Raw genomic sequence first — 144,179 nt, forward strand, 5'->3', positions numbered from 1 at the left:
GTTAAATTTTCTGTCTTTATAGTTGTTTTACGTGTTATTATGGCCAACCTTGTGACTTACGATGTAAAGAATTACGATCAAATATGTTCACAAATGGTAGTTTGATCATCCTGCCAAGTTTCTTTGATTTATCACAACGTGAGTAGTTTTCAAAGAACTGAAATTGAAAGGGGGGCGTGGAAAGTTTGCTCATTTACTCAATACCAATTTAATATAGGACATTTCTCTAGAAATGTTATCCTCAAATTCGTCATCATCGTCGTTACTCATTTACTTGAGGCAAACGTATGAATATCTATAATCTATTAAACCTTTTTTTCGGCTCAATGGTCGTCCGCTTAACTATTGTATGCTTTTTATTCAACACGAATTTAACACTAGTTTTTGTTTCACGACATATTTTCTTCAAATTGAGCTTCACACATCTACTCGAGAAAATTGTATGAAAATCTATGAAGGGAGTAGAAAACCAAATATATCCGGATTCCAATTTTTCGACACCCAATATGCATTTTTGATGATTTTTTTGCTGTTTGATTTTAGATGCAACTCACGAACAGAGAATACTTTCTACTAGTGCAGCACTCGAAAGATGCAGAAAAGTGGGCAGATCTATTGAGCAACCGAATCGCAGACTGATCAGAATTAGAATTAGACAATTGGTAGCACCTAAGCAGAAATCCTACAATCAGAGACACGAAATTGCTTCGCTTTGTCCAAGATTTCTTCACCATATGAGGCGCTGTTTTTCAATCCGGTGCAATATTTAAAACTGCTTTTTTGTTTCTATGTCTTCTTGTAGGTTAAGAGAAAATTGATAATTACTTCAAAAGACTGTTGAAACTAACCACCGCCCAGATTTAGAACGAAATGGATAAGATGAGTAAATCATTGAACGAAAAGTGCTTAAAGTCAGGTGTTTCAATCTTTTAGTGTGCTCTATTTTCTTTAGATTAATTGGAACGCTCAAATTACAATCATGGCTATTTATTATACCCGGTAGGCTCAGAGAAATATGAATTCTTATTCTATTTGTAATAATAATTTTTATCTTATCCTTTTGTCATTTCAATAATTACAAATTTAAATTAATCTTTCTTTATAAAAACAGCCTTTTTATAGTTATCCAATAGCTGGTAGACGATCAGTTTTTCTTGAGATTAGCTCAAAGTCTGAGCAAAAAATTTAATAGGAATCGATCGATCAGTTGTACCGTTTGCGTTTTTTTTGCAATGTTAGAAATTTCAGGGCCTTTTTGGGAGCATTGCGTAGCGTTGACTATATAAAGTCAATTTTAGATTTCGGAACAAAGATATTTGAATCACTGGTTCCGACAACAGTTTTTTTGTAATTGTGGGCAGTTCATTGGCGTGGATTTTGAAAAATATCCTAACGAATTAGCTTTTTATAGTAAGACTTGTATAGCTATGATATTCAGTCATATGATTATTTGAAGTAGGATGATATAGGAATGTAACCATTCCAATATAGTGAACGCTGAGTCGAGTTTAGGTTCAGTACAATTTTTTTGTTTGTAATACAACTGTTCTATTTACACAAGCAAAGCTTTTTTTTCTATAATTTTTATTCTATTTACACAAGCGAAGGTGTTCTATGATAACGAAGAATTTTTTTTCTAACCTAAATAAAAGTGCTCATTTGGTATATTTCAATTTAATCTTCTAACACTAGCCAAGCTTATATGTCTGATTTGAAAAAACAACATAATGAAAATATATGGGAATGAAAAATATGCGATATATGTTTTTCGTTTTGTTCTGCGCTTTAGAAATTTTGTTGCACTTCCCTCAGTAATTGGCTCAGACCAAGTTTTTTTGACATTGAATTATGGCTCTGGGAATATTCAAGTTTTTGATTTTTTTTTTGACAATTTTTTTTGACAATTTTTTCTCATTTCTCGGAAACTAACCTCCCAAATCTAAGGTTGTGGGTTCAATGGAGATAACGGGGAATGAGAACCTCGCTTTTTTAGCGGCCTCTTATACTTGAACACAAAAATTATCATGCACGGAAAAGTCATTTTTTTGAGTTTTTTTCTAAATTTTAAAAGAATTTTACTTAAAACTATACTTGCATATCTGAGATTTTGAGTTCTATCCCAAAAATTGGTTGTTGGAAATTTATGGCTCGGACAAAAGTTTTGATTTTTGACCAGGTTTTGAAAATTTTTTACATTTCTTGAAAATTAACCTGAGAAATTCCACGGTAATTTTCGAGTCGAATCATAAATCAAAAAAATTTCAAAAAACGGTCAAAAGGTGGGCTCTCGAACGAAGTTACAGTACGGGAGAATTGCTTCTGGATCAATGATTACGCCCACTTTCTTAAACAAAAAGCTATGATTCTCGGAGATGCCAAATTTCTGATTTGTTGAATTTTTTTTTACTTTTCTCGTTAACTATCCTGTCAAATCTGATATCATAGGTTTAATCGATTCAGCTTACCTTTAAAATTTACTACGCCCAGTTTTTAAAAAAAGTTATGGCCTTCAAACCAATAAAATTTTCGAACTTTCGACCGTTTTTTTGAAATTTGATTTTTGACTACTCTTTGAGAAATTGATTTTTGAGAAATTCTCAGGTTAAGTGTTCAATCGTGGCACCAGATTTCGAGAATCTCCTCTTTTTTACCGGTCACGGCCTGATTTTCGCAGAAAAAGTTTGCGGAATTCGGAAATTTGAGTATTTGAACTTCGACCGTTTTTAAGATTTTTTTGAATTGTCCTAAAAACTACCCTAACAAATCTGAGAGGAAAAATTCGATCGAAAAAAGCGGTTGGGCGAATTTTGCTACTGATGCGGTTGCTCCTTAGTTTTTTTGTAAGAGAAAATTTGTATCTCTGAGAAAATTCCAAAATCTCAAAGATATCAACTCTTCTCATTTATTTAGTAGAGAAACAACTTAGATTTTTGGCAAAATCCAATATTTGAAATTAAGCATTTCGTCCAGGATCACTTTGAAAAAACAAAAAATATCAAACACGTACCTTCAGCTGTAGCTGGGCCATATGTGTCCTTCGTCGAGACATGCGAAAATTTTGGTTCACCTACTTTTCTCAACATGTTTCAATTTTTTCGACTTATGCTTTAAAATGATTCTGTTGTATCGCAAATCGTGCGAAGCTCTGCTTCGGATCTGTATAAAGAATCCGTCCTAATTACACTATTAAGTTTGTTGTAATCGGACACTAGACATCTTCTGTATATACTTGTTCACAGGTTTCAGCACGTGGCGTCATATTAGCTGTACGCGTGAGTCCGGATATTTCTGTTCAACAGTCTGTTATTTATTTCTTCTGTGGATCCTTTAATAGTTCTTTTGCGGTAGACAAAAAATTTAATTCTAATTTTAATTTTTTTTCCTGCGACTTTACGACCTCGTTTCTCCCGGCTTAAGTTGTGTCAGCTTAGTTTCCGATTTTTTCCAGGGCAACTAGATCGCAAAATTGAATACTTTTCTCTGGAGAATTGGGCGCTAAGCAACGAAGATTTTCTTATTTTAATACTCTGCTTGTAGTTTTTAAGAGTCGTTAAACGTATTAAGAGGAATGAACGTAGTGAAGACTTATATGGGTCTTGTTGATTTGCTGTTTTTTTCAGGAAACAATCTTAAAATTTTTTCACGCTCAGTTTTGGTTTTTCGCGGTTTGACTTGTGATTTCTTTTCAATTTCAGTGATTTGCAATGCTTAAAAGAAAGGTAAACTCTACTATTAAACAGTAAAAGTTTAAAGTTCAAGAAAAACGTGATCGATTTCTAGTTTATATATTCACTTTTTGAGTTCAATTGAAATTCATCTGCTGAAAGTGACGTAAATAGCACTCTTCAAATACGAACGTGGAAATGGCGCGAAAAAACGTGAACAATTTCTAGTTCCGAAAGTTGAATTTAATTTTTAAATTTCCTGCGGAATAAAAACTTTGCCTATTGATCCAATTTTCTCTAGTTGGGTTCATGTTATCAAAAAAGCGCCCATCTCAAATCGTTCTAGAAATTCAAAGAGCTTAAAGGGGATCTATTTTTTTCTGTTGAATGTGAAAGATGAGATTTTTTCAAGAAAGTTTTTTTTTTTTTGTTTACTTGCATTTATTACTCTTTTCCAATCTTCGATTGGCTGTTTTGAATTTTTTTTTCATTTCTCAAGTTTTAAATGCACAAATCTGAGATGAAGGTTGCAATCAAAGAACAATTAATTGGTATCTCCCCTTCTCAAGTGACTATGCGCAAAATTTGGTAGAAAAAAAAGATATGGCTCAAATAAGCCCATTTTTTTGACATTTCGGTCAAGTTTTAAACCTTTGACTTTTCTCAAAAACTACCCTGGCAAATCTGAGATTGAGAGTTTAACAAAAAAAATCAGGTTTGCGAATCTTACCTGCGCAAACAGCTGTGGCCTTCGTTTTGAAAAAAAATATGGCTGTAGAAAATTTCCAGTTTTTGAAGTTTTGCCCGTCTTTTGGAAAAACGTGATCGACTTCTAATTTCGAAAATGGAAATTAATTATCAGATTTCCCAGCGAAAAAAAATTTTTACCTATTGATCTCAAATTGGGTTAATTTCAATTAAAAAGTGCTCAAGCTCAAAAAATGCCCTTTAAATCCAAAGAGCTATAAGACCACATATTTTTTTCTTCGAAACTCAACAAATCAACATTAAAGAAAACAAGTCTGTTTTTTTTAATTAGTTTCCTTGCGTTCATTACTCTTTTCCAACTGTTAGTTGTCTATGTTTTTTTTTAAAACGTTCCAACCAAATCTGAGAAAAAGACTTCAATTGGAAGAGCGAGTAGAAGTCTTCTCCTTTAAAAAAGCGTTTAGTCCCCTACTTAAGCAGAGAAACAATAGGGTTTAGCGTAACGTCCACTTTGTAGAATTTTTGAAAATTACTCATTTTCGTATCAGTACAATATATGTTAGAACAGTTAGATACAGCATCATCTGGGCCACTAGTTTACTTCAAGCGACCTTGGTGCAGATGCGAGGACGTGAGACTCCTAATCAACAGGTCGGATTTACAATTCCGAAACATTAAAATAGTTTTATTGTTTTGTTCGATACATAACATTGGCAATTTGATAGAAACTGTAGCTGCTTTATTGGTGGCTAGTGTAAGAAGAGTTACAAGCGGTCGAGGAGAAGATGTGAGAACGTGATACTCTAATCTCAATAAAATGTTTTTTCAAGGTGTATTTTAAATCTTTTTCTTATTTCACTTTGTTTTACCTGCGTAGAGCTCTTTCTTGCATGTTCCTCGCTTTGTTTGCGAAGCGCAATTGCGCCTCTGTGTATATATGTAAATGCGGGCGTCTTGATCTCGCCATGTGAAGTTTTTTCTACGTATAGTTTTTGCAATGTTTAGCGAAAGAGTTTTTTCACGTTTAAACTATATCGTATATTGCAATCTTTCAGAAATTCATTCATTTTTCCAGTTTGAATTCGGTCTTTATTTTACCAATTTTTTATAATCAGCGACCCAATTGGGGAATATTGTCAAGGTTTCCCGTGGGCTTGAAAATTTAATCTCTACAAAATTGCACAACCCTATAGCTTGGTCGCGCCAGCGTAGTATCAGGGTTACAAATCTGTCCATCAAATTTGACTACTGAAATCATTTTACTATCCGAAAAATGACGTTTTTTCATTTTTTCTCGTTTTTTTTTCAAAGTAACTTCAAAATTTGAAATTACCAGTCCAATAGTGGGGTGCTCTCCGAGTACTCAGAGTTTGTATTGCCTCAAAATTTGACTGCTCAAATTATTATAATTTCTCAACGCTGTAATAAGGTGCTGTTAAATTACTCTCAAAAAGTTTACATGTGGACTCTAAAAATGATTGCTCGACGCCTTTTTATTCAATTCGATATAACGTTCTTACGATTTTTCAAAACTGTTAAATTTCAAAAAACTATTATTAAATACTGTTCTAAGTTTGAATTTATTCACTTTTGACGGGGTGATGTCTGGTTACTACCAGCAGTTGCCGATATAGTACCCATCATATTATTATTGCTCAAATTTTATGAGAGTTCGAAACTGGCGTTACTAGGATCTTTCAAAAATACTTATTGAACTAAGAATTTACTAGGAAAAAAGTGGATATTTTAAAATTATTCACGCGGGATGAAACGATTGATGGCAGCAAATGATAAACGTACGGGCTTAAAAAAATTTTAAAAATATTTTAAGAAGAATCTCATTTGCAAATGAAATCATTTCAAAAAATTTTTATTATGGAAAGTTTAGTTGTTTGCTGTTGTCATTGTAGGGTTTTGTTTCAGAGCTTAAAAAGCAAAGATCTGAAGACCAGTATTTTTTAATAGATTTGAAAAATTTAGTTTCCAAAGGTTTTGTAAGCTGAAATTGTTGTTATTGTTGATTTCTCGCAATAAAAAGCGTTGTTGGATGCCCCAATCTATAACGATTGCATTCATATAGTTTTTTCATATTTTTTATAAAAGAAAGTTTTATGTTCATCATTCTGTTTGAAGCACCGGAGGTGCGGTGCTAGTTAGTTTTTTCTTACGCTTGCGATTAGCAAGCGTTATCAAATCGGAATATTGACTTTTTTCGGGTCAACAACTAGTTTATTAAAATCAGATGAGTCACTTTTTATGCTGCTATTATTTATGATGCTGATATGCTCACATGCTCAATTTCATGAAAATTCTGTTTTAAATACTGTTTACTGGGTGAATACTTGTTACTACAGGGTAGTTTCAGAGGGACATGATTTTTTAAAAAATTTTCACTGAATCAGTTTGTTTTGGCTCAACTGGTGTCTGCTCAAAGATTGTCGGACATGTTTCCGCTTCATAAGTTTTAATCAGCTGCTAATTTGAATATGAAGTTTTTTGTTTAACGTGTTTTCTAGAATTCCAATTTGATAAAATCAGGTAATAAGAAATTGTATGATATTGGGTTTTTTCATTTTATTTTGTTTGAGACGCTTTGGAAAATTTTATCACTTTTAAAAAAAAAATTTTTTCTATTAAAAATTTTTTCTAGCGATTTTCAAATAAGGTTATCAGTAGAAAGATTGCCTACGTTCTTGTGTGCCTGCATACTCACCTAGTATCTTTTCGTGCTACCCTTTTGTCTACAGCCTTCGAAAAGCCTGTGAGGGAATATTTTACCGATATGTTTGATGTTTTTTTCAGTTCTCAAAAATAAAGCTTGTTAATCTGAGATTTTCATTTAGTTGAATAAAATTGATTTGAAGAGCTTCCCTCAGTAATTGGCTCAGACCAAGTTTTTTTGACATTGAATTATGGCTCTGGGAATATTCAAGTTTTTGATTTTTTTTTTGACAATTTTTTTTGACAATTTTTTCTCATTTCTCGGAAACTAACCTCCCAAATCTAAGGTTGTGGGTTCAATGGAGATAACGGGGAATGAGAACCTCGCTTTTTTAGCGGCCTCTTATACTTGAACACAAAAATTATCATGCACGGAAAAGTCATTTTTTTGAGTTTTTTTCTAAATTTTAAAAGAATTTTACTTAAAACTATACTTGCATATCTGAGATTTTGAGTTCTATCCCAAAAATTGGTTGTTGGAAATTTATGGCTCGGACAAAAGTTTTGATTTTTGACCAGGTTTTGAAAAATTTTTACATTTCTTGAAAATTAACCTGAGAAATTCCACGGTAATTTTCGAGTCGAATCATAAATCAAAAAAATTTCAAAAAACGGTCAAAAGGTGGGCTCTCGAACGAAGTTACAGTACGGGAGAATTGCTTCTGGATCAATGATTACGCCCACTTTCTTAAACAAAAAGCTATGATTCTCGGAGATGCCAAATTTCTGATTTGTTGAATTTTTTTTTACTTTTCTCGTTAACTATCCTGTCAAATCTGATATCATAGGTTTAATCGATTCAGCTTACCTTTAAAATTTACTACGCCCAGTTTTTAAAAAAAGTTATGGCCTTCAAACCAATAAAATTTTCGAACTTTCGACCGTTTTTTTGAAATTTGATTTTTGACTACTCTTTGAGAAATTGATTTTTGAGAAATTCTCAGGTTAAGTGTTCAATCGTGGCACCAGATTTCGAGAATATCCTCTTTTTTACCGGTCACGGCCTGATTTTCGCAGAAAAAGTTTGCGGAATTCGGAAATTTGAGTATTTGAACTTCGACCGTTTTTAAGATTTTTTTGAATTGTCCTAAAAACTACCCTAACAAATCTGAGAGGAAAAATTCGATCGAAAAAAGCGGTTGGGCGAATTTTGCTACTGATGCGGTTGCTCCTTAGTTTTTTTGTAAGAGAAAATTTGTATCTCTGAGAAAATTCCAAAATCTCAAAGATATCAACTCTTCTCATTTATTTAGTAGAGAAACAACTTAGATTTTTGGCAAAATCCAATATTTGAAATTAAGCATTTCGTCCAGGATCACTTTGAAAAAACAAAAAATATCAAACACGTACCTTCAGCTGTAGCTGGGCCATATGTGTCCTTCGTCGAGACATTCGAAAATTTTGGTTCACCTACTTTTCTCAACATGTTTCAATTTTTTCGACTTATGCTTTAAAATGATTCTGTTGTATCGCAAATCGTGCGAAGCTCTGCTTCGGATCTGTATAAAGAATCCGTCCTAATTACACTATTAAGTTTGTTGTAATCGGACACTAGACATCTTCTGTATATACTTGTTCACAGGTTTCAGCACGTGGCGTCATATTAGCTGTACGCGTGAGTCCGGATATTTCTGTTCAACAGTCTGTTATTTATTTCTTCTGTGGATCCTTTAATAGTTCTTTTGCGGTAGACAAAAAATTTAATTCTAATTTTAATTTTTTTTCCTGCGACTTTACGACCTCGTTTCTCCCGGCTTAAGTTGTGTCAGCTTAGTTTCCGATTTTTTCCAGGGCAACTAGATCGCAAAATTGAATACTTTTCTCTGGAGAATTGGGCGCTAAGCAACGAAGATTTTCTTATTTTAATACTCTGCTTGTAGTTTTTAAGAGTCGTTAAACGTATTAAGAGGAATGAACGTAGTGAAGACTTATATGGGTCTTGTTGATTTGCTGTTTTTTTCAGGAAACAATCTTAAAATTTTTTCACGCTCAGTTTTGGTTTTTCGCGGTTTGACTTGTGATTTCTTTTCAATTTCAGTGATTTGCAATGCTTAAAAGAAAGGTAAACTCTACTATTAAACAGTAAAAGTTTAAAGTTCAAGAAAAACGTGATCGATTTCTAGTTTATATATTCACTTTTTGAGTTCAATTGAAATTCATCTGCTGAAAGTGACGTAAATAGCACTCTTCAAATACGAACGTGGAAATGGCGCGAAAAAACGTGAACAATTTCTAGTTCCGAAAGTTGAATTTAATTTTTAAATTTCCTGCGGAATAAAAACTTTGCCTATTGATCCAATTTTCTCTAGTTGGGTTCATGTTATCAAAAAAGCGCCCATCTCAAATCGTTCTAGAAATTCAAAGAGCTTAAAGGGGATCTATTTTTTTCTGTTGAATGTGAAAGATGAGATTTTTTCAAGAAAGTTGTTTTTTTTTTGTTTACTTGCATTTATTACTCTTTTCCAATCTTCGATTGGCTGTTTTGAATTTTTTTTTCATTTCTCAAGTTTTAAATGCACAAATCTGAGATGAAGGTTGCAATCAAAGAACAATTAATTGGTATCTCCCCTTCTCAAGTGACTATGCGCAAAATTTGGTAGAAAAAAAAGATATGGCTCGGTCAAGTTTTAAAACTTTGACTTTTCTCAAAAACTACCCTGGCAAATCTGAGATTGAGAGTTTAACAAAAAAAATCAGTTTTGCGAATCTTACCTGCGCAAACAGCTGTGGCCTTCGTTTTGAAAAAAAATATGGCTGTAGAAAATTTCCAGTTTTTGAAGTTTTGCCCGTCTTTTGGAAAAACGTGATCGACTTCTAATTTCGAAAATGGAAATTAATTTCTGTGAATTATGAAAGTTGAGATTTCATCAACAAAATCAGTCTTTTTCTTGTGTTTACTTGCGTTCATTACTCTTTTCCAATTTTTGATTGGCCGTGTTTTCGAACTGTCAGTTGGCTATGTTCTTTTTCGGGAAAAGTAGAGATTTTGTTCACGCTCAAATTTGATTTTTCCTGTTAAATTGTTCTCGAAATTAAAGGCTTCAAGGCCATTTGTTTTTCTTTTCTGTTTCTTTGCTTTCATTGCGTCTTTTCAGACTGTTTTGTTTGTTTGCCATTCTTCAAAGCTCATATTTCTAATTGATTTCTTGAAGGGAAGGCGAATTACGCTAATAATAACAAAATGAAAAAGACCAGAAATCTAGAGCTTGATGTTGGTTTCGAAAATCGATTGATTTTTCAGAAATCACAGCGGAATACAAAATTCGAACTGATACGGTCACTTGAACCAAGCATGTGCCAATCATGAAAATTCTGAAATTGAATTACGCTGAAGAGTCGTGCAGTTTCCATAAAACTCGAGCACAAATTATTGGAGGATACTCAATCTTATGTATTTTTTCTGCTAGCTACGAGAATTATCTGGCTATATTTTGCTCAAAAGTTGACAAGGAATGGAAGTCAATGCTTTTGTCGTAAATACTGCTTGTGGTTCCAGTTTTTCGAAAAGCTCGTTAACGAAGAGAGCGTTATCTCGTTAACGAAGATTTTGCACGTGAAAGATACACGTAGTTCAACTTGCTTCCTTGTAAATTCAAAATGAGAGAGATACCCAGCGCACCTGCTAGAGACGAGCGAGGCTTGTGGTTCGAAATTTTGTGCGTTTTCGGACTATTGTCAGTCTTTCAATTTTTGTCGGCTTAGTTACCCTTGCGTGACTCGAATTCTTTTTGAAGGTTCAGTTTTCTTCTATAATTCTGAATGCCATTTCAGAAGTACCATTAGTGGAGTTAGTTGAGTTGGATTTTTTTTTGTGGAATTTTGGTTTAATTTTTGAAAACTTAAGTAAAACTTTTAAAAAAGTAAATGTTTTGTTTTTTAGGTGCGTCGGTTTATTTGCGCGGAGTTTTTACGCATGCTTTTATTATGCTCGCGAGTAGCAGGCCTTATTAATTTCTTAATACAACTCTTTCTTGTTACAACTTGTCCAACAAAATAACTGAATCATTTTCTCAAATCTGCGTCAATCAACAGAAATATTTTGAGCATTTATGCATTTAAAACACCCGTTCTATTCAAGACTTGTTTTTATGTTGGTTTCAATATTACCAGCTCCGGTCGGTATAATTTACGTTTTTTTTTTTTCGTTTTTTTTTTTAAATCGGAGTAAAAGTTTATCGGTTTATACCTAATCGGCTAAGTGGCATCATATTGCGTCGGTGGTTGAGCGAAACAAGTTTAATATGCGTATCAGTCATTTGGTGGGGTAATTTCATATTTATTAAATGCTTTTATGTAAACAATTTTTTGGACTCAACGGGTGTCGGCTTAGAATCATAGAACTCAAGTTACCAAGATTTTTTTTGTCGTTTGAACATTTTAGTTTGCGTATTTTAATTAAAGAAACTTCGAGTATTCTGTGCAAAATGAGGGTTTGTGAAGAAAGTTTAGTGGCTAGTGTGCCTCTGATACATCTTGATATTATAGTGGCAGTTATGACAGGTTTAAAGCTACAATTATGGGCATAATTTTGACAGCTAGATAAATTCTTCACATAGTTCAATTATATATATTTGATTAGCCTCTCCCTGTAATCATAATTTTGTCGTCTTTCAGGTCAGTGTGAGTTTTCGATAAAACCTACTTAGTTGTCGGTATTATTATTTCAACCGCGAGGTGTCCATTGATAGTTAATTGTACAAATGGCCACAAATGAAGGTGACAAACAGTATCAGCACAATGGGGTAGCTGAAAGAGAAGAAAGAGGTGGGAGGGTTTCTCATATGAATGGAACGGGAGGTGGAGGGGGAACCCATTATGTCGATAATCTGACAGTGGATGTGAACATTGTAAATGGGAGCAGTGGTGGTCTCTCCTTGTCCAGTGGAGGACTGGCAATGGCAAACTCGTTTAGTGCGAACCAAATCGTCAGTCCCAAATCTCCACACTCAGCTAGATTTGAGGTACCATATCAAGCATGTTAATGTTTACAGCATTTTAACTTCTAATTTACAACCAAAATAACTTTTTCAGTCTTTAGGGATGATATTTTTTTAAAGTAAATTGTTTAATGTAAAAATTGTAAAAATTTCTCTCATAGAATTTCTGTGTTTATCTGCGCAAATCAAGCATGAAAAATTCTCAAATTAGAAAAATTGGATATCAAAAATAACTGGTTGCAAATTTCTGCGCTAGTTGTCTACTGATTTTTCAAAAGGTAATGGTAGCTCAGAAAGTTGCAACCCGTTATTTTTAATTTTCGTTTTTTTTTTTCAATTTGAGAATTTTTCATGCTTAGTTTGAGCAGATAGACACTGGAAATCGGTAGACATCTAAAGAATCTTACACAGAGCATGCTTGTTTTTGTTCAAAGCGTTTAAACTAATGTTGGATTTAAGGGAGGTGGCCTACTCACGGATTCGACCACCTCAGTAACCCCCTTTAGTACTATTTTACGTCATCCATTTTTGGCCGATTGCGCCGAACATTTTTCAAAGGGCACCTTTGGCGCCAGTTGTTTTTAATTTGTAAGGAGAGTCCGCGCGGAAAAAGCGGTGATGTTTATCTTAATCAAAACCTTACCTAAAGTACACAAAAACGGTGAAACGGTATTTTTTGACCTGATTTTTCAAACATTTAACTGCGGCGCGGAAAATTTTGTCTGTATAGATTCGTTGCGATGGTTGTGCTTTTGGAGAGCTCCGGAATTAATTCAGTCTCTCCCCCTCGAGAAACACATGGCTCTGTCCCTGGTTTTGACTACTAATTTACAACCAAATAATCTTTTTTAATCTCGCTAGAGGCGTTATTACCGATAATTTGTTACTATTAGGGAAATTCTGAATTTTAATTGATTGCAAGAAATTAATTTTCTGGGCATATATTTCTCAAATTGAACATCCTTCAAAACAAACACATTAAACTTCCTAATTGGCGTTTTTTGACTTTGAAGAATTCGACTCAGTGGATTTCGTCTTATCTGCTTTCGTCTTGACTCCGTGTTTTTTGTGATTTTTTGCAAGTTCTGTGAAGCTCCGCGTCTTCTCTCTTTTTTCTTCAAAAGCAGTGTCGTCGTGGTTTATTGGCTTTTTGTCTGCAGAAAATTTTTTTGACGGTCATTTTTTTATCAAGTATTTGCTTTTATTTTTCTTAACTAATCGTAATAGGCCTTTTTTCACAGCTACACTATGTTGGGCGACTAAAGTTTTTTTAGTATGTACTAATTAAGCTGTTCGTAAATATGCCATGAAACTCACATTGCCAGTTTCCAACAAAGAAAATGAAATGAGTAATGGACTTGGAATAATTTCAATTTCGTTCTTACTATTGCATTATGCTTATTCGAAATTATCAATCTGCTTGTGATATTTATCTATCACAAGTGATGAGAGACTCTGCTTTGCCGTGGTTTTACACTTGCGATCAGCTTAGTGTATTATATTATTACGAACCTTCTTTTTTCTAACCTAGCTCACAAATAAAAGTGTTCAATAAAAGTGTTCACTTTTGTAAATTTCACTCTAGAATTGGAAATTGCATAGCATCTGTTCTCTGCTTTATTTTTGAGTTGTGTTTGGAGCTATTAAGCTTCCGTGGCTGGTTAGTTAGTGCGTGAGACTAAATCTCTAGGTTGCAGGTTCGAATCTCAGACGTAGCCGAATTTTTGCTAATCGAGGCTTATTTTTACTTTTTCTTATTGCACTTTATAGAGCTGCTTTTTGTCGTGTTTTCGCTAGTGTTTGCACACCGAAGCTTCGCCATAGTGTTAAAATTTGTCGTATCTTTCTGTTGAGTGTTATTGCTGTCGTCCTTATAACTGTGTTTGATTGGACCTAGCACTGGGAAGGATTTTGTATATGTTTTTTTTTCCAATTTGAAGCAGCTACTGTTCCCAGCCTTATAAAAATGAAGACGGAGGTGTTTTGTATTCGGTTGTGTCCCAATTTTTGCAAAATCAGTGTCTGCAAATATCATCAGAATGGGGTGATATGTCATAATAAAGCCTTACGTAATAAATTTATGTTTATCTGCTCAATCCGCGCTTAAAAGAGATTCGACGCAAAAGTTAATGGTCGGAACTTTTTGTGCTAGTTGCACAGCAACTGGCTCTTCTCGCTAAAATTGTCTATTTTCATGAGAAATTTTTTAAAATGCATTTTTTTTAGTTTGGCAGTTTGAATTTTGATTTATTTTTTGTTCTTTTGCTAGATGCAAAGCAAATTACGCTCTTTGATAACGAAAGTAGAAATATCGCGAAAATTGAGAATTCGGCGAATCTTAGACCTTAGCATAGTGGTGTGTGTTCTTTTTATTTAAAAGAACACACACCACTAAAAATTGTCTATTTTCATGAGAAATTTTTTAAAATGCATTTTTTTAATTTGGCAGTTTGAATTTTGATTTATTTTTTGTTCTTTTGATTTTTTGATTTTTTGCAAGTTCTTTGAATTTTGATTTTTTGCAAGTTCTGTGAAGCTCCGCGTCTTCTCTCTTTTTTCTTCAAAAGCAGTGTCGTCGTGGTTTATTGGCTTTTTGTCTGCAGAAAATTTTTTTGACGGTCATTTTTTTATCAAGTATTTGCTTTTATTTTTCTTAACTAATCGTAATAGGCCTTTTTTCACAGCTACACTATGTTGGGCGACTAAAGTTTTTTTAGTATGTACTAATTAAGCTGTTCGTAAATATGCCATGAAACTCACATTGCCAGTTTCCAACAAAGAAAATGAAATGAGTAATGGACTTGGAATAATTTCAATTTCGTTCTTACTATTGCATTATGCTTATTCGAAATTATCAATCTGCTTGTGATATTTATCTATCACAAGTGATGAGAGACTCTGCTTTGCCGTGGTTTTACACTTGCGATCAGCTTAGTGTATTATATTATTACGAACCTTCTTTTTTCTAACCTAGCTCACAAATAAAAGTGTTCAATAAAAGTGTTCACTTTTGTAAATTTCACTCTAGAATTGGAAATTGCATAGCATCTGTTCTCTGCTTTATTTTTGAGTTGTGTTTGGAGCTATTAAGCTTCCGTGGCTGGTTAGTTAGTGCGTGAGACTAAATCTCTAGGTTGCAGGTTCGAATCTCAGACGTAGCCGAATTTTTGCTAATCGAGGCTTATTTTTACTTTTTCTTATTGCACTTTATAGAGCTGCTTTTTGTCGTGTTTTCGCTAGTGTTTGCACACCGAAGCTTCGCCATAGTGTTAAAATTTGTCGTATCTTTCTGTTGAGTGTTATTGCTGTCGTCCTTATAACTGTGTTTGATTGGACCTAGCACTGGGAAGGATTTTGTATATGTTTTTTTTTCCAATTTGAAGCAGCTACTGTTCCCAGCCTTATAAAAATGAAGACGGAGGTGTTTTGTATTCGGTTGTGTCCCAATTTTTGCAAAATCAGTGTCTGCAAATATCATCAGAATGGGGTGATATGTCATAATAAAGCCTTACGTAATAAATTTATGTTTATCTGCTCAATCCGCGCTTAAAAGAGATTCGACGCAAAAGTTAATGGTCGGAACTTTTTGTGCTAGTTGCACAGCAACTGGCTCTTCTCGCTAAAATTGTCTATTTTCATGAGAAATTTTTTAAAATGCATTTTTTTTAGTTTGGCAGTTTGAATTTTGATTTATTTTTTGTTCTTTTGCTAGATGCAAAGCAAATTACGCTCTTTGATAACGAAAGTAGAAATATCGCGAAAATTGAGAATTCGGCGAATCTTAGACCTTAGCATAGTGGTGTGTGTTCTTTTTATTTAAAAGAACACACACCACTAAAAATTGTCTATTTTCATGAGAAATTTTTTAAAATGCAATTTTTTTAATTTGGCAGTTTGAATTTTGATTTATTTTTTGTTCTTTTGCTAGATGCAAAGCAAATTACGCTCTTTGATAACGAAAGTAGAAATATCGCGAAAATTGAGAATTCGGCGAATCTTAGACCTTAGCATAGTGGTGTGTGTTCTTTTTATTATGGCCAGATATTGTATTCGATCCCCTGCAATGGCAATTATAATGGCTGAGACCGAGCTATCACCTGATCTCTAGCTTCAGGTCTACCTCATTCTGACCAATTTGGCTGCATTAGAGGTATCAAGGGAAAATTCTAGACGCATAGCAAACCACCTTGACTCGCAAAAGAGAGCTACGCTCAGTAAAATGGCTGTCTGGGGAATGTGGAAGAATAATTGAAACGGGCATCCTGAGTTGAAACATCCTCTGTGAATTGCAGAAACAAAACTGTTGAAGAATTGTTGTTTTTAGTGAAGACTCTTAAATAAGTCGTAATGATCTTTTTGTTTTTTTTTTGCTGGAAAAATCTGAATTTCGATCACCCTCAAAATTGATTTTTTGCGGATTTTTCCAAAGTTCATTTCATTTTATTTGTTTAATGAAAGGCAAACTCCGCTATTGAATAGTAAAAGTGTTAAGGTAATGGAAAATGTGATTGACTTCTAGTTGTGAAAATGGTCTGTAATTTTGAAATTCTAGCGGAATAAAATTTTCCTATTGATCCATTTTTCTTTTTCTCTCTAAATGGGGTAAGTTAACGAAAAATACCATTAATAAACAGTATTAAAAGTTCAAAGAACTTCAGCCTGATTTATTTTTTCTACGAACTTTGGTTTCATTGTGATGATATCCTTTTTCGAGTTATCTGATGGACAAGTTTAGTAAGCATTTCTTTATAGTATAATGTTGGGTCCTCTAGTCTAGCTTGGGAAGCGGCCCTTTATTCTTTTGCTTAATGATGGTGTTTGATTTTGTGTATGGCTACAGCTGCCGAAGCGGGAGCCGAGTGAGAAGGATTTGGAGAATGAAATGATAGCGGAGCAGGTGGAGGGTAACTTTTCCACTGCCATGGGTATGGGCATGGGTGGATCAGGGGGCATCGATTTGGATGAACAGCCGCCCATCCTCACCAACGAGGACAAGAAACATCAAGTGGACCGTCAGCTCAGCAGTCAGGGGTGAATATCCAGATAACCTTTTTAATTTTGCGCTACTTTTTATTACGAGCAAACCAATCTCCCCTCTTAACATTTGCGCTACTTGAGTGCTGTTTTAACTGCACTTGCAAAGGAGATCATCAGGCGAATGTGAGGAGAAATGGACGTAACGCCTGACTCCTACCCCCACCCCCTCCTTAGCACATCTGCTAATGCTTATGACGATTTGATATCATTATAAAATGGTTTTTGCAAAGGCCATTTGGTTCTGTCGTGAGGTCAATTGTTTTTATTTAAAAAGTTTAACTTAAGAGACCGAGAGTTTATCAGTCTTGACAAAAAATGCCTACTTTTGCCCTTGCGATCAGCAAGGGCGTTGTAATCGGGTACTGACATTTTTCCCTTGAAAAACTTTGTTCACATGTAGCATCTCCTGGACTCATTCATCTCATGATCCTCTTTATTCGAAATACTGCAACAGACACGCTGGCCTGTAAAAGTTTCAACATCCGTCCTATTTACACGAGTGTAGTGTGATAGTACGATGCAAACCTAAGTCGCGAATAAAATTTCTTGGTTTTTTGGGGCTTTTGAATCAGTAGGCTGCTTTAGCAGTATAATAGAGCTTTGACATTTGATTAGTTATAAGTTTACACAGGTGATGCTATTTACACAAGGCAGCGTAGTGTATTATCACGAAGATTTTTTTAACCTTAGCAAATAAAAGTGCTCATTTGGTGGCATTTTGGTATATTTCAATTTAATCATATTTAAGCTAATTTAAGCATAGTTATTTTAATGGTATATGTTGCTGCTTTATTTTTGGCTAGTGTTAGGTTCGGTTTGAAAAAATTATATATTATGAAAATGTATGATATTTGTTGTTTTTCGTTTTTTTTTGCGACGCTTTAGGAATTTTTTTGCACTTTTCACAGAAATTTTAATTTTTCTCAAAAACTACTGCACTGATTTTCAAAAAAAAGGTACGAATGAAAAAATAGGCTGACTGCTCTTCTATGTGGTTGCATATTTTGCTAGTATCTTTTCCTTTTACCTCACGTTCTACGGCCTTCGAAAGTTTCTGTAGGGAGATTTTTGGTCTATTTGTTTTGAGTTTTTTTTTCATTTTCTCAAATTTTGAATGCACGAATGTACGATGAAGGTTTCAGTCAAAAGAACAAATTGTAGGAATCTCCCCTTCTCAAGAGGCTTTTCCCTAAACTCGCTAGAAAAAAGATAGTCCTCAAACCAGTTCATTTTTGACATTTTGCTTAACTTTTTGACTTTTTTCAAAACTACCCTGCTAAAAAAAATTTTTTTTATGCGAATCTTGTCTGCACAAACGGCTATGTCCTGCGTTTTGAAACAAATATGGCCGTAGAAAACGTTCACAATTTTAGAAATGTTGCCGGTTGGGAAGTTATTCTTTGTTTTTTCAAAAACTAACGTGCTGGTTTTGAGATTTCTTGTTTTTTAAAACTGACATGTTACTCAGAGTTTCCCTGCGTAACCTGTTTTTTTTTTAAATTTATAAAAACTGATATGGGCATTGGAAAAGTTCTTTTTTTCGTTTTTTTGCCGTTTTTTTTCAAGTTTCGTCCTTGTGCTCGAAAACTACTAGCTAATTCTGATGTTGAGGGTTCAAGCTAAAAAATAAGGATGCGGAAATCTTCAATATAAAAATTAGGGCGTGAAAAGCAGAGGCTTTTCCCATGCGTTATTAGAAAAAATATGAGCTTAGGAAAAGTCAATTTTTTGAATTTTTGATCGATTTTTGGAAACTGTTTCACTTCTTTTCTGAAAACAATACAGCCACATGTGAAATAAATAGTTCAATTGAAAGAGCGAATAGCATTTTTCTCCTTTAAAGGAGAGGTTAATCCCCTACTTAAACAGATAATCACTAGGGCTTAGCGTAAAGTCCAATCTTTAAAATTTTGAAAATAACGCTTTTCCAGATCAGTACAATATATGATTAAAATTATTAGAACATCTAGATCTAGCTTTAGCTAAACCACTAGTTTACTTCGAAGCGTCCGTGGTGAAAATGGAGGACGTGAGTTTCCTAATCAACAGGTCAAATTTTCAAATCCGGAAAATTTAAATAGTTTTTTCCTTCGAATTTTGCTGCATAACATTGGCAGTTTGATAGAAACTGTAGCTGCTTTTTTGGTGGCCAGTGTCATCAAAATTAGAAGAGGTCGTGGAATAGACGTGCTAACGTGATACTCCTAATTTCAAAAAAAAATTGTTGTATCTTCAATTTTTTCCTTATTTCACTTTCTTTTGTCTGTTTGAGTTCTTCTTTGCATTTTACTCGCTTGTGTTTGCAAAGCGCAGCTTTGCTATTGTCTTTAATTCATCAATTGAACCTGAAAACGCTATTTGTTTCATACTACAGTAGGATAATTAAAATTTATTTTAAAAAGTTTTTCATTTCTATATTTTGCGAATTTGTTTCAAATGCATAATTTGGCAATTAAGTTTATTATCGCATTAATTGCATGCAAAGTTAGTTTGGTGGCCGTTAGTTTATAACATTCTAAGTTATTTCATGCAAATTTCAAGTTTTTGTACTTTTAAAAGTTTTTGTGCATCCGAATCTTTGCTGCTTTCTTGCTCGTTTTTGCGTAGCCGCAGCTTCGCCTCTGTATTAAGGCTTTCTTTTTGTGTTTGTTGTAATTTTTCCGATTCGATTTGTTCAAACGTCATTTTTGTTTCTTTCAGCCTAAAAAGTATCAGCTCATTTCATATCGGCTTAGTGGGGTCATATTGTGACGGTTGATGATCGAAATTTTTTTGTGTGCGTCGTGTTTTTTGATGTGTGCGTCATGTTTTAGTTTCGAATCTTTTCAATTTTTTTTTACTGTTTGTGCTCAGTATTTTCGGTTTTGTCACCGCTTGTTAAATTTTCTTCCAAAACTAATTTGCTTTCTATTGTGTGTGTGTTGTTTTCAAACTGTCTTCAATCATTTTGATAGGTCTAGCTAGCTGTACGTATAAATATATAATTTCGATAACAGTTTTTTGTTGATGGTTTTTCGGCTTTATGGTCGTGGATTAAGCTCTCAGTTCAGTTACCGAATTATGTAGACCGCCGTGCTTTCAGTATTTATATGGCACTCGTGGATACTATGAGGGTAGTACATGTATGTTTTGAAATATAATTTTGCCGAAAAAACTCGGTGTACTCTCAGTTTGTATGACGGCTTACTTGCCTAATATTTTTTCCACAAATTTTCTGATATCGCTCGATCAATAGAAATCTGAGATCAATTAAGCAATCTCCCCCCCCCCCCCCCCCCCCCCATTCTCGCTTGGGGGGGGGGGGGGATAAAGCTCAATAGGTTCTTGAGACATGTTTATAAACACTTGAAAATAGTTTGGATGATATGAAATCATAAACAGATTCTCCAACGAATGAGGAAGGCCAAAATTTACAATATCAAAGCTCAAAAATTACAATTAAAGTGAAAAAGAATCAATAAATTTGAGGCAAATAAAGCTACTTTTTTCTGTACTCAAAGGATGAAAAGTGTTTTGCACACAATATTAAGGTGTTGCGGAGAGCAATGCTTAATATCGAGATCCAAGGCTAGAGCATCAACCCTGATAATTTGCTTTCTGATGAGGCAATGGTCGCCCAAACAAAAGCTTACAAAAAAATTATAGAATCGAATTTATTTTATAAAATTTGATTTTTTTCTTTTTCAAAATTTTTCTCGATACTCATATAAAATAAACTTCAATCGGCCAATTGATTGCGTGCTACGAACATATCTACCATCTTCTTGCGTTTGCTGACGTCTTTTTGTAGCGTTTTACCGTTTTTGCGTGGGGGGGGGGGGAGATAGCTCAATTGGTCATTACGGGGGGGGGGGGGGGGGCGGGGGGATAGCTCAATTGATCCGAAATCTGGCTCCAATTTTTCCGAAGCGCAGATTCAACCCCATTTGGACTTCTTTAAAAAACTTTAATAAAATTAAACAAAAAAATAATTTCAATTTTAAAAATATATTTTTCGTTTTTCTGTTTAGTCCTTCAACGGTAACATCGAGCTGAAGGCCGTTTTAATCCTGTATTTGTTGCATGACACGTGGTGCGATGCTCCGCTTCGCCTCTGTGTTAATGATTTCTCTTTGTCGGTATTTACGCTGTTAGCAATTTTGCAGTACTCTCTAATCTCGCTAATCTATCTTTGTACCGCTTACTGGCGTTATAAGATTTTTTAAGCAAGCGTCTCCTACGGTATATCTGTCATAACTCTTTATTTAAAGATATCTGTTTTATCGGTGACTGTTAATTTTTCTGTCTAATTTTTTCTGGGGTGGGGGAGTCTCCTGAAACTAAGTTTTTTATTGAATTTCAACCCAATTTTTACTATTTTTCAGCCATTTTATAAAGATCAGTATGCAGTAACAAGCTGCTTCTGTTTTAGTCAATGATTCATTTCTGTTTTTAATAACTGTAGGAAATTTTCTTTTAATTGGGCTGTGTGGTTTTCATGTTGTTTTTTCAAGAACATTTGTAACATTTTATATTTTGGAGGTTGGACTTCGAATATCCTAAAGCATGCTCTTCAAGAATTAAAGGAAAATTGGAGAAAAAAGTGAAATTTTTCACCCTTTTAGGACTCTGCGGGGCGCAAACGTTCGCGGTCAAGTTCCTTTGTGTTCATAATTGTAAACTTTACAATATTATTCTCTTTTTGAATGTGACGTTGAGTTAAATCGTTGAGACCTATATTTTGCCTAATCTCATATTGGTTGCCTTTATTTCGCATTTTAAGTACGTGCAAACTCAAAACTCTATTTTCTAGACATTTTTAAAGCTCCATGATGAAGAGGCAGTTAATTGGTCAGCGTATGAACATTTTGTAGGATACCTTTTTATAGAACAAAAACGCCTGCATTCAAAGCTCGTGCTACCGCCCCTATGCGATGATATTTATGCTGTTTGTCAAAGATCAATGTTATGTTTCTCTCTGCTGAAGATATCAATGTCACTTTTTTTCGTAGATATTACGTAGCTGAAGGGTAAGTCTTAGGTCTCATTACCTATTTAACCAAAATTTCAGTGGTTTGAATAAAAAGTGGAAAAAAATGGTTTTCATTTTAGTACCTATCTTGATGCGATATATGAAAAAAAAAATCAAATTTTTGCGGCAAATTAAATTTTTTGTTATGCGATATATCCGGCTCTTATTACAACCAGGGCACTTTTTTCATAGCTTATCAGTTCTAGCTCAATTAAACTAGGAGTTATTATACCATAAAGAAACATTCATAACTAAAAATTGTTTCTCTACAAAGATGAAAGTGGCGGTAACTAAAAAAAAAACAATTTCTCAAAAATCAAGGACAGTCGGTTGCTGCGCAAGTATCAATGAGTGAGAAACGGAAACTCACATTATGTGTATAGTTAATGAACTAGAATGAGGCTTAAGTTATGGCAGTGTGTATTAAGGACAGTGGTCTGTTTGCAGCAGCAGTCTCTATCATTTGTGAGTTTTCTCGGTTTCAGTTCACTACGCGCGGCAAACACGCTCATTCATCATTATCGCGCTTATTCAATTCCTTTCACGTTAATTAAGCAAAATAAAGGTATGTATTGATAAACGAAAAAAATTTGGATGCGCAAATCCATGCGCAATTCCAATGCTCGATAATGTAGAGTCGTCGGAGACTCGAGAAATGGTATGCGTCTAATAGGGTTGTTGCTGTAGATGCGAGTCTGCCAGATTGAAAACATAATTAGATAGCTCGTTGGTTTTGCTTTTGACCCTATTCAAAATTAAGAAAAGGGTTTTTACAATGTCACAATTGTATGAAGTATTTAATTTCTACTATAACATTATCCCTTAATCTATGTAACGCTCGCTTTGCGCAGCTTTTTTGATTTGTCGGGTAAAACGTAAAACTTGAAGGGTTCCCAGGTTTACATTACAGTTAGACAGCATTTTAATGCGAATCAAAGTATTCCTTTTTAATAAGTTTTACAGGATTAAGTTCGGTGTTTAGAAGGAAAATAAGGGTTAAACATACTTTTAAAAGCAGCATAATTTTCTGTTAAGTTTAATTACACTTGTTATAGCAGGTGTGTTCAAATCGGATACTAGTTTTTTTCCCTTAAATAACTTTGTTCATCTACTGGTCCGCTCTATTGAAAATTCTGCAATAGACGAGTTTTGAGTATGTTAGCAGTTTAATTATCCGTCCTAAGCGAATGTTTGTGATTCTAGCAACTTGATTTTCGGGTTAATAAGTCCTAGGTCGGGGCCTAGTGGCCTCTGATTGTGTCGTTTGATGAGGAACAATTTTGAGTGTTTGAGGTGGAGGCTTCGATTCGACTTGTAAAAATTATGAATTAAATGTTTTGGGATTCAAAATATGAATGAAAGAAACGACTAGGCATTAAAACACTGGAAGTTAAGGTCAAGGTGTTAAGTTTTATGACACCATTTCTCATCTAGAAAGAGTTTTCTGGTCAGGGATTTTTTTGGCACAATTATCATATGAACAATGTTTGAAATGATTTCTGAGCCGGATTAAATCGCTGCTTGCGCTACGCATCAATAGAAAGATAGTGCGCTTGTTGAATAGACCATGATTTCCAGAATGATCATTGTCAAACCCATCAAAAAAAGTGATTGCTGGTGAAAACTTTCTACCTAATTTTAGCTCAGCGCATCGATATTTTTCAGATGTTATTACCGTTGCGATGAGCAAGGGTATTGCAACCGGGTAGTAGACGTTTTCCTGTAAACAATTTTGTTCTCAGGGCTCATCTGGTTTCATCTCTTGGAGGTACCGTGGTTCATAATGTATTCCAAGTTCTTAGCGTCTCCGGCACACTTAGCCTGGAGCTAATAAAAACGTCTGGGACGGCCAAGTTGACCAGGACGCCTGACCAGGACCTGTTTTTTTAACGGAAAAAAATCTGTTTCAAATAAAATGTTTGGCCAATTATTTTTCTGCTTGTTTTGTCGGCTTAGTTGGCTTATCTTAGAATCGTTTTTTTTTTTGCTGAATGCATTTTTAATTTCAGTTGCCTTTTTTGTTTTCATTTACTCCTGTAATTTGTAATTGTACTAGTCTTGACCTCGTGTTTCCTTTTTTATGGGTTTCGCTTAAAAAATTTACTCAGCCCAAATTTTTTCGGCCTATTTCTCATTGGCTTAGTGTCGTCATTTTGGGTCGTTTCAACGGAAACACAATTTTATGCTCCACTCCGGATCACACACTTTTATAATAGAATGTATATAATAGAATTTATACTTCAAAGTTTTTTTATGGCAACAGTTTTGTTTTAGGTTCTACTGGAATTTAATTAAGTTTTGACGGCTCAGTTGTCGCTCCATAACTGTTTTTGAATTTTCATTAAATGACTTCGATTGTGTTTCTGGACGTGTTATTCGCTGATAGAACATCATTCTAGACAACATCTGGAAATTTTTTTCGACAACCATTGAAAAAGTGGAGCAACCTTTTTCGATTGTTATAGTTTTTTTTCTTTTCCACGCGAAATCAGCTACCACAAATAGTCATCGGAGAGAGTTGAGTGGTATATCATATTAAAGCCTTCTCAGTCGTGATTCGACATAAAAATTTTCCAATTTTTTTTTTCGATGGTTGAGAAATTTTTGGATCAATTAGGAGCAAAGAATGATAGAGTAGTGCTCGTTATATGGAAATTAATAGTTTTTAAAATAATTTTAAGCTCACAAAACTTGATTTTACTATCAAGAAAACTATTTTTGGTTGTTTTTTGCCGTTTTTTTTTATAAATAAAGATTTTTTACTTTCTTTTTTAAGAGTAATGAACGTAGGGTTAGGGTTAGGCTTGCTATTTTTTTTGTGCATAAATATCTCTAATAACTGCAGATATGCACTCATACATATTGATGTAGATGTACTTATGAATGCACTTAAGTATATATGCGTTTTTTGAGTTCAATTGAATTAATCTGCTGAAAGTGACGTAAATAGCACTCTCCAAATACGAACGTGCAAATGGCGCGAAAAAACGTGAACGATTTCTAGTTTCGAAAGTGGAATTTTTTTCTTAGATTTTCAGCGGAATAAAAACTTCCACCTGTCGATCCAGTTTTCTCTAGTTGGGTTAATGTTATCAAAAAAGCTCCAATCATAAATTGTTCTAAAAATTTAAAGAGCTTAAAGGTCATCTCTTTTTTTCTTCGAAATTCGTAAGCTGAGATTTTTTCAACAAAATTATAGTGTTTTTTTTATGTTTACTTGCATTCATTACTCTTTTCCAATCTTCGATTGGCTATGTTTAAAAAACAAAAGTTGTCGATCATGCTCACTCAATTTTTGCGCGATCGCATAGTTCCCGAATCACACCACGCACTAAAAACGACACTAAGTTGAAGAAAACAAAAAAAAGTTTTTCTATTTCATGAATATGGTCGGAACATGCTGTGTACGTGCATCGGGCTATCCTTGTTTTAGTCAATTTTTTTTTCGTTTTTTGCCCAATGAGAAGATTAAAACTGTTTCAGGAGGGCCAATTCAGTTGCAGTGGACGGAAGTGCGACGACACCTCATGACCTAATCGTATCTCCTCGATCAAGGTAAACCAGAATCCTGCAAGCTATTACTTTATGCGCTGGCTTACTTTATCGTGCACCTGCTCATTAAATCCAGGTTGTCATTTAATCGAATTGTGAAACTAAGCAACGTAGATTTTGCACCCAAAAATAACTTGAAAACTTACTGTATGAAATTGATAGCCGATTCGACATGAGTAATATTGCTAAGTTTCGTTTATCTAATTTGAATAGTTTTATTGAAAAGCTTTCGGAAGCAGCACTCGGAATCGGAAAGTATCGACACCATCAAACATCCGGTGAAGCGGAAAGCGTTAGTGTACTTGTTCATTTCACTAAGACTGCTCTCTTCTATATTTAGTATAGCATTCTTGGAAATCGCGTATTCATCCGTTAATTCATTTTCACGTAACTATCATCGAATCAGTGCATGTCGTAAACCGATCTAAGGTGACTTTCATTATTGAAAGACAGTTAAGAAATCTTAACTCAATATTTTGAGCAATAATGTTGTATAAAGATTGGTCTGCCAACAGCACGCGGTCCTCTAACTCCATGTTTGCAACTAACCTGATAATCTCGTTCTTTTCGTACTTAAACTCTTACTGATCTGTAGTGCCGTGAACTTAATATTTGAATAGATTTAGCTGCTGTATTGTTGCGTGCGCTAATTAATCAGGGGCGGAGTTTCTGAGGGGGCTCGGAATTGTGCAGTTTTTCGTAATATTCCTTTTTGTCGAACTTTTTTTAAAATTTGCTTTTACCGAAGTGTTCAGAAATTATATTTGATCGACCTCAACATCACCGCCTTCCTCCCCTTGGCCCCTCGAGAAAATCTTAGATCGGTGATGATATCAAATAACACTAGCGGCGACTGCATAGAGCATATGTCCATCCGAATGATATCCATAATTACGGAACATGCATGTTATTGCAATCCGTGGTCTCCAAAAATGACATGCAAGATGAAACACTGCATTGACGCTGGCTTCAAAGCATTAGTATTTCAGAGCATTAATATCAGAGCTACAGTTCCATTTTTAGCTGACAGACCCTAAAATTTCTAAAAGACTCATTCGGTGTCAATTTTTACTAATTTAAAGGGCTAGCGCAAAACATGTTCTAATACACTAAAACTGTCCAACTTTTGGCCTGTTTTTCATAAATTATCTTAATAGTGTTTTGGGAGATCTCGAAAATTCAATCCGGTTGACCAAAAAATGGTGGACAAAAGTTTTTCGAAGTACGCTTTCGCGAAAATCCCAAATCCGCGCCTGATATTGCTGAAATGATTGCATGTTCAGGTTTTGTAATACCGCCGTGTTTTAATAAATTAGTTATTAGAATATTGTTTAGCTGTTTAAGTGACAATGAGCGTACTGAGGAGAGTTATTTAGGTGTGTAAAAGTCGTTTTTTCCCGAAAAAGTCTATCGCATCAAATTTGATCTTGTTCGGTTTGAATTCTGATTGTCATCTTCAATTCCAATTCATTTGCCTAAAAAAGAAGGCAATTTACGCTCTCCAGTCAAGAAAGCGGAAATGGCGCAAAAAAATGTGACTGACTTTTAGTTTCAAAAGTGGATATTAATTTTGAGATATTTCAGCGGAATAATAAATTCCCTGGTGATCCAGTTTTTGCTACTTGGACTAATTTTATGAAAAAAAAACTGTTTGAAAACGACTTAGAGAGCTTCAACGTGATATATTTTTATCATCGAATTTTGAAAGTTTCAAAAAATCAATCAACTGTTTTTTTTCTGTTTTAGTTCAGTTCATTTGCACTTTTCCAGCTGTTTGTTGGCTGGTTTTTTTAATGAATGAGTATTACAATAAGTTTTATATCGATTATTGTATTATTAAAACTTAATCTAGAAGCTCATTTATAAAAACCTAATCAAACAGTTCATTAGTTCTTCTTCATTTTAGGAATCATCCTTCACCTAGGTTTGTTATGAAGTATAATCGATGTTTAAGTGGTCGTGATTCATTTTTTTGAACTGTAGAAATTAGTGTTTGAAGCTTAAGAGAAATTACCGAGTTGCAAAAATAAATTGGCGGCGATACGCATTTTCGTTTTAATCAGCATTGAATATGCATTGTTGCACATTTGATTGCTAATTCGACAATATGTTTTCATCAAAACTTTGTAATTGAAAAATGATTGTTGTCATTATTTCATAAATTGAGTAAAGTCATCGCACCAATTCGCATTGATCAGTATAAATTCCATATGCACCTTCAGTATCCGAGCATTTGTAATAAATCCTCCAAAAATTTAATTTGAAAGAGTTTGAGTTTCTGATTTGCTACAGTTAAGTGTCACCTATTTCACTGTAGCAGCAATGCACGAGTCGGACTCTATATGTTGGCCAACATCGCAATTTGTCCGATAATGAAGCCCAGTGTTTCTAGAGAGGAAGAGAACCAGCTGGTCATGATGAACTTGGATATATAGTAGTTTAATTGTTTGGTACCTTCTCAAATATTGCTTCCAAAATACTGCTATAGTAATATCAGCTAAAGACATTTAAATAACAAAAAAAAATCCACCAATTAAACAATAATAAAAAACACTGGCAAAAAGGTAACTAACCCTTAACTTGCATTAAGATTGATGTTAGGTATATTAGCAAGCAATAAATAGGAAGCATCAATCACGTCAACTGATTTTTGACGGACTAACAATATGAATTAGTGTTGAATGTTTAGACAAGTGAGCACGTTGGATGTCCTCTTCCCCCGGGAGTCCGCCGCTGAAAGTGATGATATCAAGAAGACCTCCTTGGAAACGGCCAAGAGCAGTCTGGGTCTGGATTCTTCAGGTGCTATAATATAAACACTTGCTGCTTAAGATAAAATAGGGCGGGGCTATTCTATGACAGAAGAATCGAATATGCTAGTCATATTACGCTTTTTTTGGGTTAACTAATTACTTAACAGAATCACTTGGTATCTTGGTTCATAATGAATTCAAATTTCTAAGCGTCTCCGGCAGACTTAGTCTTGAGTCAACGAATACGGAGACGGCAAAGGTCCTGGTTTCGAAACTGACCTGGGCCTGTTTTTTTTTCAAACGGGAAGTTCTCCGTTTAAATGAAAATTTTCAGCGTATTATTTGTCTGTTTTTATTTTGTCGGCTTAGTTTTCACATCTTAGTTTTTTTTTTTGCTGTATGTAGTTTTAATTGTAGTTGTTTTTTATGTTTTCCGTTACTCTTGTAATTCGTAATTCTACCAGCCTTGTCTTCGTATATTGTCCTTTGGACTATTTTCGCTTAAAATTTTTTTGGCCCAATTGATTTCGGCTTATATTTTATCGGCTTACTCACCTTATTTTGAGTCATTTGAGCAAACCATAACTTTATGCTTTCCTCCGGATTGCAGAAAACGTCAAAAATTTCAGAATAGAATTTAAAATTCAAAGTTTTTCATGACAACAATTTTATTTTCGCTCAAAAATAATTTTTGAGTTTTTATTCAAAAGCCATTGATTGTGTTCCTGGACGTGTTTTTCGCAAATAGAACATCTTTCCAGACAAGACAACTTTTTAAGTTTTTTCAGTTGTGAGTTCTTCGAAATTTTTTCCTTTTTCTTTGGACTAAGTGGCTCTCTTCTCCATTCCTGTCTGCTAGCTTGCAATGCTAATTTTTTGGTATCGCAACTGATGCGAAGCTCGGCATCGCCACTGTGTTAAACAATCAATCTTACATTAAACGATCATCAGCTGATGTTCTTGCTGATTTCGTTCAGTTTTTTCAAATCCTGAATTAGGCTTGGCTAACATAATGGCCGGAATTTCAGTCTTTCTGGATTGTGGATTCTCCATGTAATCAGTTACACAATTGTAAAGTTTTGGTTAAATAACAAAGTTTAGTTGTTAGTCCAAATGCGTATTGTGATACAAAGGTGGCCACTTGATTATGATTTCTAACAGTTCTGTAAATTAAATAATTCAAAAGTACATTCATTTCAATGCGAATGACGTCAATTAATCAGTGGGATCAAATGCAGACTCATCATAGGTTAGGTTGTGTTTTGGTTATTTTTCACCCTTCATTGTTCAGGAGGTCTGTTGATCAACGCAGCTGCGAAGTCTCTGCCTCTCGCCAAGCCCCAGTTCAGAGAGATCTTGAAACACACGTTAATAGACAAGGAGCTGGATGACTACCAGAGGGTCCAAATCACAGAACAGTCTCTGGATTTCACTTCTGTAAGTGTCTCATTTAAATTTGATGTCAATAAGTTGGAGGTATTGGCGGCCTTGAACACTCCAATTGCCAAACCGACTTTTTAACAGGAAAAACCTTCAAGTTTATTCACGCTTAGTTTTGATTTCTAACTATTTGACTATTGATTTCTTTTTAAGTTCGTTTCGTTTCAAATTCATTTACTAAATGGAATGCATCTTACGCTTTCCAATTATAAAAGTGCAAAGAGCGCAAAAAATGTTAATGACATTCAGTTTCAAAAATGGATTTGAATTTCTCATCGGAATAAAGAAACTATATATTGATCCATTTTTTTGGCAATGGTATATGTTTTAGGTGCTTATTAAGTGTCAATGATCAAGTGAAGACACTTTTTGAGGTCTTTTGTTTTTTTTTCGGGGAAAGTCTCGAAATATGCTTTCGCTGATGTTTGATTTTTCGTGGTTAACTTATGATTTATTTTTAAGTTCAATTTATTTCATTTGTTAAAATGAATGTACCTCCACTATCGATCAGCAAAAAGGTAAAAGTCACGATAAACTGATTGACTTATAGTTATAATTTCGAAAGTGGATTTAAATTTTCAGATTAACCAGCAGAATAAAAAGTTTATCTATTGGTCCAGTTCTGTCAAATTGGCCTAATTTTATCATGAAAGTGTCAATCATGAATTGTTTTTGAAATTCAAAGGATTTAAGGCTATATAGTTTTTTTCTATACAAATCGAAGGTTGACGTTTTTTTTTTCAAACAACAAGTCAGTATTTGTTTTCTGCTTCCTAATGATCATGGACTCTTTTTGAACTGTCCTATGACTTTTTGACCTCTTTGAAAGAAAGTTCGCACGGGGCCAAGTCGCAGTTACATAATCAGGCTTTTTCAGACATGGCTTAGATTTTTCTTCGAAATGGCAAAGAAGTTCTCAGTGTCGTGAAAAACTGGTCTGATGTTTTTGTTATTTCGGCTCAAATCGGCTGCATCACTTATGAAAAATGGCATTGTACTTTGAATAATTTTTCAGGGCGTAGACGAGGATCTGCAATCGGCTTCGAAGAAGTTAATCAGTGCGATAAAAATCAGAGAGAGATACGAGACGATTTCACAACAGTCTTTCCCGAATACTGTTGCTGCATTCATACACAATGCACACGGATCTAGGTCAGCCTCAAGAATCATTTTTTAATACACCTTAACTACAAAACTTTCTGGTCCTTTATTAAACCAACCAATAAAAAATCATCGTAATCTATTTACGCAGGGGATTTATCGGGGGCGGGAACGAAAGCCCCTTTCTCGAGAACGCGATTCAGTCACCACGCTTCGGTTCTCTTTACACTAGTCATCAGCGTAGTGTATTAGTACGAATCTGCTTTTTTGCTAACGTAGCTCGCAAATAAAAGTGTTCATTATAAGTCTTCACTTATTTGGTGGCACTTTTGCTACAATTACGTTCTGTAGCATTAGAATTTTCATATCATCCGTTCTCTGATTTACTTGTGGCTAGCGTTTGTGATTTTTTAAGCGTCCTTGGCTGAGTGGTTAGTGCGTGCGACTCACAGTTTCTAGGCCGCAGATGGAATCCGAGCCGTAGCCGAAATTTTAATAATTTGAGGCTTATTTCTACTTTTCTTTTTGCATTTTATAGAGCTCTTTTTTCTCTTGTTTTCGCTAGTGTGTGCGAAGCGAAGCTTTGCCTCTGTTTCTTTGGTTAAGGTTTAACCTTGTCAAATCACTCGTTTCACCCTTAAATTTACACAAATCAGGAGCGGTGATTTTTTATTTTAATCTTGAATAATACAACTACGAATGGCTGGACTAGTTGAGCTGGAGTTTTAGTTTTAAAAATATAGATTCAAATTCTGAAAATTGGTTAGTTTAATCGGATATACTGAACAATTAAACCCTCCCTTCAAGAAGGGAGGAATTTTGAGGTAGATTAAGTTAGTCAGAATGCAGCAAAACTCGAATTTGAAAAACATTGCTCTGGTTTAAAACATTCACTGCTGTTTTGCATAGGTGGCAATTCTTGACTAGATACCATAGAGGGTAATTTTTCAAGTAGATCCTTTTGTTCTAAAATTAGCCATTTGTAAGTGCTTTCTGAAATTTAAATTGCTCAAATCTGATATAATTTTTTCTGTGAAAAAAAGATGAAAATTTTGTTCCAGTTCAATTGGCACTATTTGGTTTTCTTGAGTTTACTTTATTTTCTTTCTCTATTGTGATTTGACTTATGTAGGTTAAGTTGACTTTTGATTTATTTTTAAAATCATTTCCTTTGTTGAAAAGAAGGCAAACTCGACAATCGAGCTGCAAAAGTGTACAGGTCACAAAAACATGATCGAATTCTTGTTTCGAGAAAGAAACTTAATTTTCAGATTTCCCAGCGAAATGATTTTTTATTTAATCCAGTTTTCTCAAATTTGAATAGTTTAATCAAAAATACCAATGATAAGCTTTATGGGCATCTCTTTTCTTTGAAATTCGAAAGTTGAGATTTCTTCAAAATACAAGTCAGTATTTTTTTTGTTTACATGGGTTCATTGACACTTTTCCAACTGTCTGTTGGCTATGTCTAAGCTAGATATTTTGACAGAGTTTCGCTAGGGGAAAGCTATTTGAGTATAGAATTCTTGTAGGCTTAAGCATTATCTCCATCTGTCGTGAGAAATAATAGATAACTTTACTTATTTATGTCAGTAAGGAACATTTTTTTTCGGAACATATTCGAAAGTGCCATAATTTGCGTTCATTTTCACATAAAAAAATCATAACGCATATTGGCTATTAATTTTCAAAAGCTGTACATAGTACAATTTGAATAAATAGTTTTTGAAAATTAATATCCAATATGCCTAATGATTTTTAATGTAAAAATAAAATCAAATTGTGGCAATTTATGTGAAAATGAACGCAAATTATGGCACTTTCGAATATATTCCGAAAAAAAATGTTCCTTACTGACAGAAATAAAGTAAAGTAAGCTATTAATTCTCACGGCAGATGGAGAGCATGCTCAAGCCAACATGAATTCAATACTCAAATAGCTTTCCCACAACGAAATTCTATCAAAAAATCTAGCTGAAACAAAGCCAACAACAGACAATTGCAAAAGAGTCAATGAACCCATGTAAACAAAAAATACTGACTTGTTTTTTGAAAAAATCTCAAATTTTTGTCAAAAATCTCAAATTTAATGAAAAATGAACGCAAATTATGGAAATTTCAAATATATTCCAAAAAATGATTCTTGGTGGTTTTTAGAGCTACCGACAAATGCCTGGACAATGTGCTGCAGACATTTGTTGCCCACAAACTCTACTCGCGAGACACGCCCTTCAAAGGGTTTGATGAAACCAAATTTGGTGAGCCTTACTGATTCATTTATGGCGAAGAATTTTCCTTCCCAGGGGCGGATCTAGGATTTTCTCGAGGGGGGGTTGGATTATCAAAAAAATTGAAATTTTTGTCGACCTCTTTTTTAGGTCGACCAAATTGATTTTCGGAGCACTCCCTCCCAAAACACTAAAAAGGCCGTATTTTAAAAAAACGGCAAAAAAGCCCTTTTTGGATGTTTTTGACAAAAATAGCGTGTTTTCGGCGCGCTCTTTTCGTCAAAGTTAGTATGTATTGGCGCCAAATTTTAGGGTTGGTTGGCCTAAAATGGATGTCATAAAATAATACCAAAGGGGTAACCCTTTGGTTGGTGAGGTGGTCGAATCCCTGAGGGAGGATGGTGAGGTCCGCTTACCTTCAAATCCGCCCCTGTGCTTTACTAAAACAAACTTAGATATATCTAGTTTAAGTGTCAATGAGCAAATCGCAGACACCTATTTTGGTCGTGTGATTTTTATATTTTTTACTCTGAATAGTTTTTTGTGCTCAAATTTATTTTTTTGTGGTTTGATTTCTTTTGAAGGTAATTTCAAATTATTTTGCCCAATGGAATGCAAAATACGCTCTTCAATGGCGAAGCAAATGGCGCGAAAAATGTGTAAGCATTTAAGTTTCAAAAGTGGAGATTTCATTTTTAAGGTTTCGTTGCGGAATGAAAGTAACATATTCACCCAGTGTATGTTTCGACCATTAAAAATAGGGAGGAACTTTGTATTCGGGTGTGTTTTTGTTATTTCTTTTTCTTTTAAGAGTAATGAACGTTGTGAGTACTCTCATATAGGTCTTGGTGATTTTTGTTTCCAGTTTCCCAGCGAAAAAAAAGTTTCATCTATTTATCCAGTTTTCTCGAATTGGGTTAATTTTAACACAAAAGTGTCCATCATAAATTGTTCCACAAATTCAAAGAGCTTCAAATCCATCTGTTTTTTTTCTTCGAAATTCAAAAGTCAGTTATTTTTCAGTTTCTTTGCGTTCATTATTCTTTTCGAACTGTCAGTTGGCTATGTTTTTGAACTGTCAGTTGGCAACGCTAAATCTGGAAAACAAAACATAAAAACATAAGAAAATTTTTTTGTGGTACTCTCTGGTATTTTAAGCTCACTTTGTAGCTGATTTGAATATTCATTTTTACTTCGATCATTGAAAATGGGGAGGAACATTGTATTCGGGGGTGTTTTAGTTTTTTTTTGTTTTCCACGCAAAATCAGGTACCACAAATAATCATTGGACTGGATTGAGTGATATATCATATTAACGCCCTTATAGTCGTGATTGGAACCACTTTGAAAAATTTCAAAAAAAAATCCCAGTGTCGAGAAAAACCGGTTTGATGAATTTTTATCATCTTATTTCGAACGAATAAATCAAGCAAGCAGTCTTATTTTAATTGCTTAAAAGCTTACAATAGCTTATTCTGAAACGTAAAAAATAAGTTTTACTTGAGTAACGTTAGTTTACTTTGAGTGTTTCAGCGCCTTTTTGGAATCAAAATATCAACAAAAATATTATTTGATTTTTTTTCGTTTTTCTAGTAATCTTTCTACAAAAAGTGTTTTTCAGTTTATTTAATTTACTACGACTGTCGATTATACTTAATCCCCAGTTTTTTTGATCAGATCCTTTTATCACACCACGACGAAAAAAAAACGACAATAATTTGAAAAAAAATTGTATTTTCTTAAGACTATGGTCGGAACATTCTGTGCTACTTGCACAGTAACCGGCTATCCTTGCTTCATATTGGATTTGTGTTTTCAAAAAGTTCCAGAAAAAATATTCGTGTAGCTGAAATTGTTTTTAGGAATATTATTTTTTTCTATTAAGATGAACATAGTGAAGACTCTTATATAGGTCTTGATGATTAAGAGTTGATGAACGTAGTTTGTAATCTTACAAAGGCCGTGATAATTTTTTGTTTTCAGTTTATGTAAGCAAACCCAAGTAATGACATAATTACAGTTGAAAGTCTGTTAAAATAATGAATGATTCTTTATTAATCTTTTTGAACCTTCAGAAGTGGCCGGTGCTCCTCTGGGTGACGATGGTTAGTACTCCTTGTCTGTTTTGCCCTGAATTCCTATGTCTTATTTCATTTGGGCTCTCTCTATACCAGGACCGGCTTGAATTATCACTGGAATGTCGGTGAATTTATACAACTCAAACCATTGCAGACAGAACTGGTTAATTTAAAGTGCTTTACTCGAGTTGTTCACTTTCACCCTTATGCCACCAATGCTTGATATGGGTCTATGATTTATTTCCTCTATCGGGCAGAAGAAATTCAAGCACATGCATTTTGAGTTCATTTTTTGTTAAGACCTTCCTTCCCCAGTGCTGAGTCATGTAATAATTGTATGCGCAGTTCTGAATGCGATTCCTCGATAAAACGAGGGAGATTTTTGTTGAACTGGTGCCTGTAAAATAAATGTATTAGGTATCTTGCTCGAAATTGATATGAAAATCCCAAAGCATGGTTGAGCAAACTGTATCACATTATAATTGTAGTTGTTTCTCAAGGTCACCGTTTCTGTTGTACAGCAAAATAAGTTTTAGTTTTGTGATGACACTGTTTATTTAGTGTCGAGTGAAGGTCTATCGAAGTTTCCAACGGTGGAACCGGTAGAGCCGAAAGCTGGAGTGTTTGCCAAAATGGTCGACGGAGTGTTCCATCTCTTTTCAAAAACGACAGTAGAGAGCGATGAAGCAACAGAGGTGGAGGTGGAACTGGACTATCCCTATCCTGATCGAGATACCTTTGTGAAAGATTTAAACGAACTGTTGGCCATAACGGCCCATGGCCCCACGTAAGGAATTTTTGCTTGCCTTATTGTTCACAAACAGATTTGTTTTTTTGATGGTTTGATTTTTGTTTTAAAAGTAAGACAAATTATGCTCTGTATCAAAATTGAAAATGACGGAAAAGTTGGAGTCTGACTTGTAATTTCAAGTGGATTCTAATTTCAAACGTGGATTATAGTTTTCCCTTACTAAAGAAAAATACCTATTCGCCCACTTTGGTGAGTATTCTTATCGAGTAATGTGTAACTTATGAAGTTTTGCTAAAAAACAAAGAGCTTTTAGGTGACAAACGTTTATCTTGGGAACTCGAAGGTTGGAAGAAAATCAAAAAAGTAAATTGTCAGTGCATTATTATTGTATGTTGGTTGTTTTAGTTTTTAAGTGTCAATGAACGTAGTGAAGACACTTTGAAGTTACGTTGGTTTTTTGCCGCGAAAACCCAATTTGAGCAGGATTAAGTTACTTCAATTTTGTTTGATAAAGGGAAGGAAAATTTTGCTTCCCAATTACGAAAGCGCAAATGGCGCTAAAAATATGAAAGGCTTTTTGTTTCGAGGTTTGATTTTGTTCCAGTTTTCTCTAAGTTGATGTATTTAGCGCAAATTTGTGTTCAGTTTTGAATTCAGTGACATTTTCCAACTTTCTGTGGACTGTTTTTTGGTGATCGAAAACTGAATATAGTGGTGGAAATTACTTATTTAGTTGTTGCTTTGTACACTTGCGAGCTTAAGCGAGTACGACATCTTTTTTTCCAACTTGAATTGCAATATTAGTGCTTATTTTTGGGGCACCTTTACGGCTTTGAGATATTACGTGCTTTGGCATTCCATTAGTAATAACTTAACACAGTTGATGCGATTTTCATTTATCAAATGAACCGAAAAAAGTTGTCTGTTTGAAACAACACTACAATGTTCAAAACTCGATTTCATAAATTTTCCAACTGAATATATCTCGCATTATTTTTGAAATTCATAATTACTCTCGAGTGCTCGCGAGCGTCAGTGTGTTAGTACGATCATTCTTTTTTTCTAAGCTATCTCGATAATAAATGTATTCATTCAAAGTTTTCAGTTATTTGGTGGCACTTTGCAATAATCGCAATTGGAAGCATTGGAAATTGCATATCATCAGTTCTCTGGTTTATTTGTGGCTGTTGTTTGTAATTTATTAAGCGTCAGTGGCTTGGTGGTTAGTGCGTGAGACTCAATCTCTCGGTCGCAGATCGAATCAGAGACATAGCCGAGTTTTTACTAATTCTAGACTTATTTCTACCTCTTATTGCACTTTAAAGAGCTGCACTTTAAAATCTATTTTTTTAGTGCCACTGTTGCTGCATGGCATTGGCAATATATTAGCACATATAGCTACTTGATTTTTGACGTGTGTTTGTTTATTTTCAAGGGCTCTTACAAAACAGAATTTTGTTTAAGTTTGGCTCGTTTTTTGTTAAAAGGATTTTAAACTTCACTATCAAACAGCAAAAATGTAAAATTCACAGAAACTTGAAGACATCCATTTTTTTATTTTGGAAATTCGATAGTTGAGATTTTTTTTATTTCAAATCAATGTTTTTTTCCTGTTCACATCGTTAAATGACTCATTTTCAACTGTCTGTTGGCTGTTTCATCTTTGTTTCATTTATTTGCTCATCGCTTGGTCATAAATTTTAAGACTAGAATTCTAGACAAGAGTAATAAACGTAGTGAAGACTCTTATATAGGTCGTGCTGAATTTTTTGTTGTTTTTTTTTCAGGAAAAAGTCTTGAAATTTGTTCACGCTCAATTTTGATTTTTTGCGGTTTGACTTGTGTTTCTTTTTAAGTTCAGAGCATTTATTTTGTTAAAAGGAAGGCAAACTCCACCATTGAATAGCAAAATTGTAAAGGTCACGAAAAACGTGATCGACTTCTAATTTTGAAAATGGAAATTAATTATCAGGTTTCCCAACGAAATAAAAGTTCTACCTATTGATCCAGTTGTCTCAAAATGGGTTACTTTTAACAAAAAAGTGTCCATCATAAATTGTTCTACAAATTCAAAGAGCCTTAAGGCGATCTAATTGTTTATTTGAAATTCAAAAGTTGAAGGTTTTTGCAAAAATAAGTCGGTTTTTTCAGTTTCGTTGCTTTCATTACTCTTTTCCAACTGTCAGTTGGCTATGCTTGGATTTTTCTACGAGCAACCGTCCATTTAGAGTGTTTTGTTTTACATCTATTGGAGTACCGTAAAGCGAAAAATATTGCTAATTGATTTGGCGACATTGACGGATTAGGTTATTGCAGTTTTAGTTCAAGAAATATGTGAGGGGCATTTCTACAGTTATTTTTGCGTTCTATAAATTTTTTGTGTCATTCTGTTTTGTTTCTGTTTAGGAGATCTTACTGCTACCAGAGACTAACTTTTTTGGAATCGAAATATAAAATGCATTGCTTGTTGAATGAAGTGAAAGAGTTGGCGGCTCAGCGCAAAGTTCCTCATCGTGATTTCTACAATGTTCGCAAGGTAGACACTCACATCCATGCTGCGGGATCTATGACCCAGAAACATCTGCTCAGATTTATGAAGAAGAAACTCCGGAAGTACCCAGATGATATAGTGGGAACAGAGAGTGGAAAACCAGTTACTCTGGATGAGGTCTGTTTACACTAGCAAGCTTGTTAGCCTAGTGTGTAGTACGAACCTTCTTTTTTTCCAACCTAACTCGCAAATAAGTGCTTATCTGGTGGCGCTTTTGCAATAATCACAACCTGTAGCATTGGAAATTTCATAGCACTCTCTGCTTTATTTGTGGCTAGTGTTTGTGAGCTGTTAAGCGTCTGTGGCTGGGGCGGGAGACTCTTCATCTCTACGTAGCAGGATTGAGTCCGACAGGCGGCCGAATTTTTACTAATTCTAGGCGTATTCCTACTTTTTCTTATTTGACTTTATAGAGCTTTTTTTCGTGTTCTCGCTAGTGTTTGAGAAGCGCAGATTCGCCTCTGTTTTCAATTTATGATTGCCAGGCATTTAGTTTTTTTAAAACAAGCAAATACTTCAGCTCTCCGCTTTTTAAGAGTCGATAAACGTACTTCAGACTGTTATAAAGGTCGCGATTTTTTTTTCAGGAAAAGTCTTAAATTTTGTTCAAATTTACTTGTTTTGCGGATCGACTTTTGATTTCTATAATGTTCTGTTCGTTTCCTTTGTTTACACAAGGGAAGTGTAGTGTATCATTAGAAGAAGTTTTTTTATTCCAACCTAAGTCGCAAATAAAAGTGCTCATGTGGTGTACTTTTGGTATATTTCCATTTAATAATATTTAGGCTTATTTTAGCATAAATAATTTAAAGGAGTATGTTGCTGCTTTGTTTTTGGCTCGTTTTAGGTCCCATTCGAAAAAAAAATGTTTTATGAAAATGTATGGGATCTGTTGTTTTGTTTTTTTTTATTTGAAACGCTTTGGTGTTTTTTAAACACTTTTCGCAGAAATTCTATTTTGCTCAAAAACCACAGAAGCAATTTTCAAAAAAAAAATGATATCAATGAAAAACCGGCTGCTCTTCTATATGCCTGCATAGTTCCCTAGTCTCTTTTCATTTTACCTCACGTCCTATGGCCTTCGAAAGTTTCAGTAGAAGGATTTTTGGCCGACTTCTTTGGATTTTTTTATTTTCTCAAGTATTAAATGCACAAATCAAAGACGAACGTTAGAATCAAAAGAGCAAATTATGGGATATCCCTTCTGAAGCGGCTATTGGCTAAATTCGGTAGAAAAAAGTTATGGCCTCAAGCAAGCCCATTTTTTTGACATTTTGATTAATTTTCAAAACTTTTCTCAAAAACTGCCCTGCCAAATCGGCGCAAGCGGCTATGCCCTTGCGCCGTTTTTGCTAACAGTTTTTTTTCAACAGCTAACCTGTTGAATCTGACGTTGATAAGTCACTAAAATTATCATGGCGCTTGGGTTTTGCCTGCGTAATCTGTATAACCTGTGGAAAAAAAACTGTTATGGACTTCGGAAAATTTCCTCTTTTTAATTTTTAACTTTTTTAAAACAAATTTTGTCTTTCTTGTCGACAACGACTAGCTAAATCTAATATTAAAGGACTCAATCTACGAAATCAGGGACCCAAAATCTCCAATCTACAAATCATGGTGTGGAAAGCAGAGCTCTTGCCATGCATTAGTAGAGAAAAATTTATCGATGTAGAAAAGTTGTTCGATTTGGGAATCCTTTTCTATTTTTTTGCGAAAGCTACTCAGCCAAATTTCAGATAAAGACTTCGATTGAACGATCGAGTAGTGGTGTTCTTCTTTAAATAAGCGCTTAATCCCCTACTTGAGCCGAGAAACACTAGAAACTTTAGAATCAGGCATTTTCTTAGCTGCTTATTGGTTGATTGTGTAAGTAAATTACAAGCGGTCGTGGAGCAGATGCGTGAACGCGATACTCTAATCTCAACAAATAATTTTTTCAAGGTTTGTTTTTAATCTTTTCTTTTTTTCACTTTGTTTTGCCTGTTTAGGGCTCTTTTTTGCATTTTCCTCGCCTGTGTTTGCGAAGCTCAGATTCACCTCAGAGTAAAAGGAAGGCCACCTCCGCTATCGAACAGCAAAAGTGTAAAGGTCACGAAAATGGTGATTGGCTTCTTATTTTTAAATTAGAATTTAATTATTAGGTTTTCCAGCAAAATAAGCGTTTTTCTTCTTGTTTCAGTTTTCTCAAAATAGTTAATTATATTAAGAAAAATGAACGTAATAATCATCAAAACTTTTATATATTTTTGATGATTTTGTTTAAGTTCTCGCTTAAATTTGATTCACGCTTAAATTTGATTTTTCGCGGTTTGATATGAGCTTTTTTCTAAGTGCAAAGCATTCCAATTGTTGGAAGGCAAACTCCACTAATCGAACAGCAGAAGTGTAAAGGTTACGAAAACGTTGTTAAACTTCTTGTTTTGAAAGTGGAATTTAGCTAACAGATTCTCCAGCGAAATGTAAAGTTATCCTTTTGATCCAATTTTCTCAATTGGGTTCATATTATAAAAACAGAGTAAATCATAATAATAATAAACTTTTATTACTCTTCCGATAAGCAAGGGTATTGCAATCGGGTACTAGAATTTTTTCTCGTAATTAATTCAGGACTTATCTGAACTCATCTCTAGTGGTATCTTGTTTCATAATATGTTTACACAAGCGAATTGCAGTGTTTTAGTACGAAGAAATTGTTTCAACCCAATTCGCAAATAAAACTGCTCAATTTGTGGCTTCGTTGATATGGTTCATTTCAAACCATAATTATGCCTATAAAAGCATAGGCAATTTGATAGCGTATGTCGCAGTGTTTTTGGGCTAGGTTTAGCTCCTGTTTAAAAGCTAACAGATTCAACGAAATTGCATGTGGTTTGTTTGTTTGTTGTTTTGGAAAATTTTATCACTTTTCGCTGAAATTTAGTTCCGATTTTCAAAAGAGTGGTACCAATGGAAAAGCCGGTTTTTCTCCTTAGTGTTTTCTTCTCTCTGGACGCTAGTTTCTTTTCATTTTAGTTCACGTTCTCTGGCCTTCGAAAGTTTGAGTTTTTTGTTTCGAGTTTTTTTCTTTTTGTCAAATTTCAACTGCACAAATACGATTTTAAGTTTCAATCAAATTCCGTTGAAAAATTTTATGGCATCGAATAAGCCGTTTTTGACATTTTGCTCAAGTTTTGAACTTTATTTTCTTGGAAAATCTCTTTTCTTGGGTTTAATTCCAAAAAAAAGTGTTCGAAATTTTCCCTGCATAAATGGCTACGCCCTTATGAACCTAGAAAAAAGTTAGGACATTAGAAAATGTACATATTTTGAACTTTCGAACGTTTTTAGGAAACTGTTATACCGAATTTATTTTGTAGAATAGCCTGTATGGACTTCCGAAAAGTTCGTTTTTTGGAAATTTTTTAACCCCTTTTTAGAAATCTCTTCAATTTCGAAGAGTATTATTCTCAAAAACTACTAGCTGACTCTGATATCAAGATTTTAATCAAAAAACAGGTTACGGCAATCTTTCCTGCCTAAGAGGCTGTCTACGTGCTTTTCTAAAGAAAAGATATGAATTTTTGATTGTTTTTTGGAAATTTCTTTTTTTTCGAAAATTTCTCCGCAAATTCTGAGATCAGTTGAAAGAGCGAGTGGTAGTGGTCTGCAATAAATAAACGGCTAATCACCTGCTGAGAAATCGCCATGGTTTTGCGTAAAGACCATTTTTTTGACATTTGAAAATTACGCTTTTCTGTATCAGTACAAATTACTATTAAATATATGAAAACATGTGCATCCAGCATTAGCTGGGCCAGTAGTTTATTTTCGTGCGACTCTCTGGCGCAGTTGGGACGACTTGAGCTTACTAGTTTTTCAGGTCGGAGATTCGAACCGGGAACATTGAAATAGTTTTTTTTGTGTGGTCGAAATTTTGCTGCATAGAATTTGCTATTTGATTGCAACTTGAGCTGCTTTATTGGTAAAATTACCTGCGGTCGAAGAGCAGGTAAATGGACGTGATACTCTCAAAAAAAAGTTTTTTGGTCAATTCGCGTATACTTTTCTCTATTTCTATTTGCTTTTTTAGAGCTCTTTTTTGCCTTTTCTTTGCTTGTGTTTGCGAAGCGCAGCTTCACTTCTGTGTCAAATTTTTTTTATCGTTTCCGGCCCATTTAGACACCATTTAACGAATACGCCTGTGGTGGCAAAGGTCCTGGTTTGGAATCTGACCAGGACCTGTTTTTTTAAACGTGAAATATTCTGTTTCAAATAAAATTGTTGGCCGATTATTTGTCTGCTTATTTTTTGTCGGTTTAGTTGTCAAATCTTTGAATCGCTTTTTTGCTCTGCACTTTTTATTAAATGTTTCTTAAACTGATTGATTTTCTCTTACATTTTGTAATTTTACTTGCCTTAACTTCGTTTTTCCTTTGTTTTTTTTTTGCTTCCCTGGAAAACGTTCTTCGGCCCAAATTGTGTTGGTCTATTTTTTCGGCTTTGTGACCTAATTTTGACTCTCTTCTAGGAAACCCCAATTTTTTCGTTTCAATTTTTTTTCAATTTTTGCAACATTTATAGCTTTTATCAAATTTATACTCGATGACTGCCCCTCCCAGATCTGAGTTTTTGAGTTCAATAATAAGAACTGATATGAAAAGCTCCGCTGCATAATTGGCTACGCCCATTTTTTGACACACCAATTTACGACCCTCAGAAAAGTCAAATTTTTGACCGTTTTGTTTTTCGACTTCTTTACTTTCTCGAGAACTATCCTCCTAATTCATTTTGAGTTCATTCAGTTTTTGGTTGTTGACCGTTTTTTTTCCTTTTCAGGCTAAATATCCTGCCAATATCATAGGTTTAGTCAAAAGGAAAGTTTGTTGAAAGCTTAGTTTTAAAATTGACTGTTTACAATTTTTTTAAAAGTTATGGCCTTCCAACGAGTCAAAGTTTTGTTTTGAAAATTTGACATTTTTTTGGAAATTTGACTCTTATCGAAAACTACCGTACCAATTATCAGGTTATGTGTTCAATCGAGAAACTCGGTTTCGGGAAATCTTCTCTGCTTAAGTGGCTACAACCTGCTTTTTGCTTAAAAAATATGGATTTCCGAAAAATTTCTAACCACTTTTTGAACTTTTGACCGTCATTTAAAAACTTGAATTTATTAAAAACTACCTTATCTGATATGAAAAGTTTAATCGAAAGAACCGGTTGCGAGAAATGGTCCTGCAGATGGGGCGTCTTTCACTCGTCTAACATAAATAATTAAGGTTTTGGGCAAAGTCCAATTTTTTTAAATCGTTCCACATCACTATAACAAATTTTTGCAATATCAAACACGTATCTCTATCTTTAGCAAGACAATTTGTTTTTATTGATACAGAAAGGTTTGGTTCAAATAGTTTTTTTCAACATTTTTAATGTTTGTGTGGTATCGTGTGGTGCCAAGCTCACTTTCTCGCGTCTATATTTAAAAATATTTAAGTCCATTTTTTCAATCGTCGGAGTCACTTTTTTTCTGTTTTTGTACGTCAAACAAATTTTTTTCCAGAAATTCACGAAAAAAGCTGAAAGGGCCTCTATTTTTTTCAAGTTTAGCTCAATCATTTGCTGAAATGAAGGCATTGCTCAAACCCCAATAACAAAAAGTCAATTGGCACAAAGAAAACGTTGATGATTTTTAGGTATCAATAGTTTGTTTTTATGCTTACTGTTTAAATATCACCTATTGATCCAGTTTTCTCATATTGGGTTAAATTTATTTAAAAAAGTGTCAATAATAAAAAGTTGCAAATATGCAAAGATCTTTTTCAATCATGCTTTCACGATAATTAAGGCAATTTTTTCTCGAAGTGAATATCATTCCAGAAAAACGTTAAAATTTATGTATGTGTAGTTTTTTTTTCTCGACGCTATTTTAAATTAGTTGCAATGCTATGTTTGTATTCTGTCGCAATTTTTGCGAAGTTTTGCTTTGCTCCTGTGAAAAAAAAGTCAATCAAAAAGATTTGAACCATGTATTTTTATTTTTAAGTAATTTTTTATTCGAATGTTAATTTTTTTTCATAATATTGGTGATTTGAGTGCCTGTCTGGGAAAATTGTGTTTCCAGGTTTTTAAAAAGATGAACTTGACCTCGTACCATCTGTCGGTGGATCTGTTGGACTGTCACGCAGACCGGAACACTTTCCACCGCTTCGACAAGTTTAATGCTAAGTACAACCCCATCGGAGAATCCAAGTTACGCGAAATATTCATAAAGACTAACAACAACATGAACGGACAATACTTCGCCGAGATACTCAAGGCTAGTTTCACTTCTTCCTCCACCCATCTAATATTTCATTCACAGTTGGGGACTTCGATTTGATCTACTTCTATCTGCCATTGAAAAATAAACTAGCCCCCCATTCGTGTTCTCCGCTTTTGATCTAAGATCCTCCGATTTTCATATAGCACGATCAATATCCTGTTGTGGAAATTTTACCTTTTTGTATGGTCTGAAAGCAAAGCACAAAGTTTGATAGAAATGGTAATAATTTTTTTCAGGAGGTTATTAGTGACCTGGAGGACAGTAAGTACCAGTATGCAGAGCCCAGGATCTCCATTTATGGAACTGACATAGATGAGTGGAAGCTGTTGGCACACTTCGCCATCTCCAACAATGTCTTCTCCCCACACATCAAGTGGCTCATACAGATACCACGTGTATAGTCAGTGCTGCTTCTATATGATTTTATGCTCTTTCTTCGAGTCTTTGAGTATTAACGATCGAAATGATTTTAGGCTTATAAAGGTCTTCCATTTATTTTCACTCTCGTATTTGTTATTTGGCTTTGATTTTTATATTGTATATCAATTAACAAATGGAAGGCAAAGTGCGTTCTTGTACTCACAAGATTGAAATTGCCAAAAAAAAGCTTTTGAATTTAGTTTCAAAAGGGTTTTAATTTTCAAGTTTCGCAGAGAAAAATTATTTTTTAACCCAGTTTTCTCAGATGAGGTTGAAATAATTACACTAGCTAGCGTAGTTAATTGGCGTGACTGCACTTTTTATTCCATTCTAGTAAATAAAACTGCTCATTTATGGGCATTTTTGCTATAATCACGATCTGAAGCATTCGAAATTTCATGCATCTGTCCTACGCTTTATTTGTGGCTAGTGTTTGCAAATCGTGAAGCTTTAGTGGCTCAGAGGGAAGGACGTGATGCTCTAAATCGCGAAGTCATAGGTTCTAATCCGATACATGCAGGAGGCACGGACGCTACCTCAGGGATTTCACCCCCTGCCGACCCAAAGGGTCCCCCTTTGTACTATTTTGAGATATCCGTATTTGGTGACGACCCCTAAAAATTTTCTGAAGGCACCTTATGCGCCAATAAATACTAACTTCGATGGGGGAGCGCGCGCCAAAAAAAAACGCGATTTTTTTGGTCAAACTTTTCCAAAAAGTGCCTAAAAACGCCTTTTTTAGGCTGCGGCGCAGAAAGTTTGACCAAAACAGGGTCTTTTTAGTGCTTTGGGAGGGCTCGGAAAATCAATTTGGTCGACCTAAAAAAAGGTCGACAATTTTTTTGAAATTCCGCCCTCTCTATTCCTCCCTCGAGAAAATATGCCCCTGGACCCATGGACAAAGTTTTACTAATTCGAGGCTTATTTCCAATTTTTCTTAATTCACTTTATAGAGCTGCGCTTTTGTTCTTTTTTTCTCGTTTGTGCTTGCAAAGCGCAGCTTTGCGTCTGTTTCAAAATTGTGTTGTTGAACTTCAAGGAGTTCTAGGCTGATATATGTTTTGCAAGCTTGAAACGAATCGCAAAGGTTACTAAGAGTCCCGTATTTTTTAAGTTAGGTGGCTTCACCAGCACATTTCAGTTTATCTTTTAAGGAATGGGCTAATTTTTTTTTACAAATTGTATCATCTTTCTTTATGCCTGATATCGAAGGATAGTTTGTGTGAAAGTATTAGAATATAAGAAGACATAGCTAAGTGGTTATGTCAAGGGCGAGGTTCAAGTTCCAATTCGATAGTAATACCAGAGTTTTCATGAAAATTACTTTTTTTTACATGAAGTAATTGTATTTTCTCTTAAAAGAGCTGAAGTGTAATTTTCTCGCCAAAGAGTAGAAGAACGAAGTGGTTTTTTTCATTTATAGGTATTGAAGATTTTTGTCAGGAAAAAGTTTTAAATTGCTCTTACAACGAAAGTGCATCATACATTTTAAAGGATGTATGAATGCTCTCAGGTATATGTCCTCTTTTTAAGTTCAGTTCAAGTTCATTTGCTGAAAGGCAGGCAAATTGTGCGCTCCAATCAAGAAAGCGGAAATGGCCAGAAATCTCAGTGAAACGAAGTTCACCCGTCGTTCCGATCATCTTAAATTGAGTTATAAGAAAAAAGTCATTCATAAATAGTTTGAATATCTAAGAGGTTCAGGTTCAAAAATTTTCAATCAACTTTTTTTTTTCGTTTTAATTGTTTTTTACACTTGTCCAACCTGATGTTGGTTATGTTTTTTTTAACCTTTTTTGTTCAATTACTCACTTAATATATCATCGGTTGCCTGTCTTTTTCTGTTCTAGTAGACAGAAACACTTTTTCAAATGTATTTCCTATAGACCTAAATGTTAAATTTTTTGAGAAAATTTAATTTTAATTTCTCATAGTTTCCAAGTTTTTATTTTATTAGTAACAGAGCTGAAAATGTACTAGTTTTTAATACGAAAATGGAACATGCCTAATTTAATGTGCTTAGTTCTAATTCGCATTTAAACTTGGGGTTGTTTATTTTTGTTGAACAATTGGCCTCGTTGTTTGCCTTTTACTGTGAAAATTGAAATCTGTTGCCATTAGCAAGCGTTATCAAAGCTGAGCAAACTTTGTCCAGGTTAAAAGTTTGTCTCATTTGGTCAGTGATTCATTTGTCAGTCAGTGATTTGGTAGCTTGTTTTTTTTGTTATCGAGTCCGATCGGGGCCTGTTTGTTGTGCGCTCTGGAAATGTTCTGCCTATTTTGGAATAACGTATCTGCTTGCTATTTTGCCTTAACTCACGTAACCTGTACTTTTCTTTAAAATTTAGCTACTTTTGTAGTGATGCAAGCGATTGAGTTCAAGATTTTAGTATAATTTGCGGTTTCATTTTTTTTCACTCCAACGCTTTCTTCGGCTCAAATTGTTTCGCCTTGTGTTATATCGGTTTTATTGCTTCGTTTTACGAAGAGCGAAGAAGACATTTTGTCTTTGTGTGCTTCGGACGGGGTACTTAATAAGTCATTTTTCAAAAATTTTCAGCTCTTGGATTATTTTTTTTCGGCTCAACGAGTGTCTGACCAAATATTGTTTACCCTTTGAGAACTTTTTCTCAGTACTGCGCTGGTAATTGTGTTTTTCATTATGTTTTTTTTAATTGAACCCAATTCGAGACGAGTATAAGAAAAAAATTTTTTTTCTTCTCAGTATACTGCCGTGCTATATTTGTGTCGTATCGCTAATGGCGTGAAGGTCAACTTCGCATCTGTGTTATGATATGTAAAACAACGTAATTTCTTCAAATACTTAATAATCCGGTTAGCTGAGGATAACCGTATGTGGATTTAAAGAATGATTTATTCAAACATTTAAACATTTTCAATGTTTTTTAATCTAAAAATCTTTTTTTTTTATTTTCAGTGACATCTTTCACATCAAGGGTCTGGTGAAGAACTTTGGAGAGCTAGTCCACAATATTTTCGCACCCTTGTTTGACGCCACTCTCTACCCTGACAAACACCCGGAGCTATACCAGTTCCTTCTCCATGTAAGTCTATTCATGCATGTTGTTACAGGGTGCTATTTACAAAGGAGCTGCATAAGCCTAAAAGCTTCACACTAGTGTAACAGTTATGATCAGGGGTGGATTTGGGGGGGGGGGGGGTCGGGCGGATGCCTTCCACCCTCAAGGATTCAACCCCCTGCCGACCCAAATGGTTCCCCTTTGTATTATTTTGAGATATCCATATTTGGTGATGGACCCTAAAATTTTTCTGAAGGCGCCTTTGGCGCCACTATATACTAATTTTGAAGGGGGCGCTGAAAAAGTGCGTTTTTTTGTCAAATATTTCCATAAAGTGCCTAGAAATGCCTTTTTTAGCTTTTTTTTTTCAAAATTTTGTCTGCGGCGCAGAAAATTTGACCAAAACAGTCTTTGTAATGCTTTGGGAGAGCTCGGAAACTTAATTTGGTCACGCTAAAATAACGGCCGATAAAACTTTCGAAAATTTTTTGAAAGTCCGAGAAAATCCTTGATCCGCCCCTGGTTATGATTTAGATGTCTCGATGAAGATGAAAATACATGTTTTTATCAATTTTGAAATTACGCAAAAAGTTTGAAATGCGGCGTAGTCCCAAAATAAATGCCTTAGCAAAATTTAACTCAAAAGGACGAGATGATAAGAGAAATAAGGATTCCTTATCTTTTTGATCTAGCTTAAACCAGTCATGAAGTAAAAGTCCTAATCCGCACTATTTTTTTCGGTCTAAATTTTTTTAAATTACCAGAAAAATTGAATATGGTTTTGCGAGTAATGTTGTGCACTGCCAAATTTTTGAAGGGCATTTTGTGGTGTTGATATAGGTGATAGGTTTTGACAGTGTGGACGATGAGAGCAAGAATGACACGATTCGTTTCTGCTCCACCAACCCCACCCCCGACAACTGGACCAGTGACATCAATCCAGCCTACTCATACTACATCTACTACCTCTGGTCTAATATGGTCGTCCTCAATGCACTCCGCACGTAAGATCCGAAAATTTGCCAGTTTTTAGCTAAAGTTTTTAGCAATAATTTTGAGCATCCACATTTATTCACACAAGTGGAGCGTAGTTTCTTATTACCTTATCCACTTTTTCCATACCAAGTCGCAAACAAAAGTGATCTTTCATTTAGTTACACTTTTGCTTTCTTATATCTGGTTAACTGTTGCTTCGTAGTATTATGTTTTCGTATCTGGTTTATTGGTGACGAAAGGTTTATTTCATAAAAAATACCGTTTTTTCTAAATGTATGTGATTTGCTCTTTGGACTATATTGTATGCGATGATTTGGAAACTTTTGTACCTTTCATAGTATTTTTCTCGCACTATTTTACCGATTTTCTAAAAAGTTGTGGTAATGGAAAGGCCGGCTACTGCCATACTTCACATGACGTTCTGTGGCCTTCGCAAACTTCAGTGGGGTGAATTCTTGACCCATTATTTTTCAATTTATACTGGAAAACAACCCGCCAAATATGAAGTAATTCACATAAATTACCCTGCGAAATCTGAGATTAAGGGTTGTAAAACCATTGTCAGGACTCCTTGCATGAACGGCTACGCCCTGATTTTTTAAGATAAATTTTATTTTATGGCCTAAGAAGTTGTTCTCTTGGAAAGTTTGACTGTTTTTGGAATCTTTTGACTATTCTCAAGACCTAACCTGCCAAACCTGAGGTTAATGGTACGCATCTGTGTGAAATGAGTGATTAACACAATTCGATAACAATGGCTTATGCAATAAGATCTCACCGAGGTATGGAGCTGATTTTTGACATTTTTTCAATTCATTATGCGCTCGAATGGCGAAATTTCAAATGATGCAAAGAAAACGCCAATGACTTTTGTGTCAAAAGTGGATTTGCATTTTCAAATCTATTGACCCAGCTTTTTTTCGTTAATTGGATTTGTTTTTGTAAGTCAATCATGAAAGATGCTTGAAATTGAAAAAGCTTTAATGTGACGTTTCATTACGAGGCTAAACTGTGTATTTTGTGAATTGTAAGCGGATTCCGCAACAAGGACGCTCTCTTTGTTCTTTTGTTTTCTTTGATCTTTCTGACAAAGTTTTAACACGTTTAAAGACTTGTCTTTGGATTCTAGAGACCCACACACACACTCAAATTGTTTCAAAAAAGGTCAATCATTCTTTATTGGTCTCCTTTAGTTCATTGGCTTTTTCCAGCTGTATGTTGTTTTAAGTTCATTGTGTAGGTGATTTGAACTTCATTTTTGTTCCGATCATCGAAAATAGGGAGGAACTTTTAATGGGGAGGTGTTTTAGTTGTTTTCCACACAAAATCAGATACCGCAAATAATCATTGGACTGAGTTGAGTGATATATCATATTGAAGCACTTACAGTTATGATTCGAACCCATTAAAAAAGTTCAAACTTTCACAGAGAAAAACCGGTTTGAAAGTTTTGATTTTTCGTCTTATTGCGAGCGAATAAAGCATACAATAGTTTAATTTAAAATGTAAAAACTGAGTTTTACATAATTAACGTTAGTTTGCTTTGAGTATTTTAGCACCTTTTTGGAATCCAAATTTTCAAAAATTCAAAAAACTGCAAAACTTGAAAAAATTTTCGAAAATATTTTTTGATTTCTTTTGAATCTTTCAAGTAATTTTGCTACAGAAACTGTTTTTCAATTTGCTTATTTGACTATGACTCGAATATACCTAAACAGTTTTTTTGTTCAGCTCCTTTAATCACACCACGCCGAAAAAAACGACAATAACTTGAAAAAAAAGTTGCATTTTTTTATCAGACTATAGTCGGAACTTTCTGTGCTACTTGCTCAGTAATCGGCTATTCTTGTTTGAATATTCATTTTTGTTATTATTTCTTTATTTTGTATTCTACCTCAGCCGGGTCATATTCCTAATTCTTATTTTCAGGGAGCGTGGCCTGAACACTTTTGTGCTGAGACCACATTCAGGCGAGGCTGGTGGTATTGCTCATTTGGCAGTGGCATTTATGGCAGCCGAGAACATCTCACATGGTCTGCTCCTTAGAAAGGTACACAGTTTCAATTTATTTCGAAATTCTGTTGCAAATTTGTTTGCAAGCATTTTTTTTTGCTCTGGGTGCCCTTTAAATTGAAGTAAATTAACGCACTTCTTTTCTTGTGACTAATATAAGTGCCGCAAATTTTTCATGTCGAAAATATAAGTGCTTCTTTTGGTGGCTCTTTGAATGAGGAGACTGCATTGAAACAGTAATACCATGTGTTTTGACATTTGTTTTTTAATGAGTTAACACAGTTGATGTTTTTTAATTCCAATTGAAGTGGAAAAAGAGATTTGTTTCATACAACAATAAAACCAGAAATTTTCCAACTCAGTACTTTCGTGAAGTTTTTGAAATGCCTTATTTTTGCTAAAATTGGCTTTACACTTTCCTATTTATTGCATGCAAAATTTGTGTAGTTGACTTCAGTTTATTACATTCCAGATCATTACATGCAAAATTTGTGTTTTATGCTTTTTAAAGCTTCCGAATTTTTTGCAACTTTATCGCTTGTGCTTGCGAAGCTGCAGCTTCCCGTCTGTGTTAAAATTGAAAATAGAAGATGACTTTGGTACCGCTTGTTCAGTAATTGAATCTTTCGTTTTGAGCTTGTCGTGTTTGTAATTGTATCATTAACAAACTTGGCACAAAAATGAGTAACTTTGTAAAATTGTGCAACTCGCAAGCTCGCGTGTTTAAAAACACTGAAATGATTTTGCGCATTTTGGAATCTGAATCTCGACTGAAAGGTCTTTAATAGGACACTCTCAGGTGTTGAGTAATCGGGCTTTCGGTGCTTTCGCTCGAAAAAATAGCCGGGCACTGACGTTTTCCCGATTCTAGAAGTTCGATTTGACTGCGATTTGTGGATGAGAACTGAAGTTGAATATAAAAATGCGTTATATATTGGCTATCGAAAATAATGCCTAAATTGGCCTTATCTATATTTATCAAAATATTTTTCCCGCATTGATAAATTCTTAATAAAGGCAGAAGATGATTGATACTAAAGCTAAATTCATAAAAATGAATGCACCGAAAAACGATGATTTTGTCCCAGAATATTTCCGTTCAATTGAAATAATGAAAGACAGTCTATTAGTCTAATATACGCTTTTAAATTTTTGGAGCGACCATTTTTAAAGTTAGTCTTACATTTCATTGCACAGTTTTTTTGTTTGGGGGGATTTTATACAGCAGAAGCTAAATCAGCTAAACGCTGCTGTCTGTAAGAACTAAGCGCTACTTTTTCAATATTTTTCAATCACCTGTTTAACGACATTTTAGTTCTTGCCTTGTTGCCACCTTGTTGCTGAATTATCAGTATTTGCTAAAATCGTTCTGATAATTTTTTTTGGATAATATGAACATCTGCTATCTTCCTCTTCTCCGGTAAATCAAGTTTTCGTTATTCTCTTTGTTGATTTTTCGCGCAAAAAATTGGACTGACTTGTCTCTACAGTTACTGACTTCTATAGACGTCGAAGAATTGTTTTTTAAATGTCTGTGTTGTTTAGAGTCCAGTGTTACAGTACCTGTATTACCTGACGCAGATAGGAATAGCGATGTCGCCCCTGAGCAACAACTCACTGTTCCTCAACTACCACAAGAACCCCCTCCCCGAGTTCCATGCCAGGGGTCTCCAGGTGTCCCTCTCCACCGATGACCCCCTTCAGTTCCACTTCACCAGGGAACCCCTCATGGAGGAGTACAGCATCGCCGCCCAGGTAGTCCTCGTAGCCCAGAACTAGGTTCCAGTTATCCGTTATCTATCGTTATCTGGCTGGATTAAACCATTAAAACCCTGCCGAATTAAGTAAACACTCTGTGATCAAAATCTGAATTGAGGTCTCAAGTAGCTTCGAATGATATAGAGAAGCGGCCATTTTTGTTGATCAGTTATGAATTTTTTTTAATTGTGAGTAAACGTAGTGAAGACACATATAGGTCGAGTTGATTTTTGTAGCTTTAAAAATTGTTCACGTTCAAATTTGATTTTCACGCTTTGACTTAGTATTTCTTTCTTAGTTGAAAAGTGTTCAAAAATTTCCAATTAAGTTTTTTTTTTGTTTCTTGCTTTGTTTTTTTGTTTTTTTAAAAACTTTTTTTTAAACTTTGTTTTAAAACTTTTTTGTTTTTTTAAAACTTTTTCAACTTTCTGATTGTTATGTTCTTTGAAATTCGAAAGTTGTTCTAAAAAACAAGTCAGGCATTTCTTTCGGTTTCCTTTCGTTTATTGACACTTTTCAAATTTTGTTGGCGATGTTTTGACAAGCCTTGATTGATTCCTCATGGTTTTCAGGTATGGAAACTAAGCACCTGTGATATGTGTGAGTTGGCTCGCAACAGTGTGGTCATGAGTGGATTCGCCAGCGCCAGAAAAGCTATTTGGCTCGGCAAGAACTGGAAGGACGACGGACCCGGGGGCAACGACATCAACCAAAGCAATGTTCCGGACATTAGAGTGTGCTACAGATACGAGAGTCTAGTCCATGAGCTGATGCTGTTAATATACTTCAATCATAGACCAGTGCGACCTGAAGAACAGTAAAAAAAATATATGCAATTTTTAATGCAAATAAAACTGTAATTACTTTATCCAAGGTCATCATTTTATATCGTAGCAGGGATTCATCCTTACTTCTGTTTGTATTTCAGAAACCTCGAATTAAGTTTGCAATTGTAGCTAAAAAGCGTGTCAATATCATTCAGTGTGTGTTTCTAACGAAGAGAGCGGGTTGAATTTCTTGGCTCTTTTCTATTATAGCACACTGAGCACTTTACCAAGAAAAAAGACATAGACCCACAAAGCATTGAGTTTTGTATTTTAGGGGTCTATAATTTGCTCTGTGGAGGGAAGGAAGCTATAATGGAAAAAATTCTTTTAATTTTTATAATATACCATTCCGAATTTGTATGTCCACTACCCTCCTTACCTAACGAATTTGTATAAAAACAAATAAGAATGTAGCTAACTTTGTAACTCTAAATTGGTGAACTGTGATGATAGGCGGTACTCTTGTATTTAGTTTCATTAGGTGCATCAGGATTTTAAAGACGCATATATCAAATTGCGCCCATGAAGCGTCGAAATTTACGAGAATTTTTTTGTATGAATTTTTTTTTATATAACAAATACATGTTCTGCCCTACTTAGCTAGGAGTTACCTTCTTTTGTATCAAATCACCTTTAAAACATCACATTCTTCTGCTCTTTGATCCCATTATAGCAGGTGCTAATATTTAGACATTTCCTTTGTATAGATAATTAGAAATAATAATTTTAACTTGAGTTTGGTATGTGAACTTCACGAAAGTGTGTTTATAGATAGATATAAAAGATTGTGTTTAGATGCGAAATTGTCAAAATTATAATTTAGATTTGATGAAAATGTGATTTCTTTAAAGCTACGGGGACCCAACGTTTGGGATTTCAAAGAAAAGTTCCCTCGGTGATGAGAAAATTGGTCTAAAGTTTTTTTGCGTTTCAGACTGCATCATAGAGACGCTATGTGTGTCAAGGTGCTATCAGTGATATTGATAGAATAGGCATTCGATATGTCACCGAAATTTTCCGAATTGTTAGTATTTTTTAGAAAACTTGAAATATTTCTTTCACAAAATGAAAATTTTCCCCTTCTTATACAATATCGATCTTGCGAGCGTTGATGAATCAATACCAACCTTATTTTTTTCTAACCTCACTTGCAAATAAAAGTGTTCGTTAAAAGTGTTCACTGATATGTAAATTTCATTGTAGCTTTAGAAATTGATTAACATCTGTTCTCTGCTTTTTTGTGACTAAGGTTTCTCATTAATTAAGCGTCCGTGGCTGAGTGGTTTGTGCGTAAGACTCGTAATCTCTAGGTCGTAGGTTCGAATCCGAGATGTAGCAATTTTTTTTAAACTAATTTGAGGTTAATTTCAACTTTTTCCTTTTGCACATTATAGAGCTGCTTTTTGTCGTGTGCTGGCTAGTCTTTGCGAACCGCAGCTTCGTCTCTGTGTTCTGTTTAAGATTAGCAAGTGTATCAATCGGAATATAGACTTTTTTCGGGCTAACAAGATAGCTTGGTGAACAAAAAATTCAAATTTCTAGCTTCTCTTATGGCTGTGTCTGGAACGCTGTAAATTGTAAATATACTAAATCTGTTATTTGGTCTCATTGTTTTGGCTCAGCTTTTTTCAGCTTAATGTTGTCATTTTGTGTGGCTTGAAAGCAAAAGACGTTTTTTATCTTTTCTGTTTTCGGAAGGGGGCTGCGTAAAATTTCAGGTTTTTCATGACAACAAGTTTTTTCCGGCCCAATGGGAGTTTTCCTTAATTTTGTCGGCCTAGTTACTACTCCATAAATTTTTCTGATTACTTATTAAACGCCGGTGATGTTTTTTCTCGAGTTTTTCTCAAAATGAAAATGAAATCAGACAAAATTTTCAATATCTTAGTCAACATCTGTCTGCCACCGTAGAATTCTATGTTTGTGTCCCAACTTTCTTTCAGATGCAAACTTCTTATATCGTTGCTCAGTTAATTTTCAGGGTTTGTTAAACCTTACATTTTTTCCCTTTGAAGTTTAAATCTTATAATTGCATGGTGATATTTGACATAAGTTCCTGTTTTGGTTCCTGATTGGATATAAAGTAGTTGAATAAAACGTTGAAACACTAAGGCATCTTTATTTGCTTTGGCATCTCTTTAACATAAACCTTTATCCCTAAATCTGGTCGTCAAAACAAAAAAAAACTATGCTCAAAGTTAAATTTGAAAATTTAAGCTTTTTTGTTAATCAATTTTCATCAAAATACTCGAATAATTGACAGTTGAGATTTTTAGAGTATTTCGATAGTTCAGAAAACCTCTCATGAATTTTTTATGCGAAATAAGCGTTTATTTTTCTCTGGACCTGTCGATTTCGCCTGATTTTTGATTGAAATATTCGGCGAAAGCTTCAGAGAAAAAAAATACTAGTGACAACCAGGGGGAGATCTAGGATTTTCTCGAGGAGGGGGATAATCAAAAAATTGAAAATTATGTCGACTTTCTTAGGTTGTCTAATTTGATTTTTCTAACTCTACCCAAGCAACCTCAAAAAGGCCCTCTTTTGGCCAAACTTTCTGCGCCGCAGACTTTTTTTGAAAAACAAGCCAGATCGCGTTTCTTTGGCGCGTGCTTTCCTTCAGAAATCGATTACATATTTAAAATGCGGGCTTCACTATCTCGCCATGTTTAAGCTTTTTCAAAGTATTATTTTTGCATGTTTAACAAAAGAATTTTTTTCGATTTTCCAATTTGAAATCAGTGTTTACTTCACCAAGTTTGAAAGTAGCAACCGAATAGTGAGATGCTGTCAGGGTTTCCCCAGATGTTGCGATTTTGGCCTCCAATTCTTTTAGGTTACGAGATACCGAAATTTTCGAGATTTTTCAAAAATTTCTAGAAAAATTTAATTTTTAAAAGTTTCTGGAAATTTGAAATTCGAAACCCTGTAGTCTCAGGGTATGCTCAGGGTAGTCTCAGGGTATGCAAATTTTGCCTCCAAATCTTTCTTCTCAAATCCTTGTAGTTTTCGAGACATGGTGTTTTTTTAATGATTTTTTCAAAAATTTTCAAAAAAAAACTTTCAAATTTTCAAAAAAAAATTTCTGGAAGATTCAAAAAAAAATTCAAAAACTTTGAAGATCTCAATTCTGTAGTTGGAAACTGTGAGGGTACTCTCAGGAGTTGCGAATCTAGCCTCTGAATATGACTGCTCAAATCCTTGCAGTTACCCAGATTTGATGTTTTTTAGGATTTTTTCAACATTTTTAAAAGAACTTAGATATAAGTAATTTCACAAAATTTGAAGTAGATTTTGAGATAAGACGTTTTTGTGATTTTTTTCAAGTTTTCAGAAAAATTAGATTTAATTTTATTTCTTCTAAATTTGATTTTCCCAATCGTTTAGTTTGGGTCTGTCAGAGTGGTCTCAAGACCTCAGGTGTTGCGAATCTTGCCTCCAACTGTGACTGCTCAACTTTTTGTAGTTTTCCAGATATGACGTTTTTTATTATTTTTTCAAAAAATTTCAGAAAACTTAAATTTGTTTTTTTTATTTTTAAGTTCCTAAACCCCTGTAGTTGGGGGCTGTCAGAGTACTCTCAGGGATTGCGAGAGATCTTGCCTCCAATTGTGGCTGCTCAAATCTTTTGGTTGTTTTTGAGATATGACATTTTTTCTGGTTTTTTCAAAAAGTTTTTTTTTTATAAAACTTAAAAATTCTCAAAATTTGAAATTCCCAATGCTGTAGTTGGGTACTGTAAGAGCTCTCTCAGGATTTGCAAGTGTTGCGTCCAAATGCGACTGCCCAATTAGTTTTTCAAAAAATTTTAAAGTTTTTCAAAGAACTTAGATATAAAAAAACTTAATGGTTTTTAAAAATTTGAATTGAAAAAACTTGAATAGAATTTTTTTTCAAAATTTGAAATTACCAACCCTGTAATTCGTTGCTGTCTGAGTAAATTCAAAGGATGTTGATTTTTTTTCCAATTTTTACGGTTTTTTATGAGTTGTGAAAAATTCGAAGCACCGGAGGTGCGTTACACACTGGTAGTAATTAATGGCGCCTGTAGAAAAATTTAGGGTCCGTCAGCCAATAGTGGATATTTCAAAACAGTACAAAGGCGGAATTCGTCCCCCCCCCCCCCTAAATCCGCTGCTGATGACAACGATAGGGGACTTTCTTCCCATTATAGCCCCCACCCCAAGTTCAGTGGAGGTCAGTAATTTTTTATGGAGGGGCAATAATTTTTCTAAACAGAGGAGAGGGGGGAGGGGCTATCATGCGAAAGACGCAACAGTTTCAGAAAGGCATCTTAGTGTTAAATTAGCTTAAACAGCATAAATACTGCAGAATATTTAGCGAATTGAATTTTCCATACGCTGTTTTCAAATTTGCGTCGCAGCTACAGAAGCTCGAAAATATCTTTCTTTTGGGCGCATTAATCTTGATAGTAACCACAGAATTATCAAAATTGGATTAATTTATAAAACTTGGACGCATTTTGTTACGCAACTAAAAGAAAACAGAATTCATTCCTTAATGATTTCGGGATTTTGAACTAACATTGATAGGGTTTACCTAGAAGCAATAAAATTATTTTAATTTCACAATGTCATAATTGATTTCTCTGAATTTTTTCATCTAATCTGAGCTTTTGTGACTTTCAAATTAAAATGCACATGTGAACTTAAGTGGAGAACAATCGACTAGCATAACGCTTGACTAGCAGAAAAAAGTTTTAAAAAAGTCTGAAAAAAAACTTTTCTGAATAATATCCTAAAATGAGTCAATATACAGTCTTGAAGAATTGCGCACTTTCCGTTCAAATAGTACCATCAAGAAAAGAGGCGAAGCGAACTTGGTTGTTGATAGCTAAATAATTACGAAGAATATTGAAACCAAAAAGCCCCTTATTATTTTGGCGTAGAACCCCGAGCAAATGTCGTGTAACCAACAATTTCTAAGTTAACTTGTCATAAAAAACCAAAATGAGCTCACATGGTGCATTTTTTCAAGCTTTAAGTTTTTCAAATTCGTGTCGTTGTTTTTGGCGTGATGTGATAAAAAAAGCTGAAGGAAAAACTGCTGAAGGAGATTAGGCATATTCGACTAGAAAAACTAAAAAAATATATCTGTTTTTTGAATTTTTGAAGTGTTTGATTCCAAAAGCGCTAAATTACTCAAAAAACAATCGTTACTCATCAAAGGAATTCTTCGTTTTTCACTTTATAGATATGTTCTCGCTAGTGATCTTATGATATGAATCTAAGATCCCCACTCCGTATCTTGGCCATGGCAGCGGAATAACATTTGATCTAACGTTCTACTGTGAGCGGCCTGCAATTCTACTGCGTAACTCACATGTTCGCAAGCTACCTATCTTGCATGCTATTCGATTGATGTGAAATTCGAAAAAGTTTGAGTGTCGAGAAAAACTGGTTTGAAATTACTTTTTAGATAAAATAAGTTCTCTCAATATTATTTAGCGCTTTAATTTTTTTGCGAATGAAGAGCTTGTTAGGTTTTTTTTACACTTGCTAAGCAATGTGTTCTTGTACGAACTTTCTTTTTTTCCAACCTAAGTCGCAAATATTGTTGCGACTAAGTCGCAATTATTGTTGCAACTTAAAGCACAAATATTTGCTGCGTCGAATTTGCTGCATCGAATTGACAAGAAGATATTTTGATGTTTTGTTACACCTTTGATATTTAGTTGCACTTTTACAGCTTATTGATAAGATGTGCTTTGACATTCGAATAGTTGTAAGTTTACACTGTTGATGCATTTTTAATTCATCAAGTGAACCGAAGAAAGCTGTTTGTTTCAAACAACGTATCAATAATAAAATCTCTATCAGAAATTTTCTGACTCAATATATTGCGCAATTTTTTGAAATGCATAACTTATACATAATGTTGCTTTATGGTTTGCGACTTTTTACATGCAAAATTGTATCTTATTGTATTTGATGCTACTTTTGCTGCATCGAATTGGCCATTTATTAGCATATGTAGCTGCATTATTGGTGGCTAATTTTTCGGAGATTTTAAGTTGAATGGTTAGTGCGTGAGACGCATCTTTGCTAGTTCGCAGATTTTTTCTAATTCGAGTTTTTGTTAAGCCTCGAGTTTTTGCAAATTCGAGGCTTTTTTCTACTTTTTCTTATGTCACTTGATAGAGTTGCATTTTCGTCGTGTTCTCGCAAGTGTTTGCGAAGTGCAGCTTCGCCTCTGTGTCTAGGCTACTTTTGATATTTGAAGCAATGAGCTTGGTTTGCCCTTCGCATTGGGTCTTCAGCTATGAAAGAATTTCAATTTAAAGCTTTCAGCTCACGTCGTCATTATTTGAATTTGGTATTTAGAAAATCATTGGGGCAGCACAACAGTTCCGAAGTACAACAGTGCCAAAAATGAAAATGTTGTTCAACAGTGCCGAAAAATATTTTGAATACTGTCTTCATTCATCCCAAATCACTGACAAGTAATTATATTCAAATGGACGGTAGTTGAAAAGACAAAAATGGCCATTTTAATTGATGCCGCTTGTTAAACAAACATAAGTTCCCAAGCGCGGCGTCATGAGTTTTTCTGAACTAACAATTAACTCAGCAAATTGTCATTTTTACTTCTCGATTTCGCTCCACAAAAAAAAACAGTTTTTACGCAAAACTGCCAACGATTCACAAAAAGAACTCAAAATTATCAACTATGATCAATTTTTGAGACTGTTGAACACATTTTCAGTTTCGGCACTTTTGTACTTCGGCACTGTTGAACGCCCCTAATTCATTGCAAGCAGTCTCAGCAAAGCTAAAAGCTTCATGAGCAACAGCCCACTGGCCTAAAAGGCCCAATTTATTTCAAATTTATAATGAGCTGGACTCAACATAGTAATAATTTGGATAATAAATTTGGCTCAATTGTACAGAATAATTTTTGAACTGTTTTCTTCTTTCAGAAAATAATCGTATGTTGCTATCAGAAGACGAAGTGATCAAATATCTAGCTCGCCAAGTACACCGAGGACACAACACAATCCCCAACAGAGAACTAGTCCACCAGTTCGGACCCTACTTGGCCACATTAGACCAAGACATGCGTCGTAAGTTATGCTCAACTTGCACCTACCACCACATTATCTCCGTTTTTTTTTGCTCTTCAGTTTTGATAAATTCGATTTTTAAGAGTAATGATCGTAGTGAGTCTATATAGGTCTTGCTGATGTTTTTTTTTCGTGGAAAGTCTTATAATTTGTTCACGCTCAATTTTGATTTTTCGCGGTTTTACTTGTGATTTCTTTTTAATTTCAGTGCATTTCTATTGCTAAAAGGAAGGCAAACTCCACAATCGAACAGCAAAAGTGTAAAGGTCACGAAAAACGCGATCGACTTCTAATTTCGAATTATCAGATTTCCCAGCGAAATGAAAGTTTTACCTATTGATCGAATTTTCTCGAATTGGGTTAATTTTAACATTAAAATTTCCATCATAAATTGTTCTACAAATTCAAAGAGCTTTAAGGCCATCCATTTTTTCTTCGCAAATCAGAAGTTGAAGATTTTTGGGGAAAAAAAATAGGTCGATTTTTTCAGTTTCCTTGCGTTCATTACTCTTTTCCGACTTTCAGTTGACTTTGTTTCTGCTCTAGCTATCCGTTTTCGAGATAGGTCTAATTGCTGAAATGCAAGCTTCTTTCCTTTCCATTGATAGGATCTAAGATAATGAAACCACTAGTAACTGTGAAAGCTGATATTTGGCCATAGTTGACCATTAGCACGCACCATTAACTTGTGGATTGGATAGTGACGTGTTGCAGTTGTAATTATAAACGATGTGCGCTGACATTTTTAAATTTTTTGCTGGCTAGTTTTCGTAAACCAGCAGTAGTAAAAGAAGTTAAGGCATATTTTCACCCTGAAATCACTTATCTCAAATCAAAGAGCTAATGTAACCTTATATCTAGCTAGGGCTCTACATGTGTTGCAAATCAATACGAGTTTTTGGTGTGGATAATCTATATGGGCTATTATATGACGAAAAATGCTCATTCTTTTTGAATCGGTGCATGTATTCAAGTCAAGGCTCCAAATGGTGGCGTTAAGCGCAGAAACAGATAATGTTGCTTTAGTGGTCAAATCAGCTACGGGTTTTCCCATGCGTAACTTAATTGAAACAAGTTGAATTTCAATTTCAGAGAAAAACCGAGTTGTGTTTCAAAATGCAATCAACTCATGTTGTAAAGTATCAGAAATAGATGTGCGTAATTTTGTTTACTCTATATGCTTTGTGTTATGCGTTAGCGTTCGGTGCTTTGGGTTACTTTTTTAATTTCAGGTTGAAGTTTTCTCCCCATCGCTTTTTGCCGCAATTGATTTTAGAGGAGGAAGGGAGAGGGTGTATGGGTTGGGATGGGGCGCGCTCTTCAAGATGTTCCTCACCGTCAACTCTGATATTCAGTTTTATAAGACGGCAATTCCACAAGCCTTAATTCGTAATAAACGACAATTGGTAACGTAATTTTAAGCGATTAACACTGATGAAAACACAAAAATATAAGTGCAGAGGTGACCAATATGTTAAGAAATGTCGCTTGATTCGAATTGTCGCCTGTACAAATTATCGTCGGTTACGAATAATCTCACAATCATCTTAGTTTGATGAGATTGAGTATAGCTAGCAAAGAAGTGTTCTCGGTGCGAAAGGATAAAATAAACAACATTTCTTCTGATAAGAGTTTGATGTTGATTTGATTAATGGGTATGTTGTTGAAACGCAGTCATTCAATGTCTCTAAGCGTCTGGGTTTGGTGTTGGTAATGATAAAGACTAGCCAAACACAATCATATCTTTCATCTGTTCTGGGCAGCAATTGTACAAGCTATAAGCTTTACCATTACTTTCGTCCATTGGTGTAACGCGCGAATTAATTTAGCTTCATGGCCTCCAAATCAAAGGTAACTTGAGAGTTTCAGACAAAAAAAAGCGCTAATTAACACGGTTTTTCTGTTTGATGCTTAATCTAGGAGAATTTGTGGATAGAGAAATTATAGTTTCCTTAGAAGATATTCAAAATAATTTGGGGCATAGTGATTTTTCAAAAAATGGTCTGACATGTTTTGTGCGCCTACGCAGTTTTCAATTTTACAAGGGTGTCTATAGATAATCTAATGATTCTGTGATGTGTTTAGAGTGAGAAATTTCTGACGATCCAGCCGTCCTTCCTCAAACCCAGAAGATACTCAATCGGAGTGAGTGCTGCTTGTTGTTCATGCCTTCCTTTTTTGTACCGACCTGAGGAAATATGGCGTAAGAGCATGTTTTTTCAGCTGAATTTGAATGTGTTAAAGAAATGTTTGAAAAAAAAATTGCCGAATCAATCTATGCTTAAGTTGTTTCTCTGTTTTTGAGTTTCCCTTTTTGAATCTGTGTGATCACAGCGCCTTGAGAAAATTTTAGGGTCCGTCAGCTAAAAATGAATATCTCAAAATAGTACAAAGGGGTCGGCAGGGGGTCGGAACGGCCTCCCTCCTCTCCCCTAAATCCGCCCCTGCTCCTGACACTTGCTGGTGTCTCACTGCGTATTTTATCGGCACAGCTGTAGAATGTACGTTGTCGAGCAAAAATTCTCTATTATTTGAACCTTTTTTTGTCAAAGCAACTATCAGATTGCGGTGCGGTGTTTTTCTTGTGATAATTTTGGCAGATTGAATGATCAGCTATTATTCGATTTCCTTCGTTAATTACACAAGCCAAGCGTAGTGTATTATTACGAAGAATTTGTTTTCTAACCTAAGTCGCAAATAAAAGTTCTGATTTGGTGGCACTTTTGATATATTTGTTTGAATCATATTTAAGCTTTAAGCAAATTTAAGCATACACAATTCAATGGCATAATTTACTGCGTTGTTTGGTCCTGTTTGAAAAAAACCTGTATTATGAAAATGTATGGGATTTGTTGTTGTTCGTTTTTTTTGCGGCGTGGAAAATTTTTGCACTATTCGCAGAGATTTCAATGTCCTTCAAAAACTGCTGTACTGAGTTTCAAAAAAATAGTACCAATGGAAAAACAAGCTGCTCTTCTATGTGCCTGTAATTTTTGCTAGTCTTCATTCATTTACTTCTCGTTCTACGGCCTTCGAAAATTTCAGAAGGGGGTTTGGCCTACTTGTTTTGAGTTTCTCAAATATTAAAAGCACAGATCTGAGATGATGGTTTTAATCAATAGAACAAATTATGGGGATCTCTTTTTCTCAAATGGCAGTTACCTAAAATTCGGTTTTGTATTTTGGTTGATTTTTAAAACTTTTTGACTTTTCTCAAAAACTACCCTGACAAATCGGAGATTAAGGGTGCAACCGAAGTTTGAAAAAAGCAGTTATGTGAATCTTACCCGCGCAAGCGGCTATGCCTTGCGTTTTGAAAAAACTATGGCCTAAGAAAATGTCCAACAGTTTTTGAAATTTTGCTCGTTTTTTGGAAAATTATTCTTTTTTTTCAATAACTATCCTGCTGATTCTGAAGTTGATAGTTCATTTAAACTATCAAGGGGCTTCGATTTTTCCTGCGTTATGTGCTTTACTCTGTTTTTTTTTGTAGAAAAGAAGATAATGACTTCGGAAAAAAATCGTTTTTAATCTTTTTTTAGAACTTTCGTCACTAATCTCGAAAACTGCTTGCTAAATCTGATATTAGGGGTTCAATCTAAACAAAGTCAGGGTGCGGAAATCTATAATCTAGAAAAATCAGGTTGCGGAAGCATGGCTATTCCCATGCTTTAGTAGACAAAATCAATAAATTTGTGAAATGTCAATTTCTTAACATTTTTGATCGATCTTTTTCACTTATTTTCGAAAACTACCCAGCCAAGTCTGAGGTCAAGACTTCAATTGAAAGAGTGAGTCGTAGTTTTCTCTTTTAAATAAGCGGTGAATCCCCTGCGTAAGCAGAGAAATACAAGGGTTTAGCGTAAGGTCCTTTATTTGAAATTTTGAAATTTACGCATTGCCGTATCAGTACAATATATGATTAAAAGTATTAGAACATGGTAGATCCAGCATTAGCTAGGCCACAAATTTTTTCCAAGTGAGTGCGGCGCAGATGTAAGGACGTGAGACTCCTAATCAACTGGTCGGATATTCAATTTCGGAATATTTAAATAGTTTTATTTTTTGGTCGAATTTTTTTTTTTCTGCATAAATTGGCTACGGGGTAGAAACTTGGCTGCCTCATTGGTGTTGGGCTTATGTTTACCTTCTTGTCGGTTAAGTTACAAGCGGTCGTGGAGCAGATGTGACAACGTGATACTCCTGATTTCACTTTTTTGCCTGTTTGCTCTTTGCATTTTCCTGCATCTTTTTTGGCATATTTTGCTTGTGTTTGCGAAGCATAGCTTCGCCTCTGCGTTGAATTCATCGTTTAATCTTTTTATGATTCAAGCCTTTTGCTATAGTCCCGAGGTATGGAAACGATATCTCTGGATGCTTTTCAAGGAGCCATCAAATAATTAGGTAAAAATAAATTCAAATTCAGTGAACCAATCTGTGTATTTGACGTAGAGGTAACAAGCATGCTTGCGACTAAAAAGGCCTATTGTATCTCGCAAGAGCAGGGAGGTCTACTCCCACGACATCATAGAACTCGTCCCTCACGAACAACATCAACAACTAAAAAGGCCTGGGCAAAAAAGTCATCATTTGTTCAGTAGAAGCTAAGTTAATAATTGTTTTTGAAAGTTTTGTGCGTGCGGATAAATAAATTAAAATATTTTCATTGATGCTTTTTTTAATTATTGATTTTTAATTTTTGCTGGTTTCGGTTTAGTTTCTAGTCAATGGTTTGTTCGAGTGCTCAATTCAAGGTCATATGAAATTTGTTCTGGATTTTTTACATATCGAAGATATTGTCGAAGTTATTTCTTGTCGTTGCAGTTTTTGCAAACGATTTGCTTATTATAGTTTCAATTGCACGAACAAGCAAAATGATCTCAAAGGGTCATCTAAATAATTTTGATTGGCGGTTTTTCGCTTCAAACTCAATGTATATTTTCCAAGCTCTTTGATATTTTTTTTTGTATTCGCGCAAATACTTCTAACTACTGGCGAGAGCTATTTGGAATTTATTACTCGAAGTTTTACAGTTTTATCCGAAAGCGAGATTTCATCGGCTTTCAATGTTTTCAAACATTTTTAGGTTCATACGAAGATATATATTTTTTACTCTGACGACTTCCTTAGAGATTCTGCAATTTGTTCTATGACAATGAATTGCTGTTCATATTGTTATTTAGTTCTCAGTTCATTTTTGTGAAATTCTATAAGTTGCGTTAAAAATTTTTGAGAAGCTCGGCCTCTGGGTTATTGATTTAATTTTGCGAAATACATTAAATTTGTACTTATAATTTTTTACCATATTCGTTCGTTTTTGGATTGCAATTGGGGCGAAGCTACTAACTACTGGCTTTGCCTGTGTGTAAAAAAACCTTAATTTTCATTGCTTTTGAAAAGCTATCCTTTGTCGTGAGTCCAGTAATGGTTTTCCATCTGTCTGTTGGCTATGATTCTTCAGTTTCAGAGTTTGCTAACACATTCGGCATCGGACTCCAGACAAGAATCGCGAAGTCCTTCAATCAATCAAAGAATCATGAATACCAATAAAGCCAAGGTAAGCAGTTAGACTATCATAATACATATTCCATGTTGTCTGAACAAGATCAAATCATTGTAAAAATTGTTAAACAAGCTATGTTTGTTGAATAAAAAAATGTTTTAACTGATTTCAATTTACAAAAAAACTCTTTCGTTCGAATATTTTTAGTAATATTTTAATGTAAGATAGATATAAATATCAAAACCCTGAGAAGTCAATCATTCGAAAAAAAAATGCCGAAGGATATAAATTTACCGAACTAAATTGATTTGACCATGAAGAGCAGTGTATGTGGAAACTTGGCCGAGGACGACTGCATATCGGTTGAGTCGTCAACGTCTTCTTGTGACATAGTAGAAGAAGATGATATAGTTGCAGAGGAGGACCAGGAGGTAGAGGCGTCTTTCGCCTCCCTCATGAACAAGGTCGTTGACAAAATCAGCGACACTTTCCAAGGCGGCCCAAAGGTCAGAAGAGAAGTGGGTGTGAATTACCCACCCAGCATGCGATGCAACTGGCTAACTTAATATTTTCAGTGTTAGATCTATGACTAACTGTCTATTTTGACCTGAGTAACTGCATGGCACGAAATGGCATGACTTAGTATGCAGTTGGTGTGTTTTGTTTTAAGAAGGTGAACTGGTGTTTTCTGTTTTAACAATGTTGTCCAACAATTGCTCTATTTGGCATGAAATATTCTCATGAAAAAACTGAGCGGATCTCATTAACTATCCCTGCAAAAGGGGAGACTCGTTTCTAGGTCACATATGCTTAACCTGTTGAATTAGTTTTTTTTATAAGGGTGGCAATTCGTTGCTAGGTAAAAACGTTGAAAAGATCCGACTGCGCGTATTAGGACAAAAATGTCACCGCCATGACTCGAAATTGTTTGTACAAGCTAAAATATTTCTTCGCCCAATATTTAAGTCTGCAGAAGCTCATTTTGGACAGGTTTTTGTTATTCGAAAAGCTGAACGTAAATCGTTACACCGTAATATAAAATGGAACTCACAACGAACTCACTAATTTTTTTGCTGTTATCTCTGGTAACGCTATGTCAAATCCAATTTGAACTCGTTGGTCTAGGCAATTGTTGTTCTATATTTTTTCAGAATATTCATTGTAAGCTAATTTTAACACCTTAACGTCCTTCATTTAACATTTATATCAGTGGAGTTCTAGATATCTTCGAAAGCCGATGTCTAAAATTGAGAATTGGTCCGTAGATAGCAGCCAGCTTGCATGATTGCTTCTGAGCAAGTGATTTGAATCAGAGCCAATTATAGATTATATAAGCGTCTAATGGCTCTGGAGGTTGAAGGATTGGATGATTTGCAGTATGTTGCAGTTTTTTTTATTTTATATTTTTTTTGTCAAAAGCAAGTTTACTTCAGTTTGCAGTTTTTTAATGTGACATATGCTCATGCCAAGCTGCTCAAACTGGCCAGTTTAAGTGACCTGGTCACTTTTTGGTCTCCTAATTTTTTCTCGTTAGTGCTGCTTATTTCAAGGAGTCCTAGCACTTGCGTTTAATAAATCCAATTTGACCCTAAAATTTTGCTGACGAACTAATTTGTTGGCCTGTTTTTTTTTCTCAAAATTTAGCTTGAGGCGCAAGCAATATTGTCAAAAAGCTAGAACTTTTTTTTCTCTGACATTAATGCTTATTGTTGATTGTCTATTTTCGAAATTGAATTGATCCTTTTATTTAAGAGTAACAGCCCGCAGTTCTTCTGATTTTGTTCAGTGTAACTCAAGTTTTTTCTCTTTAATTAAGGCAAATTACGTTTTCCAATTACAAAGGTACAGTTAACTCGAAAAAACGTGAATGATTTTTTTTTGTTTGGAAATTTGAATTTGAAATGTTATTTTTCCCAGTGTAATTACCCTTTCCATAAGCAATGGTATTGCAATCGGGTACTAGACTTTTTTCCCTTAAATAGCTTTAGGCACAGAGTTCGCACGTGAAAATATTATACGTGTTTACTGTAGAGGTGAATGTAGTGGGTACGTGTTAGGCATGAGCCTTGTGTGCCTGTTATGAGTTCCTGTAAAAGTATTTTTGTAGAGAAATTTGTGGAGAAATCTTTTCGGCGCTTGAGTGTCGGCTTTAATTCCGTCAGCTTAATCTAAATCATTTTCGCAGATTCAATTTAAAAAAGTGAAAATTTTACACAAAAAATTTTCTATTTAAATTAAATTTTGAATTAAAAAAGTTTTCTGATTTTTTTTGTCTATTTTTTTCAGTTTGCACATTAAATTTGATTTGAGCCTTGGATGCTTTTGATTGTTCAATCAATTATTTTTTTCATATCAATTCTGGTGTAAGTAATTGAATTCATGAAATTTCGCAAATTTTTTTGTTTATTTTCTGAAGTTTTTCTACAACAATTGAAAATATTAGTTCATCGCTTTCAAGTCCATGTTGTTTTGTGAAAGTAGCTAATTCAATTGAAAAACTAATTTCAAACAAGCTTGAATTGCCGGTAAATCAGAAATTAATAAATTTCTATCAAAAAAACTAGACGAGTTCATCGTTTTGCTATGACAAGTTGAGTTGATGTCTGCTTGGTTTCCTATTGATTTCGTTGAGTTTTTCCAAGTATGGGTAGTTTCAACAAAATTAAAACACTAGTGAAATAACTTCTGTTTTGGCTCGCTAATGAAACAATTTATTGTTTTTTACTCACGTCTTGCTAATTTGATCGGTTTTCGCGCGTTGATCTGTTTTCAAGTGTTCTCTTTGAAGGTTCAGAGAGGTGTGCTTGAAACTTTTAAAATTTCTCAAATCATTTTTTTTTGGGCTCAACAGTCGTCTGCTCAAAGATTGTCGGCTTAGTTGCTACATCACTAATTTTTCTTTTCTTGTAGTTGTTTTCTTGATTTTAGTTGTTGAAAGTGCAGGTTTTATTCATTCTAGTCTCAGGTGGGACCTAAAATTTTGAAGATTTTTTATGAAATTATATTTTTCTGCGGAACTTGTGTCTGCTCAAAGGTTGTCTGTTTTGTTTCCTCTTCGTAAGTTTTTTTCGACGCTAATTTAATACTCAATTTCCTGTCAAGTTAGCCTAGAATGAACATCTATCGAGACAAACGAAAATTTGATTTTTGGTAGAACTAGTTTTTTTCAACCTTTTCCTTTTCTTCGACTTATTTTTTTGTTTCGACTTTCGTCACGGAATATTTGTGCTCGGGAATGGTTTTTTCTTTAGACAAATTTGGACTTTTAATTAGCCATTTTTGACAGATTTTTTAAAAATATTCAATTTCAGATATTTCACTTTTGATCATTTTTTGTAAAGCTATTGGGGTTTAAAGATTTCCATTTTCGCCAATTTGGGACAGTTAACGCGCGATATATTTCGCGCTATTACCGAGCAAGTTGAGGTTTAATCCGCCTTTGAAATCATTCCAAATTGGGTGAAAGAAGCTTTATTGCCATTATTGATTTGTTATTAGAAGCGAAATTTATCACTTTGTACTTTATTCTGTATTCGGCGTTTGGGGGGGGGGGACGGTTTTCACAAAAAATCTCAAGTTATAAAAAAAAATTTATTTTATAACATATAATTTTTTCATGTTATTACTGCTCCATAGACCTTAGAAGGTAATCGGCACAATTTGCCTTGATATACGAGCAGTCTTGTTTGTTTGTTTTCAATCGCAAGTGGTGCGAAGCTTAGCTTCGCCTCTGTGTAAACAAATCACGTAACTCTGTTTTTTTTTCTTATTGGGTTAGTTATATTACACAAGCCAATTAGCGATTTTAGGGTTGATATATTTTTTACAGTCTCCTTGCGTTTATGGATCATTTTCGATCTGTCCGTTGGCTATGTTCATATTTTCTGTTTCTGGTCATTTTGGTTGTACAAAGGTTTTCTACATAGATTCCATTTCAAATAACATGTTTTAAGTAATTGCTGAGGTAAAGCGCATTCACCGCTGCTTGGTTATTTCTAAAAAACCATGTGCGATATAAGCATGAGCCTAAATGTTTCGAATTAGTTTTGAAAGTGTATTTTGTTTTTAAATTAGCCAATAAAATTAAAAAACATTTGAAAACTAGGTTAGTTTTATGAAAAAATATCAATCGTAGACAGTTTTTCAAATTCAAAAAGCTTCACATTAAAACGCCAATATTTATCGATTTCCTCGGGTTTATAGAGACTTCTGTTCATTTTTTTTTCGTTCAATAAATATTCTGAAGAATGTGCATGTAAGTCTGTTTTTGATCTGATTTCAGTTCAATTTCAAGCTGCTCTCAATTTTGTTTTGTGTCGCAATACACTAATCCTCTTGATTTTCCTAAGCACCACTCCTTCCTGGCATTAATATGCAGTAAATTTGAATCTATGGCGTCTCCCATTTGTCTATAGCGACGTATAATTGTGCCGTTTGCACCGTTAACCTCTAATTAGATCCAGAAATATAGGTTGGAAGCCCTTCTCAGTTTCCCAAGTTTATAAGATCACGAGAAAATTTCAATCTACTAAAATGGCAGTTCTATATGCCACAGGAGTGTTTTCACTGGTAGATTTTGTTCAACGGACATTGAAGAGAACTCTCCGTTGATATTTTGGTGATATCAAATCTGCATTTGATAGTTGGAGGTATTAACCTACACAGAAAACAGACGGAACGCATAAATAACAGATTATTCAAATCTAATCTATTTTCATTGACATTTCAACTTCAAACTCATTTTCGATCAAGGCTTTTTCGATCAAGTTTCAAGAACTTACTTAAGTAAATGATTTGAGCTTTGCAAAAAAAGCATTTTTAATATATCTGAAAATAGTGCAAATTTCAACCGATTTTGCTGGAGATCAACCTGGCTTGTAACTAAATAGGGATGGTGTGTGAAATATTGTAGAACGTTTCACAAAAATGTTTAGCTTTTAAATTTGGCATATAAAAGACAGGCTACGAAAAACCAATTGAAGCTTTGAAATCAATCAACTGAAAATATTTCAAAATTTCATCGATTGCATAGCTCTTGAAGAAAAAACGTTTGCAATTTTACCCTAGCTAACTTTTTCCATTATTTTGCCAGAGAAACTTGAAACCACTCAAAGTGTCGGCATTTGAATGGTTTGTCAAAAACGTTTTCCAATATGTTGCAAGCTCTCAAAAACTAGACAAAAAGCGAAATCTTTATATTTTTTTCAAATCTTCATCTTTCGTTTACTGCTATAAGCCATACAAATACGTGTTACTCGCCATTCTTTTGAAGTTTATCCTGGGTTCTAGGTCTTCACCTTTTCTAAAACAATCCTAAGCGATGCGTTATATGAATTGGTCATTTCCATTTAACATACAGATTCTCTTATAGCTTACGTTTTTCGAAAAAATGAAATGCCATGCTATCTCGTCAGGATTTTGGCTCATTCGAATTTTAACAAAGCTCTTTTGTAGACTGTTAAACTTAGTGATAAGTCTTTATATTCTATCGAGATGAGTCTGCGAGGTTCCATGACTTGAATGGGATGCTTGGTAAACCAAATCTTTTGCGAATCAGTTAAAGCCTAAAAAATGTTAGAAGTTTCGCCGTAAATTTCGTTCTCGAAAACCCTTAAAAAATTTTATGCAATATTGAAGATTACAGTTAATCAAAGCAAGTTTTGTTTAAATCTATCTGTTATTTATGTTTAATTGCGGGCTTCACGATCTCGCCACGTTTAAGCTTTTCAACTAATATTTTTGCATATTTAACGAAAGAATTTTTTTTATATTGCAATGGTTAATATATGTTTTTTCAATTTTTCTGTGTGAATTCAGTGTTTATTTAACCGAAATTAAAATAAGCTGCCCAATAGTGGAATGTTGTCAGAGTTCCCGCAGGGGTTGCGCATTTGACCTCCAATTATGGATGCCCAAATCCTTTTTGTGTACGAGATACGACGATTTATGTGCTATAACAGAAAACTTGAGTACCAGAATACACAAATTACCAAATAATTCAAAAACTTTGAAATTCCCAACCCTGAAATTGGGTCCTCTAAGAATACTTTCAAGGATTTCAATCTTGTCTCCAAATCTGACTGCTCAAAAACCTTGTAGTTCTCGAGATATAACGTGTTTTTTTTATGATTTTTTCTCAATGTTGATAAAATTTAGACATAAAAAACTACACCAAATTGAGTTTTCAACCCAACAAGGGGGTGCTGTCAGGTTACATTCAAAGGTTGCTTTTTGGCGTCGAATCATGACTGCTCAAATCATGTTGATTTTCGACATATGGTGTTTTTTATGATTTTTCATTTTTTTTCAGAAAACTTGGATTCTAAAAATTCAAATGATTCAAAATTCCCAACCTTGAAGGGTACTCTCAGGAGTTCTAACTTGCAAATTTTGCGTTAAATTAGTACTGCTCAAACGCTTTTAGTATCCGAGCTGTGACGTTTGTTCTCTTTTTTTAAAATTGGTCAAAGAATTTATATAAAAACAATTTTCACAAAGATTGAGATTCCCATCTCTATAGTGAGGTTCTGCGAGGCTACTCCCAGGAGTTTCGATTTTTGCCTCAAAATATTACTGCTCAAATCTTAGCAATTTTTCAGATATGACGGTTTGTGTGAATTTCATAAAATTTTCAGATAACTTCAATTTTGGGAATTTTTTTTTCAAAATTGGAATTTCTCAACCCTGTATTTGGGGGCCATCAGAGTACCCTCAGAAATTGAAATTTTTGCCTCCAAATTTGAATGCTAAAATCTTTATTGTTTTTGAGATATGACGTTTTTTGTTATTTGTCAAGAAAAAGTTATGGAAAACTTAAATTAAAGTTCTTCCAAATTTGAAATTCCCAACGCCCTGCAGGGTTTTGTTAAAGTACTCTCAGGAGTTGAAAGTCTTGCGTCCTAATGCCACCGCCTATTTGTTTTTAGTTTCTGAGATGTGACATTTTTTTGTCATTCTTAAATTTTTCGAAGGAACAAGATGTAAAAACTTTATGGTTTTCCAATATGTTGCAAGCTCTCAAAAACTAGACAAAAAGCGAAATCTTTATATTTTTTTCAAATCTTCATCTTTCGTTTACTGCTATAAGCCATACAAATACGTGTTACTCGCCATTCTTTTGAAGTTTATCCTGGGTTCTAGGTCTTCACCTTTTCTAAAACAATCCTAAGCGATGCGTTATATGAATTGGTCATTTCCATTTAACATACAGATTCTCTTATAGCTTACGTTTTTCGAAAAAATGAAATGCCATGCTATCTCGTCAGGATTTTGGCTCATTCGAATTTTAACAAAGCTCTTTTGTAGACTGTTAAACTTAGTGATAAGTCTTTATATTCTATCGAGATGAGTCTGCGAGGTTCCATGACTTGAATGGGATGCTTGGTAAACCAAATCTTTTGCGAATCAGTTAAAGCCTAAAAAATGTTAGAAGTTTCGCCGTAAATTTCGTTCTCGAAAACCCTTAAAAAATTTTATGCAATATTGAAGATTACAGTTAATCAAAGCAAGTTTTGTTTAAATCTATCTGTTATATATGTTTAATTGCGGGCTTCACGATCTCGCCACGTTTAAGCTATTCAACTAATATTTTTGCATATTTAACGAAAGAATTTTTTTTATATTGCAATGGTTAATATATGTTTTTTCAATTTTTCTGTGTGAATTCAGTGTTTATTTAACCGAAATTAAAATAAGCTGCCCAATAGTGGAATGTTGTCAGAGTTCCCGCAGGGGTTGCGCATTTGACCTCCAATTATGGATGCCCAAATCCTTTTTGTGTACGAGATACGACGATTTATGTGCTATAACAGAAAACTTGAGTACCAGAATACACAAATTACCAAATAATTCAAAAACTTTGAAATTCCCAACCCTGAAATTGGGTCCTCTAAGAATACTTTCAAGGATTTCAATCTTGTCTCCAAATCTGACTGCTCAAAAACCTTGTAGTTCTCGAGATATAACGTGTTTTTTTTATGATTTTTTCTCAATGTTGATAAAATTTAGACATAAAAAACTACACCAAATTGAGTTTTCAACCCAACAAGGGGGTGCTGTCAGGTTACATTCAAAGGTTGCTTTTTGGCGTCGAATCATGACTGCTCAAATCATGTTGATTTTCGACATATGGTGTTTTTTATGATTTTTCATTTTTTTTCAGAAAACTTGGATTCTAAAAATTCAAATGATTCAAAATTCCCAACCTTGAAGGGTACTCTCAGGAGTTCTAACTTGCAAATTTTGCGTTAAATTAGTACTGCTCAAACGCTTTTAGTATCCGAGCTGTGACGTTTGTTCTCTTTTTTTTAAAATTGGTCAAAGAATTTATATAAAAACAATTTTCACAAAGATTGAGATTCCCATCTCTATAGTGAGGTTCTGCGAGGCTACTCCCAGGAGTTTCGATTTTTGCCTCAAAATATTACTGCTCAAATCTTAGCAATTTTTCAGATATGACGGTTTGTGTGAATTTCATAAAATTTTCAGATAACTTCAATTTTGGGAATTTTTTTTTCAAAATTGGAATTTCTCAACCCTGTATTTGGGGGCCATCAGAGTACCCTCAGAAATTGAAATTTTTGCCTCCAAATTTGAATGCTAAAATCTTTATTGTTTTTGAGATATGACGTTTTTTGTTATTTGTCAAGAAAAAGTTATGGAAAACTTAAATTAAAGTTCTTCCAAATTTGAAATTCCCAACGCCCTGCAGGGTTTTGTTAAAGTACTCTCAGGAGTTGAAAGTCTTGCGTCCTAATGCCACCGCCTATTTGTTTTTAGTTTCCGAGATGTGACATTTTTTTGTCATTCTTAAATTTTTCGAAGGAACAAGATGTAAAAACTTTATGGTTTTTTCAAAGATTGAATTTAAATAAACTTGAATAAAAAGGGCTTTACAAAATTTGAAATAACCAGCCCTGTAATTAGGTGCCATCAGAGTACACTCAAACGATGTATATCTTATTTCCACTAGATGCGGCTCTCTATAGTGTTCTTAAAACTCGAAGCACCGGAGGTGCGTTACACGCTTGTCAGTTTTAAATCTTGATACTTGGCAGCTGCGATCACTTCCTATAAGTGTTTTTCGCAAAAAAAACAAAAAGAAAGAAGTCCTATGTCAAGCCTCCGCCTGTGATTGCGACTGTTAAGAGTCGATGAACTTAGTTCTGGCTTTTTTATAGGTGCTGATAGTTTTCTGATTTTTTTCACGGCTTCACTATCTCGCCACGTTTAAGCTTTTGAACTAATATTTTTGCATATTTAACGAAAGAATTTTTTGACGTTATATGGTACTCTGGCAAACTCCACTATCTAACAGCGAAAGTTTAAAGGTCACAAAAAACGTGATCAATTTCTAGTTTGGAAAATCGAATGAAGTTTGCAGATTTCGCAGCGGAATAAAAAGTTTATCTATTGATCCAGTTTTCTTAAATTGGGTTAGTTTGATTTAAAAAGTGCCAGTCATAAGTGTTCTGAAAATTCACAGAGTTTCAAGGGTTTTTTTTAATATTCGAAAGCCGAACTTTTTCAAAAATTAAGTCGACTTCTATTTTCGAAAACGGAATTTAATTCCAGTTTTCTCAAAATGGGTGAGTTTTTCAAAAACGTGTCAATCATAAATTGTTCTCGAAATTCAAAGAGCATTAAGGTCATTTTTGCTGTTTACGTGCGTTCATTGACCCTTTTCTAACTGTCTGTTGGCTATGTTTAAAGATTTCCGCTGAAAAATAGTTTAGAAAATCAAGACCATCTATTGGTCTCCAATTAATTTGGACCGAAAGTAGTTCACCTTTCTTTAAAAATAGCTCTCGTTCAAGTGTCAAAATGCGTTCAACCTTAAGAGCTTAACATTTCGTGTTCATCGATTGTTCTTTCTCGCTCGGGAATAACTGCCCTGATTTTATCAAATTTGCACGGTGAATGGAATTTTGCATGTTAAAGCGCGGCGAAAGAGTCAAAATCTTTTAAATTGTGTTGGATAGTTTTGTGGCTTCTAGCGCACAAAAGTGGGCTCTTCCTTTTCTCCCACCTTCGAAGAAGTTTTTTGTTCACATAGTCAGAGTGATCGAAAAATTGGCATGCGGACTAATTATTAGGACACGACAAACATATTTGATGCTTATATGAGGTGGGAGGGGCAGGGTGTAGGTAAAAGATCCAAAAGAGATTTGATTGTTAGTGTGTTTTAGATCCCCACAGACTACAATGACAAGCGTATGGCAGACGATTTGTTGCTGCTGGCGGGGTCGCAAGGGGGCCATGTGAAGAAGAAGATACAGGACATCATAGACGCGGAGAAGGAGCTGGAGATGGATGGGAAACTGAAGGTGGAGCAGCAACTAGCTCAAGGACAAAATGCCACCACAGATGCGATAACGAGTCAGCAGTCCGAGTTTTTCAAACCGGTAAATTATTGGCAACATTTGCTATACAGCTCGCGAATGATAAATATACTTCAGTTTCTATGACGCTGTCACTACACAAAAGTAGGAACTTCAAAATATTCAAATTTTTATTTATTGCGACGCAAGCAACCGAACCTCTATGAGGAACAAATTTTGGTACATCGGTTAAAAAGCGATTGCTAACCTAACTTTAAAAAATTAATAAAATGTATTACAAACATATTAATTCTAATAATCAATCGCGTATAAAAATTGAAGTAATCATACAATTATCATTAATAGATTTTTCGGTATAGTTTCACGATAATAGTTTCGGTATAGTTTCAGTCTAATGAACAGTTTAAAAAAGCCAGCCTGGTAGATTGCCAGTGGACTAATGATGTTCATTTTCAGCTGTCTCTTTATTGTAAAGAGAACATATGGAAGACTACTGTATTTTCAAGAAATAGTAATGAGCCCTAATCTGTTGAAGTAAGTTTTTTTTGGGCAAAACAACATAAAAAACCGTTGTATTTTCCGTTCCCGCGTAATAGGGTTGAATTTTCACCAATTTTAACCGCTTGCCTAATCAGCTCAAAGTTTGCAGAATCAACTTGAGACGATCCTGTGTCAGTATGAAACCAATTTTTTTTCCGAGAGAAGTCGCAATTTTTGCCGTGCAGCTAAGTTCCATTTCACCATTTGAAACTGAGATATGTCAGTTGCATTGAAGTACATTAGTTTTTGCCTCTAATTATTATTAAAGCTCGTATTGGTCAATTTTCATCATTGGGAAATTACTATGGTGGTCAGCTCTTGGGTGATCACGAACGTTGTGTTTTTCTATTACGGTCGTTCTTTACGGGAGAGAGAGTCTTAATTTTTGTTCATGCTCAATTTAAAATTCAATATCTGTGGTATGAGCTACAATTTTTTTCCCAGTTTTATTCCATCGGTTTTAACAAATGATAGAAAACTTGAGCTTTCCAATAATGAAATTGCGCTGGACTAATTTTAAAATTTGATACTTTTATGTGTCAGATGAGCCTGTTGGAGAAAGAGTGGGAGTTCACAATGTGTAGCAACAAATTGGATCAAGTTAAGAAGTTTCTAGAGGAGCACCCCTTCCAAGAGGAGCCCCAGCAACACTTCAGATTTGTGAACTATCGCTCCAAAATCAACGGAAACACAGTTCTGCACTACGCAGCTCAATGTGTGCGTGAGGCATTAATACACTTACTTCATTCGAAAGTACTTCATCGGATTAGTTTTTAGTTTTTAGAAATGAGACAAATGGCAATGCTTCGACTGCGCGTGATGCAATTGTTCGTTTTTAGGTGGCAATATTAAAAGCTTTGGAATTAATGTGCTTTCACCTTAATTCACTGTTTTTGAAGGGCGTTTTCTGTTTACTAATGTTCTCAGCTATTCAAAGTTTTGCGAAGGTATTTTTATCGCGAAGCATTAAAATATGCAGTCAAGGATTCAACTAATTGTTTCAGTGCAATGTGAATCTGGCCATTGAGTTAATCAAGAACAGGGGCGTTGACGCTTCAATAGTGAACAATGTAAGTGACGCGTTTCCATAAATATCCAAAGCTTTTATTTTGTACTATATTTAGGGACTTGAAGTGATTATGCCGGTAAGAGATACATAAACCATGATGAAATGGGCTGAGTTAAGCATTATTGCGTCCCTTTTTTGCGCTTATTTGTAATAAAAACAAGTTGATTTTGCATCTAAATGTGATATTGTATTTGACCAATTAGTCAACATTGATGAAAAAGTCAAATTTGATATGGTGTTGTGATACAATTAATTTTGGTTTTGGTTGGAGGTAGTTCAGCGTGAAACGGGATAATGCATTTGGCAAAATTGTCTACTTAGTCAAACTGTAGTCAAACTCTAGTTTTGATATTAATTTCGATAATTAGTTATGGATGTCCGAGAAGCAAAGTAACTTAGTTTTGTCTTCTTTGCATAGATTGGTATGACACCATTGCACACGCTAGCTCAAGTGCGATTGGCTCATAACGACCCAGGAGTGAAGAAAATTACACTTGCGAGGCTGTTTTTGCTGCCCAGTTTGAAGAAGAAACAGTCGATGAAGGCGGGAGTGGACGGAGGCAAGGGAGGAGTAGAGGTGTTGGAGCCTATTCTGACCGGACCCTACGTCAGAGACTACTATGGCAGGAAAGCCTGTGACCTTCTACCCCCAGAACATCAAGCTACCATGAGAGGTGAGGAGCAGTCTACTTCACGTACATATTCAAGCGAAGCTAGTTTCCGAGGTCACTTTTTAAATTAAATTATGTTTACACAAGCATAGCTTGTGTTATAATATGAAATTTCTTATTTTTCCAACCTAAGTCGCAAAAATTGTTGCGATGCAATTGTTGCGACAAAATGTGTTCATTTTGAAAGAGTTCATTTTTTCTCCAGCTTTTAAGTACAGCCAATGCTATGGATATTAACACAGACTATTATATTACAAATAGCACTTTAACTTCAAGGTATCATGGTTCTGTAGCGTAGAGGTAGGGAAGGAGACCAGCAGCAAAATAAGAGGGTTTGAACCTGGGCAGGGACGAATTTTTTTTATATCATTTTTTGTTTACTAGTTGGAATGCGTCCGCTCTATGAATTGAGGCATGTTAGTTGGTAATTTTGGTTTTTAAAATTGACTGGTACTGCTAATGCGTCATAATTGGCTTGCGCCACTTAGCAATTATGTAGACTGATAATTGGCGTGCGTCACTTAAGAAATTTTGTAGACTCAAAGTTATACTGGTACTACTATGATAGAGTGGTCCCTTGAAAATAACCAGGTCCCTTGAGAATAAGACATCTAGAGCTCTCAAATCGTTTAACATTATAATTTTGTCATTCAGAAAGATGTCGCAGTATATTCTCATACAAATTTCATGTTTTGTTACCTCTTAAAACCTCCCCCTCGCCATTTTAAGGTTGAAAATTTAAAAAAAAAAACGCCAATAGTGGGTTTTGATGACAAATAAGTCAACCCAATAATATGCTTGTTAAACCGTAAAATAAAGTAAAGCGAGCAAATTTCAATATATAAACAGTAGTGATTACAATTTTTAATCTGAAAAGTTTCTGGCTGAACATATTTTACAAGATTTTTGAAACGAATAATTTATACACAAATTAGTTATCACATGCGAAATGCATGCGGGACCTGTTTATCATAGTTGCTTTTTCGAGGGACCACTCTATCATAGTAGTACCGTTATACTCATTCAGTTTTTTCAGTAGCATTGTCGGTCATATTTTTGCTTGTGTATGCGAAGTGCAGCTTCGCCTCTGTGTAAACGTTTCTACGGCAAAAACATAGAATCAATTAAGTCATTGAATTCCTGCTAAAATCTGAGGTAAGCACCGAAGCAGACAACGTAAAAAGTAATGCAATTACGTTATCTATATCCAATTGGAAACTAAGTTTGGAGTCAATAATTTAACCTGGTATTTAACACATGAACTAACACGGAGTCGAAGGCCGTCTATTTGTAACAGCGGAGGGCGAGAGTTTACCGAATTGTAGCAATTGGCATTTTATTTTATTTTTCGCTTTAACGTTAGTTTAATAGAGCTAAGCCAATGTCCTACCCTATTAACGTCTTCCTGAAACTTTAGATGACTCGTTCCTTGCTTAGATGCAAGCAAGTTCTTTTTCATAACTGGTGATAAAAGCTTCATCTGGTGATAAAAGCTAAAACTTTTTTCTAACACAAGTCACCTTTCGTTGCATAAACTTAGCGCAAAAATGTTGGCTTTGTTTATATAGCAAAAGCTATATGTGTAACATAGAAACTGCGACCTACAAATTTTCAAACTCTTGGAAAACTCTTCCAAAAAGAGTTTATTCGACCTTTTGCAAAATCCATATGGTTTTTTTGTTCCAAATGAAATAAAAAGCGTAAAAATTATGCTTTGAGCTTAGGTGATAGAGTATGGGGATATTTGGCTATACTGTCAAATTTTTTGTCAAAAATTGAAACAATTCTTTCCAAGGCTAACAGTTTTATCTGGTTTTAATCAAGCTCCGCACGTTCAGTTAGCTCGGCAGTCAAGGGTCGAGTGTTTTTTTTTTGTGAAATCGGAATTGAAATGAGGTAAAAATTCGAATTTCACAAAAAAGTCCATTAACTGCTGATATATTATTTTTTCAAAAATTCTACATATTGATGGCAAAAGCGAGATGGGACAATAATTCCTGAAACTAGCTTCATCCCGTTCCTTGAAGGTTTTTTTGCTATTTTTGGTGGATCCGAAAGTTCCAGTGAAAAACACAATTATTTAAGATACAATCAAGTTCTTTTTATTATAACAGGTGATAAAAGCTTCATCTGGTGATAAATAAAAGCTACAAGTTTATGCAGCTGGTAAAACTGCAGCTGTATGGAGACTAATACTTTAAATAAAATGGAATGATTAACTACCTAGGTACGTTTTTGTTTGAATCAAAGCTGGTATTTGGTGGTTAATTAAGAGTTATGAACGTAGTGAAGCCTTTTAAGTAGGTCTTGCAGATTTTTTTTGTGTTTTTTCAGGAAAAAGTCTTAGAAGTCTCTTATAACTACAGATGTGCACATTCATACATATTGATGCATTTGTGAATGCGTTCAGGTATATATGCATTTTTGAGTTCAATTGTTTTTTTATCTGCTGAAAGTGACGTAAATAGCACTGTCCAAATACGAACGTCGAAATGGCGCCAAAAACAGTTACGATTTCTAGTTTCGAAAATGGAGTTTATTTTTTTTAGATTTCGGAATAAAATTTACCTGTTGATCCTGTTTTCTCAAGTTGGGTTATGGTTATTAAAAAAAGCGCCAGTCGTAAATCGTTCTAGAAATTCAAAGAGCTTAAAGGTCATCTATTTTTTCCTTCGAAATTTGAAATTTTTTCGACCAAGTCAAAGAGTTTTTTTTAATGTTTACTTGCGTTCATTTTTCAATCTTCGGTTGGCAATTTTTTTCACTTTCATTAAAACCCTTTCAATATCTTTCAAGAATTCGATTTTTTGAACATACATGGTTCTGTGAATAATAGGGTAATGGTAAACATTGGAAAATTTCTAGCTAACCCAAGCAAAGCTAAGAATTTAGGCGGAGCAGCCTTAATAATCAGACGGCGCAAGGGGAAGAAAAGAAGAGTCTGGGATACCATATTTTGTTTTAACCCATGCTGGCTTTTTTTACTCAAGCAATGCTTGTGTTATAGTATGAACTATCTTTTTTTTCCAACCTAAGTCGCAAATATAGTTGCGATAAAATGTGTTCATTTTGAAAGTGTTCGTTTTTATCAATAACCAGCTATTAAGTACAGCCAATGCTAAGGATTTTAACACAGACTATTATTGTTCCGACTTTTGTGATAGTTGTGCCCGGGGTGGTTTTTTCTTCAGACAAAATTCGACTTTTTCACTAGCCATTTTACTCGGAATTTTTTTTATCATTCAAAAGGTATTGTTGTCTTGAGCTTAAATTTGAAAAAATATTTTACCTGTGATTTAAAGTTTTTAAAGTTATGGTGGTTTGAAAAATGCCATTTTGGGACAATTAACGCGCGATATGATCGCGCTATCAACGCGTAAGCGGAGATTTTATGCGTCTTAGAAATCGTTCCAAATTGGTTCAAGGAAGCTTATTTGCCAGAATTGATTTGTTTTTAGGAGCGAAGTTTATTACTTTGTACTTAATATGACGCGTGAGGGGATGGCTTTCACAAAAAATCTAAATTTTTTTGTTTATTTTATTACATTCATTTTTTTCATGTTTTAATTGCTCAATAGATTGCTGTACAAATTGAGGCATGTTAATTGGTAATTGTTTTTTTTAATCAAATTAACTGGTACTGCTAATGCGCCATAATGGGCGTGCGGCACTTCAGAAATTTTTTAGACTCTCATTCAGGTTTTCCCAGTAGCGTTATCGGTCATGTTTTTGCTTGTGTATGCGAAGTGCAACTTGCCTCTGTGTTTATACTGGGATTTCTTATTGCGAATTCCAATCGCTTAAAACTGTGCTCATTTTTTGCATTTTTTTGCTACATAAATTATGTGGGAGTTTAACTTTTGTGTATTACTGTCAACTTGGATGCTCTAGGTCCGTGGTTCGATTCCAGTCGAGGGCATTTACTTTTTTAAAAGTAGTTCCTGGCGTTTTGTTTGCGAAGTGCAGCTTGTCCTCTGTGTAATGTACTCGAATGATTCAACAATTTCTTTCTTAGAAAATGACTTTTGATGTTAAGCTTCCTCCGATAGGAGACGGAGATGTGACCAATGGCATATAATGGCTTAGTGTCAAGTCTTGCTAATCAAGGCTTGCAATCTATTTTAATCATCAAGTCATGCAGCATCACGTCGCATTAATTATCAAATTTTGCAACCGAGTTTGATCGACCTCCGTAGAAGTTGTTCAAAGTAAAGGTAGCGCAAAAATGGAGCTACGCTAACAGTTTCAAAAGTGGCTTTACTTTACGTTCATAAAATCCGGCGAAAATTGTTTTTTTTTAATGCAAATTTCCTGAAATGAGTAACAAATAGGGTAAAGTCAATCTTTACACTAGCGAAATTTAGTGAGCGTTACTGTTACACTACGACTATTCTTTTTTTCAAATCTAAGTAGCAAATACTTATGCCACTTTTGGGTCACCTTTACGGCTTTTTGATATCATTTGCTCTTACATTCGAATACTAATAAGTTAACACAGTTGATGCATCTTTAATTCATCAAATGAACCGAAAAAAAGCTGTTTCTTTCAAACAACATGACGTGATAAAAACTCGATTTCAGAAATTTTCTAACTCAAAATATTTCGCAATTTTCTGAAATGCATAATTAATACATAATGTGGATTTATGCTTTGCGATTTATTACTTGCAAAGTTAGTGTGGATGCCTTCAGTTTGTTATATTCCAGGTTATTACATGCAAAATTGAGTCTGTTTGTTTTTGGTGTCACCTTTGCTGCATGGCATTGGCAATTTATTAGCATATGTAGCTGCTTTATTTTTGAATTGTGTTTGTCGATTGTTAAGCGTTCATGGCTAATTATAATTCAAAGCTTTGTTCTTTTTTCTTATTTTACTTCATAAAGCTGTTTTTCGTCGTGTTCTCGCTTGTGCTTGTGAAACCCAGCTTCGCCTCAGTGTAAATTGTGGTTTGAAGCCGATAAGGGTATGCAATAGCATTAGTCAAGAAAACCATTAATGAAAAATTTCAATTTACAAGCAAGAACTTCAATGAATTTTTTAAACCTCTACTAATCGAGCTTGCAACTTTTATGTAGGTCATGATTTTTTTCAGAAAAAGAACTAAAATGTTTGCTTGATAAAAACAGGTATTATGAAAATGTACGGTATCGATTTTTTTAAACTTTTTTGAGACGCTTTGGAAAAAATTTTCTTTTCTCAAAAAATCTTAGTTTTTCTCAAAAGCGACCCTGCCGATTTTCAAAAAAGTGGTACCAGTGGAAAATCCGTCCGTATTTTCGGTTTGACGGGAATTTATCCAAGTTTTTTTGACTTTGTTGCAGCCCAATAAATGTATTTGGATTTTCAATAAACGTCGTCGGTTGCGTTTCTGGACAAATTTTCCGCAAATAGAACATCGTTCATAGACTAAATCTAGTAGTTTTCGTTAGGTTTTTTCGCATTTTTGTTTCATGTTTTTGGACTTAGTGGCTTTACTTTTCTTTCGTGTCTGCTAGCTTTCAATGCTGTTTTATGTATTATAGATTGAAATATTATCTCAAAATACGGCTACTGATTTAGCCGAGTTATCATAACTATTTACATAGCGGGTTGCTGTCAAGAAGCAAAACATATCTAACTCCTAATTGACCCCAAAGAAAAAAAAAGAATTAAAATTTCGAGAAAAACTATCTCTCAAACCGCCAATTTTGAGGGGGAAATGTTACCCAATTGGTAAAATAGCTTCTTAATTGAACAATTTTGTTTCAGAAATTTTCAGAGCCGAAGTACCCGAAATAGTGCATAAGCCAAAGGAGAAGAGAGGTGAGGCCCAATCAACTAATTCAATATTCAAATCAAATGATATGTCAGTCAACTTCAATTCATATTACTTTCAGCACGCTTTTTTAAACTTGATCTGAGTTAAAGAGAAAAAATCAAATTAAGTTTAAGTCAAAATTTTACGACAATTATTTAGGGTTTTAACAGATTCTCAAAGCAATTCCTTAGCTTGTTTATGTAAAAGGATCGAATAAAGCATGTTGGGAATCTTTGAGTTTTTCAGTGTAAAAACTGGGTTAGTTGTTTAGATGTGATTATTGGAAAGCAAAGTACGAATGCACCGAAACCCTCTCTGTTCGAGTCTATTTTCGGGTCTAAGAGCGACTCCAGTTCCAAAAATCGGAACGCAAATCAGGTACCAATTCTATTTTTGCTGCTATTTCCAATCCCCTTTCATTTTTTGAAAGTTTCGATCTAAATGCTATCGAAAAAGATTTTCATAAATCACAATTAAACCTTATGTTTGCTTAATTAGAGCTGGGCGAAAAATTCTATGCTTACAACATTTCGGAAGGTAAAAATAAAACAATCATAAAGTCATTAAAAAATATTTTGATTGTGATTTCAACCAGATTCAGTAACCATGAATCATCGACAATTCATTTGGTATAATTATTTTGATTTGGAATAGAATTTTTTTGGGAATCGTAAGACTAATTATTCATTAGTGTAATAAACTGGGTTCACTAGTGTAATAAATTATCGTCACGGTTCATAAAATGCCCATACACTAACTCATATGACTCATAACTATGTTGGAAGTTGTTTTGGAGGGTTTTGGATTGCGACATGTAATTTTTCTTGGAGTTCTTACCTGGAAAAACCAAATCGATTCATGTGAAAACTTCTTTTCAAGCCTATTTACGTAATTCTTCCAAAATCGGACCACAGCAAAGGTAAGAATCCTTAGCACGAAATGGTGTCGCAAAATGCGGCTATATGCTTTTCATGTGTTTCTCGTTATATGTATCGCACGATAAAGGTCTTGCATGTGAAGATAGCGGCTACATGGTAGATGATGCACAAAAAGAGCCCCTTCTTCTGTTTTCTGTGACGCGCCAATTGATTATTGATTGCAAGCGACAATGATAGCATTTCAAAAAGAGGAAATAAGTCGCAGAGCAATTCGTCAGAATAAAAAAAACTATATCAAAAATTGATTGAACATATCAACAAAAACAAATGGCCTTGCCTTAGTGTGGGATTCGACATTGAATTGAAAAACTAGGCAGTGAGTACAGATTGATTAAATTGTAGGTTTTTCCGAATTGCGACGAATTGTCGCTTTTGACGGATTGTTTCCTGGCACGAGTTTTCATACTCTATGTAGGTATAGTCTATTGTATTACAGAGAATAATAAGCTAATAAGGAACTTTGACATATTTTTTGTAGGAATGTGTGCTTTTATAGAATCCGTACGGATGTGGGGAAAAAGTAGGTGCTAGGACAAAATATGTCATACCAAAGATAAAAGGCAATTCATGCTCTTCAATAACGAAATGCTTGTGGTGCGAGGAAAACGTGAATAATTAAAGTTTCATTAGTGGATTTTTACACAAGCAATGCTTGTGTTATAGTATGAAATATCTTTTTTTTCCAAGCTAAGCCGCAAATATTGGTGCGATAAAATGTGTTCATTTTGAAAGTGTTCATTTTGATCAATAACCATCTATTAAGTACAGCCAATGCTAAGGATTCTTCTGACAACTTTTGACTTTTCAACTAGCCAGTTTTGACAGGATTTCACCTGTGATCGTTTTTTGTAAAGTTATGGGGATTTAAATGTTGCCTTTTTGGCCAATTTGGGACAATTAACGCGCGATGTATTTCGCGCTATTAACGCGTAAGCGTAGATTTAATCCGTCAAAGAAATGGTTCCAAATTGGTTGAAGGAAGCTTATTTATCATAATTGATTTGTTACTAGGATCGAAATTTATCATTTTGTACTTAATATGGCGTGTGGGGGGATGATTATCACAATAAATCTCAAATTTAAAAAAAATTCATTTTTTATTACATTTAATTTTTTTCATGTTATTACTGCTCCATAGACTGCTCTATAAATTGAGGCATGTTAGTTGGTAATTTTTTATCCAAATTGACTGCTAATGCGTCATAATTGGCGTGCGTCACTGAAGAAATTTTGTAGACTCAAAATTTTTACTCGTTCAGTTTTTCCCAGTAGCGTTATCGGTCATATTTTTGCTTGTGTATCCGATGTACAACTTCGCCTGTGTAATTTTTAGATTTCCCAGCGGAATAAAAAAAGTTGCAACCTTGTTTTATATTAGTTTTACTGAATAAAATGAAGACACTTTTATAGGTCGTGATGATTTTTGACTTAAGTTTTTTTCGAGGAAGAACGGTTTAAAGTTTTTTCTATTTTCATTCACGTTTTGCAATTTCTCTTTTGATTTTTTTAAGGTTCATCAATTCAAATTCATTTTTTCAAAAGAAAGCAGCTTACGCTCTTTAATGTAAAAAGTGGTGGTGTTGTGAAAAAACGTGAATGATTTAGGTTTCTCAAGTAGGTTTGATTTTCCAGATTTATCGGCGGAGTAAAAAACATTATCATTTGCTGTTTTCTCAATTTTGGTTAATTGCATGAAAAATGTGCCAATCATTAAAGGTTCTGGAAATTCAAGAAGCTCTAACTAATTCATTTTTTTTGGGTTTTTTGTTAGCCTATCTGTTCCCGCAAAGACGAACTTGAGATCGAAATCGATTTTTATACCGATAATATACTGTATAGAAGTTTAGATACAAAAATAGATATTAAAGGATTTTGCGAGGTAGTGAGTTTCATCAAAATCTCATTAAAACTGATTTAACTTAACTATTGTTTTTATTTCGAAGCTTGGGAAATTTTTGCTAGTCAAGAAACTCCATCAGAGCTTCTGAGAGCAATAGTCACTCGATGAGAGTTTTACCCGATTGCATTCAAGGGTTTCTATTCTTACGCTAGCGTTTTAGTGCGAACCTTCTTTTTTCTAACCTAACTCGAAAATAAAGTTTTTATAAAGTGTTCACTTAGGTGCCTTTTGCTATAATCACGATCTGTAGCATTGAAAGTTTCATAGCATCTATTCTCGGCTTTATTTGTTGCTAGTGTTTGTGATGCATTAAACGGCCGTGGCTAGTGTGGGAGACTCATAATTTCTAGGTTGCGTTAGGTACGAGTCCGAGACGTCGTCGAACTCTTTCGAGGCTTATTTTTACTTTCACTTATTGCAATTGTTAGAACTCTAGAGCTGCTTTTTATCGTGTTCTCGCAAAGGTTTGTGAAGCGCAGCTTCGCCTCTGTGTGAATTATGCAAATTTAAGGGTTCCCGCTGTAAAGAGAAGTAAAACTATGCAAAAATTTTTCAAAGTGCATTTTCATTATCAACGTTCTAGGCTCAATTTTAAGCAACAGAGAAGAATACCTATCCTCGTAGTTTATTTTCAAATCAAAATGAAAAGTCAATTGAAAAGCATAAAGTAAAAGTTTTCCCCCCACTATTTCTCTATTGTTTGATAGTCTACTAATTCTGCGTATAATCTGTATATAGTCTGTATAAAATCAGTATAAAAAGTCGTTTAAAATCGTTTTCATTGAGACTCAAATACGTAGGAAACAAAACCAAAAACACTCAGCAAGAAAACAATTTAAGTCGCTTTGAAGTCTATTGAAATCGATTGAAAGCTACATTTTTGTATCAAACTAAATCGATTTTAAATCGCTCCCAACCAATTTTTTCGGTCGTTTTAGCTACATTATCTGCATAGAATCGATTGCAATTCATTTCTTGTCTATGTGGGTAAAACTAGCAAAAATTATTCAAATTGCATTTTCATTATTAACGTTTTAGGCTCAATTTTGTTAGATAGATAGGAAATATTTTGGTGCAAACTCGTTTTGGTGCGGAAAATATAGATCCTCATAGTTTATTTTCAGGCCAAATATCAAAACGAAAATTCAATTGAAAGCATGCGTTAAATTTTCAATATGATCAATATAATCTGTATAAAATGAGTATGCGAAATGTCGTGTGTTGTTCCAGGTTAAACCGTTTTTTTACAACTGAAAGTTCAGTAATTTTGTTGTATCGACTCAGTCAATTTAGCTTGTATAACTATGAAAACAAACGTTTTTGCATGCGGTTTTTTGTTTCAAATTGGCTGAGTGGTCGTAAAAACTTTGACAACAGTTTTGTTTTCGGCTCAATCAGGTTTCGACCCAAAATTTGGTGCCGCTCAGTAATTGATTTTCAATACTTTTCAAGGCTGTTCATTAACGTCTTCCTATACGTCCATGAAGTTTTTGTAGCTGCATTTTTTCAACTTTTCAAGTTTTTGTTTTCAATTAATTTTTCAGAATTCTTTTTCAAGTAATTTTTTCAGCTTATTTTTCAGATTTTTTTTTTGCATCACAAGTGTTGCGAAGCCCCGCTTCATCTCTGTATAAAACAGTGACACTGGACGAACTGCTTTTTTGTATAAACTTTTACCGGTACTAATAACCGGAGCATTAAACAAACCCAGAAGGTAACGGACATTCAAGCCTCCTTGTGCTAATTTCTTTCCGAGCTATTTCGTATAAAAAATCTTCCCATCTTTTATTGAAGAAATTGACTCAAATAAAAACTCAAATTTGTTTTATATGTTCCAGTTTTTTCAAATTTGAGTAGTTTCACCAAAATTTTTTTTTAATTTAGTGAAATTTGATGGCAAAAAGCCTTGAAAAAAGGTTTGATCCTTTGGATAATTTCCTTAAAAATTAAAACCTCTTGCAAACCCATTGCAACTATCAAATTCAACATGGAATAATCTGAAGTTTTATTCACTGAATGTTTTGAAAGGAGGCTTACTGTGATTATTAACTATCAAAATCAAATTGAGTTTGTTATGAGTCGATGAAAATAGCGAAGGCTTTTATTTAGGTCTTGTTTTTTTTGTTTTCTAAAAAAAACTTCAAATGGTCTAAAAATTTGGATGCAGTGTTCAATTCAAATTCATCTGCTTAAGGTTTGGTAAATTGCGCTCTTCAAATACAAAATTTGAAATGGCGCAAAAAACGTGATCGACTTTTTGTTTAAAAAATGTCTTTATATTTCCTAGTTGAATTATGATAATTGTATCAAAAAATTGTTGTCAATCTTAATTTGTTCTGAAACTCAAGGAGCCTTAAGACCATATATTTTTCTAATGAAAATTAGCAAGTTGATGAAATTCCCAAGATGATTAGCTAGTCAGTTTTTTATATGGGTGCGTTCATTGACTCTTTTTCAACTGTCTGTTGGCTATATTCATGAGTATCGTCTCTTGAATATTATATTCAAAAAGTTTCATTTTTCTAATTATTTTAAGCTATTGATATCAAATTTGACACAATTTTTTATGCTGAAGGGTTCTAGCTATCAAAATGGTTTCGTAAGTTGTAAAGAATTTAATGCATGCCAGACATGGGTTGAATTTTGAGTTTTCAAATAAGAAAACCAAAGTTTCACCGAATTTTTTGTCATTTGAAAAGTTTTGTTATAACTGGCTTTAAGAACACTAAGTTTTTGTGAAGAGATTATAGCAGCCAAAGTCATTATACTCATTCAGAAATAGATTCATGCAAGAGAAAATCAAAGCAGGCTATTCAATTGATGAAACTTTGAAAATTTCCTTGTTGATATGGATGGTTTGAATTCATTTGCATAAGTTTTTATCAGTTGATTAGTTAGCTTGAAAGAACTATTTGCGAATGAGCCAAAGCCGTCAAAAGCAACTATATTTGTGGCAAAGTTTCTTTATCCTTTAGCTTGCTTCAAAATATCTTTTAGCGAAGTTATTCAAGGTTTCATTGATCGCAAAACTAACATTTTTATCACAAATCTATCGGAAATTCGAGCAATTGGAAAATTTCGTTGCTCCTGGAGCTAATTTTTGAAGAAAAACTAATGTTTTGCAAATTAATCAAGCTATCAAAGCAACTTCAAGCTCGCTTATTCGTTAGTTGAATAGTTTGCGTGGGAACTTTCATTTTGTGGATTGACTGTAGCTATTTAAATTTCAAAAGCTTTCGAATTTTCGTCGTGTGAGTTTTTTTTAAAGGTTGCTAAATAGTGGCTTGAATTTTAGAAACCTCGATCCATAATCAAGCCAGTGTTCAGCAACTCTGTGAAATGCTCGAACGATGGAGTTTTGAAAGCTTCAAAACAAAGAAATAAACTCGTAAAAGTTTGACAGAGTTTTCAAAGTTTATTTCGTTAAAAGCCAGTCGAAAAACTAAATTTGTGAATTTAGCCATCACAATTAATTTGATTAAGAAGCTTGGTATAAAAAATTCCTGCTATCAAAATTAAATGAGTAATTGTTTTGCCTTTTTGATTGATATTAATTTTCAGGAAGCCTTAAGTGTAATTGTTCGAATATAAAGAACTAGTTTTTTTTAAAGTCGGGAAACTAGTGTAAAATATGTTGTGTAATATAAAATGGAAACTTATCAATCAAACAGGAAAAAAAGAAACAAGGATAGCTGGTTACTGTGCAAATAGCACAGAATGTTCCAACCATAGTCTTAAATATACAAAAAAAAATTTTTTTCAATTTTATCGTTTTTTCTGCGTGGTGTAAAAAAATTCTAAACGAAAAAATAAAATTTAGGCATATTTGATACTCATAGGAAAGCAACTGGAAATAGGCCAACTGGAAAGCAGTTTTTGTTGAAAAATGACGAGAAAAATGAAATCAAAAAATCATTAACAAAATTCTTTTTTGCAGAAAGAATTTTTGCAATAGTCAATTTTTTTGCGGAATTTTGTTGAATTATGAAGTTGAACGACGCTAAAAAAACTCCAAAAAGTAACTTAATTCGAATAAAGCAAAGTGTGAATGGCTTGAATTAAGCAGAAATAAGCATTTGCAAGCCTGCTTAGCTTCACCTTTTTAGCTTGAAATTAGACCAGAAATCAAAAATTTCAAACTGGTTTTTCTCGACTTAGAAATTTTTTTTCTAAGTTTTTTGAAGTCGTTTGAATCACGACTGAAATGATTTGAATATAATGTATCACTCGACCCATTCCGATGATTATTTGTGGTTGTTACCTGATTTTGGTTGGAAAACAAAAAAGGAAGAGAAAAAAAAACTAAAACACACCCGAATACAAAGTTCTTCGACATTTCTCAATTTTTGGTCGGAACAACAAGTCGAACGGTCTTGGTAGTGTGTTTTATCATCTATTGGAGCGCATCGTTTCCACTTATAGATGATTTGCAAATTCTAGGAAGCAGCTAGGATATGTGTCTCAGTTAGGTTTTCCAGCAATACTCCAGTCAGGATTTTTCTGCCAATACTTTATAAACACTATGTCAGCTGTTTAATTCGTGCAGTTGATTAAATCTTTATTTTTTTAAGCTTCAATGTTTATGTAATTTTGTTTGCAATTCTAAAGCTTCACTATGTCTTTTTCGCTTGTGTTTACGAGGTCAGCTTGGCTTTTGTAATTTTCATTGGTTATATGAATTACTGGGATACCAATGCAATGGTAGTAAACTTCGTTTACATCATATGACGAGTTTTGCTATGGTCGAAAATGTGAAAAGGGAAAGGACGCATTAATGATATTACGAAAAACTGTTCCGTTACCGTACTTAGTCTTATTGCCGTGCATTAACGTATTTAGTTTTAATATGGTTTTTTGTGATATAGAAGGTTTATTGTTTGGGTTTGCGTCAGTGCTGACGATTCTAATGTTTTTAATGTAATTAATTAACCGTTTTGTTTCATGATTTTTTTAAAACATGTTTAACAGAATTCTTAGAAACTTTTTTTTAGAAATAATCACTTTGGCTGTCATCGGTTTTGTACTCAATGAATAACACCAATTCTCCGGTAAATGAGGAACAACCGTCAAAACAATCAATTTATTTATTTCTCATTATACCACACTGTTTCATTTTCATCTTTGTGCGTTTTATCTAACCCTGTCAATTCGAGAAACGGGGCTCTCTTCAATGTTTCCTTTTTGCATAATCCTTCTTCAATTTCCCCCCAAATATTGTGTTCATGACATGTTATTGCACGTATTGCGCTTCTAAACACATTGCAAAATGTGAAGGTAGTGATGGTGATGCTAAATTTTTAACAAAGGTTTTTTTGTTACTGAAGGGGTCACATGGCATTCCGTCGGCAGCAGCAAGAAGTCTTCCGATGCTGAACCGTAGTCAGTCGAACGCCAAGCAGTCCCCACATCATAAGACTTCGCTGCCCTCGAGAACCAGGCCGACACCTCACCAAGTGGCATCACCCCGCACTAGTACCACTACCGGCTCCAGCAGTCCTCGCAAAGCGGCATCGGCTTCACTCTTCACATCGTCCCCTCAGAATGAAACGATTGTAGAAGACTCAGAAACTTAATCTGATAATTAGTCAAAATATTTTGCTGGCTAGCTGTGTTTGGTCCAAAATTTGTTGAGTTAATTTTAGTTATAAGTTAAATTTTTATTTTCTACTTAGTTTTTGAAGAGGATGAAAACGCGTGTTCCTGCTCCGCTGGTTACAGGACCTAGTCATTGCTCAATTGTTTGCGTGGTTTATTCATTACTCTTGCGATCAGCGAGTGTTGCAACTGTGTACAGGACTTGTTTCTAAAATAGCGTAAGCAAGTGTTTTGTTATCGGGATTTAGACTTTTTCCGATCAATAACTCTGTCTAATTTTAAATTTCTCCCCTTTTCTGCTTTCATAAATTGTATGGTATCCTCCTTAGCACATTTAAGTATATTTGGCGATTTTTTCAAACTGATTTTTCAACTGCAAAAGAACGAAGTCACTTTTCGCTGATACAGGTTTTGATAATTTTTTGTTTGTATAAGTCGATGAACGTAGTGAAGACTCTGATATAGGTCTTGGTGATTTTTCTTTCCGTTTTTTTTCCCGGAAGAAGTTTTAAAATGCTCTAATGACTACAGAAGGGCTGCAGAGTTTACTAAAGTTGACCATTCAAACATCTTCATGTGTTTATGAATGTACTTAACTATATGCGCACTATTTGAGTTCAGTTCAAGTTCGTTTGCTAAAAGGTAGGCAAAATGTGCTCGCCAAGTATGAAAGTGGAATTGTAGCATAAAAATATGAAAGACTTCTGGCTTCAAAAGTGGTATTTAATTTTCAGTTTTCCTATCGAAAAAATAAGTTTTTCATATATCTATTTTTCTCAAATTGGGTTAGTTCTAAGTAAAAAGGTCCTATCATAAACAGTTCTTGAAGTTTAAAGAGCTTTAATCTGGTAGTTTTTTTGGAACTCGAAAGTTGAATATTGTTCAAAAGTTTTCTATCCTTTTTGTTCCGACTTTCGAAGAAAGTGAGGAACATATATGCCCAGGGTGATTTTTTTTATTCAGACCAATTTTAGGAAAGTTGACTGCGTATGGGCATCGATCCGGAAATCTTGTGATTGCCAAGCGGGTATACTTGCACTTGACTTAAGTGTGGTTTCGCTGTTGGAATAGTACTTTGATTGTTTGTTTCAATACGCAAATCATTCCAGCGTGGCAAATTATCCGCACTCATAATCGTTCCAAATTGAAATGAGGCAAAGCTAATTGGTCTTATTATCTCCATAAACGACTAAACACTTTGATATTATCAGCCAAAAATTTGTAGTTTGTGAATATTTCATGTACCAAAAACGATTCCAGACCAATTAAGGGGTAGTCGGAACTTTCAAGGCTTTACCCTGATACGAGCAGTCTTGTTTTTTTATTCTTTTGAGTTACACTTTCCAAACAATTTTTTCAATGTTGGCTTGCATGTAGTCTGTTCATTTTTTGTAAGCTCAAATGCCGCACAGAGTTACAACGATTTGGAAACTTTTTGTTCAATGCGGCACTTAAGCTAGCAAAAAATGAACCGACTACATGCATTTGGTTTTATTTTTACTTATCACGTTTTGCAAGTATCCTATGTGCTTCAAAAAAATAACAGATTTCTTACCGTCTGGTTGTTTCGTATCGGCGTACTTAATTTGCTGTTTTTCAAATCTTCACTGCAACGATTGAATAAAAGTTGTTACTTTTCCATTAAAGAAAAAGCATCAAATCTTCCATGCACGCAAAAGTTTTTTCCATGGAGTTTTTGTTACATTTTTTGCATTATATTTGTTTCACGTGTAACTTTGATTTTGTTCGTCCTGATTGTCCTAAAATTAAATTGTATGCTTGTGACATGTTAATTTGGTTTGACTTCGAAGCGGTCGATAAAAAATGGTCTGAATTGAAATTCGCTATGTTCAAAAAAGTAGGTTGTCACATTTTCAACACATGCTTTGCGTACATCAGTGTTATTGAAAAAGCAAAAATTGTAGAATGGTTTTCAGTAAATTTACGTTGGGTCGGTATATTCGAAAATCGCTACTTTTGGAGGAAGCCGTTTTCGCTTATATAGATCTTGATGCTTTTGGTCGTTTTTTCAGGAATTTCACTTTTAGTGGGTTGACTTTCTTTATGATTTTTTTTTCAAAATTCACCTCATTTCCCTAGTTGAATCAAGGCCAAATTTACTATCAAACAGCAAAAATAAGAAGTTTTGTCAAAGTGAAACAGTTTTTAGAAATTTTTTTTTAATATGTGATGCAGTGATCCAAGGATCACTGCATCACATATAAAAAAAATTTTCTGAAAATCGACTCACTTTGACAAAATTTCTTACTTTTGCTGTTTGATAGTAAATTTGGCCTTGATTCAACTAAAGAAATGAGGTGAATTTTTTAAAAAACCATAGAAAGAAAGTCAATCATAGAAAGAAAAAATCATTTAAAAAATCATAGAAGTTTTGTTGGAATGTAAGAAAAGTTTTTATTTAAACTTTCACTGTGCTTTTCTATTGTCTCGAGTTCAGATAGAAGAAAATAGTTATTTTGAAATTTTTTTCGACTTTCATTTAATTCTGTTTTTTCATTTGCTTTCAAAGCTTTGGTTTTTTGACATTGTTTTGCGTTTCAGTCGCTTTTTTTGGTTTCTGATTAGTCGTTCTTTAATTAGTTTTTATCGATTGGGGCGTTTTCATTAATCGAAAATTGAAAATGTTCGTTCGAAACTTTTCAATTCAATTTTTTTTTGGAAGTTTTACTCTTTTTCATGTCTGCTTCCGAAGGCCTGATTTATTTTAATAAAACGCAAAATTATATCTGTTTCGTTTATTTGACCTATTAGTTATTGATATCGAAAAACTAAATTTACGTTTTGTGTTCTCTCAGAAATAACCTATAGAGAGAATCCCGAAAGAAATTAGACGAAAAAATTGTTTCTTACAAAGATGAATTTGGTCTGAACATTCTGTACTGTTTACACAAGATTTTATCGTACAAGCGAAGTTTGTATTTTATCGAGATTTTTTTAGCGTTGTCATAATGTATTGAAACTCTTGGCATGGTGAACGAATCAACTATAGTGCAAAAATTTATTCGACAATCCGTGCATTGTAACATCGATAATTTAGCCATAATAACTTTAAAAAAAACTTTTAAAGTAAAGTAGATCATTTTAAATGTGGTGAGGGGAAATGGACTCGAGCGTATACTGCAAATCAACTATTGGGACTTTTAACAGATTTAAGAATAAGCTATTTTTTGGTCAAAATGCAAATTAGCGGATAATTTCGATATTTCAAAACTAAAAGAAAGAATTCGATTTCCGATTTGGACAGTTTTTCAGTACTGAATATTTACAGCACCATTCAATGGTTTCATGTTTTTTTTTGCCACTGCTTGCTGGTTTTTGCTTCGGCCCTTTTTTTTATGTACTTCCCAGAAAAATGCGTTGATTTTTCCAGTTATTTCATTGTAGTCAGAAAAATTTCAACGTAGTAAATGGATAACTATTATGAATAACCTCGCGGAATTTTAAATTGTTTTTCCGACAAATCGCAACGGAAAATTTATTTGAGAAAACTTCAAACTTAGAACGATGCTTTTTGGGTGATGCATTACAATAGGTGGTAGATTCAAGTTAAATAGTTGGATCGCTCTTTCTTATACTTCGATAAGTATTTGCAATTTATTTCAAAGCTAAATTTGAAAGCGCGAAGCGTAAAAATTAAGTTTTCAAATAGTATTCTATCTGGAAGAATACTGTATTTACAAAATCTTAGTAGCATATATACAAAAAGCTGAAAATCCAAATGAATATATAATCATTATAGTTCTCAAGGTTAATAGATGCACTTCCTCAATAGTTCTCAAAATTGCCAGCTATTGTAATATTGCTCCTCTTTTTGTTAAATAGGGTGAATTTCAATGTGCAATTCGAACAAAAAAGGGCTTTTTTGCAAAGTTTTTAAGTGCGGCAGCAAAAATTGCACTTGCGAAGCGAGTGTATTAGTACGAACCTTTTTTTCAACCTAAGTCGCAAATATCGGTGCCACTTTTGGGGCAACTTTACAGCTTTTTGATATCATGTGCTTTGAAATTCGAAGTAATAAGTTAACACAGTTGATGCATTTTAAACCCATCAAATTAACCGAAAAAACTGATTTGTTTCAAACAACATGAAAATAATGAAAACTCAATTTCAGAAATTTTCCAACTCGATATATCTTGAAATTTTTTGAAATGCATATTTGTATTTGGTGCCACTTTTTCTGAATCGAATTGGCAAGTTTTTACTATATGTAGCTGCTTTGTTCGTGACTATTGTTGGTCGTTTGTTAAGCTTGCTTGCTGAGTGGAAAGTGCGTGAGACTCAAAATATCTTGATTGCAGTCAGTTGCAGATTCGAATCCTACACGTATTCGAGTTTTTGCTAATTGGAGGCTTATTTCTACTTTTTCTTTTTTCACTTGATAGAGCTGCTTTTTGGTCGTGTTATCACAAGTGTTTGCAAAGCGCAGCTTCGCCTCTGTGTTTGAAATTGAACATCTTTTCATTTCAGTTGTAATGTTGAAGTTTTACATGTAAAAAACACTGATCAATTTAAATACTTTCTTAAATTAAAGATGGAGTTACATGACATAATACATAACAAAATGATGACAAAATATAAAATGATGACAAAATTAGATTAAAACTGGAGCTCCTTTGGTTGTTCCCAGGTGAATTCAGGTCTTCCAAAGTGGCCATAACGTGCTGTCTTCTTGAATATGGGGTTCTTTAGCTTCAGCTCCCGAACGATCACTCCTGGTCGCAGGTCAAAATTTTTCTTCACTATGCTCGTCAATTCTTCGTCAGACTTCACTCCTGTGTGGTAACTGTTTACAAACAAAGAGAGTGGCTCCGCAATTCCGATGGCGTATGAGATTTGCACCAGCGCTCGTCGGCATAACTTGGCTTTCACCAGTGATTTGGCCACCCAACGAGCAGCATATGCAGCACTTCGATCCACTTTTGTGAAATCTTTTCCCGAAAAAGCCCCGCCCCCGTGGGCACCCCAACCGCCGTAAGTGTCCACAATGATTTTCCGTCCAGTAACGCCTGCGTCCCCTTGAGGTCCACCGATGACGAACCTGCCCGAAGGATTCAGATGGTAGATGGTGTCTTTGTCCAAGAGATAAGAAGGGATCACTTTTTTGATGATCTTTTCCATGAGATCACTTTTGATCTGTTCCATGGAGACCTGCTCGTCGTGTTGCGTGGAAATGACAATAGTGTGAACTCGTACTGGCACGGGGCAACCGCTTGAGTCTTCCTCGTACTCCACCGTCACTTGCGTCTTCGAGTCTGGTCTCGCCCACTCGATTTCACCCGACTTCCTGCCTTCGGCCAATCGCCTAAAACCAAAATCAAAACTGCGATACAACTAAGAATTTGCATTGAGCCATGCAAATCTCAAATATAATTTGAAAATTAATTGAGAACACTCATCAAAAATGTTAATTGAAACCAGCAGCGTGCTGATAGGAAGAAAAGGCGACCGTTCCCCCCCCCTCAATTCTGGTTGCCAAACTTTTCCAAAGGTTCCCCCCTTTGATTGCTGACCACCAGCATTATTTATAAAAACGACTAAATTTCTAAAGATTTTTAACGGAAAGCTGGGAAAATAAAATCAAATAAGTTAACCTAAACCCCCAAATAAGTCGACCTAAAATCAAATAAGTCGACCTAAATTTTTTTGTGCATTCACTGATTGAAACTAAATTCAGTCTAGCTTGTAATGCTATTCCAAATGAAGTTTCAAATAAAACAAAGTTTTTGAGGACAATGGTCACTATGGTCAGAGTTCAATGTGCCTTAAACTGCCATACGAGAGGTGCAATTTGCAAGCTAATTTTCTAATGAATTTGAGAAAGTTTTCAAAATCTCCAGATGAATGCTCGTTAAAATGACGGGTTTTTGGTCAGGGAGTTTTGAGCTACTTTTTGTCGAATGCAATAAGAGCGTTCATAGCAGTTTGATTCTTTGGTCGAAATCGGGAGAAAGTTGCCGTTGAGTTCAACTTTCAATTAACCTGAATTAAAAAAGAATATGTAGTCTGCCATCAAACTAAAAAGTCTCGGTGAACTTAATAACTCTCGAACTGTTTTTCCAACTCTACTTGCATTCTTACTGAATGGTTATTTTATTGCTCTCGTGCCGGATAAAAGCGCAGCCGAGCAAGCTTACCCTACATGCCAATGCGTTATAACGAATTGTCGCTTGTTATGAAAGAATTTTTAATTGTTATTGGTGGCAGGACAAACTATCAAATCCAAACCATCCTATGCTATTCTTCCTTATGCCATTCTAACCTACATACCAATCTACCCTATACAAACTACCATAGACTAATCTGCCCTACATACCAATCTACTCTGTGTCGATTTGCCGCATTATTAATTTAAAACTTCGCAGTGCTGATTAGAATGGGATTATTAACAGCCGGGGTTACTTCATATGAGTTTGAGTTTTCAGACTCAAACTGAGTTTTGCACTTAGGCAAAATGCTCAAAAAAGTAAAACGCATATTAGATATCAAACTCTGAAATTGGTCTTAATTAACAGGTTTAAATCTCTGATTTTTACGACGAACAAAATAAAACAACAATTAATTTATGATATCAATTTTCCTAGAAATTGCTACTACTAAAATGAGTCATTTTTCTTGGGGTCTATTTCAACAGAATAAAAAAACACAAGTAATCATTGACCACGAATTTAACAAGAAACAGGAAACAAATAAAGGAAAAGTTCACTGGAAGTATTCGAGGTAGAGTGCCATAAAGGCTAAACCACTGCACTAACCCGAGATAACGATATCATTTCCCCTAGAATTAAACACACCCACGATGTATTTCCTGGTTCTTCAGCTTCAACGCTTCTCTTGAAGGAAACAAAACAGGGCACAAAAATTAGGTAAGTACCCCTCAAAAACAGTTTTTGTGAAATGCTTGCCAACTGTGTCCGAAGAAAAAGCCGTTCAGTAAGCTCTCCATTGTCGTTCGGCGATCAATCTGGCCTTCAATTAAAAATGAGAGGCGCACATTGTTTCCACAGACATTTGAGGTTCCAAAGCAAAACGAGGATATTTGCGTCTTAGATAGCGGGATTGAAGATCCCGAAATTATGCTAATTTTTGGAGATTGCGAAAATATCCAGAATCGGATTTTACCTCAAGATGTTTGGCTGTGCGACGAAACATTCAAAGCTTACCCCATTCAGCTTTATCAACTTTACACCATCCACATTCAGCTCGCCGGCTTCCTGCTTTTATGCAGTGACGCCAAACAAAAAAAGTATGCAAACAAAAAGCTACCGAAGGGCTTATTAGCCATCAAAAAAAACATCAAGCCTCACGACCTTGAAAGTGAAGAACCTGAGCTTTGCTTGAAGGCTGTTATTTTCTTTCATGTCAAGCGTTCATCTGGGAAAAAATGAAGTGGGACCAAAATGACTATGAAACTAATCGCGAGCTCTATATGTGTTGTTGAGGTAACCTCAGAATTCCAACGCAACTATATCAACGGCGAAAACATCAGACGGCATTCTCACAGCCTTCTTTTCCATTAAAATTTTGGAAGCGTTTCGAAGAACCGTTTGCTGGATTAATCAAGACAACAATTGCCATAGAAGGGTGGCATCTTGGCGTTGCTGCTCTCCTTAATGGAAACATTTCATCTATTCAATTTTTTTTCTGGGACAAATCAAACTGGACGCTGCAAATCAAAAACTCAATATAATGAAAGCAATGGAGTAAGCACCAATCTCAGAGGCAAGAATTACAGCAAATTGAATGAGAAAACGAGAAATTTAGAATAACATTTTATCAATGCTGAGCTGCTAAGGTTACACTGGAAAAAGTCCACAATAAAATCGAGCTGATTCTCATGGCCGGTTCAAAAAAGAGAACTTTGAACAAAATCAAACTTTTTGACTTGCTCAGCTCCACAAAAAATGTTTGAAGCTTTTTCTCATTTTTTCAATGGATTCAAGAAAGTTCTCGGATCCTATGAAAATTTTCATGACGAAGATAACAAACACTATCAAAGCAAATTAACTGTTCAGCGAACTTACATTTTCAAACCTCAAGGAAATAACAAATTTAACTACACTAAAAAGAAGCTATGACGTTTTTTCATCATATAGCTTTTTTATAATATAACAACTATTTGAACTTTTACATTAGTAAAGCGAGATTAAACAGGCGCTTCTGCAATTTCTCTACGTAGGCATGTTTTGTATTTCCATCGGGTACATTTTAATGAACAAAGTACCCCACAATCAAAAAAGCCAAAGTCGAAATTAAAAACGAGCGGAAAAGCAACCAAAAATACCCAATTGAAACTGAATTCATAAAACTAATTACTTTTTTTAAAGTGCATAATGTCAGTGGCTGCTTTCTTTTTTTTTAATATGCAAGAGACATTTGTTATACATACAATAACATTTTCAGCGGAGATTAATTTAGTTTGCATTGAAGTCTTTCATAAAAATTTAATGACGCAATTTCCTAGATTAGAAAACGTACTGACAATGTTTTCTTTTTCTAAGGTGAATGTTTGCTTTAAGGATACAGCATTTTTTTACCATACGCACTGGCAAAAAGTTAGGATTCAGACAATATTCTGCGCAAAATCAATTTACTCATAGAATTTTTCTATCATCTCAACTGTTCATTCTTTATCGCCTAGCAGAAGATAACCCAAAATGTTTTTATATTTTTTCTGGACATTGGAAAACTGCTCATTTTGAATTTTTCGAGTAGAAACTTCAAAGTTTATATGGCATAATTTGTGAGATACAGATTATTATAACTTTTTTGCTATTTGTGAACCATTTTTCTCTTCTTTTTTATTCAAATAAGGAAAAAGATTTAAATTTTACCGCCCCCACCTCAACTGTGGTTTTTACCAAATTTAACTTACGTTGACATAGCACGATTATTGTGAAATGCATGGTATGACTACTCAATTCCACACACATTTAGTTAGCATCAGCGACCTTGTGAATTTAATGGTTCGCTTATAAAATATTTTTATTGGTGCAAGAGCCGAAAATAGCTCCTGAATTTATTTTCTCATGTAATTATACAGGAAACGCAGCGTTTTTGCTCTCATCCATTTTAATTGGCATATATTCAAAAACTTAGCCTCTTTTACCTGAAGTTTTTATCATTTCTTTCGAGCAACCCGCACCGAGCGTCCATGGATTCTAATCGATTATAATGGATTCCTGAGAAAAAAAAATCCTTTAAAATCCATAAAAGATGTAAAATTCAGGCCACGAAATTGATTATCTTGCCATTATAATCAATTACCTTTGAAAAAAAACCATTATAATCGATTATAATCCATTATTTTTGGCACTTAACTTGATTTTTTGCGCCAAGATCAGGCGCGGATCTAGGAATTTCTCGAGGGGGGGGGGGGGTTTCGGATTTTCAAAAAAAAATTTGAAAATTTTGTCGGCCTTTTTTTAGGTCGACCAAAATGATTTTCTGAGAACTCCCAAACCACTTTAAAGACCCTAATTTGACCTAACTTTCTGCGTTACAGGCTAATTTTTGAAAAAAGGCCAAAAAAAGGCATTTTTAGGCACTTTTTTTTTGAAAAATTTCGACCAAAAAATTGCGTTTTTTCGGCGCGCGCTCCCCCCTGAAAAATAGTATAGATTAGCGCCGAAAGCGCCACTAGAAAAATTTTAAGGTCACTCAGCCAAAAATGGATATCTCAAAATAGTAAAAAGGGAGGACCCTTTGGGTCGGCAGGGGTCAAACCTCTGAGAGAAGGCGTCCGCCCCCCCCCCCCTAAATCCGCTAGTGGCCAAGATAGTTCATTATAAGCGATTAAATTTGAAATAAAAATTCATTACAACCCATTACAATTGAATTTAATCCGTTGAATTTTTAGAACTAATTTCGATGTTTTTGCGGAATTTTTTTCAAATTTTGCAAGAAATTTGCAAAATATCTGCCTTGTCTCATACTAAATCCGATGTCTCGACGTCCCCCCCTAAAGTTTTTTCTAAATCCCCCAACCAAAGAGAAGGGAGGGGGTAAACTGGGGGGGGGGGGGTAGTAAACTGGGGGAGCCTGTCAATCATTAACACCCCTCCCCAAATTTTACCAATAAATAATCCCGCCATGTTCAATCATAAGGGAGGGGGCAAATGGCGGTTGTGGTAAGAGGAAATTGGAAATTGTATGGAAAGCATTTTTTTTTCAAAAAGAAATATTGTAAATCAGTTTTTTTTTCTCACCAGTCTGTTCAATTGTTCTCAAAAAGCCGCAGAAATGGTTTAATTTTTTTTTCTATTGTTTTTCGAAAATGTATGAAAATTGTATGACAAGCATTTTATCCATGCACTTGATGTATGGATTTGTATGGTAATGATTTTTGTTGCATGGAATTGCATGATAAGTATTTTTGATGTATGGAGGTCAACCCGGGTTTTTAATGCGGGATTGCATTGGCATGATGTTAAATACCTAGAATAATGTTTTAATTCAATTTTCCGTAGTAATACGGTTAATTTTGAATCTAGCTTATACTCAAAGTTAGCTTATGAAAAATCCATACTTCCTCTCCCCTAATTCGATTTGGGGAGGGGATTGAACGGTTGATCGGTAATATTGTAGATTGTCATAATAAAGAGCATATTATGACAATATAATCGATTATGTTCCATGGGCGCTCGGTGCGGGAAGCTTGTTCATAAACACGCTGTTTCTTTTCCTTTAAAGGAAATTGTCAATCAATTTATTTTTTTTTCATTCAGACATGCGCGGTTTTGCGACGGAAATATCAGATAGTGTTTGACTTCGAGCATGATATTAATTTCCGAAGGGAAATTAGGGGTTTTGAACTGAATTTCTTTCTGCTCAATCAATTCCATGATACAAAAGACCTCATCCCGATTGATTCATCAATTAGATCGAATCGAGTTCTGACATTTCAACCGATTGTGTGGTTTTTGTAATTTTAATGAATGACTTTCCTAGACAAATACACTTTAATGATTGAAAAATACAACTGATGGACCATAAAAGCTTTTCGTCTAGAATTGAAATGCCATTCAAATTCATTCGTGAGCGTTCATTTACAAGTGCAATGCATTTTTCTCAACACTTCCCTCAGGCTTTAAAATTAAATATATTGATTTAGATTTGGGTTTTTCGTTCAGCCAGGATATTTTACATCACAATTGACTTGAAGCGTTGAGTATATAGATATTTTGTATAATGGCGAAGTAATAAATAATGGCTAAGTATCAAAGGTTATAAAGAACTGAAACAGTCGTTACTGAACGTAAACTCTGTAAAAAAGGTTTTAAAAAATTACAAGACTGCTCGTATCAGGGCGAAGCCCTGTAGGCTCCGACTGCCTTTTAAGGTCTATGAAGCAGTAATAACATGAAAAAATTTTAAAAAGAAAAAAATGAAAAAAAATGTAAGAAAAACTGTAAAATTGAAAGAAAATAATTGAAAATTCATAATTGTACGTAATATTAATGATAATTTTCAAGGTCTAACATTTTTTTACCCCAGATCTTTTAAAAAGAGCGGATATTGAATCGGGCAGCTTAACGCCCCTTTATTTACAAAATTGGCCATAGTTTCAGAAATATTACTATGTTTTTTTTTGAATAGTCAGACGACCTCTTATGTCAAAAGACAACGCCTTTGCATCCGAAAGAACATACATTCAGATCACCCCCTCCCTCACCAATAGGTAGTCACTTTTATATGCATATGGTCATGCGTTTGAGCTTATAGACTAACAAGGCTGCTCGTATCAAGGCTGCTCGTATCAGGCTGCTCGTACAAGGCTACTCGTATCAAAGCTGACTATTAAGATTTATGGAGCAGTAATAACATTAAAAAAATAAACGTAATAAAATAAAATGAAATTTTTTTTTCTAAAAACTGAAATTTTTTTATGAAAGTCATCCCCCCACACGCCATATAAATTACAAAGTGAGAAATTTCGCTTCTAGTAACGAGTCAATTTTGGCAAATAAGCTTCCTTCAACCAAATTGGAACAATTTCTAAGATGGATTAAATCTACGCTTACGCGTTAATAGCACGAAATATATCGGGCGTAATTGTGACAAATTGGCCAAAATGCCAACATTTAAACCCCTATATAACTTTACGAAAAATGATCACAGGTAAAATATCTTTCAAATTTAAGCTTAGGACAACACTAACTTTCAAATGACATAAAAAAATTTCAAAAAAAAGCTATTAAAAAAGTCGGAACTTGTCAGAAGAAAAACCCACCCCGAGCACAAATATTCCGTTACTTTCGTATCGAAAGTCCGAACAATAAAATTTTCACTGTTGCGTTCGAATTGTGAAACTGTTTTCCAAGCCGGCATATTGTATCTACTATTACATTAATCGTATCAACTACTATTTCTCATTGTTCCGACTTTTGTAACGAAACTAACGGAATATTTGTGGTCGGGGTGGGTTTTTTCTTCAGACAAGTTCCGACTTTTTAACTTGCCATTTTTGACGAACTTTTTTTATATCATTCAAAATTTAGTGTTATCCTGAGCTTAAGTTCGAAAATGTATTTCGCCTGTGATCAATTTTCGTAAAGTTATGGGGTTTAAAGATTGGCATTTTGGACAAAATGGGACAATTAACGCGCTATATATTTCGTGCCAATAACTCGTAAGCGGAAGATTTCATCCGGCTTTGAAATTGTTCCACTTTAGTTCAAAGAAGCTTCATTGCCATAATTGGTTAGTTAAAATGAGCAAAATCTATCAGCTTCTAATTTATATGGTGTATGAGGGGATAATTTTCACAAAAAATCTCAATTTTTTTAAATTTTTTTTTGTTATTTATTTTAATTTTTTCATATTTTTGTCACTCCATAGACCTTAAAAGGCAGTCGTAACTTTCAGGGCTTCGCAGTGATACAAGCAGTCTTGTTTTTAGTAATTTTGACGCATATGCCTCTATTTGTTATCTACATAGGTCAATTGAAAAATTTAGAAGATCTTTAAATTTTATAAGAGTGATTTCAGAAAAATTGTTGTTGTTCCGACTTTCGATACGAAAGTAACGGAATATTTGTGCTCGTGGTGGAATTTTTTTCTTCTGACAACTTTGACTTTTCAACTAGCCATTTTTTCGGAATATTTTTTATATCATTCAAAAGGTTATGTTGTCCTGAGCTTAAATTTGAAAAAAATTCACCTGTGATCTTTTTTTATAACCTGCTGGTGGTTTAAAGATTACCATTTTGGCCAATTTGGGCAATTAACACGCGATAGAATTCGCGCTATTAACGAGTAAGCGGAGATTTAATCCGTTTTAGAAATCCTTCCGAAGTGGTTGAAAGAAGCTTTTTTGCCATTATTGCTTGCAAGGTGTGAAATCTATGCTTTTGTACCTAATATGGCGTGTGGGGATGATTTTTATATTAAAAAACTTCAAGTTTTAGAAAAAAGTTTCATTTTACTTTATTACATTTATTTTTTTAAGGTTATTACTGCTCATAAACCTTAAAAGCCAATCGGAACATTCAGGGCTTCGCCCTGATACGAGCAGTCTTTTTTTGATTTTTGTGCTGTATTTCTTCATGCTGATTAGATGGCGCCAATCTTTACCAATAAGCTAATGCATAGAAATTCCGAAGCGGCCCACAAACTTCTTCAAGAAAATCCTAGATTTGTCCGTGTTGAGGAGGGAGGTTCTTAGGTCGACCAAATTGATGTTTTAAAAACCCCCGAAAACTTATGAAGACCTTTTCGACAACAAATTTCTGTGTCGCACAAAAACAGTCCAAAAATGACGTTGTAGGAATACACCTTTGGCGCCAATACACACTAAATTGGGGCTTAACTTCGCGCGCGCAAAAAAAAACAGTTTTTGGTCGACACTTTCCAAAAAAATCCATCACAGAAATTTGTGTGCCGCAAAATTAATCTTAAAAAAATTAAATTCGGAGTCATTCAATTGAACATTGATTTTAGGTTAATTAAAATTTTTTGACATTGTTTTTACATGTTGTAAAAATTTAAAAACATTATGTTCGATTGGTTCAGGTTTGTTGACCAAAAAGGATGTTGCCACAAATTTGATATTTACTGAATTGAATCGAATAACTAATGCATACGAGAAGGGAAATCTGAGCAACAAAAAGGAAGTGTTTCTGGCGCATGAAAATTAGACTCGGAGTCCATTTTAGGCAAAAAGGAAAAATGAAAATTACTATTTCAACATGAGCTGAACTTACTGTCCCAGTTTGTGTGCGAGGTCGATGGTTAATGGCATGCAAGACTCTGTCTCATCAGTCGCATATCCAAACATGATACCCTGATCACCTAAACAAAACATAAAAAATGACTTTATTGCTCTGCTCTGCAAGTAACTAAAGACATTAGTTTCAACGGATCAAATTAACAACCTCAACCCCGCCGCCCCTTCCGCCCTCTTCGAACAGACCAAGTTAAGATCCTACCCGCACCGGCGTTCATTTTAAACTGAACTTGCTAAGCGCTGCGAGTAAACTGCTCTATTCTGATTGGCTGGAAATTCGAACTCAGAACCAAGTTCACATCCTCCCGCTAAACGGCTTTGTTAACTTATGATGTTAACTTGGTTTGTTTCAACAATCTTATTTGTTTTAAAAACTTTTAAAAAATAAAGGAGAAAAAACTACCTTAAAAAGAAAAAAGAAGAAAAGAGTTTTCAATTTCTTTTTTGTTCTTTTTGTTTCTGAAATTTTGTGCTGTTTTCATAGGAAGAGCATAAAATGTTACTAAAAAGTCTGGGTTTGGAGGCGAAGACAGGTGTCCGCCGCCTTGTTCTATGTCCTCTAATGTTTACAGGTCATGAGTAACGTCAGACTATTGTCAAAACTGGCTCTTTTCTAGTATCTCGTCCTTTTTTGATTTACCAACTAAAATCGTCTATCTTTTTGTGCGGTTTTTTGCATCCTAGGAGTGATTCGGAATGATGTTTCTGATTTCTTTAAGACCCGAAGTTTTTTCTACAGGAACCAAAGGCCCGTGTCAATTTATAAGGATTCTTCTTGCATGCATGTACCCAAATTAGGTTTAGAATACTCCCTCTTTCGTATTCGTACCTGCCCCGTAATCCTCTTCGGCGCCGGCCTTGTGCACAGTGTCTGCAATCTCGGGACTCTGATTCTCGAGGGCGATGAGGACATTGCACGTCTTGTAGTCGAAGCCCTTTTTGCTGTCGTCATATCCAATTTCCTTGATCGTGTCTCGAATCACTTTCTGGTAGTCAATCACAGCGTCTGAAGTGATCTCACCCAACACCATCACCTGTCAATCATCATCAATCACATCTAGTCTCGGTCTTAGATTGACCAATGGGAACCCTATTCCAGAGACTCCTCCCCCAAAGAGAAAATGAATTTCCGCCACCATAAAGTACAATTTCCTAATTAATAGATTAGAATGCGTATCAATAACTTTTTAATTTTTTATTTCGAAAGCCGGTACCGGTTTTGGTCCACTGAGAATTGAGACTTCTAGATTTTTTTTTAAATTGTGAAGATTTTTCTGGTGAACATGCTCGACCGCCACTTCAGTAGTCGGAAAAAGCAAATCTGGTTATTAGGACCCTAAATGTTTCTTTAAAGGTAGGCTTGCAGAGTTTCTGAATCAATTTGATCTTACTTCATGAAAAATATCTCATATTTTTTCCGTAATTTAGGCTTCAAAGAAATCATTTGACTAAATAACGAGGTATTTGACTAACTTTCAGCATTTTCAAGTTCCTTTCAAGATTTTGTTGAATGAAGTCAAAAACTTTTTGGCTTGCGTTAGTTTTTTCGAATAGCAATGTGTATCATAAGGCAACGCTTTAACGAGATGAAAACTGATGAAGTTACGAGTAAATTAAACTAATTCTGAATTCTGAAAATATACTCTGCTGGACATAAAGAATTTTTTCTTCTTTTCTGGGAAAACATCATTGGAGAGGATAAAATTTAAGCCTGCTCCATAAGCAATAACATTTATACCGTTCATTTTGTTCTTGAAGTTCAACCTCAGTTTTTTTTCGATTGAATAATTTTATTTTTAATTTGCTCGATATGAAATAGCTGTCTTTAATTTTGCGGAAGGGAAAACAGTTTTTCCCCGAACGAACAAACATTTAATTTTGCTGGAGGAGGTTCAGTTGCTTCTTTTGATTAGGATAGTTCATTTGATAACATCTAGGCAAGCAAAGCATTAAAAAGAAGATGACAAAATTAACTTTCTTTTCTTCAAGTCATATCTAAAATGGGACCAAAATTTTAATCATTGTGAACTTAGCAACGGGGATGCTTTCAGCTATAAGATGATGTTGTTTGCTCATTTCAAACTTGAACTAATTTTCATCAAAAAAATCAAATTTCAAGCTAAAGGTCAGCTGAAAAAAAGACAAGGAAAATGATTCATCAAAATGGTACCAAAAATCACTTTTTATATTCTACTTCTAATAATTTCCTGGCAGTCTTTTTCCAGATACAACAAAAAATTTGAGCCGAAAAAAATGTTTTCAATTAAAAATTTTCTTTTATTTTTCTAATAAAATGCGCAAAAATGTAAAAAAGAAGTTATATTCTTTCGGCTCGAAAATATTGTTTTCGGCTCAAACTAATTTTGCCATAAGCACATGGGGACTGGACAAAAACAGCCCAAAATATAGATATTGTGAGCAATCCCCGGTTGTTTTCCATTAGAGCCCTATAAACTATAGCTCCCCCCCCCCCATATTAGAAAAATTTATATGCTACTTGTCCAACTATACAGGAATAGTTCAGCGATTAATCTTAAATGAATTGTGTAACTTGTTGTAATCTCAAGCCCCCCCCCCTATTGTGGAGAAAGATATTACAACAAGTTACACACACAATTCACATAAGTTGAATCGCTGAATTATTCCTGTATAGTTGGACGACAAGTAGCATATAAATTTGTCTCAAATGGTTAGGCTATAGTTTACCGGGCTCTAATGGAAAATAACCTGGGATTGCTCTCAAGATCTATAGTTTGCGCTGGTTTTTTTTCAGTTACGACTGTTGCTGAAGGCAAATTTGCTGAAAATATTTGAATGACGTTTTCTAATATAAATCAAGCTGAAACATGTGAGTGTAATCAAGTGGAAAAGTTATAGAGAATTTTTTTTTGGAAATTCCGTCAAAAATGGCTAGTCGAAATTTGTCGGAAGAGAAAAACCAAAAATTCTGTTTTTTTTTTCGTTTCGGAAGTCGGAACAATAATAGTTAGCTGCCCCTAAAATATTTTAAAATTAAATGCAACCAACCCCATCACTTCGCGCGTTTTGATAGACTTTTGTGCGAAAATTTCATCTCAGTTAAATCTTAGCTACTCACTTTTGTAAGTTTTTGCATTTTCCGGAAAACTCTACTGGCTTTCCTCTTTTACTAAATATAAAGGAACAAATTTGTTTTTAAAAGAGGATCGCTTTGGTTATCTGACATAAAAAATCGTCTTTCATAACGCTCATACTGCAGGCACAAAAGTACCCTCTGAACAGATGTTACGACAGTCTACAACTTACCATTCCTGTTTTGGTGGCTGTTTCACAGGCGACGCGTGCATTAGGATCCTTTTCCAGGTAAGCGTCCAGCACTGCGTCCGAGATCTGGTCGCAGATTTTATCCGGATGCCCCTCGCCGACAGACTCGCTTGAAAACAGGAATCTGTTGCCTCTGTGCTGCACAACAGGCGCCAGATTTGCATTGGCAGGTGACATGGTTTGTTGTGTTATTTCTGTGATGAGTTATCTATATATCTTGCGGCGGCCTTGAACGTGTACCTTGCTTCGTTTCTTCTGGCTTCTGAGATGTTAAGTTAGATTACTATTGCTAGAACTTGAACTCAATAAGTAGTAGTGCACGAGTTGTTAGTAGAGGCGTTTCTTAGGGAGTGTCTTGATCAGGTGATTTGATTCAAGTTTGAGAGGAGCTTGGGGCAAGTGACCGTGGTTTGATAGAATTGAGAAAATGGCATGTCCACTCAAACTTTTTCATTTATCTTTCATACTTGTTTGTCTTTTACAATATCTTATCAATTTACAACCTTCAAACATAGTTTGCTGCTCTTTCTACGCAAAGGATTTAGTTAAACGAATTTAAGTCTCTTTCCTATCACTTCGTGAACTAATTCGGGTGCTGTGCGTGAAAACACTTTTGCATCAAACTGTGTTGGTACGAAAGATGGCGTCGACCTTCAGATAGAAAAAGCAAATGGCCTCGCCTAGTCATTTAATAGTTAAGATAGTGGGGTTTAGATCAAATATTTTAGATGATAAATGGGGTCGATACATATATAGATTTAGCAAAGATGGTTATGTTGGGCAATACAGTTTTACAGCGTAGATTTACAGAATCTACTCTACAATAAGGTTGAGTGAGTTCATTTTCAAGCTCTCCGTCAGATATAGAAATTTAGTGCAAAGAAAGTTTTTGTGCCGGGCTATGTCAAACCGTTAAGTGTCTACAAAAGTTTTCATGTTTCTGAATGAAAGCTTCTGACAACAGTACAATAACGGCAGAGCTATTTCTATACATAGAGATAACTCAATATTTCACCAAACCAAAGCAAGTACAACAAGACCGCTCGTATCAGTGCGAAGCCCTGAATGTTCCGACTGCCTTTAATACATGGTCCAATTAAAACATGGTTTTACAGCTTAAAGATTTCCTTCTAATTGTCAGCTTTGAATGTAGAAATCAAAACATAGCCTCGGCTTGCGTTCTGTTTGTACAGTTTTAACATCGAACTTAAGCTCTTGTTTCTTTGCAGTCTGTCGATCTGGTCGAAACAAGATGTTTAGGACAAAAGATTGAGAAAAAAGTTGTTTGAGCAAAAAAATCTATCTGCCCAGTTGTAATATAGAAAATAAGCAACAAAAAATTGCTTGCCCTTAATATGTACAGTAGAGAAATGCAATTTAAACCCAGAAACTTTGATTGTCATCTATTAGTCCATTTAAAACATGGGACGCAAACAAAACAAGACGGCTCGTATCAGGACGAAGCCCTGAATGTTCCGACCGCCTTTTAAGGTTTATGGAGCAGCAGTAAAAACATAAAAAATTAAATGAAATAAAGTAAAATGAAAATTTTTTTTTAATGTGAAATTTTTTAATGAAAATCATCCCCCCACACGCCATATAAAGTACAAAAAGATAGATTTCGTTCCTTGCAACAAATCAATTATGGCAAATAAGCTTCGTTCAACTAATTTGGAACGATTTATAAGACGGATTAAATCTCCGCTTACGCGTTAATAGCGCGAATTATATCGAGCGTTAATTGTCCCAAATTGGTCAAAATGGCAATCTTTGAACCCTCATAACTTTACGCAAAATGATCACAGGTGAAATATCTTTTCAAATTTAAGCTCAGGACAACAATGGCTTTCGAATGATATAAACAAAATTCCGTCAAAAATGGCTAGTTAAAAAGTCGAAATTTGTCTGAAGAAAAAAAAAACCCACCCCGAGCACAAATATTCCGTTACTTTCGTATCGAAAGTCGGAACAACAAGACTGCTCGTATCAGGGCGAAGCCCTGAATGTTCCAACTGCCTTTTAAGGTTTTATGGAGCAGTAATAACATCAAAAAACTAACTGTAATAAAAATAAAATGACATTTTTTTTTCTCTAAAATTTGAAATTTTTTATGAAAATCATCCCCCCACACGCCATATAAAGTACAAAATGATAGATTTCGCTCCTTGTAACAAATCAATTATGGCAAATAAGCTTCTTTCAACCAATTTGGAACAATTTAAAGACGGATTAAGTCTCCGCTTACGCGTTAATAGCGCGAAATATATCGCGAGTTAATTGTCCCAAATTGGCCAAAATGGCAATCTTTAAACCCCCATAACTTTACGAAAAATGATCACAGGTAAAATATCCTTTCAAATTTGAGCTCAAGACAACAATAGCTTTCGAATGATATAAAAATATTCCGTCAAAAATGGCTAGTTAAGAAGTCGAAATTTGTCTGAAGAAAAAAAAAACCCACCCCGAGCACAAATATTCCGTTACTTTCGTATCGAAAGTCGGAACAAAAACGTAGCTTGCTTACTATTCGTCTAGTTGTAACATAAAATTCCAACCAAGAACTTAATTGCATTCAATCTGCTAGGTTAAAAGAGTCCAGAGCAATACTGCTTACCTTCTTTTGGTCCAAATGAAAAAATGATTAAAAAACAACGTTGCTCCTGCAATCAATTCAGGTGAAAAATTCTAACCCAAAATTTGTGATGTTTTCTTTTCTATATGTTCGGTTAAAACCTAAATTTCATCCCACAGCGTTTCTTTTTTTATTTTTGTCCAGTATAACTTAGTAATTAAACCAAATACTTGCCTCGTTTTCTAAAAAAAACGTGAAAAGTTAAGCAGTTACTTTGCTCGCTTTTTCTGCTCAGTTGAAACTTATAATTTGAACTCGAAGTCTTTCTTAACTTTTATCTGTCCAGTCAAAACAAGAATTCAATTGCGAAATTATGATAATTTTATATGTATAATTGAAATACAGAAACTAAGAAATACATTTGCTAGACATCCATCTGGCTGCTGAAAACGTTGACACTGAACCAAAATTTTTACTTGCATATTATCTGTCCAGTAGCAAAAACTTCTACTGTACCAAAAACGCACGGGAATTGGTAACCAAATTTCGATTTACCTTCAATTGTCTAACAGTTTTTGTTTGCTTGACCTCTAGTTATTTGAAAGGTTTGTTCTTAGTTCTCTAGTTCAAAGTTTTTAGAAAATGCACATAACTTTGAAAACCAAAAAAAAACACGATAGAACAATCAGTGTCGACACAAGAGGTAAGCCTATTCCCAGTCCTTCAATTCTTGATGAACTTGAATTACTAATATTTTTCACTGTGAAGCTATCCTAGAATCTGTTGTCCGGATTTGTTTGTACCTATTAAAAATTGCGTTTCACGAAGCAGTGTATTCCACTATCTGTTGCAATTAATTTCAATGTTTTTTTTTGTCTCAGTGATTGAACGCAATTCCTTAAAAACAAAGACCCTCAATTCCTGGCAAATCCTTTTGCTGACTTAATTGTTGCTTCCATCATTACTCGCTTTTCATCAAGTTATATTACTGCTTTTTGTCTAGTTATTTTAGTTATTTTGAGTTTTTAACCAGATTTATTTGCTCTCCCTCCATCTGCACATTAAAAAAAGTTGTTCGCTTTTTAACTGTGGCTTTTAAACATGGAGTTTAAACTACATGTTTTTCGAGTCTAAATTTTAGCTAAACACTCATTGCTGGGCCTTTTTTGTTCATTGGTAACAAAAAGTTTGAACCCAAAACTTTGCTCGCTTGCTATCTGTTCAGTTAAATCAAAAAAATTGACTTTTAACTGACTAATCACCACATTGCGCGTTTTTTAACTGCCTAACCACCAAGTTTTTATTTGTTTTTAAATTCAGAACTCCAAGCGCCCTTATTTGTCAGTTAAAAAACCAATTTGAAATTGAATGTTTTGCTCATCGTCTATTTGTCAGGTCAAAATATGAAACTTGAACAAAAACCTGGCTCTTCTCCTGTCTAAACAGTACAAGATGCAAAAAATGCCAAAAAATTGGCTCGCTCTTTTTGATCTAGCGGAAATATAGAGTTTAAACTCATAAGTTTATTCGTTTTCTATCTGCTACTTGGAAAATAAAAAATAAAATTAAAACTTAGCTCGCCTCTTTTCTGTTAAATAACAACAAGCTAATTAATTTAACAGCATCGCAGGTATTTTCAAGTTCAGTTGAAAAAAAAATGTCTTTATCAATCTATTCGGTTAAAATTTGCAATTTTAATCAAGTACTTCGGATGTCTTTTGTTTTTTTTTAGCTAAAACAAAGAATTTTTTTCCATAATTTTGTTCTCATTCCATCGTGTTCAGTCAAAACAAAAAGCTGAACCCAGTTTTTCAATTTTGTGTAAAAGGCAGCCGTGTGCAACCCAAATGTGTTCATTGGCTGTCCTCTCAGGGGTATTTTTAGTTAAAAAAGTCTTGAGAGAGAAATAAATCTTCTTCTTTTTCTAGTTCTTGAAATGCGTTCTCTCTGTCCAGTTGAAATTCAGTCCCAATCATATTATTTGTCCCATGATTTTTCTCGCTTTTGACATGCTTACAAAAATGCTAAAACAACTCTTCCTTTTTCACTAGAAACCGATGCCTGTGTGGTGAGGGATTTTCAAAAAATATCCGAATGGAATTTTTTTATAACAACGGTACCTACTAGAGTACTTTTTAACCTACCAAAAAGCCAGCCCGCAAAATGTAGTTTTACATAAAGGCACAAAACGGTTCACCATTGAGAGCTGAACATCTTGTAACAATGTCGTTTCCTTCTGTAACCAGTAATTTCATTCTTAAAATGAACAACAAAGTAAAATAATTATTACAATTCTCAAACTCAAGAAGAAGAAAAAAAGAGCAAAAAATTAATTTCTCGTGCATTTTAAACAATGTTTCAGAGAAAATATAATACTCAATTCTACAAGACCTATGAAAAGTACAATTAGAGCAAAAATTTATATTGAGCAAGGATTACTTATCTTCGGAACCCACTCAATATCTACCCCAAAATGCTGAACACTCTGTTTTGCATAAGTAATTATCAGGACCAAAAAATTGCAAAAAAAAATTGAAAGAAAATAATTGAAAATTCATAATTGTAATGAATTAGGACCGATGTGGTTAACTCATAGAGTAATTTCGGATAGGGTACACCGTCTGCTCGTCACGCTATCTTATTTTCGGCCGGATAGATTCGTGCAACTTCTTAGTCTAACACCGATCCTAATCTTACTCTTATACTTTCTAGTCTCAGGGTGTTTAACTAGTCTCTGCTAGGCTCAATAGATCTAGGGTATACTGGTTTGTTGCGGCTGCTGAAGTTCTCTTGGAGAGACAACTAATTTCTAAGTTAAATTCAAATCTCTCTGGTGCTGAAATTACAAGTAATTTCAGCACTTACAAATAAGTGGGTTGTTAGTTAGATGGATCATGATTGGTTAATATTAAATACTTTACAGTGGTAAATATCGAGTTTATCCAATCATAAAATATAGTTTAGATCAGGTTCCACCCATCCGGGCTTTACAGAGTTTTTAGAATTATCTTTCTGCAATTCAAAGGATGGATGATGAACGTTGGTATTTGGCGAACATCATATTCTTGTCCGGTTCCTCTTGTTGAAGAAGTTCCATGACGCTGGATTTAGGGACATCAATCGTTGTGTCGTCTTGTGACAACGACTATGTTCCCCAATGAAATCAATCTGATTTCAAAATGGTTTGCTATGACGGGTTTTTCTGTATTATGAAGAGAACTTCTTTTGTGTTCAACCTCGTCTGGGAATGGCGTAGAGATCGTGTGTGGGAGGGATGCCTCGTAACTCGGATCTGTACGTATACTTGAACATCGAGGTGGTCATTGGTCTAGTTCAATGAAGTCCTTTTCTGCGAAGTCAAGTCGTACTCTAAATCCTTTGAGTTGTGATTGTGGACGGCATATCGGTTGTGGTTAGCCATTCTTGTTCGAGTGTGATTGGATCATTTTGTCTTTGGATGTTCGTCTTTGTTGTTGTGTGTTGATCTATATACTGCAAGGTATGATTTATATTTTATAAAATTTTATTAGTTCGGTTTTTTAATCATGGATTTAGTTAAAGGTTTTCACAAAAGCATTTTGTTTTAGTTCGGTTATTTTGAAGAGTTACTCACCCTTGAGTACCTCTTATTAAAAATAGAAGTGTGGTCACAAAGCGTGGATGTAGCGCGGTGGGTTAGGGTGGCTATAGAGCATGCTCTCTGGTGGGTTAGGCCAGGAGTGGGAGTATGATTTCGTGCGGTTTCTTTGAGAGGTCCTGTTATGTGATAACGTTTTATGTTGGGTTTATGTTGGTCTTTCTTATGTTTCTTTGGCTGTGTCCTATTTCAAAAATCAAATTGTTTTTAGTATGGGTTTGTCTTGCGACTTTTTTTGTGTTTTATTATTTCTTTCTTAGACTTTATAATAGTCTTCAAGAGAATAAATTATCCAGTTTTAAACTGGGTTAATCCGGTTTGGGTACCGTTGGTTTTCTTTTCTTAGTCATGCTGTTATTTTATGATTTGTGGTGTTTAGTAAGCTGCGTTGGTTAGTTTGGTTTAGTATATAATTCCTTTCCAACCGGGTTAAAGGAAAGTTTGAAACTTGTTATCGCGTGTTAAAGTTGTTGAGCGTGAAAACTTGAAACTCAAAATCATTATTTAAACAATTCCTCGTGGGCGAGCTGTGCGAATTTGGATAGAATTCTTGTGCGAGTGAATGAAAATATCAAAAGGTTAGTACTGCATTTTCATTTTATCAATTTATTACATAGAATTTCAAATTCACTGCTTTTTTTGTTTGGGGGAAATTTAAAGTTATAAATTTTCATCGTAATTAAAATTACTGCTTTATGAGAAACAATTTATAATTTAATTTACTACATTTGGTATGAATTTTATTATATTATCTTGCGCAGAATATTAATGAAGTTTAGAAGAATTTTAACAAATTTATTTTTTATTTTTTTTTTCTGTTTTTTGCAGATGATCGTGGTATGAAGACTAGAAATGTAAAAGAAACATGAATAAGAATCTAGAAATCAGAACATAGCCTCGGCTTGCGTTCTATTTGTACAGTTTTAACATCGAACTTAAGCTCTTGTTTCTTTGCAGTCTGTCGATCTGGTCGAAGCAAGTTGTTTAAGACAAAAGATTGAGAAAAAAGTTGTTTGAGCAAAAAAATCTATCTGCCCAGTTGTAATATAGAAAATAAGCAACAAAAAATTGATTGCCCTTAATATGTACAGTAGAGAAATGCAATTTAAACCCAGAAACTTTGATTGTCATCTATTAGTCCATTTAAAACATGGGACGCAAACTAGAAAACGTAGCTTGCTATCTATTTGTCTAGTTGTAACATAAAATTCCAACCAAGAATTTAACTGCATTCAATCTGCCAGGTTAAAAGAGTCCAGAACAACATTGCTTACCTTTTTTTGTCCAAATGAAAAAAAGATAAAAAAACAACGTTGCTCCTGCAATCATCAATTCAGGTGAAAAAGTTCTAACCCAAAATTTGTGATATTTTCTTTTCTATATGTTCGGTTAAAACAAAAATTTCATCCCACAGCGTTTCTTGTTTTATTTTTGTCCAGTATAACTTAGTAATTAAACCAAACACTTGCCTTTTTTTCTAAAAAAAAAAACGTGAATATTTAAGCAGCTACTTTGCTCGCTTTTTCTGCTCAGTTGAAACTTGTAATTTGAACTCGAAGTCTTTCTTGACTTTTATCTGTCCAGTCAAAACAAGAGTTCAATTGCGAACTTATGATAATTTTATATGTATAATTGAAATACAGAAACTAAGAAATACATTTGCTAGACATCCATCTGGCTGCTGAAAACGTTGACACTGAACCAAAATTTTTACTTGCATATTATTTATTCAGTAGCAAAAAATTCTCTCGTACCAAAAACGCACGGGAATTGGTAACCAAAATTCGATTTACCTTCAATTTGTCTAACAGTTTTTGTTTGCTTGACTTCTAGTTATTTGAAAAGTTTGTTCTTAGTTCTCTAGTTCAAAGTTTTTAGAAAATACACATAACTTTGAAAACCAATAAACACGATAGAACAATCAGTGTCGACACAGGAGGTAACCCTATTCCCAGTCCTTCAATTCTTGATGAACTTGAATTACTAATATTTTTGACTATGAAGCTATCCTAGAATCTGTTGTCCGGTGTACCTATTAAAAATTGCGTTTCACGAAGCAGTGTATTCCACTATCTGTTGCATTTAACTTCAATGTTTTTTTTTTGTCTCAGTGATTGAACGCAATTCCTTAAAAACAAAGACTCTCAATTGCTGGCAAATCCTTTCGCTGACTTATTTGTTGCTTCCATCGTTACTCGCTTTTCATCAAGTTATATTACTGCTTTTTGTCTAGTTATTTTAGTTATTTTGAGTTTTTAAACAGATCTATTTGCTCACCCTCCATCTGCACATTAAAAAATTTTTTTCGCTTTTTAACTGTGGCTTTTAAACATGGAGTTTATACTACATGTTTTGCGAGTCTAAATTTTAGCTAAACACTCATTGCTGGGCCTTTTTTGTTCATTGGTAACAAAAAATTTGAACCCAAAACTTTGCTCGCTTGCTATCTGTTCAGTTAAATCAAGAAAATTGACTTTTAACTGACTAATCACCACATTGTACGTTTTTAACTGACTAACCACCAAGTTTTTGTTTGTTTTTAAATTCAGAACTCCAAGCGCTCTTATTTGTCAGTTAAAAAACCAATTTGAAATTGAATCTTTTGCTCATCGTCTATTTGTCAGGTCAAAATATGAAACTTAAACAAAAACCTGGCTCTTCTCCTGTCTAAACAGTACAAGATGCAAAAAATGCCAAAAAATTGGCTCGTTCTTTTTGATCTAGCGGAAATATAGAGTTTAAACTCATAAGTTTATTCGTTTTCTATCTGCTACTTGGAAAATAAAAAATAAACTTAAAACTTAGCTCGCCTCTTTTCTGTTAAATAACAACAAGCTAATTAATTTAACAGCATCGCAGGTATTTTCAAGTTCAGTTGAAAAAAAAATGTTTTTATCAATCTATTCAGTTAAAATTTGCAATTTTAATCAAGTACTTCGGATGTCTTTTGTTTTTTTTTTAGCTAAAACAAAGAATTTTTTTCCATAATTTTGTTCTCATTCCATCGTGTTCAGTCAAAACAAAAAGCTGAACCCAGTTTTTCAATTTTGTGTAAAAGGCAGCCGTGTGCAACCCAAATGTGTTCATTGGCTGTCCTCTCAGGGGTATTTTTAGTTAAAAAAGTCTTGAGAGAGAAATAAATCTTCTTCTTTTTCTAGTTCTTGAAATGCGTTCTCTCTGTCCAGTTGAAATTCAGTCCCAATCATATTATTTGTCCCATGATTTTTCTCGCTTTTGACATGCTTACAAAAATGCTAAAACAACTCTTCCTTTTTCACTAGAAACCGATGCCTGTGTGGTGAGGGATTTTCAAAAAATATCCGAATGGAATTTTTTTATAACAACGGTACCTACTAGAGAACTTTTTAACCTACCAAAAAGCCAGTCCGCAAAATGTAGTTTTACATAAAGGCACAAAACGGTTCACCATTGAGAGCTGAACTTCTTGTAACAATGTCGTTTCCTTCTGTAACCAGTAATTTCATTCTTAAAATGAACAACAAAGAAAAATAAATATTACAATTCTCAAACTCAAGAAGAAGAAAAAAAGAGCAAAAAATTAATTTCTCGTGCATATACAAACAATGTTTCAGAGAAAATATAATACTCAATTCTAAAAGACCTGTGAAAAGTACAATTAGAGCAAAAATTAATAGTGAGCAAGGATTAGTTATCTTTGGAACCCACTCAATATCTACCCCAAATGCCGAACACTCTGTTTTGCATAAGTATTTATCAGGACCGAAAAATTGCAAAAAAAATTGAAAGAAAATAATCGAAAATTCATAATCTTAAGTAATATTAATGAGAATTTTCAAGGTCTAAAATTTTTTTACCCCAGATCTTTTAAAAAGAGCGGATATTGAATCGGGCAGCTTAACGCCCCTTTATTTACAAAATTGGCCGTAGTTTCAGAAATACTACTATGTTTTTTTTGAATAGTCAAACGACCTCTTATGTCAAAAGACAACGCCTTTGCATCCGAAAGAACATACATTCAGATCACCCCCTCCCTTACCAATAGGTAGTCACTTTTATATGCATATGGTCATGCGTTTGAGCTTATAGACTAACAAGACTGCTCGTATCAGGGCGAAGCCCTGAATGTTCCGACTGACTATTAATGTTTATGGAGCAGTAATAATATTAAAAAATTAAAAGTAACAAAACTGCTCGTATCAGGGCGAAGCCCTGATTGTTCCGACTGCCTTTTTAGGTTTATAGAGCAGTAATAACATTAGAAAATTAAATGTAAGAAAAAATAATGAAAAAATTTTTTTCTAAAATTTGAATTTTTTTAATGAAAATCATCCCCCCACACGCCACACAAAGTACAAAAGGATAGATTTTGCTCCTTGTAACAAACCAATTATGGCGAATAAGCTTCTTTTAACCAATTTGGAACAATTTCTAAGACGGATTAACTCTCCGCTTACGCGTTAAAAGCGCGAAATATATCGCGCGTTAATTGTCCCAAATTGGCCAAAATTACAATCTTTAAACCCCCATAACTTTACGAAAAATGATCACAGGTGAAATATCTTTTCAAATTTGAGCTCAAGACAACAATACTTTTTGAACGATATAAAAAAATTCCGTCAAAAATGGCTAGTTAAAAAGTCGAAATTTGTCTGAAGAAAAAAAAACCCACCTTGAGCACAAATATTCCGTTACTTTCGTATCGAAAGTCGGAACAATTACTTTCGTATCGAAAGTCGGAACAATAAATTGAATTAAGTTTTGGAGTTAGAATCAGTATGAACACAAATTTTGGAAAAAACACTCAATAATTTATTGAGATCTTGTTAACTATTCCACTCACCTGTTTCGATTTTCAGAAATTCATCAGAAATTCAAATTTGGCGGCCACATTTTCAAAAGCTTAAAACAGTTTTCAGAAAACATTATTTAGAATTTTTTACGTGGGTATTATATAAATAGTGAGTAAGACAAGTACGAACGCGACAAATACGACCAATACGAAAGACAAATACGAAAACCCGTTTAATTGTTAACATTTTTGAAATGCATACATAAGGGGGGATAGTTAACAAGGTCCAAAAGGGGAAAAAGGTTAACAAGATCCATTTATTGCTTCTGTTCCAAATTGATTAGCGTCTCGTTTTAGTTTAGGAGCAAGGTATTTCAACTCAATATATTAAGGCTTCCCATGTAATGGGCGGTTGTTTTCAGTTGCATTAAAACTATATAGAGAAAGCGAGAGAATCTGATGGAAGTTTTGTCTCTTATATTATCCAAACAGGTGCTTGTGGATTTCCTACTAAACAAAATCATCACATTTTTCCAACCTAGCATCGTAACTTCATTAGTAGTTTGTTTAAGCTTGTATTTTCAATTTGTCTTATCTATCTTTACTTGGAGCACATGGGATTCATTCAAATCGAGTTCTCATCCTGTATTTTTATTGGCGCGATTTAAGCCTGTCGGGTCCATTTGTTTTTGGATAATTTTCTGAGAAAAATCCTTTTACATGTTGGGAGATGAGGAGTATCTTATAGACCATTTGCTCTTAGCTTATTCCCTCCGAAGGGATATATGCACCCCGCGATGCCAAGGCTCAGTTCATGCGGATTCTCTGTGGTCTTCTTCTCTGGGATTCAAATACTCAGGCCAATCTAATGGTTACCTCTTGGTATTAACTTACAGCCATTTTTGGTCGAACAATCCTAAATGTTTTGCAAGTTACCGTCCGCGCCAATATGAAAAAAATTACAGTAAGGGAGCAATCGTCAAAATACGCTTTTTTGATCAAAACTCTTAAAAAACCCAAAACCTCATCTTTGACTTGTTTTCTCAAAATCTTGCTTGCGGGGCAGAAAAATCTAGCCAAATAGATGAGTTAGGACCGAAGTGTATAACTCATAGAGTAATTTCGGATAGGGTACACCGTCTGCTCGTCACGCTATCTTATTTTCGGCCGGATAGATTCGTGCAACTTCTTAGTCTAATACCGATCCTAATCTTACTCTTATACTATCTAGTCTCAGGTTGTTTAACTAGTCTCTGCTAGGCTCAATAGATCTAGGGTATACTGGTTTATTGCGGCTGCTGAAGTCTTCTTGGAGAGTCAACTAATTTCTAAGTTAAATTCAAATCTCTCTGGTGCTGAAATTACAAGTAATTTCAGCACTTACAAATAAGTGGGTTGTTAGTTAGATGGATCATGATTGGTTAATATTAAATACTTTACAGTGGTAAAATATCTAATTTATCCAATCATAAAATGTAGTTTAGATCAGGTTCCACCCATCCGGGTTTTACAGAGTTTTTTAGAATAGTCTTTCTGCAATTCAAAGGATGGATGATGGACGTTGGTATTTGGCGAACATCTTATTTCTTCTGGGTTTTCTTATTAGAGAAGTCCCAGATTCAATCGTTGTGTCTTCTCAAGACAACGACTGGGTTTTCGCAACAAACTCAAATCTGATTTCAGAATGGTTGGCTATGACAGGTTTTTCCGTTTCATGTAGAGAACTTCTTTTGAGTTTGACCTTGTCTGGGAATGGCGTGGAAATTGTGTGTGGAGGGGATGCCTGGTTACTCGGATCTGTACGTATACTTGAACATCGAGGTGGTCATTGTTCTAGTTCAATGAAGTCGTTTTCTGCGAAGTCAAGTCGTACTCTAAATCCTTTGAGTTGTGATTGTGGGCGGCATATTGATTGTGGTTGGCCATTCTTTTTCGAGTGTAGTGGGGTCATCTTGTCTTTGGATGTTCGTCTTTGGTGTTGTATGCTGATCTATATACTGCAAGATATAATTTACATTTTATAAAATTTTTATTAGTTTAATGTTTTAGTTATGATTTTGGTTAGTTGTTTTCACAAAAGCTTTTTGTTTTAGTTCGGTTATTTTGAAGAGTTACTCACCCTTGAGTAGCTCTTATTAAAAATAGGAGTGTGGTCACAAAGCGTGGATGTAGCGCGGTGGGTTAGGCCGGCTATAGAGCATGCTCAGGACGTCCTCTTCTGGTGGGTTGAGCCAGGAGTGGGAGTATGATTGCATGCGGTTTTTGTGAGAGGTCCTGTTATGTGACAACGTTTTATGTTGGGTTTGTTGTGGTTTTTCTTATGTTTTGTTGGTTGTGTCCTTTTTTCAAAAATCAAATTGTTTGTGGTATGGGTTTGTCTTTCGACTTTTTTGTGTTTTATTATTTCTTTCTTAGACTTTATAATAGTCTTCAAAAGAATAAATTATCCAGTTTTAAACTGGGTTAATCCGGTTTGGGTACCGTTGGTTTCCTTTTCTTAGTCATGCTGTTATTCTATGATTTGTGGTGTTTAGTAAGCTGCGTTGGTTAGTGTTGTTTAGTATATAATTCCTTTCCAACCGGGTTAAAGGAAAGTTTTGAAACGTGTTATCGTGTGTTAGAGTTGTTGAGTGTGAAAGCTTGAAACTGAAATTCATTATTTTAAACAATTCTTCGTGGGCGAGCTGTGCGAGTGTGGATAGAATCTTTGTGCGAATGAATGGAAATATCAAAAGGTTAGTACTGCATTTTCGTTTTATCAATTTATTACATGGAAATTCAAAGTTACTGCTAGTTGTTGGGGAAAATTAAGTTACAAATTTTCATCATTATTAGATTTACTGCATTTGGGAAAAAATTTATAAATTAAATTACTTCATTGGTATTATTTTTATTGAATTGTTTGGTGCAAAAAATTAATAGAGTTTTAAACAGTTTGAAGAAGTTTTCAATTTTTATTTTCTTTTGTGAATTTTTCAGATGATCGTTGGATGAGGGCTAAAATTTTAAAGAAGACATGAATAAAGATTGGTTAGTTTCTAATTTTAATTTAATTAGTTAATAATATGTATAATTCATACTTACCTGTTAGTCGTCGGGGAAGAAACCGTGGGGGAAGATGTCGTGGATGAAATCTGAAGTTGTTAGTAATTTAGCTAAGATGCGGATGATATTTTTAGTTTGAAGCAGTGGCCAAAGCAATTGAAGTGCTTTAATGGTGGTTAGTTCTTCAGTGCCAACTGCAAACTCATAAGGTGTGTTTTGGATTAGATTATATAATTTGTGATTGAAAGTAGTGTTGTGGATGAATTCTAAAATGGGGATTTCTATAGGTTGAACAAATTCGTGTGGGAGAAGGAAGGGTCGGGATTCTTCTGCGTTGAAGGTCTTGGTGATGGGACAAAAAATATACATTTGGGTTATGGGATCATAATTTCGAAGAATACCATGAAGGTTAGTATCTTTAATGCAATATGTGAAGTTAAGAAAGAATGGTGAGGTGTATTTGGAATTGATGAATTGAAAACGGTGGTGTGGTTGTCTGGAGGGAGTTTGTAGGTCGAAGTGATTTTGGATTAAACGATAATATGTATATGTGTGAGTTTGTTTAGTGCGCAACATAATATCGTGTGAGCAGTGCAAATCTCTTTCATGTGGTGCAAGGAAATGAAAGGTTAGTGAAAATATTTGGAAGCGTTCTTTAAAACTTTCGTAGGCTTGCGTGTCTGTTAGTGCTTCTGAGATGATGTGGTCAAATTTGCGATCAAATATATTGAGTGTAAAAACATATGGTGTTTTAATGAAAAATTTTTCTGTGATTTGTGGGTTAGCGAAGCGATCGTCTTCTAAGAATTGATCTTGGTTAGTTCTGATGATGTTATGATCGTAATATTCTAGCGTATATTCGTTAGCTCGGGGTGCAGTGTATGTTTTTAGTGATTTTTTATATCCGATGTAAGTAAACTGTCTAGGTGTTAGTGGTGTAGTGAGTCGATATAGCATGTCTTTATTTCGTTCTATATCGATGTGAGTGTTAGATAAAGGTAGGCAAAGGGGATTAGTAAAATAATAATATGAGGTCCAAGGAAGGGTAGGCATTAAAACGTGTTCGTCTACAAAGTTACGTGTTTCGTTAGTGTCGTGAGGGGTGTTTAAGGTGTATTGTGGAAATGAGGGTAAGGTGATAGCTAAAAATTCTTTTGTATTAGTGTGATTTGGGTGATTTATATATTCACGGGCTGTTCCTGGTTTTGCTGGGAAAGGATGGTTGGGGAACTTTCTTTTAAAAGTGCGGTAAGCTCTATTAGTGCTGAGTGAAGATTCAGTAGATGTGGATGATGGTGCTAATGATTCGGTATAAATTGAAGAGGGTGTAGGGGTAGGAGGGTTGGATGAATCTATTGTGGATGAAATTTGATTTATGGTGGGGGTGTCAAGGTGGTAGGGTTGTTGTTGTAATGTAATAAAATTATCTAGTTCTGGGGAGATTTGGGGGGTATCTGGAGAATTGGATGATCGGTCTGAATGATATGAAGAATAGGTTGGAGTGACTTGGGAAGCATAAGAGGGTGTAGAATTGGTGGGGACAGGGTTATTTGGTAGCATTGGTTGAAAAGGGGGTTGGGAAAAAATTGAGGGGTTGGTGTGAAAATTATTGGATGGAGATGGTTCAGAGTCGGCAAATTCATCGGGGGTTTCAATATTCGGGTTATTGAGTTGTGATGTGGAGTATAAAACTGAGATGTGTGAATTAGTATCGGAATTCGTGCCTGATGTTACATTACTGGTTGGGAAATTGGGTGGCGGGAAAGCAAAAAGTGGTATCATTGTAATTGGAGTAGTGAGGTTGGTTGGATGGGAATTTGAACGGTGTAGGGATCCAAGTTGTCGGCTCATCGTGGGCTAAAAAAATTATTATTTTGAGACTGAAAAGCGGTGGTATGGGGTTGTTCTATAATTTGTTCATAGGTATTTTCATCTTGTGAGTGGTGTGTCATTATATGTTGGATGGGACTTTGTGATATGGTTTGTCTAAAATTTGGATTATGTGTTATTGCTAAGTTTTGAAAATTACGTGGGACTAGGGATAATGGATGGTTATGTGGTAGGGGTGGTAACTGTGGTGCTGTTGGCGTTGTGTCTACATTGTTATGTTCTTCGTCGTATGTGTTCTGTCTTGTTGCTATTTTTGTGTTGTATTCTTTTATTTGTGCATCTAAAAGAATTTTGTTTATTGATGTAGAAAAAATTCCAAAAAATCCTGCAAATAGTATGCGTGCTACACTTGCTTGTCTATTGACTTGTGTGTGTGTATAGCACATGTGTTATAGATTCCTTTTAAGAGTGAAAAAAGAAATCCAATAAAGTTAAACATTGCGTATAAAATAGTCAATTTTTCTAAGATGTAGTAGGGCCATCCTAGAAAATCAAGAATTTCATTCTTGAGTGTAACAAAGCTAAAAATATTGATAGGTGATATATCTTGGGGACGGTATTTTTCACCGTTTAGATATATATAATCTTTAATGTCTTTAAAATATCCGCTATAGTCTTGCGTATAGATGTCTGCAAATCCTGCGGTTTCGGCAAGTTTGCGTAAGTTTTGGTCAATTGATTGTCTTTGTATTGTGTCCATTTGTGTTAATAATTCTTGGAATTGTTGTGTTCTAATGTGATGTTGTATATCGGATTTTGAATATATGCCAATTGATTGTAAGTCTATATTTGGGTTTCAAGCAATAGCTCTAATGCTTTCAGGTGAAATTTTTTGAGTGATTGCATTAATGTGGGATATGGGGTAAGAAGGTAATATTTATCTTCATCAGGGTTTAGTTGTACTACATTGTGGCTATTTTCTGATCCACATGGGACTGCGGTATCCCAGAAATAGGTTCTTCTTGAAAGTGTGTCAACGAAATGTACTTTATTCTTATAAAAGATAGGGATTCTTTTATAGCATCGTTTGTCTTCAAAAACATAAAGTGGTGATACTTTTTTGGTACATGTATAAAACCATAAAATGTTTCCTTCGTAGTCTAAAAAATTTGATCTATTTCCTGATAGTAAATATCCTGCGTAGGGTATTTTTAATACTGCTAGTGCAAGTGATTGTAATATTTGTGTTCTTTCTAATTCGCATAGTTGGTGTAGTGTTTCTAATTCGGAGAGTGACATTTCTTGAAAAATTCGGCTAATCGTGTAGTCTAGTTTCATATCTAAGTGAATATCATAGTGGATATTACCGAATTATGTACTATTCATTAGTGATAGTTCTTGTAAACGTGTACTTTGATCGTCTTGGGGCTTTAAATGTCCACCAGGTTGACCTGTATTTTTTTGAAAATGAACTGGTATGTATGATGTTCCTTCATTTAGAGGAAGACCTGTTGCATATGGGTCGATTTTTACTTTTCCAGTGGTCATGTCGAATCCTTTTTTGTACTCAACTAATATCTCGGAGTATTGTGTTTTGTGAAGTGGATTTCTGTATTTACATGCAAGTTCTGTTTCTTGATATATTTGAAAACGTGTCAATTTATTTTCTATATTGTCTATGTTTCTAAAATTAGAACTTAGTTTTCGTGATGGATGGACTTGTTCATATGGAATTGATTGTATAAAATATTTTTCGTGAAATTTTATCATACGAGCGTGTATTTTTGCTACTTGAAATGTTGTACATGTGTCTTCGAAGAACCAAACAATTGTTGCTTGTGTTCGTGTTGTAGGGTCACAATAGCCTTGATCGTTTTTACAAGGTAATCGAATTCCTTGATAGATCATTGTGTTGTCTGATAAATCGCGTGTGAGTTGTATTTTTTCGAGTTGTATTTTCCAATCAAAAAACATGATTTCTTGATATCCTTTATTTTTTGTGTCTGCTTTGCAGTTTGATGGGTCATTTATACCAATGTGTGGTATCCAGTGTTTATCGTGTATATCATAAGTTAATCTTCCGTGTGCGCCGTTGTATGGGTATTTTTCATCTAATTTTACATGTCCTTGATATCTTTCAAGTTCTGCTTGATGTACAGAATCTGCAAAAACTTGGAAATATACTAGTTTTCTATCTGTGTTTTTATTTCTTGTGATATTTAGTCTGAGTAACTAGTTTTTACAATCTTCGGGATTGAGATGTAAAAGTCGTTCTATATTACTCTGGTAGAATGATTCATGGTCAAGTCGGTTTTTATTTCCATTTGAAACTTGTGAACAATGTACTTTCTTTTCAGAAAATGTTGCTGTGAATTTATTTCCTATAACTGTTGTTGCTCGGGCTTTTGAGTAAAGTGTTGCGATTACATTTGTAGTTTCTATGGCTTGTGGTTCTGCTTCGCATTGTGATACTTGATTTATTGCATATTTGTGTAGTGTTTTTTGTTCGTTTTCTTCACAATCGTAATGTGTTACTAATAAATCTTGGGGTCCTGTGCGGGGGGAAGGGTTTATGTTTTCATTTGAGGTTATTAGAAAAAGGAGTTGGAGAAGAATTAAAATTTTTAGAATATACATGTGTATGACAATCCTGAGTATGGGTTATAAAATGTGATGTAACCAATTGTCTTTTTGGTATATCTGTCGTATTTGTATATTACTTCAGTTGTTATAAATGGTGGTGGTAGGGATTGAGCTGTTATATTTGGTGGATTTAATGGATAGGGATGTTGAGTAATGTTGTTTAATTTAACCGTGATTTCAAATTTTAATTGTAGACTATTCTGTTGGAGTATTTGGATGTTATGAGCACGAATGTCTTCGTGAATGTCTTGTCTATATTGTAGTCTATTTAGTGCCCAATTGTGGAGTCGGTTACTTTCTAGGTGTTGTCCAAATAATGGTGGAGGTGCTGTGAATGTATTCCAGTCTAGTCTTAAAGGAATATTTGTTGATGATTGTTCTCGATATCTAGCGTCGAGGTTATTTGGGAAATTTAAGTTAAAAGGTGGTGGTGAAATCTGGCTTATTGATGGTGTTGATGGTAGTGATAATGTTTCTGGTAGTGATGAGGATGTTGTTGTATCCGTAGAAATATCTATTGGATCATTGATTAAATTTGGTTCACCTTGTGTGAATGAATGTGTTGTCCAATATGGTAGTCGTGATGCTTGGTTTGGGGGATTGAAGGGATTTTCACGTATTTGTTCAGATGTTGGTGTTGAACCTAAGTAATCTGATGGTAGGCTTGAGGTGCTACGTTGTGAAAGAAGCGTAGGGGTTTCTGGTAATATACCAATGGGGTTTTCTGGAGTGTTTTGTGATGGGGATTGAGGTATATCAAAATGAACTCGGGGAGTTTGAAAATTTCTGTTTCGTCGAGGATGTATAATTTGTCTATTTATTTCGACTATATTTTGGTTTTGATTAGGATTTCTTATTCTACTTAATTCTTGTGGTAGTGTTGGGTATAAGTTATATGTTGGTTCGCTTAGAGGTGCTTGTCGTTGAACTGGTTCTAGTGGTTCTGATAAGCGAGCGTGTCGTTCTTCAAAGGTATATGGGTTATCTTGAAAAGAAATTCGTGTAGATGTTTGAGGATTTTGGGTAGTTGAAGGTGTTGTTGGGTTATCTTGGGATGATGTCGGTGAAGACTGACTTTGTGACTGTTGGGTAGCAATTTTTGATAGCTTTTTTGGTCTATTCTTTTAGTGAAAAAGTTTATGTTTATTATAGTATTCTTCTAAAAAAAGAATTAGGAGAATTGTTGCTAGGGCGAATGTGATGATTGCTTTTTTTATACATTTGCATATTGTCAAGATGAGGGATGATAGAAATGTTATAAAAATTACAAATAGTAAAAAAATATCGGTTCTACTAAAAATGGTTCGTACCATTTAGATAAGTTTTGTGAATCGTACCTGTGGATATAGTCAATAGCTTTTGAAAGTTGGAGGTATAGTTCAAAGAGGGAATAGAAAATTAAAAAAATATTGCAAAAAATGATTATGATTATTACAAAAGATTCAAAGATATCAAAAAGAAATATTTTAAAGTTTTAAGTATCGTAAAAAATTGATTGAGGTTTGTGATAATTATAGTGACTGATTGAGAGAAGAGCATTTACGAAATGACTTCTTGATCGAATATTTTTTGTTGTTTGGGGCAATTTTCAAGTGTGCTGGGATTATTTATTGATTTTTTGACAAGTGGGTTGAGTTTTGTGAAAAATTGTTGGGGGCAATTTTTATGGTGATCGGGAGGTCTTCTTAATCTTTATTTTCATTTGTCAAATGATCTGGGGTATTTTCGAGATTTTCATACTTTAGGCTAATTAAAATGGTCGTTCTTTTACTTTAGGCTAATTTAACATATTTGTTTGGGGGGTATTTGAGGGCTGAGTTGGGGAAATATTGTTGATCTTTGGTTTATTAGATAAGGGAGGGTTATGATATTATGGTGATATTTATTTTAGTTGTCAAGTTGGAGTGGTTTGCTTACTTTTGACCTGGAGGTCGTAAAGTTATAGTTATAGATATGCCTGGAGTTTAATATCGTTCGTCTAGTTGGTTTGTGTTAGAGTTAGAGAAGGTGACGGATTGGATGAATCCTATTGGCTAATTATGAACTAGAATCGCTGCGTGTTTGTCAGCATGTTATTTTGAAGAAATGAAAATTCAAAATGTTTCAAAGGTCTAAGATTGTGAAATACAAAATTGAAGTTGTTTTTGAAATTCGACTTTCTTTAATATTTTAGATTGTGGGATGAATAATTTATAATTTTTACGTGGTTGATTTCTAGGTCGTGAAGACTCTCTATGTTCTGATTTGTCGATTTGTTCTTGGGGTATTATTTGTTCTGTCATTTTTCTATATTTTCTTTCTTTTTGAGATGTATTTTGATCTAGATTTTTTGTATTGTTTTTTGTGGTGGTTGATTTTGTTATTTGGTTTTTGAGGTGAAAATCTTTTTGTTCCTTTGTTGTATTTTCCGTATGTGGGTCATTTTGAATAACTTTTAAACCTGTAAAAGAATATAATTGAGTTAGTTCGCGGAGTGCGTATTCTTTTGGATAATAAGGTAATAGGTTATTTCGGTGTTGAACGATTTCTTTTTTGTCTGAGTCGGTGATTTTATATGTGACATCAGTGGGTTTTGCAATTATTTGGTATGGTCCTTTACGAAGGGGTTGTAATTTTTTAGAAATTCCTTTTTGAGTATTAAAATTGGGTATTAAAACAAATGTTCCAATTTTTAAATCGGAGGCTGGTGTAAAGCGTGAATTTATTTGTTCATTAATGTTTTGCCTTTGTAAAACTTTTTTGTTACTCTTTGGTAAATTTCATTGTGTTTTTTATCTCTGTTTAAAATCCATTCGGTGTGTGTACCGGAGGCTAATTTAAGAATTTGTGGGTGATGAAAATGATCTTCATCGTGTGTATGTAAAGGTAGGTTATAACAAATTGAGTCTTTATTTGGTTGACAATAACCTTGTGCGTTTTTATGAGAGTTTGCTGTAAACATTATTGGTTTGCGTGGCTTTTGGTTAAAAACCATTTCATATGGTGACATTCCTAGAGTTGTCGTGATTTGTGAATTATATGCTAGGGGAAATAATTTTACATCTGCTGACCATTCAGTATATCTTGTATCATTTCCATTGATGATACATCTAAGATATTCTTGTAGTGAACGGTTCATACCTTCGACTAAGCCGTTTGTCCAAGGTGCGTGAGATGTACGTGGTTTGTGTTTGATGTTATATAGATGACATAGTGTGATAATTTCATTATTTATAAATTCTATACCGTTATCTGTAACTAGAATTTCTGGTAGTCCAAATTTGGCTATCCAGTGTTCATAAAGCGTTGTGTAAGCGTAATAAGCGTTACAATGTGGTACTGGGTTAAGTGCTACATAATGTGTAAATGCGTCAACAATTACCATAATGTAGGAGTTTCCTTCGGATGAGGGTGAAATTGGTCCTTTAGTATCTAATGAGATACGGTGGTTAAAGTACAAACTTTGTCCTTTAAAATCTTGTTTTTGTGCTATTTGTTTTTGATTTGGGTAAGGTTTATTTAGTTGGCATACTATACAGTCATTGCATAGTACTTTTATCCAAATTGGTGCATTTGGGAAATAAAAGTTTTGTATGAAATTTGAATATGTTTTCTCTGATCCAGAGTGTCCTTTAATATTTTGTGTATGTGAAATATTAAAAGCTATAAGAATCATACTTAAAGGGAGACCGGGAACTGTTGATTCATTTAACTGGTATTGTAGGAGGTCTGTGTTTTCATTAATTGTTGTATTATTAAATTTTCGAAAATATCGGAGGAGTGTTTTATTTCCTAAAATTGTGGTATCTGCTTTTACGGGTTTAGTTTTATATTTGTGCCATGATTTTAGTTGTCTAATTACTGGGTCAAGATTTTGATATTGTTTTAAAGTATTAATTGTAATTTTATCTGTTGGGGGGAGAAAAATGTTTGCAATTTCTAATTTAGATAAAGGAATTGTATCAAGTGGGTCATGGAGGTCAAATACTTGATTTATTGTGTATTTTGAATCGTTTGTTTGTGGTCCTGATAAATTTATTTTATCAGTTAGGTTTTCTTTTTCAATTAATGGAAAAAGGTCTTTTTTATGCGAGTGTTGGTTTACTCTTTTTTGTTGGGTGTTATTTTTTATCCATTGTGAGTATGGAATTGGTTTAAAAGTTGATGTTCCAAGTAGATCAACTTCGTAGTGGTTATTTTGACAATCTAAATAAAGTGGAAAGTGTTGTAGATTATTTATCTGTGATTGTTCAACGTCAGTTTTTTACTGCATATTTGCATTCTAGTCGGGGTGATGTTTCGTTTTCTGCAAGGTAGAATTTTATATTTTTGGGTATTTCTACTGTAGTTTTACGTGTAAGTAATTCAGGTGGTGTATTTCGACTTAATGTGTCTGGTAATGCAAGATTTTTTCCTGCTGTCCAAACTATATGTAAGTTTGGAAATTTCATTAGAATTAATTGAAATCTGTAAACTCGGTGATTTGGGTTGGATTTTTGTGTGAAGAGAAAAATGATTGGTTTGTGATCTGTGAATAGAACTGTTGGATGTTTTGATCCAAGTATCAGAAATTCATATTCCGTAAGTGTATAGATTATGGCTGTACATTCTCTCATTAGGGTTGAGAGTCTTAGCTCTGCTTGAGTGAATAATCGAGAATTTGCTGATATAAGGTTCATTTTGTTTGTACCATTATGTGATTGTAATAACGCTGCGCCGATGCCAAAGTTCGAAGCATCGCACATTGCGTAGAATGGTTGATTCGGATCTGGAATTGTATTTGAAATTTGTTCAGTTAAGAGTTTCTTTATTTCTTCAAATCGTGCTTGGTGTTCTGTATTCCATTCAAAATTATTTTGTTGTCTAAGTATATTATAGAATGGTCTTAGATATAATTGCATTTTATAAACATATTTGCTTAAAAAGTTTAACATTCCAAGAAATTCTTGGATTTTCTTTTTGTTTGTTGGTGGTTGGAGTTTCTGAATAGCGTCAATGCGTGATTTTAATGGAGTGATTGTTTTTCTTTCTATGTTATGTCCTAAGAATTTTACTCGTGTTAAAAAGAAGTGTGATTTATCAGGGGCGGCCTTCAGATTTTCGTTCTGAAGTATTTGGTGATATTGTTCTAAAACATTGAACATTTATTCTTTAGTCTGTGATTGCATAAAAACATCGTCTAAGGAGGTGATTGCGTTTTTCTTGAGTATTAGTGGTCGAAAAATTTTGCTCATAAAAGCTGAAAATGCTGCTGGTCCTATGGATATTCCATAGAATAAGCGGTTGAATTCATACTGTTGGTTTCCAATAACAAATTGTGTTAAACGTCGCGATTGTTCATCTAATGGCATTTGATTGTATGCACTATTCATATCTGCGGTTGTAAAGTATTTTCCATTTATTTTTGTTAAAATAACTTGTATTGGTTCAATAGGCCAATTACACTTTGATTCATCTATGAGTGAGTTGAGGTATCTAGCGTCGAGAACGATTTTTAATGATTCTCCTTTGGCTAGAATGATAACAGGGTTGATAAATGTGTTACCTTTTGGTTGTTCTTCTTTATTTACTGGTGATATAATGTTGTATTGTTCTAAAATGTCGAGTAATCTGTTCACTTTATCGTGTAAGTGAATTGGTACTTTACTTGCTCTTTGTTTTTTGAAAACTGCGTCTGGTTTTAATGGAAGATGTAGCGATGAGCTGATTTTGCCAACATCAAATTTGGATGTTGCATAGACTGATGAATATTTAATTAGCTGTTTGGCTAATTTTTCAAATTCGTCTTGTGTTATTTGTAAATGTTGGAAGTTAAACATTGTTAAAAATTTCTGTTGATTCTCTGCGTAGTTACTTATGTTGAATGTAGGTTTGAAATATGGGGTTTTTGTGAAATAATCCGTATTTCTTTTTTCGTTACTTATTATATTATTTATGGATAATTCTTCATTAAGAATTGTTGATTGACAAATATCTAATAATTGGAGTATATTATTTACGCGATATTCTTTTTCGTGTATTGGTGATATCGTAGCGATAGCCTAAAAGTCCTAAAGGTAATGTTACTTGGTAAGGTGTATTGTTGTATACATGTAGAGATATAATATCTGAATTCGAGTTTTTCAAATATTTTATGGATGAGATTGTGATTTTGAAAAACTTATGGATAGGTTTGAATTCAAAATCTGACATATAGAGTTGTTGTTTGTTTTGTTTTTTATCATATTGGTGAACTTGTTTTATTGAAAAATTATATATGTTTCCTGATAGTGGTTTCAGTGTTTTTTTTGTTGGTTATATATTGGATAAAATTTTGAAAAGAATGGTGGTTGTTTGTTTAATCTTTGGAAAAATGTTAGGGATGTGTCTTTTGTTTTTGTGTATTTATCTTTGATTAGTATTTTACTGTTTAATATGTTGATTGTTGGTATATATTTAGAGATAAATGGTATTCCAATGATATTGTGTTTAATATCAGTGATATGGAATATTTGTTTGAATGGTTTAGTTAAAATTTTATTTTGCTCCATTGTTCTTGTGGGGAGAAGAAATAATTGAATTTTTCCATAGTTTACCAATGTTGATCCTTGTGCTGTTGCTAGTTTACTGGAGGTTTCAAGAGGTGTTAGCTTTGGGTGTAAGGTTTTTATTTCATTCCATGTGGGAATGTTTATTATATTTGATTCTGCTCCTGAATCAATTAGAAAATCAATTTCAAGATCTGGTGGTTGAAATTGTTTGCTTCTTGGACTTTCTAAAAGAAATGGTATTGTCCAAATTTTTTCTTTGGGTTGTTCTTTTTGTATGTTTTGATAGATGTGATTTGTACTTAAGCATTTTGTTTTGTCATTTTCATTGGATTTATTTGTAGTGTTAATTTCGTTTGTTTCTTGTGTTGTTTGTGTAGAATGGATGGGTTCAATATAATAATTGTGAAGGAGTTCTAATTGATTTTCATATATATGTGATGAAAAAGGTTGTTCATATATAATAGGTTCGTAATCATTTTCAACTGCTATCATATTTATGGAGATAGTGTTTTCTGTATCACTTTCTGATTCTGATGATTCACAGTTTATTTGATTCAGTTGTAGTTCGTTATTTCCTGTGTCATCAATACCTGGAGGGTCTGATGTTGTTTCTGGATTTGATTGTACTTGATTTATATTTCTTTGATGTTTAGGTGTACTACTTCTATGGCGATTATTAGAATTATTATAATGGTTATTATTCCTGTGTGGTGATTGGGAATAATTTCTATAACGATTAATATAACTTGAATGTCGATTTTGTGAATTATTTCGTGATCTGTTTTGGTAATTATTGTTTGGTCTGTTATAGTTCGATCTATTATATGAGTTATTCCTTGATCGATTGTTCGGGTAATTCTGGTTTCGGTTGTTTGAATAACTTCTATTCCGATTATTGGAGTAGTTTCTATTTCTATTGTATGATGAATTTCGTGATTGATTGTTTGGATAGTAATTATTTCTTGATTGGGAATTAGATCTAGAAACAAATTGTGTTGTATTTGAATTTGATCTGGAGTAGTTATTTCTACTATTTGGTCTATTGTAGTGATTTTGTGACGAATTTTGTGTATTTCTTCGTTCTGGCGATCTTCCTCTATAACTTGAGTTATGTGGTGATTGATTTCTCGTGTAGTTGGTATTGCTCGGTAGTGGTTTTCCTGAACTGTTGTTGCTGTATACATTTTTGTTTGGTAGATTTTGATCTTTCTTCATGTATTGATAGAATGATTTATTCGGTTCTTTATATTTTTGAGGTTTATTTTGATTGTCTTGCTGTTTTTGTCTACATTCAGAAATACTATGTCCGTATCGTCGGCAATAATTACACCATTTTTTGAAAGATGGTTTGCCTTTAAAGTTTGGGTGTTTTTCGTAAATATTGAGTATTTCAGTGATTTTTTCAACGAGGTCTGTATCTGATTCCTGTATATTGTTGATACTTGTGTATTTGTTTCGATTCGGTTGACATATTGTAATTTCAGATTTTCTGTTTCTTCGAGTTTCATTGTGATTTCTGCTTGTTCTAGTTTGTCTACTAGTTTTCGAAAATCTAAATCGGGTTCTCGAATTGAGGAGGGATGGGATGCTCTCTTTTTTATTGCTATTTTCCTTAATTGAGGTGTTAAGGTCATCATTAAGATTTCTGTCATCTTTGTGTTTTTATAGTCATGTGTATTTAATGAATATGCTTTTCGAACTAGTGTTTCGATGCGTACTGCTAATTGCTTGATGGTTTCATTTGGTAATCTGCGAATTTCATTACATAAAACTCTTTGTTGTTGTTTGTTTCTTTCGGAGTCAAACATTTTTGAAAATTCTTGTGTAAACCTTTTCCAATTTGATTTTATTTCTAGAGGCAATACTGAAAACCATTTTTGGGCTGCGCCGTCTAAAGTTGTTTGTATCAACGCTGTGCGTCGATGTATCCAGTTTTGATGTAGTGGCGTATTAATTGGTTCAGGTCCTATATTTAAAATCAAATTTGCTGTTACTGCATTTAAATAGTCTTCTACAGAATATTCAGGGTCTGTTCCTGTGAATACCATTAAAGGTTTATTTGATGTTATTGATGATCCACCCATAAGGTATGGATTCATTGTCATTTGTAATGATTCTGCTGCATTTGGCATTTGAGAAAAATTTGAAAGTTGATTTCTTGTTATTTCGTGTTGTTGAAGATAATATGGGAGTGGTATTTCATTTTGCATTTGCGTCGGTTGATACGAGTGTGTGATCATTGGGTTTTGTTGCTGAATTGGTTGAAAATATTGTGTATTAATTGGGTTTTGTTGCTGAATTGGTTGTTGATTTTGTGTATCTATCGGTTGTGGAGAAAAAATTCTATTATTTGTATGTGGTTTCTGTACTCCTTGTCCACGATATTCTTGATTATATGGTGCAAATATATCTGGTTGTAAAAAATCATCATCTGAGGATAAGTAATCCATTTGATAAGATGTTTGTTTTTTATTTTTATTTTGTTGAAAAAATGGATAGTTTTCACTACGATCCTGTGAAGGATGTAAATTTGTTTGAAAATTTACTGAATTAGTTTGTGCCATTGGGTTATCCCAGTTTCGAGATCTTGTATAGCTATTAAAATTTTTTCGTGGGGGATAATTTGTTTTTGATGGATGTGTGTAATTATAATTATGTTCTGCAAAATTGTTTCTAGTGAACGTTTTACGTGTTTTTGACGGTATTGTCATGGGTCTGTATGTTTGATAATCCATGTGTGAATATTTTGGGGCAACCGATGGTTTAACGGTTGATTGTAAGGTTACCTGTGTTTGTGAAGGGTTTGTATTTCTTGGTGTTGTTAAATTTGGACGTATCGGTGAAATGCTTTGTTGTGTAGTTGTTGTGTGTACGATTTCTTCATATATGAAGTGTGATGGTGTCTGGATATCTTGTTGAGTGAGATTTCTAGTTCCATTGAGGTTTTCATTGTGTATGACTGTGGAGTTTAAACTATTATTTTGCATATCAGGTAAAAATGTATTATAGTTTAATGGTGTTGCATCTATGGTTAATGGTATTACTCTTACATAATCTCTTACATAAGATATCGTACTTATTGCTTGACTTGAGATTGATTGTGGGAAGTTTATGAATGCGGGATGAGACCATTCGGGGTCCCAAACATAGTCTGACTGTTCTGTGATGGCAGTATCATCGTTTGAGTTTTGAGGTCTAAAATTTTTTCTTGCTTGTGAAATTAAATCTAGATTATGTGTGAAATAATCTATTATAAACCATGCCAAGATTTTTTGTAAGTCATGTTTTGTATGTTGTGAAACATCATCTTTAGTGAAATTTTCTTTAATTATATTTAGAAAACTAGAGAGTAGTGTGATTTCATGTCGTACTCTTATATGTTTAGATGTTTCTGTCGGTGAGACATTTGAGATTGGGATTTCGTTTTCTAATATCTAGATATAACTATATATTATTGCAAAAACTTCATTGGTGAATATGGAGTTTGCTCTTTGTGAGTTATGATACTGTATGCTTTTTATATATTCTGAGAATACTTTTGAAAATTCTAAATCAAGGTCGTCTGTTTGAATTACATATTTGCTGTGATTCTGGTTTGGTGAGCTGAATTCTATGGAGTAGATTCCGTATTGTTGTGTTAAGTTGCATATATCTTTCAAATAGTGATCGATAATTTGTCTTTTGATTTTACATCAGGGAACTCTGTTTTACATGGACTGATTCCGGGTTCAAACAAATTTAAGAGTAAATTTTTGCAAAATATATGCTGTCCTCTATCAGTGGTTGCATCTACGATAAAGGGGAAGATATCATCATCATCTGGACTTTCTTCACCTGGGGTGTGCGTTGAGCTCATTTTTTCGTTTGATGACTGTTAATATGTAACTATTGATGTGTCTAATTGGTTGATTCCAATTGTATAAGTGTACTGGTTTGTGTTTATATTGTTTTTTTATTCTTCTTTTTCCTCTTTTTGATGAATTTGAAGTTGTTTCTGAGTAGGAAAAATATAATTGATCGTGAATGGGGCAATTTTTATCTATAGATTCTTTTTAATTTAGAAAGTTCGTCTAAACTGCTGGTTTCTGATTCTGAAAATGCGTTTCGGTTTTTGGAAAATCTTTTTCGTGTTATTTGTCTTTGTTTGGTTATTATTTTTCTTTTTAATGTTTGTCGTTTTGTTCTAATGTATCCAACTGTTTGTGTATGTAGTGTGATTACAAGATCGTATTTTTTGTTATCTATTTCACAATTGTGTAAAACGATTGTTTGTTTATTTCCTAGGTTTTTAAATGACATAAGGTTTAGGATGAAGGATGCAAAAGGTTGTTAAATGATTTCTATTTTCTTAGACTGTTAGTCCTTACGATTTTTTGGTTAGCCTAACCTGGGTCTATTTGTTCAGGGTTGGGGAGAAAAGTATATCGATTCCGAAGAATGATTTTATACTTTCTCGTGGCTAGTATAAGCTAAGGTGTTAACTTACTTAATCTTACTTAAGGGTAGTGATTGTGTTCAGGGTTGGAGAATAGTAAATCGATCCACAAGGTTCAGGTATAATTAGAACGCGAGTAGTTCGTTAGATACTATTTTAAACTTACTAAGTCTAAGATTTATCCTGGGTCTGGTAAGAGGGGGGATCAAGTGAAGGATGAATAACCGAAGTTCTTCACTGTTTATCCTAATTTGAATGATTAGTTTTATTCAAAAATTTCTGTTAGTCCTGGGTTTTTAGAAAGGGTTGGATAGTGAATCGACGTTTGAGGTCGTTAGACACTAGCTAAGTGGGTGGGGGAGAACAAAATTGTTCTTTTTGATCCAAGGATAGGCCTTGATGATCAAGTTTTAAATTTAATTAAATAGAAAATGATTTAAGATCCAAGGATGAGCCTTGATGATCTGATTTTAAATTTAAGTGAATTTAAGTTTAAAATGATTTAAATTTGTGTAGAGAAAAGATTTAGTGTTTTTATGATATTAGTGAGCTTATGAATGCTGTTATGTTTAGGTGATGAAGCTGGAACAACAGGATGATTTATGATTACTAACCATTTATTGTCATGCTACTAATTTTTATCTTGATTTTTCAATAAATATTTTTCAAACATGTTTTGTATATTACTGCAGAATTTAGGAAAACGATCTGAGATCTTTTTATCAATCGTTATTGTATATTAATAATTTTGTTTAGCGCCTGAAATGATTTTGAAGATTGACTTCAAGATTTTATGTTTGCAAATGAAAATCTAAATTCATTGCTAGTAGTATTATAAATACAAAAGTTTGTGTTGGCTTTTGCCGAACTATCATATAACTATATGGTAAGTTTCTACTTTGTCGTATGTCGTCTCTGGTTTGAGGTCTTCTTGCAATTCCGGGTAGTTCTCTTATCGTTCGGAATATTGGCTTTGATCTATTGAGTCGTAGAGACATTTCGATTAAATTATCGTCGTGTAACATTTTAAAAATGTTTTGTCTAAATTCTAATCTATTTTTGGTTAATTCTAAGCTATTAAGGTCTTGTTCGAGACTTATGGTCGCACCAGATGAGTTAGGACCGAAGTGTATAACTCATAGAGTAATTTCGGATAGGGTACACCGTCTGCTCGTCACGCTATCTTATTTTCGGCCGGATAGATTCGTGCAACTTCTTAGTCTAATACCGATCCTAATCTTACTCTTATACTATCTAGTCTCAGGTTGTTTAACTAGTCTCTGCTAGGCTCAATAGATCTAGGGTATACTGGTTTATTGCGGCTGCTGAAGTCTTCTTGGAGAGTCAACTAATTTCTAAGTTAAATTCAAATCTCTCTGGTGCTGAAATTACAAGTAATTTCAGCACTTACAAATAAGTGGGTTGTTAGTTAGATGGATCATGATTGGTTAATATTAAATACTTTACAGTGGTAAAATATCTAATTTATCCAATCATAAAATGTAGTTTAGATCAGGTTCCATAGAGTTTTTATTGTACTAGGAGAGCTGCAAACATACTTTGGTTGAAGTAAGAGTTCAAAATCCACCTGTACTTCTTCAAGAAAAGCTAAAAACCCGTTCCTGTCAGGGGCGGATTTAGGGGGGAGGATGGGGGGCGGACGCCTTTTCTTCAGGGATTCGACCCCCTGCCGACCCAAAGGGTCCCCCCCTTGGTACTTTTTAAATCCATTTTTGGCCGGCCGACCCTCAAATTTTTCTAAAGGCGCCTTTGGCGCCCATATATACTAATTTTGAGGGAGAGCGCGCGCCAAAAAAAAACAAATTTTTTTGTCAAAATTCTCCAAAAAGTGGTGCCCAAAAGCTGTTTTTTCGGCGCAGAAAATTTGGCTACAACAGCGTCTTTTTAGTTCTCTAGGAGAGCTCGAAAAATCAACTTGGTCGACCTAAGAAAGAAAAAGGTCGTCAAAATTTTCAAACTTTTTTTTGAAAATCCACCCCCCTTCAAGAAAATCCTAGATCCGCCCCCTGGTTCCTGTCTCAGTTTATTCAAACTGTCAAAAGAATCAGATTTTCCCAATGAAAGAGCCAATTATTTCAATTTGAAGCCAAATTTTTCAATTTGGGTTTCTTAAAAATCATCTGCTTTTCAGTTGTTGAAATTGATTTGCTGATGAAACAATTCACAAGGTTTGATTTGGGTGGATGAAAAATTGGAAAAAATTGCTAAAACTCACTCGATTACAAATTTCTCCCCGATTTCAATGGTGGGAACAATAATGAGGACCAATAATCATCAGCCTTATTATGGGATATAAGATATTTTGCAGGGAACCAAATTCGACCCGGCGGAGGTTGCACAATGCAAAAGCGGTTCGAGCCGATTTTTCAGACTATTAAATCCATATGAGAAAACTCCTTAACATGGCAGCACCTCTTTTAATTATTCTCGAAGTGTTTTCCTTATGAAGGTCATTTTTGGGGTTTGAGACATTCTAAAACCTTTTTTTGGTTCAATTCTATTTTGAGTTTGACCCTAAAAGTTCAAACGTAAACTAGTTTAATGAGAAACAAGACTGCTCGTATCAGGGCGAAGCCCTGAATGCTCCGACTGCCTTTTAATGTTTAGGGAGCAGTAATAACCTATAAAAATAAAATGTAATAAAATAAAAATGAAATTTTTTTTTCTAAAATTTGAAATTTTTTACGAAAGTCATCCCCCCACACGCCATAAAAAGTACAAAACGATAGGTTTCGCTCCTTGTAACAAATCAATTATGACAAATAGGCTTCTTCCAACCAATTTGGAACGATTTCTAAGACGGATTAAATCTCCGCTTACGCGTTAATAGCGCGAAATATCTCGCGCGTTAATTGTCCCAAATTGGCAATCTTTAAACCCCCCCCTAGTCGATCAAGGGAGGTTATCTTGCAAGATCTTGCAAGATTCTTGCAAAAGAGGGTTATCTTGCAAGATCTTGCAAGATGGAGGTTATCTTGCAAGATCTTGCAAGATGGAGGTTATCTTGCAAGAATCTTGAAAGAATCTTGCAAGATAACCATCCCAAAATTTCTGTCGAAAAACACAAAAAAAAATAACAGAAATTAGGTGTAAGATCAAAAAAATTGTTTCTAGAACGAGAATCCAAAACTTTAAATAAATGCTTAACGAATAAAATTAGACAAAAATCATGCGTTAAAAAGTAGTCGCATATTTGTTGTTAATTTATTCAATGAGGTTAAAAGTATCAACCAATCAAATCTTTTTAATTTATTCGCAATTATTGCGGCTACTGGTTTGCGAAAATTGAAGGATTATTGGCCAAAAAATTTTTGTGACGAATTGCTTTAATTAGTTCAAACCGGGGATATTTAGTTTTTTCGACTATCGATTTCTAGTTTTGACAGTGGAATTTACTTTTTTGATTTCCAGAGAATAAAAACTTTACTTATTGATCCAGTTTTCTCAAGTCGTGTTCATGTTATCAAAAAAGCGCCCATCATAAATTGTTCTAGAAATTTAAAGAGCTTAAAGGGCTTCTATTTTTTTCTTTGAGTTTTGAAAGTTGAGATTTTTCAACAACGTCAGTGTTATTTTTTAATGTTTACTTGCGTTCATTACTCCTTTGCAATCTTCGATTGGCTATGTTCTAGGAAAGTGAAGCTTTCATCACAAACGACTTCTTCTCAAATGCGTTTTTCCTATTTTGAGAGATTAAGGTATAAGTAGTCGATCAAAACTTGAAGATAGCCGCCTATCACAAAAAAAAAGTTTTAAAAAAAGAAGCTTTCTGGGGGCAACCGCCTAGCGGGCTGTGTGTATGTATGCGTAGCTAAGATTGCTTCCTTCTTCCACGAACGCTACT

General features: G+C 34.3%; 4 protein-coding genes and 1 long non-coding RNA gene across 22 annotated transcripts in view; 3 read left to right on the forward strand and 2 right to left on the reverse strand.

The window, feature by feature from the left end:
• Positions 1-1,083, forward strand: part of LOC134849435 (myotubularin-related protein 13-like) — a 66,648-nt gene extending 65,565 nt beyond the window's left edge. For all 10 annotated transcript variants that reach the window (XM_063866509.1, XM_063866516.1, XM_063866518.1 and 7 more), the window contains one exon: positions 544-1,083. In XM_063866509.1, coding sequence (XP_063722579.1) covers positions 544-639 — 96 coding nt within the window. In that variant the 3' untranslated portion in view covers positions 640-1,083. The remainder of the gene's footprint in view (positions 1-543) is intronic.
• Positions 1,084-11,674: 10,591 nt separating this feature from the next.
• On the forward strand, positions 11,675-54,721 carry LOC134849542 (AMP deaminase 2-like). 5 transcript variants are annotated; one of them, XM_063866520.1, is made up of 19 exons: positions 11,675-12,055; positions 16,872-17,062; positions 25,563-25,634; positions 25,858-25,923; positions 27,538-27,555; positions 28,321-28,433; positions 29,676-29,821; positions 30,840-30,976; positions 33,083-33,183; positions 35,229-35,258; positions 35,793-36,018; positions 38,389-38,650; positions 44,631-44,825; positions 45,068-45,231; positions 48,190-48,316; positions 49,133-49,296; positions 51,218-51,338; positions 52,847-53,056; positions 53,632-54,721. In XM_063866520.1, exons 1-19 carry the CDS (start codon positions 11,795-11,797, stop codon positions 53,878-53,880), a joined length of 2,853 nt encoding a protein of 950 aa, XP_063722590.1. In that variant the 5' UTR covers positions 11,675-11,794; the 3' UTR covers positions 53,881-54,721. The 5 variants fall into 5 exon arrangements, with proteins under 5 accessions (XP_063722590.1, XP_063722593.1, XP_063722591.1 ...); XM_063866523.1 differs by lacking the exon at positions 35,229-35,258; XM_063866521.1 differs by lacking the exon at positions 27,538-27,555.
• A 6,105-nt stretch (positions 54,722-60,826) lies between these two features.
• On the forward strand, positions 60,827-93,396 carry LOC134849598 (uncharacterized). Of its 5 annotated transcripts, none has more exons than XM_063866528.1 (12): positions 60,827-60,970; positions 63,056-63,115; positions 66,438-66,527; positions 66,794-66,979; positions 76,661-76,876; positions 77,897-78,070; positions 78,358-78,423; positions 78,841-79,096; positions 84,843-84,896; positions 85,163-85,269; positions 85,390-85,428; positions 93,054-93,396. In XM_063866528.1, exons 3-12 carry the CDS (start codon positions 66,507-66,509, stop codon positions 93,300-93,302), a joined length of 1,368 nt encoding a protein of 455 aa, XP_063722598.1. In that variant the 5' UTR covers positions 60,827-60,970; positions 63,056-63,115; positions 66,438-66,506; the 3' UTR covers positions 93,303-93,396. The 5 variants fall into 5 exon arrangements, with proteins under 5 accessions (XP_063722598.1, XP_063722596.1, XP_063722600.1 ...); XM_063866526.1 differs by lacking the exon at positions 60,827-60,970 and adding an exon at positions 62,688-62,821; XM_063866530.1 differs by lacking the exons at positions 60,827-60,970; positions 85,390-85,428 and adding exons at positions 62,688-62,821; positions 85,771-85,810 and having other exon boundaries at positions 93,054-93,220.
• On the reverse strand, positions 61,479-62,361 carry LOC134849655 (uncharacterized). Its single transcript, XR_010163673.1, has 2 exons — positions 62,307-62,361; positions 61,479-61,581 (listed from the first exon to the last, which is right to left on the reverse strand). It is a non-coding gene; the product is annotated as an uncharacterized LOC134849655 (long non-coding RNA).
• Positions 93,397-97,848: 4,452 nt separating the features above from the next.
• LOC134849666 (S-adenosylmethionine synthase-like) lies at positions 97,849-111,298 on the reverse strand. The gene is made up of 4 exons (XM_063866532.1): positions 110,855-111,298; positions 108,399-108,603; positions 107,547-107,634; positions 97,849-98,647 (listed from the first exon to the last, which is right to left on the reverse strand). Exons 1-4 carry the CDS (start codon positions 111,047-111,049, stop codon positions 97,942-97,944), a joined length of 1,194 nt encoding a protein of 397 aa, XP_063722602.1. The 5' UTR covers positions 111,050-111,298; the 3' UTR covers positions 97,849-97,941.
• Between the last annotated feature and the right edge of the window lie 32,881 nt (positions 111,299-144,179).

This window comes from Symsagittifera roscoffensis, chromosome 1, assembly GCF_963678635.1.
Source record: "Symsagittifera roscoffensis chromosome 1, txSymRosc1.1, whole genome shotgun sequence".
Lineage (NCBI taxonomy): Eukaryota > Metazoa > Xenacoelomorpha > Acoela > Convolutidae > Symsagittifera > Symsagittifera roscoffensis.

Bases quoted from the DNA above. Each gene is read 5' to 3' on its own strand.
- LOC134849542 (XM_063866520.1), top strand. From the start codon at position 11,795: ATGGCCACAAATGAAGGTGACAAACAGTATCAGCACAATGGGGTAGCT. The intron at 25,635-25,857 runs GTAAACCAGAAT...TTTATTGAAAAG, and splicing joins ATCGTATCTCCTCGATCAAG to CTTTCGGAAGCAGCACTCGG. The intron at 53,057-53,631 runs GTAGTCCTCGTA...CATGGTTTTCAG, and splicing joins AGTACAGCATCGCCGCCCAG to GTATGGAAACTAAGCACCTG.
- LOC134849598 (XM_063866526.1), top strand. The intron at 63,116-66,437 runs GTGAGTGCTGCT...CTTCAGTTTCAG, and splicing joins CCAGAAGATACTCAATCGGA to AGTTTGCTAACACATTCGGC. The intron at 76,877-77,896 runs GTAAATTATTGG...TTTATGTGTCAG, and splicing joins AGTCCGAGTTTTTCAAACCG to ATGAGCCTGTTGGAGAAAGA.
- LOC134849666 (XM_063866532.1), bottom strand. From the start codon at position 111,049: ATGTCACCTGCCAATGCAAATCTGGCGCCTGTTGTGCAGCACAGAGGC. The intron at 107,635-108,398 runs GTACGAATACGA...TGTTTTGTTTAG, and splicing joins CGAAGAGGATTACGGGGCAG to GTGATCAGGGTATCATGTTT. The intron at 98,648-107,546 runs GTAAGTTCAGCT...TTTTGGTTTTAG, and splicing joins CTCGCACACAAACTGGGACA to GCGATTGGCCGAAGGCAGGA.